Source organism: Phascolarctos cinereus, unplaced genomic scaffold, assembly GCF_003287225.1.
Source record: "Phascolarctos cinereus isolate Bilbo 61053 unplaced genomic scaffold, phaCin_HiC Scaffold_1;HRSCAF=81, whole genome shotgun sequence".
In the NCBI taxonomy this organism is placed as follows: Eukaryota; Metazoa; Chordata; class Mammalia; order Diprotodontia; family Phascolarctidae; genus Phascolarctos; species Phascolarctos cinereus.
Genome location: NW_027555514.1, coordinates 64,680,444 through 64,799,131, shown reverse-complemented (window position 1 = coordinate 64,799,131; position 118,688 = coordinate 64,680,444). Strand labels below are relative to the sequence as shown.

General features: G+C 39.2%; 3 protein-coding genes and 1 pseudogene across 3 annotated transcripts; 3 read left to right on the top strand and 1 right to left on the bottom strand.

Annotated features, from left to right (window-relative positions):
- The first annotated feature begins 11,907 nt into the window (after window positions 1-11,907).
- Window positions 11,908-51,618, top strand: MASTL (microtubule associated serine/threonine kinase like). Its single transcript, XM_078151964.1, is given in 14 exon segments — window positions 11,908-12,205; window positions 17,255-17,392; window positions 25,085-25,224; window positions 26,147-26,235; window positions 27,127-27,233; window positions 27,471-27,621; window positions 33,714-33,886; window positions 36,269-37,088; window positions 37,091-37,396; window positions 37,399-37,442; window positions 39,424-39,565; window positions 43,750-43,863; window positions 43,953-44,054; window positions 50,619-51,618. Coding segments are annotated over 14 exon segments (2,727 nt in total). The 5' UTR covers window positions 11,908-11,962; the 3' UTR covers window positions 50,777-51,618.
- Window positions 51,619-52,544: 926 nt separating this feature from the next.
- Window positions 52,545-108,279, bottom strand: ACBD5 (acyl-CoA binding domain containing 5). The gene is made up of 14 exons (XM_020990341.2): window positions 107,802-108,279; window positions 107,288-107,456; window positions 101,341-101,461; window positions 97,351-97,423; window positions 90,071-90,185; window positions 80,532-80,657; window positions 77,858-78,061; window positions 75,528-75,634; window positions 68,962-69,238; window positions 65,925-66,124; window positions 59,924-59,967; window positions 59,838-59,841; window positions 59,587-59,696; window positions 52,545-54,636 (listed from the first exon to the last, which is right to left on the bottom strand). The coding sequence occupies exons 2-14, from the start codon at window positions 107,361-107,363 to the stop codon at window positions 54,624-54,626; spliced, it is 1,470 nt and encodes a 489-aa protein (XP_020846000.1). The 5' UTR covers window positions 107,364-107,456; window positions 107,802-108,279; the 3' UTR covers window positions 52,545-54,623.
- Window positions 91,448-93,234, top strand: LOC110211173 (SNW domain-containing protein 1 pseudogene; annotated as a pseudogene).
- A 2,437-nt stretch (window positions 108,280-110,716) lies between the features above and the next one.
- LOC110211157 (syncytin-1-like) lies at window positions 110,717-117,553 on the top strand. Its single transcript, XM_020990322.2, is given in 3 exon segments — window positions 110,717-111,149; window positions 115,269-116,649; window positions 116,652-117,553. Coding segments are annotated over 3 exon segments (2,187 nt in total). The 5' UTR covers window positions 110,717-110,825; the 3' UTR covers window positions 117,134-117,553.
- Window positions 117,554-118,688: the final 1,135 nt, after the last annotated feature.

Genomic DNA, 118,688 nt, shown 5'->3' with positions numbered 1-118,688 from the left:
AAGATAGCTAAGTCTAGTGCTATTTTTGTGAGACAGTAAATGGAAGCATATGAGCTGTACCAAAGTATAACTGACTGGATTCAGAACTGATTGAATGGTCCTGCCCAGAGAGTAGTTACTACTTTCCAGGCAACAACTTGGAAGGTCTGCAGTGGAGTGCCCCAAAAATCTAGGCTTAGAACTGTGCTATTTAACATTTTTTATCAGTGACTTGGCTAAGATATAAATCACATGCTTAAAGCTGGAAATGATAGCTAACACATTCAATGACAGAATCAGGATCCAAAAAGATCTTGACCATGTAAGAATGTTGGGCTTAGTATCAAATGTAATAAAGATAAACTTAGAATTGGATAAAAAAAAAATCAAGGGGCAGTTAAGTGGTTCGGTGGATAGAGCTCTGGCTTTGGCATCAGGAGGACCTGAGTTCAAATCCAGCCTCAGATACCTGACACTAGCTGTGTGACGCTGGGTCAATCACTTAACCCCTATTGCCTCATACACCAAAAAAATAGATTTTTCAAGTACCATGGACAGCAATTTTGAAACAGGTGGGAGGGAAACCTGTTTAGTTCAACTTGGGTCAACAAAGTGATATGACATCCTTGAAATTTAATGCAGTCTTTGGCTAAACAGAGAGGCATCATATCCAGGTCTAGGGAGGTGACAATCCCAGTATACTGTCCCCTGATCAGACTACTTCTAGAGTAGTGTGTTCAGTTCTAGGTACCATGTTTTTTGGAAGAACACTGGCAAATTGGAGATTATCTGGAGGAAGTTGATCAGGATAGTGAAGGGCCTTCAGATTATGCTATGTGAGCACTGGCGAACCTGGGAATGTTTAGTGTGGAAAAGAGAAGACTCAGGGAGATGTGATAGCTGTCTTCAAGTATTTGAAATATTGCCACATAGAAGAGAGATAAGACTAGCTCTTCCTGGCCCAGATGGCTGAAATAATAGCAATGGGTGGAAGATGAGACAGATTTAGCCTTGATATAAGAAACCATCCCAACAATTACAGCTGTCCAAAATTGATAAAGATAACAAAATATTAAAATAGTGTGGCTGGGTCTGTGAAAAGACAAGCATACCAATGCACTGTTGGTGGAACAGTCTAATTATTCTGGAAAGAAATTTGGAATTATGCTAATGTCCATACCCTTTGAACCAGAAATTTCCACTGCTAGGCCTATACTCCAAAGAGCTCAAAGGCCAAAGATAGCAGCACTTTTTGCTGTAGCAAAGAATTGTAAACAAAGTAGATGCCCAACAATTGGGCAATGGTTAAACAGACTATGAATCAGGAATGTAATATAATACTACTATCCTCCAGAAATGATGACTAGGAAGAATATTGGGAGTCATGGAAAGACTCACATGAACTGATACAAAATGAAGTAAACAGAAATAGCAAAACAATATACATAAAGAGAATGTACCTCCCTTCTTCGTAGAGGATGAGGACCATGAAGGTGAAACACAACATATACTAACAGTCTTCATGGATGTGTTGCTTGATTTTATTGAATGACTTTTTTTTTCCTTATTATATGGAATGGCTCTCTAGGTAGTGGGGGAAGAGGAGGGAAGGCATATGCTGAGAAGTGAAGGTGATATAAAAGATTTCTGTCAATAAAAATCTTACAAATGAATGCCAGTGTTCTGAGCCAGACTGCTGGTCAACAATGATCTTTGGTGGTGCTAAAATGAAGGCTTTGGATTTTGATAGCCACTGAGATTCCATGAGGCTGAATGTCTTCACTATGCTGTCTTCTTTTGAATACGTATGTTAACTTTAATTTACTCCAACTCCAATCATTAAAATAAATCAATCTGGGCAAAATCAAACAAAAATTACAACTATCCAAAAGTGGAATCATGTGTGCTGGGAGGCAGTGACTTCACTACCCTCCCTCATTGGATGATTACTTGTTGGACACATTGCAAATGGGAATCTTATTCATGTACATATTAGACTAGAGGACCTCTAAGATATTCACTAAATCTGAGATCTAGGATATGGTTCCAACCTTATCCATACAATTCCCCTAACCCCAAATTTCAGCCAGTTTGATTACTTGTAGTTTTCCCTATGCTGGGGTATTTCATTTCCTATCACGATGTCCTACCATATTTTAAAACAGGCTATTTACTCATACTTCTGAAATATTCACTCTAGGTTCCTCCTAGTTTCTTGGGGTCTGTACTTTTAATACCTTGACTCCCAAGTCCCTACTGGTTTGCTTGATTTTAACAGTCAGCCAGTTGACAGTTTTCAGCAAAGGCATTTATGGTAAATCAAACAATATTGAGGTTTCACCTAACAACCAGCAAATTGTCACAGATGACAAAAGATGGGAATTGTCATTGTTGGAGGGCTTATGGAAAGACAGGCACACTAAATATATTGTTGATGGAGTTGTGAATTGATCTAACCATTCTGTAAAGCAACTTGGAACTAGTTAAGAAAGTGACTAAATTCTTTAGCCTTTGACTCAGAGATTACAATGGTAGGCCTATAGCTAAAGGAGGTCAAAGATAGACACCCATGTACACCAAAATTTTATATAGAAAGCAAGTATAAATGGGGTAGATACTCAGGTATTGGGAACTGGCTAAACAGATTGTGGTAATTAAATGAAATGGAATATTACTATCCCATAAGAAACAATGAACGTGATAGATACAAAGAAGCATGAATAAGACATAAACTGATACCATGTAAATTCAACAGAACTGAGAAAACAATATACAAAATGACTACACAATGTAAATGAAAATAACAATGATAACAAAAAAATCAAGATTGAATTTATAATTATAATAACCAAGCTTAGTCCCAAAGAAGAAATATGAAAAGATATCTCCTTCAATTCCTTTGCCAAAATTGGAGTCCAAGAATGTTGAATATTGTGTATAATGTGAGACTTTTTTGATATTTTGGCTATTTATAAACACTTTTAATGTTTTCCCTTTTTTGTTTGTTTTAAAGAGTAGCTGGGGGGGCTACAGTGGGAAATGCATATAGTGTAAAAACAAAAGATATCAATTAAAATGTATTTAAAAGAAAAAGCAAAGCACTTTACCAAGATGGCATAATAAAAAGAGAAATTACAAAATATTCCCCTCCCACCATAAACTTGGGACATATTCTCCCACACATGCACACCCAGTCCATGGAAAGAGTGAGCACAAACCTAAAGAGTATAATGGTAGTAAGGTATACATATAGAGGACACACATCACTAAGGCAATCCACAACTCTTATTATTGTGGGACTTTGAAGTTCATTCTTTCTTCATTATTATCCTCCCAAAGCTCAACTCTTGGTCATCTCTTGAGTCCATAGCCACCTTTCTTCTTTGCTCTGCCAGAAATACTACTACTTAAGATTGTTCACAGCCTCCAATGACTGTTTATCTCAAGCATATGCCTCTGTTTCCTCAGCTGTGCTTCAAACTCCCTCTAAATGACTCTAGTTATTGAATAGCATCCATCCTTATGCTCAGATATCTGCAGTGCTAGATGCTATGCTATGGGTAATAAGGGAAGGAAAGATATTTCCTTTCTCCCTCCCCCCAGAAAAGGTGAAAAGCTAGATTCCTCCCCCAACTGCTGGCTGTTGCCACAACTGCCCTTGGTAGGGCTTTAAAAAATTTTTCTTTTGGAGGGGGCGGTTTAAAAAACTTCCAAATTCTATCTCTCCCACCTCCCCTTCCCCCATCTCTGAGATGGTAAGCAATCTGATATAGTAACATTATACATGTGCAATCATGTAAAACATTTCCTTAAGACTCAAGGAAAAAAGTGAAAAACAGTATGCTTCAGTCTGCATTCAGATAACATCAATTCTTTCTCTGAAAGTAGATAGCTTTTTTCATCATGAGTCCTTTGGAATTGTCTTAAGATCATTGTATTGCTGAGAATAGCTAAGTCATTCCCAGTTCTTTGTACAATATTGCTGTTACTAGGTAGTGTTCTAGTTCTGCTCACTTTGCATCAGTTCATGTAAGTCTTTCCAGGTCTTTCTGAAATCATCCTGCTTGTCATTTGTTCTGGTACAACAATATTCTGTTGCAACCATATAACACAACTTATTCTGCTATTCCCCAATTGGTAGATATCCCCTCAATTTCCAATTCTTAGCCACCACAAAAAAAAAGCTGTTATAAATATTTTATTCTAATAGGTTCTTCTCTCTCTCTCTCCCCCCCCCCCCCCCCCCCCCCCCGTCTCTCTCGGATATAGAACTAGCAATGCTACTGCTGGATCAAAGGGTATGCATAGTTTGATTGCCCTTTAAGCATAGTTCCAAATTGCTCTCCAGAATGGTTAGATCAGTTCGCAACTCCATCAACAATGCATTAGTGTAACTGTTTTCCCACATCCCCTCCAACATTTATCATTTTCCTTTTTTATCATATTAGCTAATCTGATTGGTGTGAAGTGGTACCTCAGAATTATTTTAATTTGCATTTCCCTAATCAATGGTGATTTAGGTCATTTTTTCATATGACAATAGATAGTTTTGATTTCTTTGTTTGAAACTGTGTATTATATCCTTTGACCATTTATCAGTTGGGGAATAATTTGGGGTTTTTTTGGGGGGGAGCTAGGCAGTAGAGTTAAGTGACTTGCCCAGGGTCACATAGCTAGTACGTGTTATGTGTCTGAGGCCAGATTTGAACTCAGGTCCTCCTGACTCCAGGGCCAGTTCTCTATCCACTGTGCCACCTACCTGCCCCATGATTTGTATTTTTATAAATTTGACTCAGGTCTCTACATATTTGAGAAATTAGGCCTTCATCAAAAATGCTTGTATGGAAAACTTTCTCCCAGTTTTCTACTTTCCTTCCAATTTTGGTTGCATTGGTTATGTTTGTGCAAAACGTTTTTAACTTTATGTAATCAAAACTATCCATCTTACATTTCATAATGCTCTCCATCTCTATTTGGTCCTAAATTCTTCCCTTATCCATGGACTTGACTATTCCATGCTCTCCTAATTTTGCTCATGGTATCACCCTTTATGTGTAAATCATGTACCCATTTTGACATTATCTTGGTCCACAATGTGAAATATTGGTCTATACCTAGAATCCACCAAACTGTTTTCCAGTTTTTTCCAGCAATTTTTGTCAAATGCATTTTTGTCCCAAAAGCTTGGATCTTTGGGTTTATCAAACACTAGATTACCATGGTCATTTACTATAATGTATTATGTACCTAATGTATTCCACAGATCCACCGCTCTGTTTCTTAGCCAGTACCAGATTGTTTTGATAATTACCACTTTATGATACATACAGTCTGAGATCTGGTATTGCTAGACCACCTTCCTTCACATTTTTTTTCCATTGATTGCCTTAATATTCTTGATCTTTTGTTCTTCCAGATGAATTTTGTTATTATTTTTTCTAGCTCTATAAAGTAATTTCTGATAGTTTGATTAGTATGGCAGTGAATAAGTAAATTAATTTAGGTAGAATTCTCCTCTTTACTATATTACTATATTGGCTCAATCTATTCATTTCCAGTTGTTTAGATTTTACCTTTTTTGTGTGGAAAGCACTTTGAAACTCTGTTCATATGGTTCCTGGGTTTGTCTTGGCAGGTAGACTCTCAAGTACTTTTCTACAGTTACTTTAAATGGAATTTCTCTTTCTATCTCTTATTGCTGGGCTTTGTTGATAATATATAGAAATGCTTTTGATTTATGTAGGTTTATTTCATATCCTGCAACTTTGCTAAAGTTGTTATTATTTTAAGTAGTTGCTAATATTTTATTTAAAATTTTTGCATCAGTATTCATTAGGGTGTATAGTTTTCTTTCTCTGTTTTTATTCTTCCTGTTTTAAGTATCAGCACCGTATTTGTATCATAAAAGGAATTTGGTAGGACTCCTTCACCTATTTTTCCAAATAGTTTATATAGTATTGGGATTGATTGTTCTTTAAATGTCTGGTAGAATTCATTTGTTAATCCATCTGGCCCTGCAGATTTTTTCTTAGGGAGTTCATTGATGTCTTGTTCAATTTCTTTTTCTAAGATTTTATTCTATTTCCTCTTCTGTTAATCTGGGTAATTTATATTTTTGTAAATATTCATCCATTTCATTTAGATTGTCAGATTTATTGGCATATAATTGGGCAAAATAGCTAATGATTGTTTTAATTTCCTCCTCATTGGTGGTGAATTCTCTTTCATTTTTGATATTGGCAATTTGGTTATCTTCTTTCCTTTTTTAAATAAAATTAACCAACAATTTATCTAATTTATTGGTTTTTTTTTCATAAAACCAGCTTCTAGTTTTATTTACTAGTTCAATGGTTTTCTTACTTTCAATTTTATTAATTTCTCCTTTAATTTTGGTGTTTAATTGCAGATTTTTAATTTGTTCTTTTTCTAGTTTAGTTGCATGCCCAGTTCATTGATCTTCTCTTTCTCTATTTTATTGATGTAAGTGTTTAGAGATATGAAATTTCCCCTAAGTATTGCTTTGGTTGCATCTCATAAATTTTGGTGTTATCTCACTGTTATCATTATCTTTAATCAGATTATTTATTGTTTCTATGATATTTCTTTAACTCACTTATTCTTTAAGATTAGATTATTTAGTTTCCAATTAATTTTTACTCTTTCCACTGCCCTTTATTGAATTAATTTTTAGTGCATTATGATCTGAAAAGGATGCATTTAATGTTTCTGCTTCTCTGCATTTGGTTGTAAGGTTTTTAGGTCCTAATGCATGGTCAGTTTTTGTGTAGGTGCTATGTACTGCTGAGAAAAAGGTATATTCCTTTCTCCAGAGATCTATCATATAACTTTTCTAGAATTCTATTTGCCTTCTTAATTTCTTTCTTATTTATTTTATGGTTAGATTTATCTAGTTCTGAGAGGGGAAACTTGAGGTCCCCTACTGTATAGTTTTGTCTATTTCCTCCTCCTCCTCATTTAAGTTCTCCTTTAAAATTTAGATGCTACACCATTTGGAACTGAATGGGATGTCCCAGTGAAGACTTCTCAGTGTAATTAAGGTAATGAGTTCAGAAGGTAGTGTGAGAAATGAACTCTCAGAAGTGAAGGCTCCTCAAAGGGTCAAATAATTATTGATTATTACTTGCAAAATCCTCCCCCACTTAAACCCTGTTTTTAAGCACTTAGCAGAAAGAATAAGCTCTGCCCCACCCTGCCTCTTTCCTTGTCTTTGAATTTCGAACTTAGAATGTAAGCCCACCCCCAGGTAAGGGGGTAAGGGATAGTGGTGGGTGGAAACTTGTTTGCTTGGTGGGTGGAGGCTTGTTTGCTTTCATAAGGCGGCCCCTGTTACTCTGTCTGTCTGTCTGTCTGTCTGTCTCTCTCTCTCTCTCTCTTCTCTCTCTCTCTCTCTCTCTCTCTCCCCAAAGGTAACCTTTACTTTCCACCATGAGGTCTCTCAGTTTAATTTGGGTTGGGGTCACTGTCCCACACAGAATAGGAACTATTTTTTTAAGTCCTTGAATCTCTAGGAACTAACACAGCTCCTTAAACATTTCATTACTTCCTCTGTTTCTCTCTCCCAGAAGTCTCTTAGCCAATCTGGAGTCACCCCTTCCTCAGGTACACAGTATGCAGTGTCACAAGTCTGTCCTTCAGAGGCCTGCCAAAGCCTCCTAGGTGGGGTGCTATATATAAGGCTAGGGAAGACTTGGGCCTGGCGGGGAGGGGAGGAGGTGGGGGGCAGTCAGAAAGGAACCACTGGATGAGGAGAGGTTGAAGTTTAGAGGCAGAAGATGATCAAGGTCATGCAATCTTCTGCAGAAGACAGGACGAAATCAAAAGCACATGAAGAAGAACTGGCCTTTGAAGAAGAGATTGAAGGAAAGAAGAGAATGGGAGATGATGTAAAGGGCTGTAAAATTAAAAGAAGGGAAGTGCCCAAAGGGCTATAAAAATGTGCACACCCTTTGATCTAGCAATACCACGTCTAGGGCTGTATCCCAAAGAGATCATAAAAATGCGGGAAAGACCCACATGTACAAAAATATGCACAGCAGCTCTTTCTATGGTGGCCAAGGAATTAGAAATTGAGGGGATGCCCATCAATTGGGGAATGGCTGAACAAGCTGTGGTATATGAATGCAATGGAATTCTATTGTGCCACAAGAAATGATGAGCAAGCAGACTTCAGAAAAACTTGGAAAGACTTACAGGAACTGATGCTGAGTGAAGTGAGCAGAACCAGGAGAACGATGTACACTGTAACAACCACATTGTAATATGAAATGATAGACTTACCTCTTCTCAGCAATGCCACGATCTAAGACGTTTCCAAAAGTCTCATGATGGAAAATGCTATCCACATCTAGAGAAAGAACTATGGAGTCTGAATGCATACTGCAGATATTATTTGCTCTTTTTTTCTTCTGTTTTATTTTATTTCTTCTTTCTTATGGTTCCTCCTATTGCTTCTAATTCTTCTTTCCAACATGACTAATATGAAAATATATTTAAGCCTATATCAGATTGCACACCATCTTGAGGGGGGAAGTGGCAAGGGAAGGGGTGAAAATTTAAAACTCAAAAGCTTGTGGAAGTGAATGTTGAAAACTAAAAATAAATTAATTAACTAAAAAATGCATAACAATAAAAATGAGTGGATAAAATTTTAACTTACTGTATGTCAAATTGACAGAAATTTTTATAGGAAAAGCTATTCCTCAAAAGATAGTCAAAGAATATGAGCAGTTTTAAAAGGAAAACAAATTATCTATATCCATTTGAAAAAAATTCACAATCACTAATAATAAAATATTACAAAAATATATCAAAAATAGATCTAATTATTCAAAGCCTTAAAAAAAAACACCTTATAGGGATAAGTTCACAACTGAGTGAGAAGAAGTAGAAGTGTGCTAAAGCCAGCTCTAACCAACTTGAGAGTCATTGTTAAAAGTTTAATGTGAGCATTTATACTTTAGGAACCACAAAACACTACAAATCAGGGCTTGATTTATTGTCTTGCTCATTGTCTAGATTTAAGGAAGTGTTAATACTGATTAAACTTTAAAAAAAAGAGAAGAAAAGGGAGTTCAGTTTTCTCAGTACAGTAAGAAAGAGAAAGCGGATATTTAGAAGTCTTGAGGAAAGTAGGGAAGATTTGGGAAAGAGATGCCCCATCAGCTCTGCTTCAGTCCCAGGCAACAAGGTAAATGAGATCCTGGCCTGGGCAGCAGATGGTGGAAATCAGCGGGCCCAGTGAATGAATCTTAGTGATCTAATTCAATTTCATTTTAAGATGAGGAAACTACTTTTGTTAGGTATTCCTCTCGGGGAAACTCTGAGAGTCAATCCTTGAAAATAAGTTATCTATTCATTCAAGTCTTTTATCATGTTGAAGATTGCAGCATGCTAGAAAGCCCGTACTCCAGGATGAACAACTGATTCCTATTCCAGTTTTTTCACAGTCCAGGTCTTCAATAGAATCAAGGCCCTTTACAGAGAGGTAAAACTGTCCATCAAGTGTTTTACTGAACATTCTCAGGCACTTCAAAGATCCATGCATTCATTATAGGGCATTCACCCTAATCTTACATAATCGCTTCAAGGTTTGTTAGATGATTAATAAGTTACAATCCAAAAAAAACCTCATTACTTCAGGGTAAACCCTCTGGTTTGGATAGATAAGCCTCTGAATTTAACTAAGCTGGTCCTCAGACACAGAGAGAAATAATTCCTCTGGTAAAATTTGAAGCCTTTCAAATATAGTTATGTAGATTTATGTTTATAAACATATATAAATAGTTCATATTTACATAACTATATATTAACACATATAGCTATAAAGGTTACAAAGCACATTTTTTCACAATACTGTGAAATGTGGAAATATAATAATAATAATTATTATTATTTTTAGAGATGGGGTAGCTTTTTATTTTTTTTTAATTTTATTAATTGAAACATAATTATTTTAACATTCATTTTACAGAAGAGAAAACTGAGGCTCAGTGATTAAATGACTTGCCCAAAGTCACACTAGTAAGTGGCAGAATTGGGCCTCAGAACCTCATTTTCTCAACTATCACCCTATGTCATCTCTTACCTTTTCCTGATAAACTTGTAGAAATTATAGTCCATTTTAGTCTAGTTTCCAAACCAACTTCCTTACCAACCATTCATCCCTCAACTCAGAGCCATAACTAGGGCAGGTTGGGAAATCAAGATTTTTTTTAACCAGGGTATTAACATAAGAATATGGTACTTATGACCTGGGGGGAGGAAGGCAGTGGAGTATTTCCTGCCGGTGTTGATCCATGCAGCACAGTCCTTGACTGGCTTGTACCCCGACCCTGATCCTTCACCTTGCCTTGGGCTATATCCCACTGGGATCCATCACTGGGACACTACTCTCCGACCCTGTCTTTCTCTCAACTCTCTCAACTCAACTGGTATTGCTCCTACTCACTGCTTTTGCCCCATATGAAAAAATTTCTATTTAAGCTGTGCTTTAAACCTTGTTATCTATCCTTAATACTTTAATTAAACTGTTTCCTTGGAGACACCTCTTGATTGCCAATGAATTTTTCTTTTCTTTTCCTTTTTTAATCTTCATTATCCTTGACCTTTCTGTAGCATTTGAACGGTCGACCACTGCCTTCTACTGGATACTCACTCCTCCCTTGACCTCATTAATACTGGGCTAGCATGTCTACTCTTCAACAGCCTTTTCCTAAAGCCCTTTAACTGGGGGCATTCCCACCAGGTTCTGTGCCAGGCCATTTCCACTTCTTTTTTCTCTCAGCCTTCAACTCAAAAAACATGTACATCCAAGTAGCTGAAGAATGGAAAAGCAGTTTATTTGTTTGGTTCAGAGAGCGGAGCTAGGAGAAAAGGGTAAAAGTTGCAAAGTGGTAGATTTAGGATTAATTTAAGAAAAAAACCTTAACATTCAATGCTATCTAAAATTGGAGGTAAAGGATTTGTCCTCACTAGGGATCTACAAAGCTGGAAGAAACTAAAGAAAAAATACTGTAGTAAGAGTTTAGGGGAGTCTCTTCTCTGGTTGCATTCCCCCCCCCAGTCCCATTTAACTTTGTTGTTCAAGACCTCCTCTTCGTGATCCCATTGGGGGTTGTTTTTTTTGGTAAAGACACTGGAGTAGTTTGCCATTTCCTTCTCCAGTGGATTAAGGCAAACAGAGGATAAATGACTTGTCCAGGGTCACACAGCTGGTGAGTGTCTGAGGCCACATTTCAATTCACACTTCTTCCTGACTCCAGCCTGGTGCTCTATCCACTGATCCACCTAGCTGCTTCATTTAACTACTCACCATCCATTAATTTGGTGACTTGACTTTCCTCCTCTTTAACCACTTAACACCACTTAATTTGGTGACTTGGTTTCCCTTCCCTCATTGGGTGCCATATGCGTCATGTGCTGTCTGACATACACTCCAGGGGGACCGAACTGCTTTTACCAGGGTAGGGCTTGGTATAACGATAAATGCTGGCTGACTTACTGGTATTTAGAGAAATGACTAAATAAGCAAAAAGTATTGTTTAAAAAAACACAAAAAAGTCTACTAAGTGTTCTTTATCCTCAAAAATATATGGGGGAGAGAAGGGAAGCGGGACACATGAAGTTGGCAGAGGCCGAGGTTGGAGCAGACCCTTCCTCCAGGGTTCGGGACGGGTGTGGAGGTGGTGAAAAGCGGGGAGGTAGGGAGGGGGGGAGAAGGGAAATCGTTCTCCCCGGCAGTAGCGTCATCAATTTTTCCGCCCCCAGAAGCCGGCGTCACTACGTCACAGGGCGGACGGCGGCCCCCGCACGCCCGGGCGCTCAGCGAAACGATGCGTGATGACGTCACACATGCCCTGTACGTAAGCGGATGGCGGGGCGGGGTTTTGCTTTGAAACTGAGGGGCGGGAGTGGCAGCTTCTGGAAGTTAGCTGTGGGCTGTGGGCTGGCCGGGAGGCCCAAAATGGAGTTGGCGAGCGGCCGCAGCGCGGAATCGGAGGGCGGCGAGACGCCGAGCGCTTCGGCCGGGCGAGCCTCATCTGCAGGCGGCGGCGACGGCGGTGACGCCTCGGAGGCACCGGTGAAGCAGATCACGGTGCCGAGGCCCCCCTCAATTGAGGAGTTCGCCATCATGAAGCCCATCAGCCGCGGGGCCTTCGGGAAAGTGTATCTGGCACGGAAGAGCGGCAAATTGTACGCCGTGAAGGTGAGCCGACGGGAGAAGGGTGGGGAGGGGGCGGGGTGGTGATGTAAGTCGTGAAGGGGGGGCAGGGTGTTGGGGGGGTGATGTGTGCCGTGAAGAGGGGGTGTTGGGGGTCACGTGCGCCGTGAAGAGAGGGCGGGGTGTTGTGCGGATGATGTGCGCCTTGAAGGTGAGGCTGGGGGGTGGGGTGGCGGGGGTGGCGTACGGCTGGCTCCCTGGAATTAGGGTGGACCCAGCTCATAACATTTTACTGGAGCAGACCCTGAAGAGGTCCTTTCCTCATCTGTGAAATGAGGGGCGAGTCACTTAGAAGTTTTCAGCCTCAGTTTCTTCATCTGTAAAATAAGGTTAATTATAGCACCTACCTGCTAAGATTGTTCTGAGGATTAAATGAGATGTTTGTAAATCGCTTTGAAAGCGTAAATCGCTTTGAAAGCCTTAGAGGCATATGTATAAGTGTTAGCTACGACGATGATGAAGAGGCTCATGGTGGGCGTAAGCAGACTGCAACACATTACAAACAAGGAACTTTGAAGAATAGCTGTAGTGAAGGATGTCATCCTGGAGATGTCTGACCAAACTGAAGATGGGCGGATCTTGTGGTGAGCAGGGGGGATGGACAGCTTGTGTATTCCATTGGCCTTTTATTAAGGACGTTGTTAGATGGACCCTGTGGGGAACTTAGGAGACCTGTACACAGGAATCAGACACTGTGGCCATGCATCAGTGGTTGTACTCTTCTGCTTTACCAAAGGAATGCCCATATCATTGGAGTCACAGAACCATTGTAGTATTAAATTCAGTAAGCTTTTAAGTGTCTACTTTGTGCAACACACCATGCTGGCATTGGGAATACACAAACAAAACAAAAATGGTACCTGCTTCCAAGGACCTTACACTTTCCTGGGAATACAGTCTGTATACAGATAAGTAAATACAAGATAATTTGAGGAAGAAAAACAGGAAGAGCTTAGCCTAAGAGATGGTGCCTCAGGTGGGCTTTGAAGGAATCTGAGTGTATAGAGGTAGTTTCGAGCCATTACATTGCTTTCAGTCACAAAGTATTTATTAATCCCTTACCATGTGCCAAAAACTATGCTAAGCATTGGGTATATATATACACAGAAAGGCAAAAAATAGTCCCTGCTCCTGAGGACCCTACATTCCTGGTATGAGGGTCAGCCTGTGCAAAGTTACTTTGGCAAGAGATGAAATTTTAAGTTTCGGCAACAACAAGAAGGCCATTCTAGCTTAAATATTATCATGGTATTATAATAATTACTACGATTTTTTTTAAAAGGCACATCCTTGTTATCTGTTTCGGAGATTGACATTTACCAGTTTGTTTTAGAATGTCATTTCCTGAGAAACAGTCATAGCTATTTTACTTCACATAATCCAGTTGTACCACGGAAACCACAATGACATGTTCTTCATCAATCAAAATCCACATTCCTCTTCTAATCATTAATATTACTTGGGCTACTCATCTTGCAGCCATCTTTTTCTTAATCTTTTACTTTTTATAGAAATAAAAGACTTGCTGGTTAGTGAAGATTATTTCTGAATTTAAATTGTGAATATAATTGATACTTGTGAAAGATTATTAAAAGGAATGAGACAAATTTATATGCAACAGGTACTCATTAAGAAGTGCTAAAATTATGTTACTAGGCTTTTTTTACCTTTCCTGCTGAAAACTATTTACTAGAGATAAATTGAAATTTATGTGTGTTTATTGATACCCTTACCTGTCCTCTCCCCTATTTAAACTGACCATCATATTGTCTCTCATTCTCACTGTATTATATCAAAGAATTATGAGTTTGCTGGTGTCCATCTGTCTTTCTAGTCTGTTAGTTGCCTGGAGCTCAAGAGTTGTGACTTGGCCAAGGTCACACAGCAAGTAAGTGTTGAAAAATGAAGGTTTGAATCCAAGTTTAAGATTCAGCCCTATCTCCTTGTAAGTACTTTTAAAAAATACAGATGACATATTTTTTGAATATGCAGTTGTGAGAAGACCAAGATATAAACTCAGAAGAAGTCAACAATGTGAGAATAGCTACAAACAAAGCATCAAAGAAAAATGCTAATTGGACCCAAGCCCAACAAGAATTCCTGGAAGAGTTAAAGAGATAAGAGTGGTAGAGGAAAAATTGGGAAAAGATGTGAGAATAATGCAAGAAAATTGTGAAAAAAGAATTAACAGCTTGGTAAGAGGCACCAAAAATACTGAAGAAAAACCCCTTAAAAAACAGAATTGGCCTAATGGTAAAAGAGGTGGAAATATGCACTGGGGGAAAAAAATAGACTTTTGAGGCGGTAAAGAATAAAAGGAAAGAAGAAACAGAAGATGGGATAGAAGGAAATACGCAATTAGTAAATCATAACAGTGAAGTGAATGGGGTGAGCTCACCCATAAAACAGAAGTGGATAGGAGAATGGATTAGGAACTGGAATCCAATGATATGTTTTATGAGAGGTACACTCGAAAGAGAAAGACACACAGTTAAAATAAAGGACTGGAATATAATTTAATATGCTTCAGCTGAACTTTAAAAAAAAGGCAGGGATTGCAATTATGATCTCAGAGAAAGCAAAAATAGATCTAATTAAAAGGGATAATCAGGGAAACTACATTTTGCTAAAAGGTACCATAGACAATGAAGTAATATCAAAAATTTTTACAGCAAGTTTCTCTGATAAAGGTCTTATTTCCCAAATAATGAGTATAGAACCAAGTTAAATTTATAAAAATGGAAGCCATTCCCCAATTAATAAGTGACCAAAGGATAGAAATTGGCAGTTTTCAGAAGAAATCAAAGCTATCTATAGTCATGAAAAATCACTATTGATTAGAAAAAGGTAAATTGAAACAACTCTGGTACCACTAGAAACCTATCAGAATGACAGGGAAGAGGAGAGAATGGGTACAATCATGAACTGTTATGGAGAAGTGAACTGGTCCTACCATTCTAGAGAACAATTTGGAACTGAGCCCAAAGAGCTGTAAAACAGTGCTATGCCACTACTAGGTCTGTATCTCAAGATCAAGAGGTCAAAGAAAAAGGAAAAGGACCTATATGTACAGAAAATATTTTCATCAGCTCTTTTTGTGGTGGCAAAGAATTTGAAATCAAGGGGATGCGCATCAATTGGGCAAAGACTGAAAAGTTTTGGCATAGGATTGTGATGGAGTACTATTGTGCCATGGGAAATGACAAGAGAGGGTGGTTTCAGAAAAACATGGCGAGACCTATATGAACTAATGCAGAGTGAAGTGAGATGGACCTGGAGATCATTGTGCACAGTAACAGCAGTGTTGTAATGATCAACTGTGAAAGATTTAGCTACTCTGACCAATACTATGACCCAAGACAGTTCCGAAGGACTCAGGATGAAAAAATGCTATCCACCTCCAGAGAGAGAATTGAACTCTGAGTGCAAATTGAAGTATAATTTCCTCACTTTATTTTTCTTGCTTTTAAAAAAAATATGGTTAATATGGAAATATGTTTTGAATGATCACTCATGTTGATATCATATTGCTTACTGTCTAAGTGGGTGGGGAAGAGTTAGGAGGAAGAGAGAGAATTTGGAACTCAAAATTTAAAAAGAAAAGATTGTTATAAATGATACATTTAAAATTTTTTTCTTTTTTTATTAATTTATTTAGATTTATCAACAGTCACTTCCATATGCTTTTGAGTTTAAAATTTTTCTTCCCTTTCCTTCCCATCACCCTCCCCAAGACGGCACACAATCTGATATAGGCTATACATATACATTCCTATTAAACATATTTTCCCATTACTGATATTGTAAGTAAGAATTAGAACCAATAGGAGGAACCACCAGAAAGAGGAAACAAAACTCAACAGAAAAAAAAAATAGCAAATAGTATGCTTTGATCTGCATTCAAACTCCATAGTTCTTTCTTGGGACGTGGATAGCATTTTCCATCATGAGGCCTTTGGAGGTATCTTAGAGCCTTGTATTGCTGGGAAGGATTAAGTTGATCAATATTAGTCATTGCACAGCATGGCTGTTATTGTATACAACGTTCTCTTGGTAAAAATATTTTTAAAAAATAAAATGGAAGTGTTATCTTTACCTATAGAGAATATATTCTCTTGATTAATAAGGAACTGTATGTAGCTAGTAGGAAAACAACGTCCTAATTGTATTATCTCTAGTATTTTACCTTTCTACCTGAAAGATTAAACCAGATTTGAACATCACTTCTTTATTCTTATGTATTTTAAATACCACGTATTCTATTTAATTGGATAAAAAAACTGAAAGAGTCAAATCCAAGCTCATAAATGTCAAGACAACTAATTTTTTTTCTCCATTTAGATTTCCTTTCTAGCCACCATTATATTTCTTTGTATTTACAGTAGGGCCTTTGGTGTCTCTTTTTACCCATGCTAATCCAACTAAGTAGGAAGAGAAAGTACTTTGGGTGAGTCCCATGCTCCCAGCATCTCATACAGTTCTCCAGATTCTTTCTGTCCTTGGAGGGATCTCCCTTCCAAGGGGGAAAGTATTTAGGGATAATAAATAGTTGACTATTTCTAGAATGCTTGGTCTAAAAACTATTCTCTTGATTTGTAACTGCTGTTAGCTCTAGTTTCTACAGCTCCTAGCTTGGCCCAAAAATTCCTTGCTACTGACCTGTTGCCTCTGTCTATTGCCATCCCTTGATGAAAACTCTGTTTTCTTGGAACATTTGATTCCCTTGTGGCTGTTCAGACTTTCTTCTATGGAACTGACTGTCCTACCTCTGTCCCTTTCCTATAACAGTTCTCTGAAGTAAGCAATAGCTAATTGGCTCTACTGTTCCAGAATTTAAGACATGTGAGAGGTTTCACAGGTGACAGTAAAGCTAGGACAGACCTGAGGCTTCCATGTTACTAATATGCCATAGTTTCAGTTGCACCCTTAAAGTATTTAGATTGGTCTTTGTCAGGTAACATATACATGTCTGAATATAAAAACATCTTATAATTGAAAAATTATGTCTACTAAGTTTTATGGTTCTTTTTATAGGTTGTCAAAAAAGCAGATATGATCAACAAAAACATGACTCATCAAGTCCAAGCTGAGAGGGATGCACTGGCACTCAGCAAGAGTCCCTTTATTGTGCATTTGTACTATTCACTACAGTCAGCCAGCAATGTCTACTTGGTGAGTAAAGAACTTGAAACGTTTTTATTAGTAAAATAAGGGTGTGGGTAGCCAATGTTTATCCCTTGTAGTTAAAAAAAAAAGGTGGAGGTGTTCTATGTTATATGAGTTTTAAGAGACAGCAGTAGGAGATGGCAGTGATTTTAGAAAGATGATGTCTAGGCTCTTTTTTTGATCATGGCTTTCAGGTAGTCCAATAATTTTAAAATTCTTTCTCCTGGGATCTGTTTTCCAGGTCAGTTGTTTTTCCACTGAGATATTCCACATTGTCTTCTATTTTTTCATTCTTTTGGTTTTGTTTTACAATATCTTGATTTCTCATAAAGTCATTAGCTTCCATTTGCTCCATTCTAATTTTCAAGGAATTATTTTTTTCAGTGAGCCTTTGGACCTCCTTTTCCATTTGGCCAATTCTGCTTTTTAAGGCATTCTTTTCCTCATTGGCTTTTTGGACCTCTTCTACCATTTAGCTTAGTCTGTTTTTTAAGGTATTATTTTCCTCAGTATTTTTTTGTGCCTCCTTTAGCAAGCTGTTGACTTGTTTTTCGTGATTTTCTTGCATCACTCTTATTTTTCTTCCCAGTTTTTCCTCTCCCTCTCTTATTTGATTTTCAAAATCCTTTTTGAGCTGTTCTATGGCCTGATACCAATTCATATTTTTCTTGGAGGCTTTGGATATAGGAGCTTTGACTTTGTTGTCTTCTGAGTATCTGTTTTGATCTTCCTTGTCACCATAGTAACTTTCTTTTTTTTAAATTTGTTTTTAATATCTCTAATAAATATTTTCTAATCCTTCCATAAAAGTACATTACAGTTCTACAATTTATTGCAAACAGATTTTTTTATCTGTTGATATTCAAACTATAACACATATTACTTAATTATTGACACTATTTACAGCACAATAGAGAATGCTTTTTTAAATGAAGAAAAAATAGCAATTCAGTGGGGAAAATGTCAAACAAAAGGTTCTTTTCCCAGGACAATTATATATCTATACCAATTAAAAATGGTAATTTCTGAATAGATACAGGATTAAAAAGTCATGATGAAAGTTAGCCAGGTTTTGTCCAGAGATGTGATAATATACTACACAGTTCGTTTATTTATTTATTTGTTTGTTAGCAAATCCTAGTTTGCCAAGCTTCAGAAGGCAAAAGCCTAAAAGTATAAGTTTCAGAGTTGTCCCACTAGTTAGTCTTCTTGCCCAGAAGAATCTGGTGACTGGTACTACTTTGCAAGAGAGCACATTGTCACCAATGTTTTTGTTGTTAATTAATCCATCAAAACAGCAACATCCATGTCCTTAAGATGTAAGGCCTAGCACGAAGCCTCCCACAAATCTGTTGGATGCCACTACGTTCTGTTTGATAAATTGACTCATCAATGATGGTATTGATTTCAGGTGCAGCTTTATTTGCTCTTTTTTTAATCTTTCTTTTTGCTTTGTTTACATCTTTTTCAAATCTCTTCCAGTGAGCTTGCACATAGCCGCTGTGACTGGCGATCTTTTTATGTCTCTCTTGAGTCTTGTATTTAAGGATCAGATTTTCTGTTGAGCTCTGGTCTTTTTATCAGGAAGGTATGGAAGTCACCTGTTTCATTGAATATCCATCTCCTCCCCTGAAAGATCTTGCTCATTTTCGCTGGGTCATAGTAACTTTCAATAGTCAGATGTTTTTTCCATTGTTTGCTCATTTTCCTAGCTTATTAGTAGGCTTTTAAGTCTTTGTTAAAGTAGGGCTCTGCTTCCAGGGTAGAGGGTACACTGTCCCAAGTTTCAGGGGGTCTGTTTTTAGAGCTACTTCTAGGGATCTGTAAGTTTTCAGTTCTTCCAAGGTGGTATGATCTAAGGAGAGGTGTTTACTGCTCTCCTGGCTTGTGCTCTGGTCTGTGAGAGAATGCAAGCACTCACTTCTGCCCTGAAACTGTGAGGAGGGTCCCCCCTTCTACTGTGTCCACAAGATCTGCTATGCTAGTGTTCCTTCTCGCCCTGGTACTACCACCCAGGACCTTGATCTGAGTATAGGCAAAGCAACAGAGTCCTGCCTCAGTGCTAGCAAAAAGACCCCTGTAATCTCCTTCGGACCAGTTGTTCAACCCCCTTACCAATTGTGGGCCCAGAGCTCCAAAAGCAGCTGTTGCTCTTGTCACTACTGATTCAGTCACTCCCAAGGCCTGATCCTGGTTTGCTGGGGCCGGGACTGTGTTGTCACGTCCTGCCCTGGACTGTGCTGCTCTCTCACCCAGGTCTGACAGACCTTTCCTGCTGACCTTCTAAGTTGTCTTTGGCTTCTGTGGGCTGAGAGGTCTGGAAACCACCACTGCTGTGAGTAATTTGGTCACCCCCAAGGCCTGCTTCAGCTTTGCTGGGGCCCAGTCTGCACTAGCCGGGCCTGTGCTAGACTGCTGTCTTCTCTTCCTGGTGCAACAGACCTTTCTGCTGACTTTCCAACTTGTCTTGGGCTGGAAATTTGTTTCACTCCTTTTTGTGGGTTCTGCTGCTCTAGAATTTGTTTAGAGTAATTTTTTAAAGGTATTTGGAGGGGTTTTTGGGGAGAGCTCAGGTGAATCCCTGCCTTTGCTCTGTCATCTTGGCTCTGCCTCTCGGATGGCAGTGATTTTTAAAGTAATTTTTGAGGATATCATACTACTGTGTCACAGTTCTTTTATTTCTGGAATGAATGAATGAATTGTGGTACTTAATAAAAATGACGCAGCATTGGTATTTCATTAAGAGCAGTGCCATCCTTCCCAATGATTTTGAGGAAATTTATGATAGTATGTGTGTTAGTAGATAAAGGTAGATGGAGTTGATGGTCCATATATTCTTAAAGTAGTTACCAGGTCCATTGCTCATTCCTCATCCTCCCTTCTCCCAGGGTTTTGCTGGTTTCCTCCCTGCCTGTCCCACCACTTCAGTCTTTCTTGGTATGTCATCATCCATATCAGAGTCTCTACCTGTGGGTGGGCATACCCAAAGGCTTTATGCTAGGTCATTTTCTCTTTATGTTGTCTCACTCGGTGATCTCTCCTGCTTGGATGGGTTCAGTTCTTATTCTCTCTGCAGATGGTACTTAGATCTTTATTTCCAGCCTTAGTTTCTCTTGAGCTCTCGTTCTACCTCACTAACTGCCTTTGGGCATCATATATCCCAGAGATGTCTCAAACTCAGCAGATCCAAAATAAACTTGTAGGGTTTTGTTTTTTATGTTTTTAATGAGTCTAAATATCAACAGACACGAACATTTTAATATAGAAATGTTGAAGTTTATATTCAGCACTCTGCTTTTTGTTTTGCTTTTGTTTAGCCAAGGCATTTTTACTGCTTGTACATACAAGGGGAGAGTTAGACCTTGAACATGTAAGCAAGTCTAACAGTCATGTTTTCCCTACAAGTGGAATATAACTGGCCAATTTATAATCATACAAATGGGCTGAGGAGATAAAAAGTTTGAGTTAGTAGAGAGCTGAAAGTTGGGATGGGAAAAATGGGAGAGCCCAGCCACCAAAGTGCAGTCCTGACCATGTTAATCTCCTACTAAACTCCTGTGGCTCTCTATTATCTTTAACAAAATAAGTAACAATAATAGTGCTTTAAGGTTTGTAAAGTGCTTTATAGACATTAACTTATTTTATCTTTACAGCAACCCTAGGAGACGGATGCTATTATTATTCCCATTTTAAAGATCAGAAAACAGAGGCAGATGGATGTTAAGTGACTTGCTCAGGGTTATGCTGCTGCTAAAATGTCTGCCACCAGATTTTAACTCTAGCCCCATTACACATTACTTCCCTTCTGCAATCCAGCCAAAAGAGCCTTCGTGCTGTTTTCATATCCAGTCTCCAAGTCTGGAATGAATTTTCTCCTCAGTTCTGTCTTAGAATTCCTTTTTTTTCTTCACAACTCAGCTCACGTGACATCTTTGACAAGAAGCCTTTGCTGATTCCTACCCCTCTTAGCTGCTGCAGCTAAGTTTCCTCCACAAAGCACTACATGAATGCTAGCTGTGTACTCTTCATATGTTGATAGATACATCTTTTATCTTTCTTGATAGAATCAATGCTTGTAGGCAAGAACTGTTTCATTTTTTGCCTTTCTGTCTCCAGTTATTTATATCAGTTTTTATATCCTACTACTAGCATTGTACTGGGCATCTCATAGGTGCTTATTAAATGCTTATTGATTAATTGATGGATATACTGGGAAAAAATTGATAATGACTTCAGATTTGGTGTGATTACATGACTTCCTTTTTTTTTTGGTGGACTTTTAGAATATATGATTCTTGGATGTTCATTGTAAACTTTCAGCTCCAAAGGACTGATCCCTTCTATAGCATACTTGATTCTAAATGTGCAGTATTCTCCCCCATTAATGTTTCACACCACTGAACCATGATTCTGTTCCACTAGAAGTTTGGAGAGTGATCTGGATAACCAGGAATAGTGAGTATTAAAAAGGCAGGTTATGTGGCCCAATTGATTTTGTCAAAATAGGGAATTCCAGGCAAGAGCATGAGGATATTATGCAATTAAGTCAACAAGCAATTGCTTAGTGCCTGCTATACTCCAAGCACTGTCCTAGATACTAGGGAATACAGAAATGGGGGTGGGGAGGATTCTAGTCCTTTAAGAGAATACAATCTCGAATGGAGATTTTTTATTATTATGTGAACTTCTGTGGAACTCTGAAACTATTATTTGTGAGTTGCATTTTAGTGATGGGATTATATATGTGTGTGTGTGTGTGTGTGTGTGTGTGTGTATGAATAAAATGCCTACTGTATGCAAATGTATACTAGAGGAGATACAGAGTTTAAGATACAGTCCCTGTCATTAAGAAGTTTATATTTTAGTTGGTAAATTATCTGTTTCAAGTGAGAAATTTGTTCTGGAGATGAAACGATGTTGTTAAGCTTATACTTGTTATATTTTAAAATTTCTGTTGATAACCTTTTGTTTGTTGTTTTCATTTCAAACTATTTATTGGGTGTCCCAAGCTTTTAAGTTTTAATTGCTTGAACTTGGGATATTGTGTATAAATAAAGGGAAAAAAACAGTTCAGCAGAAAAAAACCTATTCAATATATCACCTGAGTCTGACAATATCTACAGTGTTCCACACTTTTTGTTTCCTACCTCTGCAAAGAAGGAGAGAGGTACATTGCCTTTTCTTTTCTTTAGGGCCATGTTAAGTTTGAATTTATGAGAAGAGTAGTATGGATTCAGAAAGGTTAGTCCATCATTTGGGACTGGAGGTCTAGATTAGTAGTTTTGTGGTGACGAAAGATAAAATGAGTGAGGGAACAAAAGTTTGAGCTTCCAAGCTTATCAATTTATTAAGCAATGCATGCTGGTTGCCAAGAAATCGCAACCGGTAGCATTTCTTAGCTTTGGTACTGGAGCCTGAATACAGGAGGAGACAGACTTTTATAGGTTAAAAACAATTAATCAAATATGTCGTTAATTAAAAGGAAACTCTACAACGTTAGATAATCTAATTTCTAATGGGATGAAAGATTAGGGTCTTTTCCAAGTTGGGAGTAGGTGAGCAAACAGGTGCAATTCCCTGAATTCAGAAAAGGGTGTCCCCCTCCACCCCCCCCAAGTGTCTGTAAACAGTCAAAGGAATATGGAAACAATAATTGATTAATCAATATGGGACTAATTTTCAGATAAAATACGTGGGTTACTTGAGATGTACAATTGTGAGAAAACTCCTTGTGTCAGTCTTTGAATCTGTGGTCAGCATTAGCTAGGTCTTTAGTTAAGAAGGCTCTCTAAACAGCAGGTGGTCTAGTTTCCCAGCCACACAGGGCTAGGTTTAAACAGTACTTTAAGGTTTTCTCCCAGTTCCTACAATTGAATAAGGTTTTCTCACAAGATAGAAATTGAACTAGACTCATAACTGAATAGAAAGGGAACTGAATTAGCTACAGAATTGAGTCACAAGATGGTCAGTGTGGTTTACTTAGTTCCCACAATTAACCTCTTGCTGTCCTAATCCCCTCAATTCCCCAAGTTTCCAAAGATAATACTATCACATGACCCTAAGGAAATTATGATCAACCAGTTGGAGGGTGGGAAGATGGATTGCATCTCACCCTCCCCACAATAGCCAATCAAGGGGCTTCTCTCCGACACAACTATACCTATTCCCAACACATCCTCACTTCACTCTGAGCTCTCCTGCTGTTCAGGCTCCAAAGTTCCCCCTTTCAAGCCTGTCATTGGCCCCTTATGGCAGTTAACCTAAGCATGCACAATAGCTTCAGGCTCTGCTGGGAAGAAACTGCCTGTCTGATTACCTTGTGGCTACTGCAGGTATTCCTAGAAGGCCTTCTACCTTTTCCTTTTGAGTGGAACAGAGTGAGTCACACAAGAGAAGCAAACTTGGATGAGTTTTGGTCTTCATCATAGACATATTTACGTTGCCTTTCCTCCAAAATGCTCAAAATCTTTTGAATCTTCCTATTATTGTGAGGCATCACCATTCCAGTCATCCAGTGTCCCAACTACAGTTTCATCCTCAAAGGATTCCTTGTTCTCCCTCATCATATATATGTAATCAGTTGCCAAATCATGTCGTGTTTATCTTGAAAATCTCTTTCATCTGTTCTCTTCTTTCTATTCATGTAACCACTACCCTAGTTTAGAACGCTATTATCTTTCTCCGGTACTATTGCAGGAGCCTCCTGACTGGTCTTTTCCCCACAAGTCTCTGCAATTAATCCTTCACATAACTGTCAAAATGAATTTCCTAAAGTGGGGTTTGACCTTATCAGTCCCCTACTCATTAAACTCCATTGACTCCTTATCAACTCTAGGATCAAGTATTACTTCATCTTTATCTCATTGTTTAAAAAATCTCTATTTTGGCATAAGTTTGATAATGTACATAATTATTTGTATATTAGTACATCTCTATAGCTTATAGAAATAGGGATTGGACCTGTGATTTATTTTATCCTTCTGTACAGAGAAACTCTTACTGATAAAGGTTGTTCTCTTCTCTGTAAATTATAGTCTTAGAGAGTTACCTGTGGCATTAAGATGTTAAGAGACATACCTAGGGTCACACAGTCAGTAGATATCAGAGGTAATCTGAAACCAGGTCTTCCAGAATCTGTAACCAACTCTTTATTCTTATGTCATGCTTAATAAGTAAATATACAATGTGAGGCTACGTGATCAAAAAAGCTTGAAGCCCATTGTCTAGAGCAGGACTTCTTAAACTTTTTCCACTTGCAGCCCCTTCAGCACTTCTGAAACTGTGAGTCAAGACCCACAGTTTAAAAGCACTGGTCGAGAAGCAGGGGTGAGGAACCTGTGGCCTCCTAGGTCCTTGGGTGCGGCCTTTTGACTGAGTCTAAGTTTTACACAACAGATCTTTTTATTAAGGGGATATGTTCTGTGAAGTTTGGAATCAGGCAAAGGACCATACCGGACGACCTAGAGAGCCACATTTGACCTCGAGGCTGCAGGTTCCCCACCCCTGGTAGAGGAAAGCAAAGGTTCTTATAGGCTATGTTTTAGTTATTTAGTTTTGTGGTTATGTTGTAGTGTACTATTATGTAATTTTAAATGTTACATTAAACTTTGATTAGATTGCAAATTATAATGCTAGATGGTTAATGTATTTAAAATAACTATAATTTTTACTTTAAATGTATAAATGCTTTTGTGACAGGTGATGGAATATCTAATCGGTGGAGATGTCAAATCTCTCTTACATATATATGGTTATTTTGATGAAGAAATGGCTGTAAAATATATTTCTGAAGTTGCACTAGCTCTAGATTACCTTCATAGACATGGAATAATCCACAGGTAAAGACTGACTTAATTTTAATCTTTAAATATTTAACTGATAATGTGATCATTTATGCTGAAATACTGAAGTCCAGTAGCAGGCTTGCTGAATTTGGGAATTTGTTTCATTGTTGCATTATCTTCAAGTTATTACCGGTTCTGCAATACTCCCTCCATTGCTGCTTTGGAAAAATTTATTAGGGGGTGCAGCTAGATGTCACAGTGATAGAGCACTGGCCCTTAAGTCAGGAGGACCTGAATTCAAATTTGGCCTCAGACCAAACACTTGACACTTATTAGCTGTGTGACCCTGAGCAAGTCACTTAACCCCAATTGCCTTAAAAAAATTTAAAAAAAAGGTTGCTAGGGTCATAGCATGGCATTTTTGGGAATGGTATTGACTGCTTGATTTTGCTGCCTCCAACAGGGCCTTGCACTAACCTAGCTAGCCTGTTGTTTTTAGAGAGGTAGGTGTGATAGAGCAGAACCTTTTAATCTTAGTGGCTTTTCTTAACCTTACCAGTCTTCTTATTTATCAACTCACCTGTATTTCCAAATTTTTTAAACTTTGTTTTTGCTCTTCTTGCCTCCTCTAGAGAGATAAGAGGAGGATCATACAGGTAAACTTGTTTTGTGACCTGATATTCAGGATGGCATCAGTAGGCTTCTCTCCCAGCTTAGATATGTAAAATGGCAAGTATAGAGAATATATTGTTTTTGAGATCTAATCATTTATCTAGTGCTTTTTTAGATGGGATTTTAGAAAGGTAGAGCGCAAAATGCATGTATTTTGGAGAGGGTGAGAAGACTTAAATCTTGAGAAGCTGGCCTTCCCAATGTCCATGAATTGCCTTCTGTTTTCTTAAAGAGATTTGTATGTTCGCTCTAGCTTTTCCCTACCAACTAACTTTAGATTGTGTAATTTTTTTTGAATACGCAGGGACTTGAAACCAGATAATATGCTTATTTCTAATGAGGGCCATATTAAACTGACAGATTTTGGCCTTTCCAAGGTTGCTTTGAATAGAGGTAAGAAAACATTTGGTAAGTTAAGAAAAAAACACAAACATTTTTAGTTATATTTTGTTGTTTGACTTTTTTCTTTGTTAGTTGACACTTGTGAGGAACCCAATGATTATTCACTCCAAGGTGTAGTGGAAAGTTCTAATGATATCTTCCTCCACTAAAGATGAGTCATGAGGAAATTGCTTACCTCCTAATCTTATATCTCCAAAGGTAGATATTTCATTATTACTGATAAATGATGGCCATGAACTTTGTTCAGAGAAAGACACTTGGAATTCTAATTCCTTGAATAGTTCTAGGTCTGTCTAGGTGATAATACTTGTCCCTTAGAAATTATTAATCCATTAAAGTATGTTGCTTTAGAATCCTTTTGATGGTGGTGGTGGACACCATCCATTATTGTTTCTGTATCCATTGGTACTATTTCATAAATGTGAAGGATGAATAAAAGTAGAAAAACCTATTACCTACAGAGTCATAATGGTGATTCATCTAATGACAATAAATGTCATAATTTAAGGAAGTATTATTATAGCATAAAATGACATTCCAAGGAATATTCTTCTCCATATAGTTTAGCAGTTTTCCCTAGTTACTGAGGACTCTGGTATTCACAAATAACCAGTTGAGAATTCCAGTTTGGATTAATTATTCATTTAGAAGAAAAGCTTGATCATATTAACTATTCAGTAAATTGATATAGTTGGCTAGTATTATATTCCTTTTCTTTGTTTATGATATACTGACTTCTGCTGGTGCATTGTTATAATGCAAAATAGATTTTTAAGAGGGCTTGTTACTGCTGGGCTTTTTCAAGGAAATGACTAATGACTTAGTGACAGATGAGTATTTTTAAATGAATTAATATATCAGTATTTCCTCTTACTTATTTAGAGATTAATATGCTGGATATTCTTACAACACCATCAATGCCTAAACCCAGACAGGACTATTCACGAACTCCAGGACAAGTTTTATCTCTCATCAGCTCTCTGGGATTTGTAAGTGTTTGACTACAAAGATCTGTGTAACCCATCCCCTTCCAAACACATTTAAATATTTTTAAGTGGTTTTATACCATACTTTAAAAAATTTGGTCAAAATTAGGACAAATAAAATTTTAAGTACATTAGGAATTCTGGCCAAATTTAGTGTTTTGTGTATTTAACTCTAATTGTTCTGCTTAATGAATTTTCAACAGTAGGGTGTTTTTTTGTGTTTTGGGTTTTTTTTAATAGTACACACCAAGTGGTGAGAAAATGCAAGAAACAGTTGAAGCTATTTCAAGCCCTGTATCAGAAATTTCACGGCTTTCTAAGGATTCTTCTTGTCCTATGTCTGTAGATCAAAAGGATGATACTCTATATTCAAGTAAACTCCTTCAATCGTGTGAGTATGTATAAATATATCAAGCAAATAATTTATGGCTTATAATATCTTGCACATAAATATTTATTGAATGAATGGTTTAAAATAAAAAATGCTTTTCTTTGAATAATAATGTTTACTTTGCAAAGCTTTATAAAAAGATAAAATCTCCAATCACTGATCACAATTAAGAACAATATTTTAAATATTGGAGAATATTTAGAGTAATCTGCTATGTCAAATTATATATATAAATATCCTTTTTGATATGCATTGGGGTAGCTTTATTAGCTCAACAATTGATAGTGTTTTTATAGTTAGAAGAAAGATGCCTCATAATCTGCAGGTGTTTGAGGGACCACTGAACAAATGATACCATACTATGGTGGTGTGCCATTGGTTCCTAGCATTTTTGGTATAGTCACCCTTTTTTTTTATGTCAGGAAATTTCGTGAACTTCTGCGTGATAGAAGTCATACTGTTGGTATCCATTAATTAAGGAAAATACATGAAAACATTTCTGTGTGAATTTAGTGGTTTCTCTAAATGGATTTGTATTTTATTAATCACAGCAGTATTTTCATACATTCAAAAATAGTGAGATATATTGTGAAACAACCACAAAAGGTATGGTTGCCTATTTATTATACCGAATCATGTTGTAGATTTGTAGAGCTAATTCCAAGGATTGGGCAAGTAATCAGGATTTCCTGCCCAGTTCCCAACATTTGAAAGCTAATGTCCATTCAGTGAAGAGTTATATGGTAAATATTATTATGCTTGCATCACATAAAGGCAAAAGCAAAATTCAGGCACGATCAGATACGTATATTCTGGTGAGATTTATTAAAGGAATTATTGCAGAACTGAATTACAGGCAGCTGGATCTTGGTTAGAAGCAAGTACTTGTAGTGTGAATGTTATTCTCAGAAACTATTAGATGAAAGATATACTCTTTGAGTCTATAAGGTTTCTTCTGGTCTTGTACCAGCCTCTTCCATGCCGATACACATACCCATATCCATGTGAGGCTTGTGATATGTCTTTGCCAGCAATGCAATCTTAGATTGCTCTTGCTTACATAGTGAAAAAACTTCACCTCTGCCATTAATCCTTATCATTGAGGTCTACTGCTCTCAGATGTCCTTAAAGATTTATGAGCACTAACTGGCCAAGTGTGTGCCTGAACTTGTGGACGCTCTGTGGTGAAGGACGGCTAGTGAAAAGGCACAAACTTGTGATATGGCATGTGTTGTACTAGAAACAGTAAGGAGGCTAAGTGTCCCTGCATCATAGAAATGTTTAGAAAGGAGTAAGGTGAAGAAGGCTGGGAAGGTAAGAAGGGGCCAGTAAAGAGTAAAATAATCAGAACTTCGTTTTGGGAAGATCACTGTGGAAGCTGAATGGAGGATGGACGGGAAAAGAGTGGAGGCAAGGAGACTGAAGGCTAGAGGAAATAACCTACATCGGGGTGGCATCACTGTCAGAGGTGAGAAGGGGACATATAAGGAGGGAGAAACCCTAGGGAAAAGATCTCCAGCCCCTTGAGTGTCTTAACTATTGAGCCAGATGATTGTATTTTATAAAGAATATGAAGATGTGATAGCGACAAAATGTACTTGTTAGCTTGTTGCCTTGGGGGAAATAAAAACCAGAAGCCCAGAACTTCAGGACAAATTCATGCTGAATCAAGCTGTGTCTTCAGGAAATATAGTAAATAATATATATAAATATTATAAATAATATGTAAGTATATTTATATAACATATAAAATTTTAAAAACTTCAGATAGTAAATCTTTGAATATAGTGATGTCTAATTCTATATGAAATATATTGGGTAGATTTAGCATGTTCTGATAAATATTTGAATAAGTAGGTTTTAGGGTACTATTGAATCTTTTTTTAAAATTACATACGTAGTGTGTATTTTGGGTCCTTAAGATGCCTTAAGGAAATGAATTTTTGTTCAAAGAGGAGATGTATCGCCTCTCGCAGAGTAAAAAATCCATTAGTATAAATGTCAGTTGGAAAGGAAGATGAGAAACACTCAATAAGACAACATTTTATATTCTTGATGAAATAATAAATACGTGTCAACGGCAGAAAAAGAAAAGAAAAATTGGATTTAAAAGTGAATTCTGCCAAACATTCGAAGAACAATTATTGCAATACTATGTAAACTATTTGACAATATAGGTTAAAGGAATTCTACCAAATACCTTCTGTGACACAAATATGGTTTTGATACCTAAACCAGGAAAGCAGAAACAGAGAAGGAAAACTATAGGCAATTTCCCTCATGAATATTGACGCAAAAAATTTTTTTCAGAAAATACTAGCAGGGCAATTACAGCAATATATCACAAAGATCACATTGTATGACCAGGAATTTAGGCTGGTTCAGTATTAAAACTATAAGCATAATTGACTATATCAATAACAACAACAAAAATTATGTGAATAGATGTAGAAAAAAAGCTTTTGACAAAATACAGTACTTGCACAGGAATAAATGGACCCTTTCTCAAAAAGATTAATATCTATCTAAAACCAAAAGCAAGCATTATCTGTACTGAGGATAAACTAGAAGCCTTCCCAGTAATATCGAGTGAAGCGAGGATGTCCATTATCACCATTATTATTCAGTATTGTACTAGAAATGCTAGCTATAGGAATAAGACAAGAAAAAGAAATTGAAGGAATAAGAATAGGCAAATAGGAAACAAAATTATCGCTCTTTACAAACTGTATGATGTTATACTCAGAGAACCCTAGAGAATCAGTGAAAAAATGAGTTGAAACAATTGGCAACTTTAGTAAAGTTATAGAATATAAAATAAACCTACACAAATTGTCAGCATTTCTATGTATTACTAACAAAACCCAGCAAGAAGAGAGAAATTTCATTTAAAGTAACTACAGACAGTATAAAATACTTGAGTCTACTTGCTGAGACAAACCAGGACTATATATGAACACAATTACAAAGCACTTTTCACACAAATAAAGGTAGATCTGACAATTAGAGAAATATTCATGGCTTATCGACAGGCCAAGCCAATATAATAAAAATTACAATTTTACCTAATTTACTTATTGAATGCTATACCAATGAAACCACCAAATAATTATTTTATAGAGCTGGACAAAATAGTAGAACTCATCTGGAGGAACAAAAGGTCAGGAATATTAGGGAAATTTTTTTAAAAATGTGAAGAAAGGTATCCTAGCAGCATCACATTTCAAGCTATGTTACAAAGAAGTAATTATTGGGGCAGCTAGGTGGCTCAGTGGATAGAACACCGGCCCTGGATTCAGGAGGACCTGAGTTCAAATGTGGCCTCAGACACATAACACTTACTAGCTGTGTGACCTTGGGCAAGTCACTTAACCCCATTGCCTAGCCAAAACAAAAAAAACAAAGTAGTAATCATCAAAATAATCTGGTACTGGCTAAGAAAAATAATGGTGGATCAAAGGAATAAATTAGGTACGCAATATACAGTAGTAATGACTATAGTAATCTTGGATTTGATGAACCCAAAGAACAAGCTTTTGGGGCAAAAAATCACTTTTTGACAAAAATTGTTGGGAAAACTAGAAAGCAGTTTGTCAGAAAGTAGGCATAGGCATAGACCAACATCTCACACCATATACTAAGATAAAGTATGTGAATAATTGAGATATAAAAGGTGATTACAAGCATATTAGAGAAGCATGGAAAAGTTTACCTGTCAGATCTATGGGTAAGGGAAGAGTTTATAACCAAACAAGAGATAGAGAGGATCATGGGAAGTAAAATGGATATTTTGATTACATGAAATTAAAAAGGCTTTGCACAAACAAACCTAGTGCATCCAAAATTGAAGGAAAGCAAGAACCTGGGGGAAAAAATTTATAGCTAAAGCAAGCTTCTCTGATAAAGGCCTCATTTCTCAAATATATAGGCAGCTGAGCCAAATTTATAAAAATAAGAGCCATTCTCCAGTTGCTAAATGATCAGATGATAGGAACAAGCAGTTTTCAGAAGAAGAAATCAAAACTTTTAATAGTCATATGAATAAATGCTCTAAATCACTACTGATTAGAGTAATACAAATTAAAACAACTTTGAAGTACCACCTCACACCTATCAGAACATAGGAGAAAAGGAAAATGATAAGTGCTATAGGGGATGTGGTAAAATTGGGACACTAATGCACTGTTGGTGGAGTTGTGAATTGGTCCATCCATTCTGGAGAACAACTTGGAAGTATATCCAAAGAGATATATAAAGCTATGCATACCCTTTGACCCAGCAATACTACTATTAGGTCTGTATTTCAAAGAGATCAAAGAAAAGGAAAAAGGACCTATTTGTACAAAAATATTTATGGCAGTTCTTTTTGTGGTAGCAAAGAATTGGAAATTGAGGGGTTGCCCATATGTTGGGGAATGGCTGAACAGGTTGTGATATATGATTGTGATAGAATACTATTGTGCGATAAGGCATAATGAGGGCAATGGTTTCAGAAGAACCTGGAAAAGTGTTTATGAACTTGATTCAAAGTGAATTAAGCAGAACCGGGAGAATATTGTACAGTGATATTGTAAAAGATTTAGCTGCTCTGATCAGTACAGTGATCCAAGATAATTCCAAAGGACTCATGATGGAAAAAATGCTATCAACCTCCAGAAAGAGAACTGACAGGAGTGCAGATTAGAGCATACTTTTTCCATTTTCTTTTATTTTTCTTTATTTTATTTTTAGAACATGGATAATGTGGAAATATGTTTCGCATGACTTCATGTGTTTAATTGATATCATATTCCTTCTCTCTTAATGCATGGAGGAGAGACTAGAGGGAAGGAGAGAATTTGGACCTCAAAATTAAAAAAAAAAAAGGATGTTAAAAATAAGTAAGTCTTTAAGAATACATTGGCATAGAAATTAACAAGGCACAGGATAATAAAATGAACTTGAGCCTTTAAACACTGGAGGAAAAACAAAAGAAGGGAGAGATTTTGAGAAGGTAGTGTCAACAGGATTTGGCAGCAGATTCTTTAGGAGTCCAGGATGATATGTACCTAGGTTGAGAGCCTGGGTGCCTTTGACACTAATAGGGAAGTTAGGAAGTGGGGAGGGTTTTAGAGTAAAGATAAAAAGTTCAATTTTGGGTGTGTTGAATTTGAGATGTCTGTGAGACTTACAGTTTGAGAGGTCTGATACGTGGTTGGAGATGTGAAACTGAATGTCAGAGGAGATTAGGGCTAGAAAAATAGACCTGAGAATTATCTGCTTAGAGAAGATAATTAATTGAATCTGTAGAAGCTGATAACATCACCAAATGAAATAGTATATAGAGAGAAAAGAGTAAGACCCATAACAGAGGAGAGATATCCACCTTTAATGATGACCTGAATGAAGATCCAGCATCTTCTGAGCATTGGAGTGGTCAGATGGATGGGAGTTCAGAGAATCAAGGGAGATCAGTGACTCAAAAATCTCAAGAGGAGAGAGTATCAAGAAGACGGTGTCACTGTTGTGTCAAAGGATGCAGAGAAGTCAAGGGTGACAATCAAGAAAAAGTCATTGGATTTGGCAATTAAAAGATCATTGGTGACTTTGGAGAGAGTAGTTTCAGTTAAATAATGAAATTGGAAGCCAGATTGCAGTGGCGTGAGGGGAAAGGCTATTGAGATGTGAACTTTGGACCCCTTTGCCTAGGAGTTTGGCTGAGAAAGGAAGGAGAGATTTAGGACAAAACAAACTGGTTGATTAGTCTTGATTTTAGACTAATAACATTTGCCTCTACTAACAGACTCTTGATTTAACTTTGAGTTTTCATTATTATATTTTAGCTTCTAAATAATTTACCAGTCTTCATTAATGTGTCTATAAATTGTACATGTAGTAACCAATATGTATGTTTGGCAGAAAAAGATGGTATTGTTTTGGGTTAAATGTTAATGTTACATAGGAAATAGTTCTCTTTCTAGCATAGATAATTTTATTCTGTTGATTGTAGGCAAAGGGGAAAGTCCAGTTATATTAGAGCAAAAGAAATATAAGCATAAACTTTAAATTTTAGTGTTGAAGTACATGCACTTTTAATATTTCTTGATTTCAAGGTCTTGATACTGCTGTTTTAAACCCTGGGATGCCAGTGAAGTATCTGACTCCAAATCTGCTACAATCCAGAAACACGCTTGGTACTTCTAGTACCAGTAGCCAGTCTCACACTTTTGTGTCCAGTTTGGAATCCGAGTGCTGCAGCAGCCCCAGATGGGAGCAGGACAACCAGGTTAAAGTAGCAGTTACCCTCTCCCCAATAATAATGTGTGTCATGTACATTATAGTGGTAAACTGCATAGCTGTTCATATTTAACCTAATATTCTTTGTTCTCTGACCATTATTCTCTATTCTGCTAACTATTCTTTGTTAGACTGGGTTATAGACTGTCTTCTGAAAAAAATTTTGGAATAAATATTCCTAACTTAATTTTGAATGAATATGATGGATTATAAACCTTAAAAATGTTAAATTTGTTATTGTTCCACCAATAGGCTAAGATTTCATGTTCTTAAATATCTTAATATACAGTGTCTTGAGCTTATGCCATACTGCCATGCAGTGTTTTGGTATGATTAATTGGTTTACTTGTGATAGCTATGCTCTCTACCTTTAACTAAAAAATCATGGTCTCTACAAATATTAGTGATTAAAAAGAGTAGTAGGTAATATCTTCATAATAAGGTTCATGTGTTTCTCAGAAATCACATGGGATCCATAGATGTTTATTAGTCTTTATTTTCTTTTTTTTTCTTCTCCCAATATTTGTGTCTATTAATGCAGATTACATTTTGTCATGAGTACAATTATATGTAACTTGTGGTTTTAAGGGCAACATTTAAAAGTAAAATTAAATAAGATGGGGTTTTGTGTTGTTGCCAGAAGTATAAGAGCTGTAGGTAGTAATGGGATTTTCTTTCATCGTAACAGAAAAAAACAAATCAGCAAGCCATGAGAAGCTAAAACAATGAGAATCTTTACCCTCAATAGACAAAGCTTATTAAGAGGAAGCTAATTCTACATACTTAGTACAGTGGTCACTTTTTCTAGCCTAGAGGGCTGTCAACCACTAATTTAATGCAGCTATACTTTTAAAAAAATTTAGGAGAACTATTTAGCAAGATTATTTTTCAACTTTATTTTACATTAATTTACATGTTTAGGTATTAAGTCTGAATTTTAGTAAAGTGGAATTAAAATTGATAATAATCTTTAAGACTACCTCATGAGAGGCAGACTATAGTCACCACCATTCACCAGCATGGATAGAGAGCCAGCTTTGAGTCAGGAAGACCTCAGTTCAGGTATTGTCTTTGTCTCATCATACTGGCTGCGTGCTTGGGCAAATTGAATAACCTTTTAGTACCTCCCCTAACTGTCTGAAGAAATGCAACTTACAGAGCATGTGGTGATCTGAATTGGTAAGGAAGCCGTTTCTTCACCAGGAATTCCCTCCATTGATAAAATCACAGCTCCACTTCAAAGCAATAAATGTAAAAGATAAGTGATAAAATGTTGCAATAGCTTTGTACTTACCCGCAAGTTGATTTAATCTTGTCATAATGGTATTATACAAGGTCAGCCTGGCATAATGGATAGAGCGCTGGCTTCCAGTCCTACCTTGGACACACACTGGCCCCTTGGAAGGTCACTTAACTTCTCAGTGCTCTACAGCTCTAGGACTAAGGTACAGAGAAAATACTGATCCTGAATTGGAGGAGAGAATGTGTTCACCCAAGAGTTCTCTCTACCAGTAATGTAATAGGTCCAGCCCTTATCTCCATCCTATATAGTGGTATTATTTGGAAAGTTTCCCACTTAATTAAATTATTTGCTTGCTCTTTTTTCCTCATTCTCAGTACTAAAGTATTCTTGAAGTCATTAGTTGTTGTGGTGGATGCTGCAGCCTGCCTCTAGCTTCTCTGCCCTTTAATTTCTTTCACACTGCCTGGTTAATCTTTCTTTTGCATAGATCTTCTGTTTAAAATCCTTCAGTGATTTCCTGTTGCTTGGCAGATGTGTTAGCCTGACTTAGCTGTCTGCAACCTTGTGTCTCTTTCTTTTCCTTATCTTATTACCCCCTCCATATGTCCTCTGTTTATCCATACTGTTCTCCTTGCTGTCAGTTAGGTACATTGAACACTTTATTTTCTCTGCCTTGGCTCATTCCATTTCCTGTGTCTGATACACCATTTGCCCCCTCAACTCCTATTCCCCTTTTAAATTTTGAAATCCTACCGTCCTCCAAGGCCCAGCTCAAATGCTAATTCTCAGAAAGTCTTTCCTGATCTCCTTCTACTTGGGAATCATCTTTCCTTGCTCTAATCGTACAAAGCACACTGAACTCTTGTGAGATGACTATTCATTTTCTGCACTATAGTTTTTAAGTGATTTGCACATCTTTATGTATGTGTGTTGTTTCCTGCTAAATTGTAAGCTCCCTAAAGAAAGGAATCAACCTTCGTGACTTTGAATCCCCCTCAAAGCTTAGCATAGTGCTAATATGTAATAGATGATTAACAATAGTTTCTGAAAGTCTGTTTGAATGGAATAAATGAAATAATTTGTCAAAAGCTGGGGTGGAATTATTAAATTGTAATTTTTTTTCTTTAGGAAAGTGATGGTGCACTTGGTTCTGTATCTATGAAAATGAGTATTGATGCAGTGGAAAAGCCTTCAAGTGCTAAACTTGTGAATGCTAAAGAAACCAAAAGTTTAAAGAAGAAGGATCTTGAGTCAGCTATTTCTCCAATTGGTGTTAGTAATGGTTTCATACCTGCTGATGTCGGAACTGCTTCATCAATTACATCAGAAGCCAAAAATCTTGTTAGAAAATGCCTTTCTGAAAATAAAGTTTGGGAAGCAAAAGAACTTTCAGTAAATAAAGATTGTATGAGTACTGAGACTGTAGAGCTTGGTTTCCAGCAGCCACATCATTTTTTAGTGGATCCTGGCAAAGGTGATGTAATTGAGGATCTTGAAGGGAAAAAAGGCTTAAAGAGGAGCTTTAAATTAGTTGACTCTAGTCCCTGTGAGGAGATTATTCAGAACAAAAAAAACAGTTCAGAGTATAGACGTGGTTATACCATTGATTTTTATTCAAAACAAGATACAGGTTTGACATCTGACATCCACTGCCTTATGCTATCTGGGGACAGAAGCCATCAAGTTGACTGTGATAACAAGGAGAATATTGTCAGCAGTTCTGTTTGTGAGCAACAGACAGCAGAAACATCAGTTACTGAAATGATAGAGAAAAATCTTATGTGTGAACTAGAGGAAGACTGTGAAAAAAACAGTAAGAGAGAGTCTTTGGGTTCTAGTTTTCTATATTCTGATGATGATAGAGCTCAGAAAAGTATATGTATGGAGTCTGATACATCTTTCCCTGGAATGTCTGTTGTTGAAAGCTCTTTAGAAAACCCCTCCTTGGATCAGATAAAAGTATTAAAGAATTCTCTTTTGAAGAATCAAAAATTGAAGACCTACTGACCATATCACCAAGCTGTCAGGAAAATAACTTGCCCAGAGAGGACATCCAGGATGCTAAACTTTATAGCATGCTAGCCCCTTCCTCATCCGAGGTGGTAAAAGCATTAAATCTATTTAAGAAAAATGCTGTCGCTTTTCGAAGTTATAACAGTCAAATAAATACATCCAATGCATCTGAACCATCAAAAGTTAGTATTCCTTCTTTGGAAAGAATGGACATTTCTTATGCTTATACTGGTTCTTATCCCATGTCATTACCCCTGCTCAGAAAGAGAAGTCATCTTTGGCATATCAGGTATGCATCTAATTTTTCTAATGGAATTTTACCTTTTAATTGCAAAAAGTATTTACCTCATAAAGCATGTAAGAATTCTACCTAATGTTTGCATAACACAGTACTTTCAGAGTGTTTTCATATGACTTCTTTCATTTGAGTGATATAATTCTATGAGGTAAGTACTATTCTCATTTTCTGGATGAAGAAACTTAAATATAGAGATCCTAAGTTACTTTTCCAATGTGAATCTGTATTACACCTAGGACTAGATTATGATCCAGGTATTCTGATTCCTACCCCGTTGTTGTTTCACATATGAGGTGTTCAGGGAGGACTAGCTCCTCCGATGTGAGGGCCAGCTGAGCCCTTTTCAGGGCTGCTCACGCACCTTTGGTGTCCACCCTCAGCCAGCTCTTACCCGTGGGAAGCTGTCGTGTGTTCAGTGGCCACACCCCCATAAAACCATCTTGGCTGATGGGCTGAACCAGGTTGAGGGTGACCATCAGGCTTCAGACTCATTAGTGAGTTAGGAGGGTGCCTACCCCGAGCGTGTGAAGACTTCCCGCACTGGGATGGGTGAATGACAACAGTTTGTTCTGTAAAGAGAGAGTGCAGCTAATGACTTTGTGCAACTTTGCCTTATTTAAATCCAATTCACATGCAGGTTAAGACATCACACTGTGACGTCATTGGTCCTCTTTGAAAACAAAGGACAAACAGCAGCAATAACTGTGCATACTTTGTATACTGGGTATTTTGATTATTTTTTTCCTTTTTTTTGGAGGCAATCAGGGTTAAGTGACTTAGTCAGGGTCACACAGCTATTAAGTGTCTGAACTCAGGTACTACTGACTTTGGGGCCTGTGCTCTATCCACTGCACTACCTAGCTGCCCTGATTCTTTTTCAAATACAGGCTCTCTTTCCATTACAAAAATTCAATTCATAAATATAAATTCTTTTAAAAATACTCATTTCCTGACAATCTCTTTATTTACAGACTCATTTTCCCCCTTTTTTAAGAGGCAATACAGTGTAGCTTAATAAGCGATAATAACCTAACTGTTTCATGAGGGTATTGTGTTACAAAGAGCAAATGAGATAATTCATGTGAAAGTACTAAGAAAATACCTGTCAAGTTGTACACCACCATATAAGTGTAAGAGGTTATTTATACCTTCTTATTTCTAATTATTCTATTGCCTTCATAACTCTTTTTGTCTTCCTTTTTAATGAGTCCTAGTATTTTAATCAGTTCCTGTTGTCTAGAAGTTAATTTTCAAGCATGTTGCTTTTGCTCCTACAGATCTAAATCTCCTTAGTGTGTGTAGACTATGTTACCTTAGTATTGCTACTTAAATCTACGTACGTAGTGTTTTGCATTTTACAAAGCACTTTGTTCTTTTCTTCCCCGTTCCCCCCCCCCAAGAAGGCTACAATTAAGCATGGATATATTTTTATATCCTCTCGCACCTCATTTGTATAAAATAATTACTCTTTTTACCTTTTCCTAGATGGTTTACTTTTTAGTATGACATCATACTCAGCTCTACCACAATCTCTCTTTTGAACTACCCAATTACTAATAACAGTTTTAGACATATGTCTGTCCTAATTGAGCCCCTTGTAATTAGTCTCTGATGTTTACCTGATATTTCTCTTGAATCTTGTATGTCAAATTTTATGTTGATTTCAGGTCTTTTTGCAATAAAATCCTAAAAGTCTGGCAATTCATTGAATATCCTTTTTTCCCCCCAGGATTATTGTTTATTGACTGTTATGAAAGTCTTCAGAATTATGCCCTGTTATAATTCCATTTTCAGGAGAAAAAATGTACTTTAACAATTGTAATTTCACATAATCAAATATTTATCAAGTACGTGTTATATGTCTAATAGGCTGTAACTTAGCGACTTTCATTCCCCTTGGGGTGGCAAAGTCCTATGATATTTAAATATTAAAAAATTAAAGACTTTTCTTATGACTTTTAAACTGTTGTAGCAGACTCCACGTCAGGCAAAGTCAGGGACTCCATACCGAACCCCAAAGAGTGTGAGAAGAGGAGCAGCCCCAGTGGATGGTGGGCGAATTCTTGGAACCCCTGACTACTTGGCACCTGAGTTGCTGTTGAGCAGTTCTCATGGTAGGATACAAAAACTTAGTTATTGAAGTGTTTGTTATTACGTGTTTGTGTTTTAAGATAAAGTTATTTCATTCTGCTTTGGGGTTGAGCTGCATAATAAGAGTTCAGCCTGTAAAGGGTACACACCTGGGTGATGTCAGGCACGGGACTTTTCTCTTGGTCTCAGTCTCAGCTCTAAAAGGGACAAGATGACATCCAAATTCATTTACAGCTGTAGTTCTAGGATCCTGTGATTTTAGATAAAAAGTTCTTAGACTAAATTAATTTGTGATTGGAGCTAGAAAGAACTTTGGAGAGGTGATCAAGAATAATCCCCCATTTTATGTATAAGGAGACTGAGGCCTCTCCAGACCAAATGAGTCTTTGCCCAGGACGAGAGAGCCAGGGCTAAGAATCGAGTTCACCTAGCCCCTTGTTCCAGCGGTTTTTGGACCTGACTGCTGGGCCGGGTGACCCTGGATGAGACACTGAACCAATTTCTGCCTCACTTTCCTCAGCTGTAAAAGGATGATAACAGCACTGACCTCCCCAGCTCCTTGTGAGGATCCAACAAGATATTATTTGTAAAGCACTTAATTAGCACAGTGCCTGGCACATAGTAGGTGCTAAGTAGACGCTTGTTCCCTTCCCTTTTCCTTTCAGTGCAGGCATGGGCTGTGAATACAGGCCCAAGTCTTTGATTCAGTCCTAGTTGGTACTCCATGGTTGACCTCAAAAAGCTGCCTCTCCATATCACATTATAAAAGTAAGAATTGGTTTTTAAATTCCAGGTTTAAGGAGTAACTTTGCAAGATCCTATTTTTAGTAGCGTTTCTAATTATCTTAACTGTAACCATTAGGGTGTTGGTTCATTACTTTCTTTTTATATTGGAAAATGATTTACGAAACATTTGTTTATATTTAATCTATTAAAATAACAAAATTAATTGATTAACATCATTTATATTTCAGGGAACAATTGACTGATTCTAGCAAGTAAATGTTTGGTAATAATAATAGTAATAGCTAACATTTATGTAGCGCTTATTATGTGCCAGGCACTGTGCTAAGCACTTTGCCATTATTATCTCATTTGATCCTCATAACAACTGCCAGAGCTAGTTGTTTTTGTTTGTTTGTTTGTTTGCTTTTTGGTGAGGCAGTTGGGGTTAAGTGACTTGCCCAGAGTCACACAGCTAGTGAGTGTTATGTGTCTCAGGCTGAATTTGAACTCAAGTCCTCCTGACTCCAGGGCTGGTGCTCTATCCACTGTGCCGCTTAGTTGCCCTGAGGCAGATGTTCTTATTAATCCCCTCTGTATAGATGAGGAAACTGAGGCAAACAGGTTAAATGACTTGCCCAGGGTCATATAGCTAGTAAGTATCTGTGGCTTAATCTGACCTCAGGTCTTCCTGGCTCTAAGCCCAGTGCTCTATCCACTTTGCCACACCGTATTAGATACTGATACCAATGTGGCAGAAGGGATGAACAGGGATTGAAGTCTTTCTCATGAACACTTTTAGAGTGTTATTCAGGATTTGTAATTGCTGTGCCTAATTGCTGTTCTCTTATATGCAGGATTTGTGACTTCTGGTGAGTGAACTTTCTGCAAAATTTATTTGACTACACAGAACAGTCAAAGTATAACTAGATCATATTACTTAGGAGATTTTTTCAAAATTTGATTTTCAAGTATATAAGTCAACTACCTTACTGTTCCAGGAGTAGTAAGGCATCTAGATAGGACCATGATGGCAAGATTCATCTTCTGTGGAGAGAAGTATGAGTACGTTACAGTAATAACATGGAGTCTCTCACTTTGTAATAAAGGGAGCACCTGACAGACGAGCTGGAATGAGAAGTTCAGAAATTATTCTAGATCCACTTTGATTCCATTACTACTCAAAAATAGGAATGGACAAGAATTCACATTTCATTTTATCATTTCTGATTTTAGAAATGGGTTTTGTCTTAGCATCCAGGTTTTATAAACCAGAAAGTTATTCTCCCTATTTATCTGGATGACTTAATGTATTCTAAATACAGCATTTATTGTCCTTTTTCAAACTTGTGATCTTATTAGACTTTGACTAAAGTATATGTGCATATATGGCATATGTTTGTAAACATCCTTGTATTTATTCTTGGGGTAAGTGCATTTGGGCTTAGCTGGGAAAGGGGCTTTAATTTCTGTCTTTAAAAAACTAAAAATGTGCTTTCTCTAGGCTTCCTATTCTTATTTCAATGTAATGAAGCTTCACTTGCCTAAAATATTTTTAAAGACTCAAAACTACAGAAGCAAATTTTTAAATGTTTTTTTTTACGTGGTTTACTAATTCTCTTAAGACTTAGAGGACTTGTGCTTTTCTGAAGCCAAAGGAAACCAAAGCTTACCAAGTATCTATATTTTGTGTGCTTTAGGGAGAAGGTATTATTATGTATTATAGGTGCAAAAGTATTCTAAATTACATACTTTTTTCACCCTATTGGCACATTCCATACTGCTTTGCCTGCTTTTATAATAAAATGGTGGCAGTTGCTTGACTAAAACTATAGATTTTTTTGAAATTATCTTCTGATTAATTTAAATAAATTAATCTTTGTGTGTCTTAACACTGTAGTACATTAGAATTCCTACATAGAACTAATTAAGATAGGGCCTGGGCCAAAGTTTATTTTATTTAGCAGACTTCTTCAAATATAGACCAAGTCAAAAGCATGTTTTGCTATTGTTATTTGAAATATTTATCCAAATAACTTTTTTTTTAAACTTTTAGGCACTTGGGGTTAAGTGACTTGCCCCACACAGCTAGTAAGTGTCAAGTGTTTGGTTCGAGGCCGGATTTGAACTCAGGTCCTCCTAACATCAGGACCGATGCTGTATTCACTGCATCACCTAGCTGCCCCCCAAATAACTTTTTATGTACATTAAAAGCATCCACTTATCTGCACACAGTTTACATACTATGTAAAAATCAGCTTATCCATTAAAATAGATCCCCTCAGTACTTACTAAGGGCAGCTTATGGAGAGTAGAGTGGAGAATGCTAGGCCTTGAGTCAGGAAGGTTCATCTTCCTGAGTTCAAATGTGATCCCAGATTGTGTGACTCTGGGCAAGTCACTTTACTCTGTTTGCCTCTGTTCCTCATCTGAAAAATGAGATGGAGGAGGAAATGGCAAACCACTCCAGTATCTTTGCCAAGAAACCACAAATGGGGTCATGAAGAGTTGACAAAACTGAAAAATGACTGGACAGCAACAGTACTTAAAGCCATAGTCTGAATGAATGTGTTAGTAGCCTAATTTAGATTACTATATGTAATTAAAAGTAGAAACTACACTTGAAAAAAATCCACATTTTGACTTCCTATAAATTGGCCCAAAGTAAAAGGATTTTGTTGCAAAATAAAATTACATTAAATTGAAACAGCAGATTATTAAAGATGATTTAGAGTTAGCTAGCTTTGCCATTAAAAGAACATTAGAGGCAGCTAGGTGGTGCAGTGGATAGAGCTCCAGCCTTGGAGTCAGGAGGATCTGAGTTCAAGTTGGCCTCAGGCACTTGACTCTTACTAGCTGTGTGACCCTGGGCAAGACACTTAACCCTGATTGCCTCACCAAAAAGCAAAAAAAAAAAAAAATGAAAAGAACACGAGCACATCAAATCAGAGGTTGCTTCATTTTTAACTACCTTACCTAAATCAATATTGGAATAATGACACGTTATTTGACTATTTAAATAGAGAAACAATCTTAGGAAGAAACTTATTTTTATTATCCTATCTTTATTTTGGTTGTGTGCTAAGATTTTAATCATTACTGTATTCAGGAAAAAGACATAAATAACATATAAGAACATAAAAAGTAAATAACGGAGTAAGCTGCCCGGTGCTAGAATGGGAAGCGGTAGATCAAGATGTAATTCTTATTTCTTAAATGATTTTTTTATTCTCAGTCGCTTCATCAAACTCTTTAAATTTCACATAAAAGATGCCATATTACAAGTATAAATAATGTTAATATAAATGATGAAATTAATGCCAACCAAGAAATACCTTTTCTTTGGCTCATTCTGTGATATAGATAAACTCAAATCTCTTAGAAGATAGGAAAGGAAGCATTAAAGGAGAATTATTCAAGAAGAGTCATACTTTGACCTTGGAAAATGACTCTACAATTTCAGCTACTTTCTCTTTAATTTCAGGTCCAGCAGTAGATTGGTGGGCTCTTGGAGTTTGCTTATTTGAGTTTCTAACAGGAATTCCACCCTTCAATGATGAAACACCACAGCATGTATTCCAGAATATTCTGAAAAGGGGTAATTTTTTTTTCTATTAAGACCTGTTTTACAAATTTGTTTTATTTGAGCAACAATTGACAAACTTGTATATGTATTTATATTTGTAGATATTCCTTGGCCTGAAAATGAGGAAAAATTGTCTGATAATTGTCAGAGTGCAATAGAAGTCCTTTTAACAATAGATAGTTCAAAAAGAGCTGGACTGAAAGGTGAGGTTAGGTATCATTTTAAGTTTTATTGATGCCTTTGTTTTTAACCTCAGTTTTTTCCTTTTATGTTGTCTGTCCCTTAGTTTATGAAATGTGTTTCTCTGATTAAGTTCTGCATCTCATTTTTTAAAGATTTTGATTTCATTTCTGTTAATGTCCAATATTCAAGATAAGGAATTAACATAGATAAATGTTATATCAAACAGCAATTCCTGTGGATGTGACCAAAGGATATGAGCAAACAGATTAGGAAAGAAGAATTGCGAGTAGTTAACCAATTTGGATTTGCTTCAGATCACTAATAATAAGAGAAATGTGATTTAAAACAATTCTGCAGGGGGGCAGCTAGGTGGCGCAGTGGATATGGCCTCAGACCAGACACTTGACACTTACTAGCTGTGTGACCCTGGGCAAGTCACTTAACCCCAATTGCCTAAAAACCAAAAAACAAACAAACAATCCTGCAGGTACACTTTACACTCAGCAAATTGGCAAAAAATGAAAATAGTTAATGTCAAAGAAGTTGTGAAAGGGAAGACATAATTAATCCACATCAGGGGTATTTCCGATTGTTCTAACAATTCTCAAAGGCAGTTTGGAATTTTATGCCCCAAAGTTTAACTACATATATTTTGACCCAGTTAAAACCACTACTAGGTTTATACCCAGAAAGAGATCAAATAAAAAGGAAAAGGACCTACATGACAAAAGTATTTTTAGCAGTGGTTTTTGTTTGGTTTTGTAGAGGCAAAAAAACCCAAAACAACAACAACAACAAAGAAACCCTAGAAACTAAGAGGTGGGATGTACGTCAGTTGTGAAATAGATGAAAAAATTATGATAGGTGAAGGCAACGGAGTACTTGTATGACATAAGAAAAGATGAAAAGGATGGCTTCAAAGAAATGCAGAAGAATTATTTGAACTGATGTAGAATGGAGCAAACAGAACCAGGAAAATAATGTATATAGTAGCAACAGTGTTGTAAAAACAAACCACTTTGAAAGATGTAAGAACTCTGATTGATGCAGTGACTAGACACAGTCCCAGAGGACCAGTGATGAAGCGCGCTCACTTCCAGGGTGGCAGATGATGCATTTATGTTTAGGCCAGTGTGGGAATTTGTTTTTCTTGACTATGCATTTGTTACAAGGATGTTTTTCTATTTTTTAAATAGGGGTGGGAGGTGGACAAGAAAGAATATGTGCTTATTAATTGAAAAATATTTTTTAGAAAGAGATAAAGGGAGCCCTCAGAAGCTCTGTAGGCTTTAGACTTTAAAAACTTTTTGACTCTGCATGCTACATTTCACCAACTTGAACTTAATAGCTGCATTAAGCACCTACAAAATATGGAAGTCACTATGCAGTCAGTCCATGCTTTATCTTTCCAGTCTTCTGAGGAAGACTGGTCTTTACAGAATAATAATTCTTTGTACATATCACTTTTTGAAGAATTGAGCCATTGCACCTCACATTAAAGAAGAACCAAGAATTGATACACCAGACCTCCCAAAAAGATTTATAGTCTAATGCGTTGTTCAAAGTACTGGGTGTTAGAGTGTTGAAAAGATCATGTATATTGATCGTAGAAATATTGCGCTTCAGTTGCTTTTCTTTTTCTTTCTTTTAAAAATTCTGAATTCAACCAATGCCAAATAAAATGAATATTTCCTTATAAAAAGTAGAATTGTCCATGAAGTTGTAAATCTATGTTATGAACAAATTGTTTTTCTTAAGTATATATAAACTCAGACCTGATCAATTTGTTATCTGTGTTCTTAGTGATCTGTTATCTGTGTGTGTGTGTGTGTGTGTGTGTGTGTGTTTAATACTTACTGTTCTTTTTCCATTTGGTGACCTTATTCCTAGCTGCAAATTGAAAGAAAAATAAAACTTTTGTATCAGATATACATAGTTAAGTACAACAAATCCCCACATGGACAGTGTCCGTAAGTAGATCTTTGATTTTGCATCTTGAGTTCATCACCTCTCTGTCAAGAGGTGAATAAAACGTTTCATCTCTAGTTCTTTGGAAGCATATTTTGTCATTGCATTGATCAGAGTCAAATCTTTCTTCTTTACAGTGTTGCTATCGTACAAATCATTCTCTAGATTCTGTTCACTTTACTCTGCATCAGTTCATATAAGTCATCCAAATTTGAAACCATCCCATTTGTCGTTTCTTAATTAAAATTAATTTTTTAATGCGACATACCATAATTTATTCAACCATTCCCCAATCAATGGACTACCTTTTAGTCTCTTGTCCATTTTTTACTACAAAAAAAGCTGCTAGAAATATTTTTGTATGTATGGGGTCCTTACTTCTTTCTTTGATCCCTTTGTTAGTAGTCATACTTCTGGATCAAAATGTATACATGGTTAAGTGATTTTTTTAGGTATAATTTAAGATAGTTTTCCAGAACAACTGGACCACTTCATAGCTCCACCAATAGCATATTAATACTTTTCCAACAGTTGTCATTTTCCTTTTTTGTCATCTTTCCTAATCTGATGGTTGAGAGGTGTGAAACCTAATAGTTTTAATGAACATTTCTCTTGTTAGTGATTTCAAGTATTTTTCCATACTTTGGATTTTTTTCCTTTAAGAACTGCCAAGTTCATTCCTTTGTTTTTATCTGTCGTCTATTCTTTATCTGTCATTTATCTGTTGGAAAATTACTGTCATTCTTATGTATTTGAATCAATTCTTTTCGTATCTTGGAAATGAAACCACTATCAGAGGAACTTTTCTACAAAGATTTTTTTTCCTACTTAACTGTTTCTCTTCTAATTTTAACTGCATTTTATTTGTTCAAAATTTTTTCAATTCTTTGAAGAAAAATTATGCATTTTTTTGTGTGTGTTCTCTCTATCCCTTGTTTGGTCACCAACTCTTCTTCTGTCCACAGGTATAAATAATATTTCTTTACTTGCTCCTCTAATTGGTTTATAATGTGACCATTGGAGTCTAGAATGTATATCCATTTTGAACTTATGTCATTATATGGTGTGATGTCTTAGTGTAAATCCAGTTTCTGCTGGACTGTTTTCCAGTTTTCCCTGCAGTTCTTTAGAATAATGAGTGCTTGCCCCAGAAATTAGGGTGTTTGGGTTTATCAAACACTCTATTTTTCTTCAGTAGATTATGTACCTAATCTGTTCCACTGATCGAAATCTTATTTTTTTAACCAACACCAAGTAGTTTTGATAATTACTGCTTTCATTTGAGGCCCTCTTTCTTCCCATTATTCTTTTCATTATTTCCCTTAAGACTCTTGATCTTTTGTTCCTCCAACTGAATTTTGTTATATTTTCTAACTCTAAAAAGTGAGTTGCATTAAATAAAGGCATTTAAAAAATGATCAAACTATCTATCTATTGATAGTTCATAGGGGATAAATCCCTATGAAGTAGGATATCTATCTATCATATCTGTGTATTGGTAGTTTGATTATCAGGACACTAAATAATTAAATTAACAGGTATTTTCATCTTTAGTATTTTGGTCTGGTCCACCCAGTTATTAGATTTGCCTTATTTTCTATAAAGAGTGTTTTGTAGTTATATTTGTATAGTTTACCCTGTGTTATCTTGGTAGAGAAACTACAAAATATCTTTTGTATTGTGTAGTTAACTTTGAATGAGATTTCTTTGTCTCTCTTTTTTAAAAAAATAGAAGTAGGCATTATATTTTGTCACAAGGTGGTTTTTTTGCACCTGTTCATGTAGTTACATGATTTTTGTCGTTGTTGTTGTTACTGTTGTCTGTTGTGTTTATAGTTTTCCTAATATTTAACCAACCCTTCATTCTTGACATAAATCCAACCTGGTCATAGTGTTTAATCTTCATCATACGTTGCTTCTTTACTAATGTGTAACCTCTTTACTAATATTTTATTTTAAAAATTTTTTGAATCATTAGGAATATTGATCTCTACCTTTCATTCTCTATTTCTTCCTGGTTTAGATATCAAGAACATATTTGTATTATAGGAGGAATTTGCTAGAATCCTTTTTTCCAGTTTTGCAAATACTTTATATAATGTTGGAATTAATTGTTCTTTGACTGTTTGGTAGAATTCACTTATAAATTCATCTGCTTCTGGAATTTTTTTTTCTTTGACAGTTCATTTATGGCTTGTTCAATTTCTTTTTCTGAGATTAGACTAAGATAACAACAGTAATTATAGCTGGCATTTTTATAGGGCTTTAAGGTGTGCAAAGTGTTCATTTGACCTTTACAACAACCTGTGAGACTGTTGCTGTTATCCCCATTTTACAGATGAGGAAACTCAGGTTGAGAGGTTAAGTGCTTTGCCCAAGGTCACCTGACTAGTGAGAGTCTGAGGGAAAATACAGCCTCATCTCTGCTTCCATTCTTTTAGCGTTGGGCTCTTAGGCCTTTTTGTGTAGCCTCATTGTACTAAATGTGATTATGTCACCATAAAGTAAGCCAAGAAAAAGCAATTACCAGAAGAACAAAGACAATGAAAATCAGAAAGGCAGCACTGCTAACAAAGACTGATAACATTTATAGCAATGGGGTCTTTAGCTAAGAAGATTGCTCTACTGAGCAGTCTTGACTGATAAGACCTAAAATGTCTCAATGGGTGTCAGATTTTACCTAGAGATGCGCTAGCTGGTAACCATTAAGCTTTCAGTGCAGCAGAAAGTCCATGAATAGACCTTTGAGCATTTGCCAGGTAGTAATGGCACGATCTTCTCTTCATAACTGCCTTCCTTGTTCCTGGAGGAACCTCTCCAATACAGGAAGAAGAGGAAAGCTTCCACTTTCCCCCGGCCTCAGGGTTAGTTAGTCCTGTGCCCTCTCCCTGCCTAACTCTGTTCTTTTCTCGCCAGCGCATTTGCCTTTTCAAGAATGGTTGTATTTTGATGCTTTGATTTTCACCCGCGGTCTGAAAAAGTGGCACCCTGACAGTCAGCAAGCATTTATTAAATGCCTACTCTTTGTCAGACGCTATGCTAAGTGCTGGAGACAAACATAATTGTGAAGTCAAATTTCCGAAGTAATCCTGGTTGAAACGACTCTTTCAAAGATTTGAGTTAATAATCTGGATTCTTTGAATGCATGTTATCGATGCTATATTGTTTTTTTTTAATCACCATTCCTTCTACTTTAAAAAAAAAATATTGAAGTGATAGTATCTCTTTATCCTAATCTTCTTTTCTTTCCTCAGTGGGGTTTTTTTCCAATGCCCAATTCGTAGTCATTTGTTTTCTAGTTTATTTGCTTCTTTTTGTTTGGCAACTAATGAAGTTTTCTGTGTCTTCCCAATTTCCTTTACCAATAGAGGTTATCACCTCCACAACTTTAGATTCCTAGAGAGTCGCTTAGAGCCCTTAGAGGTTAAGTGACCTGCCCAGGATCACATAATCAGTATTTGTCTGAGATGAGATTTGAACCCAGCCCTCCTCACTCACAGGCCAGCTTTCTTTTCACTATGTCATATTGCTTCATAGTCATAGTAGCACTTTTTGTGGTAGCAAGAAAATAGAAACAAAGTAGACTCCCATTAATTGAGGAATGGCTGAACAATTAGTCTACTTGAATATAATAATAATAATATTATTGGACCATAAGGAACCTTTCTACAATTTTTAATTTAAGCATATAGAATGGTTAGTAGAAAATTTTTGTGTATGTACAACCCTTGTGTATATTTACGTATTTGAAGATTGTATTCATCTATTACTATACTAATAATTATGTACGTTGTAAAATTTATACAAGAGGGGGCAGCTAGATGGTGCAGTGGATATGGTGCCCTGGAGTCAAGAGGACCTGAGTTCAAATCCAGTTTCAAGCACATACCAGCTGTGTTACCCTGGGCAAGTCACTTAACCCCAGTTGCCTCCAAAAGTAAAAATAAAAATAAAACACAAAAAATAGAAAATTAAAAGGAAGAGACAAAGATGAAATAATATTTGATTGTAGAGTCAGTTGGGAAAGCCATTAGAATTGGGGTAGAAAAATGACATAATCAGAAATTCACCTCGGTGGCCAAGTGGAAGATAGATTGAAAATGAGAACCATTTTTAGGAGGCTCTTGAAATAGTTCAGGTGGGAGATGATGAGGATCATGACCCCTGTGAATAGAGAGGAGATAGATGGATATGAGAAATGTCTGACTCACTTTGAGATTTGCAAAGTTCTTGACATAGGCTGTAATCTGGGCCCTGAGGGCCCTGTAGAAGGGATGAGAGGGTGGGACTCATACAGAGGAGAATGGGGCCAGAGGGAAGGAGTGTTGGCACAAGGATGGATGTAGTTGTGTTGGAGAAAAGTTCCATGATTGGCTATCAGAGGGAGGGTAGGTTGCTACCTAACTTTCTACCTTCCCATTTGACAAAGGGGTAGGTGATGTGGAGGATTATAGAACTTGATTATAGAATAATGCTTTTACGCTTCTATGAAATGGGTGTGCCACAATAAGGAAAAATATCATTGGGAGACATGTTTATTTAATGTTTTAACACTTTGAGTGAAGCAGAATTTTGGTGATGATGTTATACTTGGGTTTTTGTTTTCTTTTTTCAAGAGCTGAAACAGCATCCTCTCTTCAGGGACGTGGACTGGGAGAATCTACCGAATCAAACAATGCCTTTCATACCACAACCAGATGATGAAACAGACACTTCCTACTTTGAAGCCAGGAACAATGCTCAGCATTTGACTGTATCAGGATTTAGTTTATAGCATTATTAAAAGATAACTAACTGTCCCATTTGATCAACCTTGTGATAAGAATGGGCTTATATTTTCTGTAATACCAGATTAGGTCACTAGTTTAAGGAAAATTGCATGTTAATTTGGATCAGTTTGCTTTTGTTTTATAGTGACTACAGATATACAAATTTGTAAAATCACTAGTTTTATCTTCATCTAAGAGATTACTGTATGTCTTTAAATTTGCATTTTTTCAATCTGTTTCTGGTTACAAAAATCAATAGTTTATCTTAATCTGAGAAATTATTGTACATATCTTCAGATTTCCTTTTTCCACTTTATTTTTATTGCACTTTACAAAAGCTAAAGTATTAGCAAAACTGAAATATCACTTTAGAGAGAGTGAACCTGATTTCCCTCCCTCCCCCTTATCTGCTGCTCTTAATGTATCCAGTTTCTAGAATTGTTTTCAATGAAAAATTTATTGTGGGTGTACTTAAATGTTATTTAGGTTGTATGTGGTTAGTAACAAAATCCTGTTCTTAAGGTCAGTACTTTGAGTCTGTGTCTAAAATATACTGTCAAGATTTATGTCCTAACATAGCAGAAAACTCCCTCCATTTCATAGTGGAATTCTTTTGAGGAGTTTGAAATGAAAAAGAGAAGTATGCATTACCAACCTAGGTCAGTTACAGCTAGGTATTATGCTTAGTAATGTTGCTGAAAAACTTTGGACTTCTGCGTTTGTAGTATTTTTACAACTTTTAAGAGTGTTTTGATATTTTGTCTATCTAAAATGATTCAGAAAAAATACTTATAAGCAACATTGAAAGCCTACCTCTAAAATGACTAATAAAATTAATTGTAACACATTTTAATAGTTCATGTATCAGTCTGAGAAAGTACTGGTTTTTTAAAAATCAGTGTTAAAATTTAAAATGTAGATTTTAAAAATTCATCTTTGTTCAGAAACTTAGTGCACTTTGTTAAAAGATAAAAGCGAATGTCAAATTTGAAGGGCTGAATGTAGATTCTCTGCTAATAGAGAAGACCGTTAAATGCTGTGTTCTTAAACATTTTTTGTTGTTTTTTACATTTAAGTATTGTTAGAGATAGTTGTCTGAAGCATAAGTTGTTAGTAAAAGATGTGTGTGCTTTGATGGTTGCTGCTGGAGGGAGAGGATGCTAACTTTTTACCTCTGTAGCCCCAGCACAGTGACTTGCATGTAGTGAATGCTTTTGTTGAATTTTACTCACCCTTATCAGATGCTTAGAGCTTCTCAGCTTTCTCTCCTGTTCCTCCTATTTGTGCCTCTTTTGCCTTCTGCCTCCTTACAAATTGTAGTTCTTCCTCAATTCTAGAGAAACTTTCCCTTGACATACTGCTCTTCTCTTCACATCCTTTATGGTCCCTCAGATATTACCTTGGCCACATTTCATCTAGTCTGTGTCTGGAGTGTACTCTTCAATCACCTCTGCCTTTTTGAATCTTCCTCTCCTTTCTCCAGTTCGTTACAGGCTCAGCTCACCACACACAAAGCCTTTTCTGGTCCCCAAAAACTAAGGCCTTACTTGCCTTTCCCCCTCCCCCAATCACTTTGTATATCTTTTGTATGTAGTTACATGTACATACTATATTTCCCCAGTAGAATGTATGTTCCTTGAAGACAGGGACTGTTTCTTTGTCTTTTCTCTCTACAAGGCCCAGGCACAAAGCCAGGTACACAGTGGGTACTTAATAAATGCTTGTTCACTGATCCTCTGAATTCTAATTCAGACTATAAGAACATAGGCAAAGTAATTTCTCATTACTGTTTTTATTTTGTACTCAGCTTTACAATAAACAACTGAAGAGAAGAAATATTTCATTAAAAAAAATACCATTGTCAATTTAAAATCAGGTTTTGTTAAACAAAGCATGAACGTTAAATCCTAAAATTACATCTTGTTTTTTATATACAAGAGCTGTGTGCAAAGTGCTTTTCAAACTACAAAATAAGATTTTGGGACAGGATAGAAAGTATTAATCCCAAAGAGATGACAACCCCTGGACTACCTGCAGTTGATCACAGCTGCTTACATTCTGAAGTCTGATTAAACTAGCCAAAAAGGTCATTTGTGTCCCCCATCACACTAAGAGAAGCCCCTAATTTTTACTACCCTTTTTGAAAATAAAGTTTTACAGCTACTTCATCCATATAGATTTGATCTTTTTTCATATGCAGTTCAATGATCTGCTTTTATTTTTTCTCAAAAAGTTAAGGTAATCTTTGCTTGTTTGCTTCTTAGGCAGATGTTAGCAATCAATCCCTTTCACACAGATGGGATAAAAGAAAAAGCTAGTAAGGGATATGTAAGGAAAAGAAAGGACTTGGGCAATGCCTTTTAAAAACATATTTTCCCTCTAGAAAAAGGCCATCCTTGTGAATTAGGGTTAGATTAATTTTTCTGATTAAAAATACACTGTACTCAGTACAGCGCTCTGCTCTGCCGGGTATCATTTTTCAGGATGTAAATATGTGACACCATGACTTTTATCAGTGATTCTTAAAAGCACATGCTTGTAGAATGAGCCAAGGACTTTTCCTGTCACTAGGATCATTTTGTACATAAAAGTAATCAATCCCAAAGGAGGGCTTCCCAGGGCACCAATCCAAATCCTTCTGTCCTCGAACCCAAACACTGCTGTGCCTTTGAAAGTTTCTGTCACTTGAGGTATAGTTTAATCATTGGCAGCCAGATGCCCAATATCTCACATTATCTTCACAACATCCCTGTGGTTAGGTACATTGCAAATATTATCCCCAGGTGGGTAAACTGAGGCACTAAGAGGTTAAGTGATTTATTCATGGCAACATGAATTACTGAAATCATCTGTTGAGCAGCTGTTATGTCATGAGTTTTCTGTACTTTGTTAAAAAAAAAAACCAACCAGTATAAATAAGTTTTTGTTTTCTATTTCAAAGCACCCCATGCAGAAACTAATATTTTCCCTAAAGAAAGTGATTACCAAGGAATAGGAATGGGTGTTTGAATCAAACTATTATTTGTACATTGCAGCATCAGTCTATACTCTGAAACATCAAGCCCAACTCATCACTTCTATCATGCAGGACATGTACCTCCCCTGAACTGTTTCTAGAAACTAAACGATCTGAGTACAGGGGAAGTCGCTTCCACTCTGGCCAGGTGGGGAGCACTGGAACCCACCTATGTAGTAAAGGAAGGTGCCCAAAAAGATCAGGATTTTAAATGCCCCCCAAATGTTTGTTTGGATAACGAAGCGCTGTGCAGTCCGCAAAGCGAACTCTGAAACAGCTTCCTTTGGCAACGTGTCCTTTGCCATGGTAATTTAGTGACTATGATAAGAAGCCAATTTATTTTCATTTGACATCTAGGTTTTTGCCCCTGAGTCACATCCTTTTGCACGTTCAGGACTCCTCTCCACTCCCATCCCCACCATTAGTTCATAACCAAACCACCGAAATAAAATTCCAACAAAAATCTGGTCTCATTATCACTGTGCTGAAAAAGCAGTTCGCATTTCTACACTGGAGATAATCAGGTAAATATGTTACCAAAAAATAATAATTTAATGTCCTTCAAGTCCAAAGGTGGGATAATTTTATATATGCTATGTGTCATCTAGTTGAGAATGATCATTCAAGTATCAGTAATATTATTTAGTCTTGAAGATATCTTCTTTGTAGTGCTAAAAGAACAAAAGCCCGCCACCACCCCACCCCTGAAGCTACTGAAGTCACAAAAGCGAAGTCTAGTCATCCAGAGCGTATGATTCCCAGGGGCGCACCATGCTCCTTTTCATTCGGATGTCTCGGAGGCCCAGCAGTCTTGGATGAAGCAGCATCACCCCCATTCAGTTCAGTTTCCTTAAAAAAGAAAAAAAAAGGCAGGTGTCAATTAGCCTAAGTTCTATGTGAATATTTAAACATTTCAACATGAAAGAACCCTAAGAATAACACTGCTCTGGTGTCATAATCACACAGTTTAAAAGGAAAGAAAAACATTAGCACTGCAAACAATTATTACAAAACTGCCTCCCGTGACAAATACTCAACTCTAGGTGGCTGAAAAAGATGAATTAATAGCTCGCATTTATACAGTGCTTTAAGCAAAGCGCTTAAAAAATATCTGATCCTATAACCACCTTGTTATCATACCTATTTTACAGATGAGGAAACCAAGGCAGACAAGTCAAGTAACTTGCCCAGGATCATACAGCCAGTAAGCGTCCGAACTATTCCTGACTCTAGATCCTGAATTGCATTATTCACTATGCCACCTTGAGGCCTCTTTAACAATTAATTTATAATTTAAATATCTTTTTTTTTTTCAGTATTCCTGGATACTGAATAGATGAATTGCTTAGCAGAGCAACTATCCCTTTGTGGTACAATCTACAGGGCCCCCTAGCCAGATTTCTCTCTCCTTAACCAGGTACCATTGATAACTTCAACACTCAATGTTTCATCTGCCTCTTCTGTCCAAGACTGCCTATTTTAAAGTACTACTCCAAAGTCACTGACATGTTCTTGGCCACCTTTTCTCCCATCTTTGTACTCCTTGAAAATGCCTTCTTAGTTATCTGCCCCATAATCCATTTACTTGGGACTGAGTTTTCTGTGACTTAGTCTAAGGTAATAACTACTGAATCCATAAAGAATCTGTGGTTGACTGTAATGGGAGAAGGTTGGAATGTCTCCCTTTTCTCTGGGTGACATGGGTATTTTAGGAATAGTTTTCTAAAGAATTCAGGAGAAATATGGGAAGATAATATGAACTGATGAAGAGTGAAGTAAACAGAACCAGGAAAATTATCTACAATAACTACAGCAATGTAAATGGAAAGAACAGGAAAAAGAAACTGGATATTTAAATTATAATTATAATGACCAAGCTCGGCCTTGCAGAAGAACTGAGAAAAATACAGTTCCCTACCTTCACTACAGAAGTAAAGACTACGGGTGTGGCATTTTGCATACTGTTAAATGTAGCTGATGTTTTGCTTATCTGTTGTTTTTCCTTTTTAATCTTTGCTATAAGGGGAGGGGTAAGGATTTATTTGGAAATACATGTCATATAAAAACAAAAGGCATCAATAAAAATTTAAATACCTTCCTTTAGATAACAGACTCACCTTCCCAAACTAACCCGAGAATAACTCCAATAATAGAAACCTCAACTCAGAAATGGTTTAAGCTTTATTTTTGGACAGGTGTATCCAAGGAGATCTTTCCTAAATTATGCATTGCAGGTGATTATCAGTTCACCCATAGCTAGGCATACATGAATATATGTACGCATATGTATACACTGCCCCAACGGCATTTGAGTTTCTCCTCCATGAGGGCTGTACGGTATTGTAGAAAGTGCTAGCTTTGGAGTCAAAGAATCAGAAGATCTGAGTGTAAACACCAGCTCTTCCACTAACTGCCTGTGTGACCTTAAATAAGTCACCTATCCTCCTGCTGATCTGTCAAATGTGAGTGTTAAACTAGATGACCCCCTAAGATCTCTTCCTTAGCTTTAAATCCATGACCTTATGATCTCATGTCACTATAGTTTTCTATCTGTAAGTAGAAGGCAGAAAAAATATGAATCAGTTTGAGGTCACACCCTCTGAGATTCAACCGCTAGAGGTCTGCCCCTTTCTCCTATTTCCTTCTTTCCCATTGTTGGCAGGAAACAATTTCCCTTGAATCCATCTTCCTCCTAGGCTTTACACCAATCTACCTTGCACTCTACTCCTGCTGCTGCCATGGTGAATTCCCAGCCCCAGTCTCCCTTTTGTCCACCTCCCATGCTATCCCTCCCCCTTCCAGGGTCAGGCTCCTATGTCCCTTCACAGCTGGGACTTACTTCTACCAAGAATGTGCCCAGTACCATGGCCTTTAGGGCTACAGTGTTCTCCTTTCCCTCTTTTAGAGGTAAACTGATGTGGCTCACACCTGAACCCAAACACCAGAGGCCCAGAAAGGGCCACAGAAAGGTGAAGTACTTTACAGAAGCCTAAAACCTAATGACCCACACCCAGAACTTTATAAACATTCAACAACAACAAAAGAATTAAAAATAAGTTTCAGTGAAAATATAATTTTCAATTAATGTGATATTTTAAGCAAACAATGGACCAAGAGCATTCTTTCTTCCATCGGTGTGGAAGTACTGTAAGTAATTCACACAACTGAGAAGTTTATATGGTGATTTCAGGCCTGTAATGGAAATGTCTGGAGAGGTGGCGTGGCTCTGGAGTCCAAGACCCTGGGTTCAAATCCCCCCCTTGCAAATTTACAACCTACATGATGTAATACAAGTCACCCATCTGTGACCAGAAGGCTTCTGAGGGCCTTCTCTAAATCTATGATCCTATGCCCTTTACTTCGTGCCCTCTGACTGGCCCTCACAACCACCTTGTGAAGTAGGTAGCTTCATGTAATAGCTCCATTTTGCAGATCAGTAAATAGGCTCAGAGGGGCTAATTCACTTGTCCATTCCTGACACAGTGAGGTGGGATTCAAACCCAGGTCTTTTTGCCACCCAACTGATGTTCTTCCACTAATATTCCACCATCTTGCTCTCTGTTTTGGTGACAGACAGCTGCAGCAGGGCATAAAGAATGATTGGCCTTTCCGCTTTTGGACATGAAGCAAGCTGTCAACAAAAGTAGTCCTTGTAGTCTTTCTCTTCTATTCCCAATTCTCTTGCCCAACCCTTGGTACTGTACAAAAGAACTGGAAAGAGAATGTATTGCAACCAACTCAAGCAGCTTTTTGTGCCCTTGAGTTAATGTAACGGTGGTACTTCAGGCAAATGTTCTGTGTTTAAACAAGTCTCTCCACACTTTTCTCATTCCCCTACTCTCTATCCCCATCGTCAGTGAAAACCAAATACGAAGCATCAGTTTACTGAGCCAAACCAGCTTGCAAAAGGGGCAGCGAGGGAGGAAGCAGCATGAACAGGAGACAGACCTGCCTCTTGACAGCTGAAAGACACAACTGGATTATTCAATTACAACTAATGCACACTTCAAATACTTCAGAAAAGAGAAAAATCCTCAGAAAGCAAACTCGTGCCTGTGGCTGCTTTTTGTATGAGAGCTTCTGGAAATGTTCACATGGCCCTGCTGGTATTCAAAACCACCTGAGATAACAAATGATAAGTAAGTTTGAAAAAACTTTCATAATACTTTGATTTGATTTTTCACAAAAAGCACCCACCCAACCAAGATCACAGGTCGTTCCCCTTGAAGCAAATGAAGCGATTCCCCACATTCTGCTTCTGGCTTCCTGCATTCTTCCTTACCAAGGTTAAAACTGAAATTATTAAAGAACATTAGGCCACTTCACATAGTAGAAAGCAAGCGTTTACTTTTTGTTCAAAAGAACAAGTCTTGGCCATCTGAGAACACCTTAAGCACTACAGTTAGAATCGAAAGGCCTCTCAAATCCTGCCTGCCAGCTTTGTGACCTTAAGCAGAGGTTTCCCTGGCTGTAACACAGGAATAAAAATCCTGAAGGGGCAGAAGAACATACACAGTGAAGAGTGGGCCGGCCTGGAAGCCACCCGGGTTCAAGCCCTGCCTCTGACACATCCTGGCTGTGTGGCCCCTGGGCCAGTCCCTTGACTTCTCATTGTTCTAGGCAACTCTCCAAGACAACAGGTTGCAGAAAAGACGTTGAGCTGCATTTGCAAAGGGAGACATTCCCTATACCAATGAAATCACAGGCCTAGTCACTATCCCTAATACTTGACTCCTTGCTGCTTGTGGAGAAGTTTCTCATAAACTGTAAAATTTAAACAATTCTGAGATACTGTTATAATATGCACTTATTTAAATATTGGAAATTTTGGTAACAGAAAAAGAGCTCCGAATTTCGGAAACATGAATACACATACACATATAAAACTTCAAAGATGTGGCTTCATGCCTTCCCCATCCCAAAGAAATCTGTGTCAGTCGTTGTTCAGTTGTGCCTAACTCTCTGTGACCCCTTTAGGGGTTTTCTTGGCAAAGATAATGGAGTGGTTTGTCATTTCCTTCTCCGGATCATTTTACAGATGAGGAAACTGAGGCAGGCAGGGTTAAGTGATTTGCTCAGGGTCACACAGCTAATAAGTGTCTCAGGATGGATTTGAACTCAAGAAGCTGAGTCTTCCTGACTCCAGGCCCAGCACTCTATGCACTATGGCGCCACCTAGCCGCCACTTTTAGATCAGTTTTAGGATCACCTTAAGAGTCAATTCAATTCTGCACTTAGGCAGGCTTCAGAAATCTCTTAATTTAGTGAAATTGGAGGCCTGAATTAGAGAACTCCCTCAGTCTGATAATGTCCAATTTTTTGACCCCTTCCCCAGAGACCCTCTGAACCGAAGATGACCCAAGCTGAGGTGCCATCTATGCTCAAGCCTAGACTTCCACTAGAAACAAGCTAGTCTACAGTCCGGGTCTCTGCCCATCGGACTCCCCCCGGTTCTCTCTAGAACACCCCAAGCAAGCATGATTTTCCGCATTCAGCACGGCTGCAAAGTTCTGGGGTGTGAGGTTGTTTCTGTCCTTTCTAGCTGCCAAACCACAACCGTGCAAAGTGGAGAGAGGCTCCCATAGGACAGACGAAGAAGTCAAAAAAAGGACGTTCTCCGTTACGTTTCATTTTCAGTCAAGTTTAGTACTTACGCTCAACGCCAGCTCTTCAGCATGGCAGCACGCTAGGTATCTATAGAACAAACATTCCCTCAACAGTCACTGGAAGGCAGGCAAAGATCACTGCGGTCCTTCTGGCAGGAACTAAACATTATTAATTATCAATAATTAGTATTACCTTCGCCTTCTTTGATAATACAAGTGTACCAGCCACTGAGCAATAAAAGGCCACACAACAGCAAAGGTCAGTGCACTAGGAGACATCTCAAACGGCCACCATGATGGTCTCTAAGAAAAGTCAAACAAACTCGTCACCAATCAGCAAATGTCATGGTCAGACAGAAGGCTACGTTTTATGTAAAGTGCTCAAAATTTTAAAAGTGATCACGAAGTTTACATGAGTATTTCAGATTTAGATCAATACAATACAGAACTTTTCTGGGATCAAAAAGGGGAAATAACACTTTTTGAATTCCTTGTGATATTTCCAAATGCTCATAAGAAAAGTCTCTTACCAGGAGGGAGGCCGATTATCAGTCTGCAATGCTGACGATTTTGCCTACAAACAGAAGCAAAAACAAATAAGAAACATGGTAAACTGAGTAATGTGGCAATCCTTTTTCAATTCATATTCAATAAGGTGTTAAACCACGTTGAAAAAAACACTGTGTTTGAACTCTGGGACAACACAGTCTCTTGCTCAACCAGCCAGGTATTCCTGGTGGGTCAGGACTACATCTAGAGTAGCTCTTCTTGTTTCTTGTACCTTGACTAGTGAGACAAACCTAGAACTTAGCAGGTTTTCAGACTGGCAAGTCTCTAGCCAGTCCTCATGAGACACACTCTGGAGCCAGCAAGGAGCCTACCATCCTCTGGTATTTCAAGGCATGGTTCTAAAACCCATGGGGAGAGAGGTGACATGTGAGTAGTGATTTACAAAAGACTGCATCTTCTAGGTCTGTATGCCAAAGAGATCATAAAAACGGGAAAAGGACCCACATGTACAAAAATATCTATAGCAGCTCTTTCTGTGGTGGCAAAGAATTGGAAATTGAGGGGATGCCCATCAATTGGGGAATGGCTGAACAAGCTGTGGTATAGGAATGTAATGGAATACTATTGTGCTATAAGAAATGACAAGCAGGCAGACTTCAGAAAAACCTGGAAAGACTTAGATGAACTGATGCTGAGTGAAATTAGCAGAACCAGGAGAACATTGTACACAATAACAGTCACATTGTGCAATGATCTAAGACAACCCCAAAAGACTCACGATGGAAAATGCTATCCACATTCAGGGAAAGAAAAACGGAGTCTGAATACAGATCGAAGCATATTATTTGCTCTCCTTTTGTTTCATTTTATTGCTTCATTCTCACGGTTCCTCCCATCAGTTCTAATTCTTCTTTACAGCATGACTAATAGGAAAATATGCTTAATATCAATCTATAAGTACAGCCTACATGAGATTGCACACCCTCTTAGAAAGGGGGGAAAAAATTTAAAACTCAAAATCTTATGGAAGTGAATGCTGAAAACTAAAACCAAATAAATTATTTAAAAAAAATTTTTTTTAATTAAAAAAAAAAAGACTGCATCTTGCTACTTTATAGCTGCTTAGAATCTGTGCTGCTGCTTTAATGAGTGGCAGATTAGGCTGCATCACTAAATGCTATATCAGACACCAGAGGAGCCCTCTCCTACCTCTTAGCTTTGCCCCTGACGCAAGGAACTTGGAACTGGAAGGAAACTTATAAGTCATTTAATCCAAATCCCTCCCTGTGTTATGGATGGGATGAGGTCCAGACAAGTTACTCACCAATGCCAAAGAGTTAATAAATGGGAGAAGTGAGACTCAAACTGTGGTTTCCTGACTTCAAGACTAGTGTTCTTTCTGGTACAACTACCTCAATTTCTCTAGCCTACCTTTACTTATCTTAAGAAGAATGCTGAGAGGACTAACAAGAGATTTTCAAATTTTAACCATATGATCATGTGGATACAATGAATCAATGAAAACACATGGATTAAAAGGGCCTGCTCTAATTTGGAACTATGCTCAAAAGACTATAAAGCCATGCACACCCTTTGACCTAGTAATACCACTACTAGGTCTGTATCCCAAAAGAGATAAAAAACAAAAAGGGAAAGGATGCATATGTACAAGAAATATTTATAGCAGCTCTTTCTTGGGGGTAAAGAATTAGAAGTGAGGGGATGTCCAGTTGGGGAATGGCTGAACAAGTTGTGGTATATATATTACATACTACTGCACTATAAGAAATAATGAGCAGGATGCTCTCAGAAAAGCCTGGAAAGACTTGCATGGGCTGATGCAAAGTGAAATGTACTGTGTACAAAGTAATGGCAATATTGTAAGATGATCAGCTGTGAATGACTTAGCTATTCTCAGCAATATAATGACTGAAGACAGCTCTGAAGGAGTTATGATGAAAAATGCTATCCACCCCAGAGAAAAAACTGATGGTGTCTGAAAACAGACTGAAACATATTTTTTAAACTTTTTTTCTTGAGGTTTTTTTTGGGGGGCCCCTATGTTTTCTTTCACAACACAACTATTATGGATATGTTTTGCATGACTACACATGTATAATCTATACAGAACCGCTTGCCTTCTCAATGGGGGAAGGGGGAGGAAGGGAGAGAATTTGGACCTCAAAGTTTTAAAAAGGAATGTTAAAAACTGTTTTTACATGTAACTGGGTGAAAAAATAAAATACTAAGTTAAATTTTTTTTTTTAAAAAGGGGGTACCTAATCTGCACTGGGGGCTATGCTAAGCATACTGGAATTACAGATACAGAAGTGAAACAGTCTCTGTGCTTGAAGAGCAGCCATCCAAAGAACAGGAGACAACACACAGTGGTGAACAGATTTCTCGTCTGAGGAATACTAGAGGAAATAAAATATGTTTACAGTTTATTGTTTCAGAGTAAAAATGTGTGTACAATATTGAGCCAAATTCTATATTCTATGAGTGTATTTTGGACCAGGCATAACTCAGGCCAGGCCAGTGATCTGGATAAGAATGCAATGAGTTGAAAAAGAAAATGACAAATGCTGGAGGGGATGTGGAAAAACTGGGACACTAATTCATTGCTGGTGGAGTTGTGAACTAGTCCATCCATTCTATGCCCAAAGGGCTATAAAACTGCAGACCCTCTGATTCAGCAATTCCACTACTAGGTCTGTATCCCAAAGAGATTTTTTAAAAAATAAAAGGAGGGGAAAGGACCCAGATGTACAAAAATAGAGGAGCTCTTTTTGTGGGGGCAAAGAATTGGAAATGGAGGGGATGCCCATTAACTGGGGAATGACTGAACAAGTTATGGTACATGATTGTAATGGAGTACTATTGTGCTATAAAAAATGACAAGCAGGATGGTTTCAAAACATCTGGGAAGACATCTATGCAATGATGCAAAGTGAAGTGAACAGAACCAGGAGAACACTGTGCACAGAAACAGCACTACTGTAATGATAATCACTATGAATGACTTAGCTATTTTAATCAATGAAATGATCCACGACTATTCGAAAGACCTGTGATGAAAAACGCCGTCCACCTCCAAAAAGAGAACTGATGAACTCCGAGTGCAGACCGAAGCATAATTGTTTCACTTACTTCATTTTTCTTGCTTTTTTCCCTTTTCTTTCCAACATGGCTAATATGGAAAGGTTTTGCATGACTTTACAGGTGTCACTGATACCTTATTGCTTGCCTTCTCAATGGTCAGGAAGGGTTGGGAGGAAGAGATTCCTGAAATCAATTTTTTTTTAAATGCTAAAAATAGATACTTTAAAAAAGAATGCAATGATGAGATCCTTGTGGATTATAAAATGCAACAAAAATGACTCTGCTAATAATCAGTGATTAAAAGGTTACTGATGTTAAGGTTATAAGACAGTAATTAAGATTACAAAGTGATTCCCTTCACCTGAATATGCACCATGGCAACTGGCTGCTAGGTCAGAAAGGAAGGTTCTCCACAGGGCAGTGGAGAGCTCCATTAAAACCTCTGCTCCCCAGCTGATCATGGGATAGGTGAGGTCTTTTATTTTTCAGGCAACAAGGATGCAAAACAAATATGATCCCAAGAACAGCTTTCCCACCCCCTTAAAAGGAAACCAGCTTAGACTAGGTAAAACAGGTACCACTCCCTCCACAAAGTGATGTAAGCTGGGCAGGCCACTGTGATATTAATCATTCAGTCATGGCTTTGGCGCACAAAATAACAGACTAATGCTGGGAGAATCTGGCTCAGCAAGTCACATTGTGCAGAATGGCCCCTTTCCACCAAGAACACTCTCATTATCTTACAAACCACATTCCTCTTAAATTAGCTGAAAGGTGCCATGCCTACACAATATTTTTATGATACCTGCAACATTAGAATGACTGTGGCTTGTTCAGCCATACTAACAAGCAGAGACTCAAAAGGAAAAGTGGATTCTCCACAAGATATGGAAGGAGAATAAATAGCATAGAAGAGAAAATGATCAGCCTTACTAAAGAAATTGAACCCTTGCAAACTAAATAAACCAAATGCAAATCCGTGACTCCATGAGACCACAAAAAATACTGAAGCAAAATCAAAAGGCTAAAAAAAAATAGAAGAAAACGTATGATACCTAATAATGAAAACTGCCCTGGAAAACAAGTCAAGTAATAATTTAAGAATCACTGGACTCCTTGAAAACCATTTTTGTTTTTGTTTAAAAAAACAAAAACAAAAAAACCTAAACACTATTTCAAAAAATTATAAGGGAAAACTGCCCACATCTGTTAGAACAAGAGGGGAAAGTAAAAATGGAAAGACTCTACCCATCACATCGTGTAAGAAAACCCAAAGGATAAAATCCCAGGAATATAATGACTAATACCCAGAGTTCCCATGTTAAAGAAAATATATCGCAGGCATGTAGAAAGAATTGGGTCAAGTAGCAAGGAACTGAAGTCAGAGTCACACAAAACCTGGAAGTTACTAGTAAGTCTAAGGAAGTATCTATGGTGTGTTGGGCACAAGGTGAAGAGATCTACACTTCTGGACAATACCACCGTTTAGTTACATTCTGCTTTCATAAATATTTTCTCACAGTCCTCATCTTTACAGTCACAAAACTCACTGGAAGGTTAGAGAATACAAAATCCCATTGTGTTCATTTTTGGTTGACTACAAAAAAGCATTTGATTTTAGTACAACAAAACGCAATTTGAAAGGCTCTCCACTGATAAGATGTTTCTCACACACATGAAGATCATACGTGATTGCTAGAAAGCTCTAAGAGCAAAGATATCTTTATGTGATGATCCTTTGATTAGTTATATCACGTGAAATAAAAAACAAGAACCTGTCTGTCTCTTCACTAAAAGTATTTGTCAATGTAATGGAGGATATCTAATGCAAATTCTGATGGATGGTAAAGTTCTCCAGATGCTTCTGTTTATGGATGATGATATACTGATTGCATCAAGCCGCAGCACAGTACAAAAATTCCTGAGGAGGATCCATAATCACTCCAAAGACTGTAGCCAATCTAAACATAGGAAAAACCAAGGGCATGCAGAATCCTTACCGTCCAAACTATGCTACATAGTTGGGTGGCCAGCCCATGGAGTTGGTCCATTAGTATATACACCTTAGAAAAAAAACACCGCACATGGTCCACAAACTGGACCCAGCAGAGTTTTTTTGACAAGTTGTCTTTTGCAAAGTGTCATGTGCTTTTATTGACCCAGACCTTCTCTGGGTCCATTCTATGGGAAACATTTTCTGGTTCTCTGGGAAACAAAGGCCCAACCTTTCAATGTCACTATTCTTCCAGTTATGCTGTTTGGTTACACGGCATGGAATCCCAGTTTCTAAAGAATTAAAGGTGTAAGTCGCTCAAAGGGAGGCAGATGGTGGGCTGCAACACATTACCAACAAAGAAATGGCATAAAGGGCATCATCAGAGACTTGTGAGCAGAAAAAGGGGTAATAATCACGTACAAGAAGGAGGCATAACCGATGGAGAGCCTGCAAGCTCCACAGCAGGGACCTGATTAACACAGGATGCGAGGTATGGATAGGCTGCCCACGCTGATAAGAGCAAAGTCCTAAAGTTTGTATTTAATGCATACACCTGGGAATGCAGGCAGGGAATATGTCTTCTTTGATGAACCCCTGAAAAACTCCTTTCAAGAGCCTGGAGTACTGCCATGCTTATAGGGGCCCCACCTGCCCAAGGTCACAAGGACAGTAAGCGGACAGGCAGGAGCTCTAGCGGCAACTTCAATGTCATCTCTAGGCCCGACTACACATTTCAGCTTGAGACAAAACTGAACGAGTTTCTCTTCAGCGTCTCCCTCCCTTCTGCCTCCATTACCTTTCTGCATCCTTTCCCTTTTATGCGCCACCTCTCAGGGAACCAGGCACTCAGTACCTTCAAAGTACATGTACACAGCACAAAATGGTCAAGGAATCAGAGGAATAGAAAAGGAACGTCTGTCCACCTGAGATGCAGCCAGTGTCTCCAGCATGTGCAGTCTCTGAAGGATGTTCTTCATGTCTTCCTGCAATCGCATGAGTGCCACTGCAATCTGCTCATTGAGGCTGCCTCTACTTCCTCTGTCAGAACCCCACCGTTCTCCGTCACCTCCACTGCCCATGTGTCCACTGTGAAGCCCATCACCCAAATGCTGCATCCGGTGGCCTACATTGAAGGAATCAAAATAGGCAGACACTGAAAAGATGAATCCTGAGAAAGCTGAGACGACCATGAGTGATTAATTCTCCTGGAGTGCATTTCTTTATGAATAAATCTTAATAACTGTTCATGGGAAACAGGAGAGTGGATCCTAGCACAGGCCACGGAGCTATAAGAATTCTACATGAGCAGACCATTCCTAACATCTATTCTCACGGGTACCACCTTCCAGGGAGGATTAGGCAACGAGTAATGAAAAAAGAGATTAATGAAATAAACGGAAGGCCAAACAAGGACGGCTGGCAGAAGAGTTTGGGCCTTATAGGAGAGGCAACAAAAAGGTAAAACTAAGTTCTTGAGCAATGAGTTACTTGTCAAAAATAGCCAAGAAGATTATCCTAATTCCTGTGGACAGGACGCATTACAGCAGAGAGTGCATGCATCTTGAAAGACCAGTTAGTGAAGGGACCTGGCAAGAAGAGCTCAGGAAGGGGGCAGCTAGGTGGTGCGCAGTGGATACAGCACTGGCCCTGATGTCAGGAGGACCTGAGTTCAAATCCAGCCTCAGACCAAACACTTGACATTTACTAGCTGTGTGACCCTGGGCAAGTCACTTAACCCCAACTGTCTTTTAAAAAAAAAGAAGAAGAAGAAGAGCTCAGGAGCTTTTGGCTCTAGCTAGACAAGGCAAGCCAGTGTTACTCCACACCTTCCCCTTGATTTCTCTTTTCCCCTAAGTAAATTTAACTGAGTTATTTTTACATCTTCTTCCCTCGTAACCAAGGAAAATAGAGTTAAGCAGAAACTTTGGATTTGTGTGTGCATCTTATCACCCCACTAGAAAACAGGCTTCCTGAAGGTATTGTTTTGTTTACTTTTCATCTCTGTAGCCCCAGGGTTCATCAGAGTGGGTGCATGACACAAGTCAGCTGGATCAAACTGAAATATTTCAGCCACTGAACAACTGCTGGAGTCGCCAGAGACTCACTGAAAGGAAATTCTCTTTCTAGGGGATGGTACGAGTGTTGCGTGCCCCCAAACATCTTCATGGTGTAGGGAGAGAGTGCTAGACTTCACATTCAGGAGATCTGGGTCCAATGCCTGTCTCTGACTTCACTAGCTTTGTGACCAAGCACATCGCCCTGGCCAGAGTCTCAGTTTCCTCATCTATAAAATGAGTCTCATAATACAACCGTAGCATCTATTATCAGAGGACTGTTGAAGTTCAAATGAGCCAATGTATGTAAAGTGCTTTGCAAACTTTAAATTGCTATATAAATGTTACTTATTTTGCTACAGAACATTATTTGGAAAATGTGGTAATGTTCTTTTTTTATAACTGATTTGTATAACAACTAAAATGTTCTAGTTGTAGCCCAGGATGAAAAGCTGCACTACTGTACTGGCTTGTGGAATGAAAAAGGAAAGGGTGGACCTGGGTCACATGACCAGTGAACAATTTTCTGAATTTACAATGGAGTAGCTTTTAAGAAATGGCTGACAGAAGAATTGGAAATCACTCTGGTTTCTACTCTGAGGGATCAGAAAGATGGTGACACACTGTCAGTGATGGGAGAGTTTGGAAGGGTTAGCTTTGTGGAAACTGGAGGAGAAATTCAGTTTTTGACACGCAGAGAAAAATCTCTGCTGGCTTGCCACTTGACTAGGAGCATAATTATAGTGGTTGTGTGGCTACTTCAAAGATTCCACAAAGAAATATGATGGAGGTAGAATTGTCTCTCCTACCATTTCAAGAAACTTACTGTGTTCTATACTGCCAAAAGGGGAGAATCAGGGGAGAATCAGGCAAGAATCAGGATAACAGGATTTGGTCACATCAATTCTGTTAAAAAAAAAATCTTCAATAGCAAATTGGGTACCTATCAACTAGGGAATTAATGTCATTTAATATCACTTCACCAAAAGAAGTAACAGATATTAATAATTCAGGGAACCATGGCTAAACGGACATGCACTGACACAGAGATAAATAAGCAGAGCCAGGGAAATGATGACATAAGTGTAAATGAAAAGAACAGAAAAATGAAACTGAGCCCTTTCTGATTATACTGCTGACCTCGGCCCTAGAAGAAAGATAAGGAACTCTATCTCCCACTTTTCATCGGTGAGATGGCGGGCTAAGTGTAGAATGTTACATATGCTGTTACAAAAGGTTATGCTTTGGATGGTTTTGCTTTACTTTTTTTTCTTAGTTACAAGGCTTAGGCTCAACAGGTGAGAGCAGGGGAGGACGACATCTGGAAATGACTATGATGCAAAAACACAAGGCATTAATCAAACTTTTGAAATGTCTCATTTTGTGCATAAGTAAAGTTTGGCTCCTTTTGCTGGTATTCGAGAGCCTCCGCACTCTAGCGCTGCCTGCCTTTCTAGCCTCTATTCACTCAACACCCCAGACCAGACCAGACTTCTCCCTACCCCCAGATCACGCCCTGGGCCCTGGGCCCTGCTACTGCCGCTGCTTAGTCTGTGCCTTCATTCACATGTCTAAAACATGGGTCCTCCCTTCCAAATCCCTCAGCTCCTTCTGGTCTGTTCTCATCCTTCCCCTTGAATTTAACATCTTTGTGCGGCAATTCACTGAAAGGCTTCTGCAGCATTTTATATCATCAATACCGGTCTTAGGGCCTTTCCTCCCCACTGCCAAGGCCTCTTATCTCACTTTGTATCTCCTCCAGAGCTTCACAGAGCACTGGACACTGTTTGTTTATTGAAATCTCAGATGTCACATGGCATATATGACAGTTCTGATACCTGTGATTCAACTGCATAATTTTGGAAATAGACAAATTAAGAAAAAACCCAAGTGAGACCAGACCTACCTCTCCCCCTCCGAATGCCAGAGAATTCCTCCTTCTCCCCACCACATTTCTCTCGCTGGGGTGCCCCACTACTGGGTCTGCCATCCTCCCCACCACATTTGACTTCTCCTTTTCCTTCAATAGCAACCTTCTGCATATCTCCAACTGGGAGATTTCCTGAGGCAATGCAAGCTTCTTCAGGAAGACCAGAATTTTCCAACAGTTGACTGTGATCTCCTTCCAAGTAATGAGATGAATATCTAAATGGTCCTTTGCTTGATGAAAAGATTTCTAAAGACTAAAAATCAAAAACAGCATTTCGTTAAAATAACATCCCATAAAATGTTCACAATTATATGAAGGCAGATCCTTTTCCTAAAAAGATTTCCACAATTAATTTTCAATTTTTTCTTAGGCAGGCACATTAAGGATTAGGGCCAGAAGTTAAACTTCATTATGCTGGCTGGAAATTTTAAAAACAATTCAAAAATACAACCTATTAAAAAGTAATTAATGAGTTTTCAATTTAATAACAAAAAAGGCTCATCTATCCTAAACACTAAGATTACTTTGAAAACTGACTTTTTTGTCTCCTAAAATAGCTTTTTTTTTACTTCTCCATCTCATTTTACTAATTTTTTTCATAAGCCTTTGAGTTTCAAATTTTTCCCCCTCCCTCCCCATCTCCCTCCCCAATTAGTGATGTTGTAAAGAATGAGAACCAATAGGAGGAACCACCAGAAAGAGGAAACAAAACTCAACAGAGAAAAAAAAAATAACACAGTATGCTTCAATCTGCAATCAAATTCCATAGTTCTTTCTTTGAATGTGGACAGCATTTGCCATCATGAGGCCTTTGGAGATGTCTTAGATCCTTGTATTGCTGAGAAGGGTTAAGTCTATCAATATTAGTCATCGCACAATGTGGCTGTTACTGTGTACAACATTCATTTCACTCAGATTAGACCATACAAGTCTTTGCAGGTTTTTCTGAAGTCTGCCTGCTCATCATTTCTTATATAGCACAACAGTTTTCCACTATATTCATATACCACAACTTGTTCAGCCATTCTGCAATTGATGGGCATCCTCTCAATTTCCAATTCTTTGCCAGCACAAAAAGAGCTGCTATAAATATCTTGGTACATGTGGGACATTTTCCCATGTGTATGATCTCTTTGGGATATAGCCCTAGAAGTGCTATTGCTGGGACAAAGGGTATGCACATTTTTATAGCCCTTTGGGCATAGTTCCAACTTGCTCTCCAAAATGGTTAGACCATCTCGCCACTCCACCAACAATGCACCAGTGTTCCAATTTTCCAACAGCTTCTCCAACATTTATCATTCTCCTGTTTTGTCATGTTGGCTAATCTGATAGGTGTGATGTGGTACCTCAGAGTTGTTTTGATATGCCTTTCTCTAATCAATAGTGATTTAGAGCATTGAAAACTGACTTTTACAACAATTCAGAGATAGTGCTTAAAATTTAAGATAATGTAATTCAGATAGCCTATTTGCAATTTACACAAAAATATAAAACTGTTATGTGTAGGTTGAGATGAGGTAGAAAATATTTGCTAACTTAAAAAGCATAAAGTTTTGTAATCGTTTTCCCTATTTTTCCAGTGCTTAGCATAGTGTCTGGAACATAGCAGATGCTTAATAAACGTTTACTGAATAAATGAATGAGTGAATGAATTTTTCTAATCTCTTAAAGGTAGATATTTAGGTGAAAAAACAAATTTCTAGTATGAGCAGTTATTTAAATACTGAAATGTCACTATAATAAAATTTGTTTTAAACCAAAAAGATTCAAAAATTAAATGGATAAAATGCCAGAAAAAAGACTAATAGTTATAAATTACCATCTGACACACAAACATATAGCTGTCATCCATACCCACACAAGGCTTTTGCTATTGGTATTCAAGGCTGAACAGAAACTGGATTTCATTAGATCTTTTAGAAAATAAAACCAGGAACCTCATAGTAAGATAATGGACCAAAGCATATTGTTCATAAGCTTTAAAATCATCAAGTGTTTGGTTTAGCTGTAGAAGAGAACTTCCAAACCATCATCCATGCCGTTAAGTAATTACGGGGCCTCTTTCATTTGTAACATTGGGTGATGTAGGAACTGTTAATAATTCTCTGTGAACTAAACCTCAGCCTCTCAAAGAGTAAGTGGGTTGAAATAAAGCTCCATCATTCTCTCATCTGAGGGACCTGATAGAGGCATCACATACAGCTTGATGAAAAGCGTGCAGTCATTGTGTACGGTCTTTACAGGGCACAGATCTAAAGGAAGGAAGAGGTCAGAGCAATGTAAACAGCAACAGAGTAAAAATCTTATTAGAAAAACTAAGTACTGTGTGAATTTCAGAGTGAAAATTCCGCTTCTATGATAAAACTGAAAAAATAAGGATAGATTTCTAGCTATTGACAGGGATACTGAGATCCATGCGAAATCTGTAAAATACAAAAAATCCAAGGAGCAGCAAAAGTTAAATTTAATTATCTTCATACAAAAGCAGAAAAGACTCAATTCAATTAAACATGCGAGGCACCGAGGTTAATACAGAAGATCATTTGAGTGTGAGGAGTAGAGCTAACGGAAGAAGAACGGAATTAACAACTGCTTGCTTGAACAGGCCATTCTAAGATCAATAAGGAAGGGAAACAGACTGGAATTAGTTCTGAATAGAAAATAGGAGCAGATGTGGGGGACAATCTGTGGGAGCAACCATGGTGACACAGAGTCAATCTCCCAACCCCTGAATTGGAAGGGGAAAACCAGAGACCAGCTAAGTCCAGCCCAGACCTAAATCCCCTTCTGTAACCTCATCAACGGGTCTGCTTTGAAGACCTCCATTTTAAGAGTGGACTCAGGATGTCTTCCCAAGGCATCTCATTCCATTCTGGCATAACTCTGTTAGGAACTAAAGCCATTTAAATGTACCATCATCCAGCTTCCCCTATCCCACTGCCCCATGACTGTGTCCAAAAGAGTATTCACGAAAAACTGTCAAATGCTTTGATAAAAGCAACCTATACTATCATTACAATATACTCTGATCTAACAATTCAGCAAACCTATTACAAAGGGAAATGAGGTTAGTTCAGCATGACTTGTTATTTCATAAACCTGTGCTTGCTCCTAGTAATAACTTACATCTTCTTTTTCAATGAGTTTACAAATAACTGATTTCATAATTCTTTCTATGATTTGGCTAGTAGTTAATATAAAGTTTACTGACCTGCAATTTTCACAATCTGTCCTTTTCCCTTTTGTGAGAAACAGAAAATACACTGACCTGGTTCCAGACTTCTGGTAACTTTTCAATTTTCTGTGATTTCTCAAACAACAGCCAGTGGCTCAAAGGTTGCACCCACAAGTTTATTTTAGCACCCTGGGAGGTATCTGGCCATGGACATCTAGACCCCCTTTGCTGGCTAGGTGCACCCTTATTTATGAACCTTCCAGCCATCTCGGTATTCTCCCATGTTGGTATTCCAGCACCTGGTAACAAGTCTGTGTTTGTTCTAACCAAACGATTTTTGTAGGTTCTGGTTATATCCTATTCTTCATTTTTTTGAGCTGAAGAATCTTAATCTCTTTATTCTATGCAAAGGTCTACTTTGAATACTTAAGATATACTTTGGACCTTAGGTTATTAGAGGAAACTAGGATGTTTAGGGTCCACTGACAGCTTTACAGAAGAGATCAAGGAGGACAATCATGCACTTCTCCAAAATGTCCTCAGTGCTTCAATCAGAAACAGAATCCTGGGTGGATGAATCATGTGGCTGGTTCACTGCAGGATTGTGCTACTGAGAAGAAGAGGATGCAATGACATATGGCAGAAACAGAAACAAAAATGATCAAAAGACAGAGGGAAATAGAAATGGCTTACATGTTCCTGTACTTTTTAAAAACACAGTGTTTAACAGACATAACACATAATTTATTTCTCTGTAAGCTAACGTCCAAGAGCCAAATGGGGTCAAACACACAGCCCACAGCACTGAAGCCTAAACCAGATTAAAATGTAACTGAGAAATAGTTAACAAAATTAAAATCCCATAAAACATAGATAATGTTAACATTTGGTTTTTTAAATCAAGATGCACAGCCCATCAAGATTCTATTTGAGCAGTCACCCCTGTTTCTATTTGAGTTTGATACCACCGATGTAGTGGCTAAAGAGACAACCTCAAAGTCAAGGAAGACCCGGGTTCAAGTCTTGCCTCAGATACACGCTAGCTGCATAACACCAGGACAAATACACGTAATCTCTCACGGCCCCAGGCAACTCTAAAGAAGAGCAGATCTGCTTATGGGCAGCTAGGTGGCACTGTGGATAGAGTGCCAGGCCTGGAGTCAGGAAGAATCATCTTCCTGAGTTCAAATCTGGCCTCAGATACATACTAGCTGTGTGACCCTGGGAAAGTCACTTACCCCTGTTTGACCCATTTTCCTCATCTATAAAATAAGCTAGAGAAGGAAATGGCAAGCCACTCCAGTATCTCTGCCAAGAAAATCCTAATTGAGATTACAAAGAGTCCGACACAAGTGAAAATCAACTGATCAACAAGATCTGCCTCCCTTGAGAGAATTCTGTCACTGAGAGTTCTCAATATCAATGCAATCACAATTGGGGGGGAAGCTAACATTCAGTAAATGGTTGAGATATTATGTATTAAGGTCACTTTTGATTTCCTCATTATATCTTTCCTGAATGACTTTGTAAATTCCATTCTACAAATATGAAATGCCTATTATGTGCAAGGGACCATAAGAAAATTCACACAAGAAAGGTATAGGTAAAGAGGAAATACACACATTTTGGTTTACATTAAACACTGAACTTTAAATAGATCTCAAGGCTCATCCTCTTGTTACTGAACATTAAATGTAATGGACATGCACATCCACACTCAGAAAAATACAAACATTCACCCCTTGGCAAATAAAAGGTCACAACTAATTTAAAATAACCAAACAGGTGAAAACCACTTAGACAAATGTCCAGAACATCATATATATTATGACTCAACTTGTGATTTAGTCTAACAACTTATTAAGACAAACCAAACAAAAGGCTTCTCAGATTACTCTCCACTGATTTGATTAAGCTGCAAGGTTGCTCTGGTGGAATTTGGCCAAAGCCACTTCAATGCTAAGGGAGAAAAAAGAGCATACACATTTCCCCTACAAAAGGAATCAAATTTCTGTTTAACACTGAGAAAAGAATTATACTTTCAGTGGGGAAGAGAACTTAGACAATAACCAGGGCATCACAAGGAACAGCAGACAAGCTTGAATGGGATACTGTCTTTCTGAAAAACAGTCTTTAGCATCCAAACCTGATCATTAAGACATTTCAAAATGCAGTATTTGGCACATCTGTTCTTTTTTTCAAGGAATTAAAAATAATTTGAAGTAGAAAACTCTGAAGTAAGCAACAAAAAAGAGAATGAATACACAGAGTTCATTCTATTTTAGAACACTGTCGATAATGTGGACTTCAAAGTGGGGCTTCTTTTGGCCTGGATATACAATAAACTAATTATCCAATCACTTCTATTTAAAACAGACACAGTCAAAATATGGCAGACCTTAATATCTATCAAGTAAGAGAATGACTATATTATAGCTGCCAAAATGAAAATTAAGGATTGGACAACTTGACTTTTTGACTTTTTGAGAAAAAAATTTAACTCTCAAAGTAACTGAAACCTTGGTGCAGCTAGGTGGCACAATGATTGAAGCACTGGCCCTAGCGACAGAAAGATCTGAGTTCAAAAACTCTGGGCAAGTCACTTAACTTCTGTCTGCCTTAAGATAATATTTGTAGCACACTTAGCACAGTGTGCCTGGCACATAGTAAATCCTTAATAAATGCTTATTTCCCAATAAATAAATAAGAAAATGCTTATTTCCTTCCTTTCTATAAATTTCTTTTCAGGGATAAATACCAGAACTATTTTAAAGGGAGAGAAAAACCTACCAATTTCAATAAAATACAAGCAGCTATAAGGCAATTAGTCCTCCAGCTGCTTTCAGGGACCATAAAGCAGAAGAATTCTGGACAATAAATGCATGGTTAGATTTTTTTTTTAAAGAAATTTTTGCAAAAATCTTTCTATTCTGAGTTTCAACCGTCTGAAGGGATAAATTAGGAAACATGAATATTAATAACACTCAAAATCAAAGTCTAAGTTAAATGTTTTGGGACTAGTGTGGGTATTCCTCAATGCTTCAAAACAGTTATTTGCCTTCTTAAGAAGTTAGCTACTATAAACTTAAGTTAGATATATAATTAAGATCTGTATCTTAAAGAAGTCACCATCTCTTTAATTCATATGTCCCAGAATATTTAACAATAAGTTGAGGATTCTGGAGAATTTAAATAATTTTTAAGGAAAAAAACCAAAATTTTTAAAAAATTATTAAATGATCATAAAATACAAACAATTTAAAATTTTAGAGGTATGTTTTCAAAGTGATGAATAGATGCTGTGCATGTAATTCCTGATAAACCACTTTGAAAACTTACCTATCAGAAAATGTCATTTTTTTACCTCTTCTTGTCCAAACTGCTCCATAGAGTCACAGTAAACTTCACTGTCTGAATCACTTGTCAAATGCTGAATTCCTGAAATATCTTCAACATGATCATCATATGTGCCTGCATGTAATCAACAAATGCTCAGTTAGTATGACTATCCTCTAAGAGAAGAAAACCCCATTAATTCGATCATCAAAAGATCTTGTATAAAAAGTAATACTCATTCAAATTCCCTAACTGGGAAAACACAAACACGGATTTACTTATATCAAATTTAAATTTTTTTTTCCAACTTGCCAAATTCTTACATGAAACTGATGATGCTTATCTGAAAAGGTTTCAAGTGGTTACCACTGATTGATGGAAAGTATCTGACGCTACACTAGAACATAAATACTGATGAAGTAAATTACTACCAACAACATAAAGACGGTAGGAGACACTGGCAAAATGCAAAACAGAGAGTGGTTAAGGACTCTCCTGGGATGAACTTGAACTCTGCCTCTGGTCATCTTTGTTAACACAAAAGAGTTTTCAACACAAATTCTCTAAGTGACTTAAGGCTGTAATTTTTCATTTATGAAGATGATACTCCTGTTCAGCTCTGACAAGGTTTTGATTTTATTTTTTTCCTTCTAGTGGCAGTGACAGATAAACCACCTAAAATCGCTTTTCTAGGCTTCTTATGACAACATTGAGAGATGGCTGGCAAGACTTAGAAGTGCAACATGGGACTTGAAAACAGAAGGAACTAACTGCCTTATAATGCTGACCCATTCACATCATGCTTTAACCCACCGTTTTCAAGCAGTGAACTGAGATGTTCTGATATTATGAAATAAAACCTTAGTGAGTCACAACATCTTAGACAGGCATACTTTCCTTTGGACAGTTTTTGAGTAGAAAAGTAAAGATTGGAGGGAAAGTGATCAGTAAGAAGGAAGTAGTGTATTGCCTATGTGTGTGTGCACATGCTGAGAGATGTGGTTGGGGGTGAGGCTGGACCAGCTACATCAACGCCTAACCTGCTGAAATGCCTCTCTGGGAGGTATCGCTGTATCCCACACACACAGATTCACAGGGGACATAAGTTGTTTGGGGGGGTTTTGGTACTGTGTTGGATGCAGTGATGGCTTTGGAGTCAAGAAGACCTGTATTCAATCCTGACACTTACTAGCTGTGTGGCTCTGGGTAAGTTTAAGTTCTCTTAGCCTCAGTGGTAAAATGGGGTAATGCCAGTCTCAGAGGGGTGTAGTGAGGCTCAAATGAGATAATATAAATATAGCATTTTGAGAATTTTTAAGCAAAATCTGAAAAGAGGCAGCATGGCACTGAGTATCAGGCTGCCCAGCTCAGGCCCTCAAGGAGACCTGCAAAGCCTCCTCTAATACCTACTAGCTAACAGTGTGACCCAGCGTGGTCACAATCTCTCAGGGACCTCAACCACTTTCTACACTGGCAGAGAGATTTCCTTCCTGGATGCTCCCTACCTGATGAAATAACAGACTTCAATAACAATAATGTCAATAATAAAAATGAACTAAGAAATTTGCTGGAGAAGGAAATGGCAAAACACTCCAGTATCTCTGCCAAGAAAACTCCAAAAGAGGTCACAGAGAGCTGGACATGACTGAAAAATGACTGAACAACAAGAAGAGATTTGCTTTTTGTAAATACTGCCATACAACAATTCTGTAACTGGAATTACTAATATCTAAAATACCTAAATTTCCGATGCAGTTACGTGAGTTGAAGCTAACAAAATAGGTCAGGTAAAGTATAATCATAATACTCCTTAGCTGAACAGGCAGGAGGCCACAAACGCAGTGGTCAGACACATGTAGAACTAATTTACAAAATGATATTCTTTCTTATTTCCTACAAAGCTGCAGTTCAAGGAGTTAACTGACATTTAGATTTATAACGGCTAAAGAGCATGGGGGCCAAGAACCAAAGTAAATAACTACAAAGGTTATGTTTTAAAATGTTACACAACTGCAGAAAATTCTACTTCTCAACTCCTCACACAAAAACAGTTTTTAGCCTGGGCCCAAATACTATCAGTTTTTAAAGCTACAATGTAATTCCTCACATGTAGATTCATGAAAGCCAGCCCAGGAAGATTGCTTCTTAGAAATTACTTTGTTAACAATCTATTACCATACACACTTAAAAGTACCAACATTGTACTTCTTTTTTAAATAGTACACAATTCAAAATTGTCCAAATAAGTTTTCATTTATGGGCAATTTCTCATAGAAATTGACCATGAAATTACTCAATCCTGAGGTAGGTCAAGTTTTGCCTAAGGAGAGTGAGTACAGAATTAGTAGTGCTTAATACCTTGATGAATGCCGACAGGAGTTTGTACAGTTTGCTTTAAGTTTTGGTCCCCATTTTTTACTTCTTCGGTGCTTGAGCCATTTAGGGAAGAACTAGCATGAATATCATTTGGTGTGTCTTGGAGAACACTGTCTTTGTCATAACCGTTAGTGAAAACAATTTCCAAATCTTTATTGTCGGTTGGCTCTGGCATCACTTTCTTACCTTTTATACAGAAAAGAAATTAAATATAAGTCAGACAGTCAACTTCTGGACATCCAGATGAGAATTATCCATGTTTAATACCATCCTCTTACAACCAGGAGTTGTAATCCCTAGTGATTACATTCCTCCTAAAGTGGTTCCCTTTTCTAGCTCAGGACTACAGTAGGCTTCCTCATATGCAGAGAAATTCCAAGACAACTTTAAAACTACCCTGACCTCCTCTGCATCCTTTGAAATCTGCTTTCATTGTAATAGACCAAGAAAACCCTTCCTTTAAATATCCGGACTTGGACTTCTAACAGAACTGTACAAAATTCTCTACACCTCCACCTCCATATATGGTATTTGAACAACGTGGAAATCACACACACACACACACACACACACACACACACACACACACACACACACTCCCCCAAGGGTCACAGGAAAGCCTTTTTTAAAGATGCACTGTTGATTATCTAAATCCAAATCCAATCTTCACCTTCCCTGGGTCTTTCCAACTAACCAGATTTTACCCTACCCTTTTGCAGGAAACATTTCCTTACAAACAGGAAAGCTAAAGGTTAGGCATTAGGCAAATTAAACTCCTATGAGTGCAAGAATAGGATAGTATTAAAAGTACAATCAGAGACTGATTTGATCAAATTCTAAAAGAAACAGAATCTAAATGAAAACTTCACTAATTTGGAAAATTTAGGGAAGTCTGAATGCTAGACTATTTAAAAAAGAATACGGTTTTTTGGTACTTTTAAGTACGCACAGTAATAATAAACTATTAACAAAGCATTTCCACGATGACATCTTCCTGAATGGGTCTCCTTTCTTAAATAAAGTGTACAGGCAGGGGGTAGCTAGATGGCACAGTGGATAGAGCACTGGCCCTGAAGTCAGAAGGACCTGAGTTCAAATCTGACCTCAGACCAAACACTTGACACTTACTAGCTGTGTGGCCCTGGGCAAGTCACTAAACCCCAATTGCCTAAAAATAAATAAATGAATGAATGAATGAATGAATGAATGAATGAATGAATGAATGAATGAAGTGTACAGGCAACTGGCAGCAATACCAAAATTACAAACTGTGCTAAAGTCCCTAAAAAAATGTGTTCTCTTAAATATATAACATCTCCCTTCTGCAGTCTTAATATCATTAATAAATACTTTATTCAAAGATACTGAAAAGGTAATCTTCAGCCTAGCTAGCCCAATTCTGAATTAATAAGGTGTGAATTCATGAAATCGTAAGATTTTCCTGTGAATTTTTAGAACTGTGTTCCGAGAAAGGTAGCAGATATTGAAATATCTAGATTTTGGTCAAAATGGTAAATTCACAATTTTTTAGGGGGGCATGAGGAGTTTGGACTTCTTGGTGTAGGGCAGTAAGTTCCTTTCCACCCACGAAGAACAGAATCTTCTTTTCCACTGATAATCTTCAGCAATTAGTTAACTATAATTTACAAATATTCCAACAGGTAGTAAAAAATAAAATTAGATAAAAGTCATATAAACATAACCAAAATGTAGTTTAACTGCAGTAAAACAGGGCAGACTATTTATTGCACTCTTGAATCTGTATACGTGGCTTTGTATGTAGCCTAGAAATAACCTTCACCCCAGATTCTATTAGTTGGCTGTAAAGAGATGCCCTGGCCCAGAATGGCTCGGCCCTCCTTGGCCAGAGTTGTTCCATGACTGATAATGTCATTGGCAGAAAGCTAGCCTCAGTAAACAGAGATTGTAAGTAGGTGAATCAGAAGGGCCCTCCTGTTTTATCCCTTTCTACAATCTATTCTCCGTACTCACTAAACCAGTATTCCAAGCACTTAGTGTCCTCATGCTTTTTCCTGCTTCATTAAAATGCTCCACTGTCCAGACTTCCCCCCCCCTTAAAACTTTAGTCCTGTATCTCATTATCCTTGTCCTCCTTGCTCTTAACCTAATAAACTAATTCTCAATGAGGCATTGGTTGATATAGGCTTAACATCTTTTCCCTCGTATATATGAACACACACAAATACAAAACAGCTATGTTATTTTTTGTACTAAAAAATGCTATATTTCTAATTTCTATTTCCTCCTTTTGAGATTCACTATATTTACACACACACACATACACACACACACACACACACACACACACACAGATATGCATTTTAACAAGGAAGTAATTCCTTAACCGAAAAGAATTCTTCTCTAACGGTGGCATTCCAAGTACCATGGATGGCCAGTGGCTCACCTCTGTTTGCACTCTGTTTCTCAACTCAAACCTCAAATGTTACTTACATTAAATAGGTAGCAGTCTCCTTATTCTGCAGATGCATTAAGCTGGCCTATAAGAATGGAAGTTCTGGTTGATTTGGGTTTTGTGCCTAACATCACAAGTGGTCATCAGATACACACCAAAGTTTGGCAACCCCAGATAATGTTGAATTACTAGAACAAACTGTTTGAAAACTATCATTTTTACTTTGCTTGGCTTCTTTTACTTCTTCTTGGGTCTCTTCTTCCTCAGATTCAGCTCCACTATCACTGCTTTCAGCTTTCCCATTTACAGTTTTGACCTTAGGAGTGGAAGATAGAACATTGCCAAGATCTAAAATATAAAATAAGAGATTTAATTTAATATCCTCAACCAAACTGCTTAATCATTAACTCTGTAATGGTCTTTAAGAATAACCAATGATTGTGATACATAGTATAAATTTTTTAAAAATTATAGAAGTAAAAATTATACTATTTCTTTTTCCCATAAAATACTTCATTTGAAACTTCTATTCCCTCCTTTTTTGGGTTTACTATAATAACATCAAGAAAGTAAATATACCTACAAATGAAGAATACTCTTTAAAGTGACTAATGAGGTCTGTAATGTGTCATGCTTGCCATGCTGTTGACAACAAAGATGCAGTATCTTTAGTTCAGATCACTTGTAGCAACACTATAGTGAAGGTTATTTTCAGAATTTACATATTTAACATTGGTTAAGGTTGGAATTTTTTTCTTCTAGCCACAGCTTACTTTCAAAACTGAAATGACTTCTACTAACTCTATTGAAGGGCTTTTGAATAATTGGTAAAGGAAACCAAGCCTCCCAGTGCCTAAGTTATTCCACAGCAGCAAATTAGGTGGTTAGGGAAATGTATTAACTTCTGCAGCTCACTACAAGAACAAGTGGCACGCTATGTTTCCAATTTTCTACCAAAGACTTTCTAGATGTCTGCAACCTTACAGGAAAGACTCTGACAAGCTGGAAAGCACTGAGGAGAAGGTGACCAGAATGGCAAAAGGGCAGGACTGTGCCATGTAAGAATCAGCTGAAGGAACTGGGCATCCTGAATCCAGAAGAGATCAGATCAGGGACTATGGCAAATTTTTTTAATTCACAGGACAGAGCTACAAACAATGGGCAGAACTTTCAGAGATGCAGATTTAGGTGTCATGTAGGGAAAAACCCACTCAACATTCAGAGCTGTCCAAAAGTGGAATGGATGACCTCAGAGGTAGCGTTTCCCCCTTGGACTGGAAGATTTCAGCTAACAAGTGGACGACCCCTGGTCAGGTAAGTTGTAGACTGGACTCTTTGTGGGGTACACATTATATTCGACAGCCTGTGGGGTCCCTTCCTACTCAGACTCTGGGATTCGGAGAATATTTTGGACTTTACAGAGCACGTTCTAAATAGGAACCGAGTAGAAACACTGGCTTTCGTAAATATGTATGTTAAAGGAACAAACGAGTCACCAAGACCAAAGCCCAAGTATTTCAGAGACCCTTTTCCCATCCAAACAGTGAATAAAAATTTTGCACTGCCCCCGAATTTCAGTGACTTATGACTGATCAGATCATCTCCTCTGGTCATCTATGTCACACAAGGTGCAATTCTACAGGAAAGCAGTGAAAGTCAAATTTTAACACCAGTCTTAGGTATCACTTCTTGCCCTGACTCATATTAGCTAGAAGTCCATGTGGCTAAGAAGTAAACTACTGAATTTCTTCCTTCCTCTCTAGTAATGATTTATTTAGTCGATCATAAGAGCTATCAGACTGTTTTGCTTACCCTTTTTTTTTTTCAAGACAAGTACTGGTACCTTAGGGCTATTAGATGGCTCAGTGGATAGAACACTGGGCCTGGAGTCAGGAAGACCTGAGTTCAAATCCGACCTCAGACACTGACTAGCTGTGCAACCCTGGGCAAATCACTTACCCTCTGTTTGCCTTAATCCACTGAAGAAGGAAATGGTAAACTACTCCAATATCACTGCCAAGAAAAGCCCATGGGGCAGCTAGTTGGCCCAGTGGACAGAGCACTGGCCCTGGAGTCAGGAGGACCCGAGTTCAAATCCAGCCTCAGACAGTTACTAGCTGTGTGACCCTGGGCAAGTCAATTAACCCCAATTGCCTTAAAAAAAAAAGCCTAGGGACAATATGGTCCATGGGGCCACAAAGAATCGGACAAAACTGAACAACTATCAGAGAACAGGCAGCACATTCACATATGAGGAAATGATTCTTGTGTCTAAGCAAAAAGCATCACTAAAATTATTTTCAGTAAGAGTGAAGGATAACAAATGCACAGCCTGAGTGTTGCCTTGGTATTTATGGAATTAATTTAAAGATTAGGAGGAAAATCTCCAGCTCACTAGATCTTTTCTGGAAGATTTACAGAAAGACATCGACAAGAATTTCTCAAGATGAAAAGACACAGATATCAGAATAACTGCAGCATCACAAACTAAAAAGAAAAATGAAACTACTGTGTAATTACAGTGTCCGTAGAGAAGAACTGTGAAAATATCTCTCTTATTTTTGCAGAGATGGGGAACTACGGATACAGAATACTGCATACACATGATGTGCTGAACACCATGTCATTGTGTTCATTTGTGTCTGGGTTTTGTATTCTAATCTGTCCTACTGATCAACGTTTTCGGGGAAAAAAGTTCTAACAATTCCCTTTATTTCCTCTACATTTGAAGAGAATTCTCTTTCATTGCTGATATTGGTAGTTTGGTTTCAAAATAAGATGAGTTGACAGTTTGATAATAGCTAGTATTTATATAGCACTTTCAGGCAGTAGTGTCAAACTCAAATAGAAAGGGATCCCCAGCTGACTTAGAAAACCACAAATTAACATTACCTATATTGTACTGTATTTTTATTTATCATATTAAACATTTTCCAGTTGACTTTTAATCACGTCACTTATGGTGCCTGAGAGTTTGACACCTCAGCTTTAAATACTGCAGTGCCCTTTGATACCTTACATTTTCCTTTTTTTTTTTTTAATCTTGAATTTGTTTCTAAGCTTGAATTTGTTCTAATACGTCTTTGGTTTCATGGAGTCAGAGTTCTTGTTAGCCCATTCCTGTCATCGAGCCTGCAACTCGGCTAAGTTTTTTCATCTTCTAAGTTATTCTTTTCCTCCAGAGCTCTTATTTCACCTCAAATTCAAATGCTTCTTTGTTGCTTCCTTTCTTCCAGGACCTCTTGCTGCCCTGGTGGCCAAGCCACGTTTTCCTTTGAGGCTTGTTTGTAGGTACTGCAGTTACTCTCTCATTGCAGAGTACTCTCTTGGGTGTCTCAAGACCCATAAAATTTCTTTAAAGTATTATAGTGAATGTATTCTTCTATTCGCTCATCTCCAGACTCATGTCCTGATTCTGGACTCTGCCAGGGTCAGGTTCTATCCCCTTCTTAAATGGGGTGGGGTTAGGCCCTATTTGGTCCTAACCTCACTTTCGTGGATTCTGGGTGCTGACTTCCATTTCCCTAAGTATGTCTACACTCAGGGTGCTCCCAGTCTTCAAAGTCCCTCATCTGACCCTTCTAGTTGGCTGTCCTGAGTCTTCTATTCCATCTGTTTCCCTTCCCACTTCCTTGGTCAAGGATTCTAGCAGGACTCCACCTGCAGTGTCTACAGCTTTTGGCTGTCTTTTTGAGAGGTTCTGTGCTAGACAAAGGAGCGTACTGATGTTTTTCTTTGTCAGTGTTCAATCTGGGGCTCTTTTTAGATTACTGCTAGAAAACTAGTGGGAGAACCTGGCTCCTCTCTGATTTCTCATATGGTCACCTGAACTGGAAGCCCCTATTGCCTCTGATCCTATAATAACTACTGATGTGTCAGCATGTCAACAGTCATCTCCTGCAGTCTCTGCCCCATATATACAGGTAGCCCTGCAATCTGGAACAAACACATAAAGCACAGAGCCTAAAGCTCTTAGGCCAAACTTGAGGGAAGATATCTTAGTGAACCAATTGACTGTTCAACTGTTCGTGGATAGGCTGAATACAAAATAACTTCTGCTGTCATAAGAAGAGGTCAATATTGCACAGTTTGTTCAAATGCAATGGCCATCCCTAAATGATTTATCTATCATCCCCATGGAAAACAGCTAAGAGACAAATAAGCTAGCTGTCTGAAGATCATTTTTAAAACTAAGATTTATTTAATATGAGTAAGAATATTCAGTAAAGGACCTCCAAATTGTATGAAAATTATAAATATTAAACTCTATACATAAAGTGGAAGGATTGGTACTTTTACCACTCTACAGTGTTTTGTAGGTATAAATAATCCAGTATTTCAAAGCATTTTGAGTTTCCTGAAATAAAAGCACATATGAATTCAAGCTATTACTGTACTATTACAGTAGAAAACTTTCAAAGAAATGATCACTATTTAAAAGACACCTGTTTGTCTTCTCAAATTCTGTCCTCCCTCTCCCTTCTTTAATGGAACAAGGTGATAATATAGCTCTCCCAACACAGACACACACACACACACACACACACACACACACACACACACACACACACACACACAGAGGCAGGGATAAGGAAAGAATCAGGAGCACAAAATGGGGCAACAGAAAGTATACAGTTCAGATCCTGACTGGAAAGTCTAGAACTCAACTGACAGTCACCATTTACATATGGAAAGCAAGTACTAGTGAATATCCAATTTCAAAACTGTTTCTAATACCTACTCTGCTCTGGCATAAGCTCTGAATAAGCCAAAATTGTAGAACAAGACTAAATGATTTCTCTACAGAATCCTGAAAAACAGCTAACAGCTGGCAGCTGCAGTTAAACACATCTCAGACTTTTAAATCCTCAAGAGTATCATTCCCAAAGCCACAGCAGCATGATATCCTGGCGGGGCTGGGGTAGAGTAGAATATGATCAAATGGAAAATTTAGACCCCTGTACAAATGTGCTCATTTCTCATTTCAATGGCATCACTATGAGAAACCTCTACACTCCTGATGCGGTGAAAAGACTTGGAATCAAAAGGCCTTGGGTTCAAATTCTGCCTCCAACTCTTTTTAACTTCCTGACCATGCACAATTCAGTTTGCTCCTGAGCTCCATGGTCTTTAATCTATACAACTGAGGTCACATTGCTTCTCCCACTACCCGTCTTAGAGGCTTGTTGTGAGGAAAGCACTTAAGTGCCACCAAAACAATACGTTACTATTACCGGTTTCACAGTTCATAGTTTCATGCATCAAACATCTTAGCACCAATATGAGCCACTGGCCAAAATACTGCCAACAACGTCTTGTTTGTAGGCATCTGTCCTGTGCCTAGACAAAATATGGTCATTTCTCTTGTCAGTACCTGTTAGATGTGTAGCCTCCACTTGGCAGCTTTCCTCTAAGTACTGTACGTACCTTAAGTATAGCACCATCTTAGCTTGTTTTACTGTTTGTAGAGAGCTCTGGAATGAGTCCATAACAAATGAAGAAAGATTCCTTTATATGTAAATGAAAAGAACTATCTACTCAATCACTCATTCCACTTCCTGAAACACCTCAGTGTTCCTTGGCATTTATTATACATATGTGGACATGATTCAAAATTGTTCAGCTTGTAAAATCGGGTGATTATAAAACTCAGCAGTACGGAAGTGGAGAGTGGATGGGAAGAGAAAAGGAATATGCTCAAATTTAAATGCAGTGATTTAAAATGTGTCCTTCCTATTTCCTTGATATCACTGGGATTTTGACTCTACCCTAATGGCTTAATCTAAGTTTCATAAATATAGGTTGCAGTTTCAGTGGAATGCTTGTAAAACACTGGCAAGACTGGCTTGACTTGTTATGAGATGTTATCATGCCTGCTTAACTGCTCTGGTACAACAGATCCTCTCTAGTTTAAAATGTGCGAAGATAGATAGAACTGGAGACCCAAGATAAATTCTCAGTCTTTAGTAATTTGAGGCGGCAACATAGTACAGTGACTTAGTGGACCATCTAGATGACTTCTTTAAAAATGAATTAAGAGGGGCAGCTAGGTGGCGCAGTGGATACAGCACCAGCCCTGAAGTCAAGAGAACCTGAGTTCAAATCCGACCTCAGACCAAACACTTGCCACTCACTAGCTGTGTGACCCTGGCCAAGGCACTTAACCCCAAATGCCTAAAAACAAAACAAAACAAAAAAAAAAAACCCAACCCAATAAAAATGAATTAAGTCTGTGCTCACTGCTGCCAGAATAACTCTATGATTACTATAGTTCAGAGTCCTAATCCCATTTTGATAAACTACTAGCACAAGTTTTAAGAAGTCAACAAATTTTATTAAATGAAACAAATAGCTGTGAAAGGAAATAGATCTACTAGCATTTCTATAACCATTTCAGGAAGTGGAAACGTCACTTAGGAAGACAAAGTCAGGAAGAGAAGTTGCATCTCACACATACACATACACACAAACACACACACACAAGCTCTGCTAAAACTGACCACTTTAAAGGCATTCTGGTATTGGTTTTCAAAGTATCAAATACGGAAATACTCCAAAAGAATAGAAAGATTATAAAAGTTGTGAAGACATACTTTCTCATCTCTATCAAATATATATGAAGACATATATTCTGCATGAAGAATATCCCTGATCAAAACATGAAAAAACTTGAAAGCTCTGATGTTTTCTAATGCAGAAGTCTCCTACTAGGCCTTCTCATAGCCACTTTGTCTCTTCTAAAACATTTTTCACAGATACCAGATTAATTTCTTTATACACAGAAACAATCAGGGTATTCCCCTCTGTTCAAACCCATTCAATTGCTCACTACTATCTACCTAGTATCTCATCCTGGCATTCCATTCAAAGCCTCCCAGAATCTAGTGCCAGTAAATGCACTTCAAGTAGACAAACATTAAGTGTCTACTAGATACATTATGAGCTGCTGCTCTAGTCCCTGGGAAATACAGACAAAAAAGAATCAGTCTCTGACTTCAAAGTGCACATGCCAGGCACACAGATAAGTAAATACAATACAATTTCAGGATAAACAAAAACACTAATAACTGAGGAGGTTGTAGAAATCAGGAAAGGCTTCATGTAGGAGGCTGCAACTGAGCTGAGCCCCAAAGGAAGCTCAGAATAGCAGGAGGTCAAGTGAGCACAGACTGCCTTCCACACATGAGGGGAAGTATGGCAAAGTGGCAGGAGCAGGAATGCCAAAGTCAGGGAATGATAACAGATCAGTTTGACTGGGACACAGAAGATAATGTAAATGTGAAATAATGTAAAACACTTCTGGAAAGACAGGGTGGAGCCGACTGCTGAGGCTTTATTAAAACGCCAGGCTGAAGCCTCTATTCTCCTGGAGGCCTTGGGGGATGTTAAACACTTTTAAGCAGGAGGGTGACAACTGTGCCTTAGGGAAGATGTGGGGGGGGACAAACTGCAATGGGGAGATAGAGTGAAAAGGACTGGAACCCTCACCCCCAGCACGCAGCCTTCTTCAGCCAAACTGGCCTCACCTCACCTCTCCGTGTGTCTCTGCCCTTTCTAGGATTTATGCCACATCGCTCCATCTCTGCCCCCAGAAATCCAATCTATCCTTCAAGGCTCCTCTCAGGTACCACCTGACTTCATCCAGCAAGTCTTCTGAGACCTCCCCAGTTAAGAATGGTCCTTCCTTCTTCGGACAGTCAGTGCACTGTATTTTGTACATTTCTAATGCAAATAACTTCAGCACAAAATAGGACAAGCTACGGCTACGTGTGGCATGTGCCACTTATAAATCAGGGCTTCTTCACCTTTTTCCACTCTAGACCTCTTTTCCATTCTCCTTTTCCAGTTCTGGCAGTGTTTGTTGGCACTCGTGGCCTGAGGGCACGCGCAATACAAAGTGCACATGCTTTGTGTTCAGAACCAAGGGCTGTGGTGAAAGTGCATGGTGCAACCCAGGCAAGCGCTGCAACAAACATCTCAGATGTTTGACTTTTAGTTAATTTTTGGTCATTGGGTGTTTAGAAACCTCTCACTGTTGCCATATGGGCTTGTGACCCACAGTTTAAGAAGTGCTGTAGGGGCAGCTAGGTGGTACAGTGGATAGAGCACCAGCCCTGAAGTCAAGAAGACCTGAGTTCAAATCCAGCCTCAGACCAAACACTTGACACTGACTAGCTGTGTGACCCTGAGCAAGTCACTTAACCCCAACTGCCTAAAAAAAAAATTTTTTTTTAAAAAAAGAAGTGCCATACAAATAACAAGAATTTTTTATGTATACGTTAAGCTGGCCTTAAAACTCTGAAATCTAATTTCTCTCATTCCAACCTGAAGGGACCTAGTACACGGACAACTTATTAGGAAGAGTGCCTCCTCTGGCCAAATCAGATCAAGCAAAGCAGCTAAAGAAGCAGCAGCAACAACAAAATCCGTCTTATCAAAAGGTCAAAGGCAAAAAGGAATTCTGAATTAGAAGGGAGAGCTCCCATCATCATTTCCTCGCAGATCTGGCAGCAGCGAATACAGAAGTTTGAAATATTTATAAAGATTATACATTCCAACTCAACCGCTTCAACCGGAGCTATGACAGTCCTTAAAGAACCCTGCTAGACACCATCGCAGCTTCCTGCTGAAACCACAAACACATTTTTACCTTAAAGCATCAGTCTAGCTTTCCAAGTGAACACTCAGAAATATTTGCCTCTCACATCTTTGTGATTTTCTGCAAAATTAATGAACCCCAATTAATTTTGATACACAACAGCACAATTTTCATATTTCTACCAAAAGCATTTACAACTGATACATAAAAAAATCATCTTCTAATCTTTTGTTTTTCCATTTTTATCACAAAGAATCTGAAAGCTGAATTTAACCAATAACTCTACTAATGGATCAGACTCATCGTGGTTAAATTTTACTGAAAATATCATAACAGTCTAAAAACAGTAAATTCGGGAAAGGTTACCTCAACTATAGTATTGCTACAATGTGATTTCTGCAATTATAAGGAAAACATGGATTTAGCTTAAAGGAAATCAAGTAGGAAGAATGTTGTCACAATGACATAATGACTAAGTTGCCACCCGTCAGATTTTTAGACAAGTTAAAAGTCTCTTCTTTGCACTGCATGTCATATTGACCCTAGTAAATAAACAACCTTCTTAAACTAATGCATGCCTGGAGGGAAGCAAGCCAACTACAGCACTAACAATTCTAGATACTACCACGAACAGCCCATGGCCATCACAGCTAAGACAAAAGGATTTAGACTATCACTGTACTTGTAAGTATGCAAAGAAAAGGTAATTTATACTGTTATTCGTAGTAGTATGCATTTTTTTAAAAAATCATCCCTATAATAAACCTCATCAGATCTCTTTTGTCACTAAGACAGGTTTTAAGAGAGAATTTTCTGTAGTAAAAGAGAAATGTGTCTCTTTTTGAAGCTGCACACAGCGTACTTATTTTCAAGCGACAACTCACAGGTGGCAAGTTCAGTAGTTGCAAAAATCTGAGGAGCATTCTTTTGGACAGATAAAATGAAAAAGAAAACATGTATACATAAATTTCATCATTCCTACCTTCTAAATACTTAGTGACTTTCTCCAGTCGGACTGGTGTATAAAAATAAAAGAATGAATTTTTTTAAATGTAGCTTAGAAAAACAGCACTGTTGTAAAATATATCATCCATTGAAAATACAATAATCTCAACTCATGGTACAGTCAGTTGCTAAATAACAAAGAATACTGTATTCCAACCTGAGGTTAAATCAGAACTTCTGTTGCTCTTTTTGTCCTCTACAATTTCATAGAATGGACCTATTACATGGAGTAATTCTTCAACTTTCTCCGTCATTGGCATGGTCTCAAGAATCTGTGATCAAAATACAAGTCTTATGAAATCAGAAATAAAGGATTCATTTGATTTACACTGGCTTCAAATATTCCAATTTTTTTAACTTCTGAAACATGAAGTTCATTTAAGGGAAATATCCAAATTCATTAAGTACAGTAGACATAAATGCACATGTTCTCCTAAATGAGCTTAGCAATGGCTAAAATAATTATCTATAAGTGTTTCTACTATGAAGTCCATTTTATGAAGCAACTGACTTGTTAAGCAGAAGACAGGCACAGTGGTCTTTGATCAGTTAATTAGTTATTAGTGTAATAAAATCTAGGGCACTGGAATACAAGAAAGTTGATTAATAATACCCAGTGAATGTGCACAATTTAAGAGCTCCTCTCATCCCAGCTTCCCCAGCCTGCTCCAATCCCTAAGTATGAGTGGGGAGCAGGGAACCCTGGAATTATGCATCCATTTAGCATTTCATCACATGTGGAGCCTGTTACTTTTCAGATAGAAGTTAATTAGCTGAAAAGGTAACAAAACCAAAAATGGAGATTCTTTTTTTGGGGGGGAGGGGGGCTAGGCAATGGGATTAAGTGACTTGCCCAGGGTCACACAGCTAGTAAATGTTATGTGTCTGAGGCCGGATTTGAACTCAGGTCCTCCTGACTCCAGGGCTGGTGCTCTATCCACTGTGCCACCTAGCTGCCCCCAAAATGGAGATTCTTGCATATACCCCCCAACTCATATATTGTCTCAAAAGCAGTTAGCCTCATCTGCAAACCAAGATTTCATTTACGAGTAACAAAACTTAAAAAAAAAGCAACACCTTTCCAGAAGAAAAAGGAAAATAAATTGGTTAGGTGCATGCTTTATTTGGCTCCCCTCCCCACCTATTTCCCACCCCTTCCGCCTTCCTCTATCCCCTCACCAATAAGGCTCTCTCTCCTAAAATCAGGCTGACTTCCTGAGCCTGGTACACAAAGAAACATGACAGCAACATTATTTTCGTTTCTAAATGACTTCTACATGGATGACAACCTACTGTTAAGTTAGCAATTAATAAGTCTATTATTTTAATTTAAAATATACTTGTTGTACCTTGTAAGAGAGAAACAAAATAAAATATACTTGAAAGGACAACAGCTACTGGTTTTAATACTGGCAAACTGGAGGTTGGCAGCATATACCTGTTAAACTGTGAATGGCTGACTGCTCTCATTAATGAGTGCTCTTTCATATAAGATGATAACGAATAAAAATGATGCTTTTCAAATTTTCTCTTTATGAAGGAGAGTCCTGAGGTGTGCAGGGAATGATCCTTAACTATCTGTCTGAAGCCAACATTTAATTACTTGTATTAATGAAGCAAAGAAAAAGATAATTTAATAAGTGTTTATGTTAGGTTTACAAATTTTTAAAAATTCTTCTTTTGGCCTAAGAAACCCCTCCAAGCTCAGCGGCCACGCACTAGAAGCAGGGAAGAAGACCACCGTTGACCAGATTTTTACCTGCTCTAACTCAACTTTCTCAGGACCAGCCTGAGGCTGAGGGAAAGGGTGAGATCACAGAGATCAAAGCAAACTGCACTGGTCGAATCAAAAGAGAACTTCCCCCTTACAGGGATCAAAAAGTTGGACACCTCCTTTGTTAGAGGATTTTGGAGATGGAGGTGCCTTTCCAGAAATACCTGTGGCCCAGTACCCATTGGACATGGGAAGAAGGAAGGAAATGCCCAAAGCACTGGCCATTCAGGTGGATGCAGAGTGAAAAATGAAATTTGCTGCAATTGCTCAAAAGAGACAATCAAAGGATGATCACTTATAGCAAGTACATTGACTTGGTTCCCAAAGAAGTTATGAATGCAGCTGACCCAGACCTGCAGAGCCCTAATGAAGCCATTAAAGAGATTATAAAAAAGACACAGGTAGCCCTAGAGCAATCGGTGTCTCAGAAGGTTACTACAGGTCATGCCAGTTCACGCTATAGGTGAACTAGCTCCAGCCATGAATCAGCATACGCCAGGGCAGCAAGGAGAAAGCCATTCAATTCTGGAGCTAAGCAGAGAGCTATTCAGATGGTGGCAATGCCAAGAGATCCCACGGAGCCTCCAAGATTCAAAATGAACAATAAACTTCCTCGTGGGCCTCCTTCTCCTCCTGCGCTTGTCATGCATTTTCCTAGGGGAAAGATGACTGTGAAGGCACAGCAAGGGTGGAAAATTCCTGTCTGTGTTTCAAACTGGAAAACAGTTAAGGGCTATGATATTTCACTAGACAAACATCTGGCTGCTGATGGGAGAGGAATGCAGACAGGTGACATTAATGAAGACTTTGTCACACTTGCTGAAGCTCTCTTTCTTGATGAGAGAAAGGCTAGTGAGGCAGGGGAGATGTGGACTCAAGTAGAGAACAAGATGGTCTGAAAGGGAAGGGAGAAACATGAAGAGAAGCTTTGAGAAATGGCCCAGACAGCTCAGGAGACAAGAGCTGGCATCAAGACCCAAGTAGAAAAAGGATGGGGAAGCTCAGGAACAGGAGGAAGTGAGACTGGATAGTCACCAAGAGACACAACACGAAGTGAAATCTTTCCAGAGCAGCTCCTGAGAAGAGGTCAACAGGAGAGAGAAAACGAGAATCGAGATGTCAGTGAAGTCACTGGTCTTGGGGTGCCCAATCCTCAGCCTTCTGACGACGTTCAGTGCGACCAGAAGCTATCCAACCAGATTAAGGGTATAGTCAGTGATTCTGTTGGTGGAGAAGATGAAATGTGTAATGCTGATGATCAAACATGGAGAAATGGCAAAGATATAGCCCCAAACATCTAGAGACCCAGTAAAAACCTGGACAAAGATCTGTACGGCAATCCCTTGAAGCCCAAATAAAGATCAACACATTTGTTCCCAATGAGGAGTTGTCTGGCTCAGATTGTAGGCAGCAAGAACAAGAAAAACCAATTCAATTTGGTAAAGGTCCCTTTGTTCTGGCCAAATTTTTGGAAGAAGTCAAATAACAGAGATAGCAGCTGCCCCAAGAAACATGAACACAAAGGCAAGAAGAGGAGAGGGGGGTAGCCCCTCAAAGAGACTGAACAACAAACAGCTCACCCTTAACTCTGATAACACTGATCATCGGGGCATTCTATGAAAATGATCAGAATGAAAACCAAACGTGAAATTGTAGATTCCACCACTTTTGATTACTGGGGCTGGAGGAAAGGGAAGCATACTTTTAAAGAGTCTGTTTCTTTTTAAAAGGCCATCATATTCAGTGTAACCTTTTGTTTCCCCCTCTCAATCAGCCCATCTTTCCCCACCCCATTAGCATTAATAGAAGATCCATACTACCCAGCACACCAAATTAAGACTGTTATATCTCAGGGCAGCTAGGTGGCACAGTAGATAGAGCACCGGCCTTGGAGTCAGGAAGACCCAAGTCAGACACTCAGACACTTGACACTTACTAGCTGTGTGACCTGGGCAAGTCACTTAACCCCAATTGCCTAAAAAAAAAGAAAAGAAAAGAAAAGAAAAGAAATATAACTGGGATATGGCTAAGTTTATGTTTTTATTTATTTATTTTTGACTATCTCTCAGCAGAAGTTTAAGTAGAGTTGCCTTCTCTTAGGACTTTCTTTTTCTATTTTGGATTATGGCTAAGTGACAAAGTCAAACTTAAAAGATAATCCCCAATAAAAATAAGTCCTTAGGAAGACTGAAAACAGTTTTCTTTCTACGGAAGTTTACACAAAATTGCTGTTTCCTACACCTTCTCCAGAAGTGAGAAAAAGTAAAGTGTTCTGGTTTCAAAAAGTTTTCCTGCTGGTGGAAAACTTTTACCTGCAGAAGTGTTACCTAAACTTCAGAGAAAGTAACAAGATTAGATAATACTGCAGGTCAAATGTAAATGACTTCAATGGGCTCTTAGACTCTTAACACTTTTACTACTCTCTATATCTGGGTCCTGCAGTCTTTTCTGTCAGATTTGTGTCTTCTAGACTACAGGCCATTCACCTATAGTTGGTAGCAAACAGTGGGTACCAGTCAACGTCCCCCCCATTGTTCCCTGGATGCAGCCTGTGCTCGGTTCTAGTTAACCTCTTTTTGGGGACCCCCCTCGAGGAAGGGACAGCTCTATGCCCTTTGCCAGCAGAAAGCAGTTTCAGAAGTCAAGACCTTCGTCCCTTACCCCAAAAGAATTTGAGTCCCATTTGTCTGAGGAGGGAATAATGAGGTTGGGATCTGGACCCCAGAAAGGAAAAACCCTGGACTTTCCCACTTGGCCAAATCTCAGACTTCTGCCTGAGGCTATAATCCCATCAACTGGCCTTTCATTGTGCCTACACCTAATCTCCCAATTCCATTACCCTTAATTTAGCCTAGCCCTCCATTGTCTTACCTCCCTATGGCCCCGGGCCATTTCCCACCCTTAATCCTAGCTAGGCTCCACTCTCCTTTGGCCACATGGTCTAGGTCCCAGGAGTTCTGTTCATCCCAGCTTACTGGCTACTCCCATCCAGATCTTCCTTAAACCCCTCCTCCAGTCACCCCAAACTACTTGGCCACTCCTAGATCCCTCCCACAGTCTTTCTGTATATAAGGTCCATCTTGTCTCCATTAAGGAGCTCAGATTCTTATAATCTAGCCAATAGCTCAGTAATGTTCAGACCCCTTAAGAGTCTGCCCAATATGACAGATGTTCTAATAAACCTTGTCTTCGGCTTGGAAAAAAAAAACTTTTCCTGCTAAGGTGGAAAGTGAGAATAAACCGAATTTAGAATGTAAATAATTCAAGCCATTAAGTTGAGTCCTATAGGTTCTTCCAGTGAAGCAAAGTTTTCCACAGGCATAGTAAAGATAATTTCAAAATATAAACTGAATTGAAAACAATGAGCAATTTTCCTTCTATGTGTCCATGGAACTTTCACTTTCACCAAGTAAAGACATAGCCTCTAAAAATGCAACTGAGGTTTTTTTTGGCAGGAAAATAATAAAGTAAAAACATTTAACTATGTAACCAAAAGATTCAGGGAAAAAAAGGATTTAAAGTTTCTTTAATTATGATATTCTTACTTTTTGGTGGTTACACCTAAGAGAACTAACTTCTGTCCCAAATAAGGCATTGACAAAGTCCATGAAGCAGAAGTTGTAAAAATGTAACCATGAGAGAGACTTTGCTCAAAGTGTAAAAGATAAAAATCAGCTTAGTCTATCAAACACAAAGAAGACACTGACCAAAACACATTATTACTAAATGTTTATTCTATTTTATAAATTTAAAGTTTGAAGTCTCATGCAAGGCAGCCCCCAAGGCCCAGATTGCACTAGTAACCAAGGGGTTACATATAGCCTCTCTTCCTTTCTTCTCTGGATTATTTTTAAAACCTCCATCTTCCTTGGTCAATTCTTCCTTCCATTCTTCTTTTCTCACCCCACCCCCAAACCAATCAAAACAATTTTTTTTTTTTTGGTGAGGCAACTGGGGTTGAGTGACTTGCCCAGGGTCCCATACAGTTAGTAAGTGTCAAGAGTCTGAGGGCACATTTGAACTCGGGTCCTCCTGACTCCAGGGCCAGTGCTCCATTCACTGCAACACCTAGCTGACCCCCTAAACATCAATTTTTTAAAACTCCTTATTAAGCTCCAAAATTAGCTTTAAATCAAATAAGGAACACAGAATCCTGCCCTCTTCCCCCCACTTACAGACTCAAAAATTAACAGAGGAGTTCTTTGTTATATAAGATGGCTTCCTGGGAAGGGCAAAGGGGAGGGATACAGAGGGAAATTTAGGTGATATAAAAAGATATCAATAAAAATTTATTGTTAAAAAAATTTTTAAATTAGAAAAAAAAATTAACATCAGGCAGTGGGGGCTCATACTTGTGATGGAAGATTCCATTAACAGTTGATTTATGTGGACAAAACTGCCAAGTGCTACCTCTTAAAGGAGATGTTCACTGGCATCCCAGTTTCCAACACCACTGAAGTGGCTTCTCCTTTATTGGAAGTGGGTGGGGTGGTAATATTAACAGGCTGAGCGCAACTCAATATGCATGTACTAAGCATCTGATGCCTCCCAGGAGGAAGGGCCTCCTCTAGACTAGAAAGGCTTGAGGATAGATTTTATGTCTGGCACCTGAAAACCAGCCCAGCCAGGTCCACAAATACCAATCGCCATGCTGGCCACAGGTCGTTGAATTTTTAACCCTCAGAAACTTGTAAGAATCATAAAGAAACTCGTAATCAGTATTGGAAGAGGCAGTATTCCCTGTCTGAAATCATGCATTTAAATTACATGCACATGCAAGGCAGTGACTCACTGAGTAAGAGAGCTAACAGGCTTAAGTGGGAAAGATGTTGACCTTGAAGCTATAGGGCTCAGATTCAAATTCTGGCTCTGCCACTTAATACCTGCATGACTCTGGGTTAGTAACCTAGCTCCCTGGGCCTCGGCTCCTCATCTTTAATATGAAGAGGTTGAGGGCAGCTAGGTGGCGCAGCGGATAGAGCACTGGCCCTGAAGTCAGGAGGACCTGAGTTCACATCTGGCCTCAGATACGTAACACTTACTAGCTGTGTGACCCTGGGCAAGTCATTTAACCCCAACTGCCTAAAAATTAAAAATTGAAAAAAAACATTAAAAAAAAAAGAGGTTGGAATACGGGGCCTCTAAGGTCTCTTCCAGCTATAGGTCTATGATCCTATAATCTCTAGACCTTACAGGTACGGGAACTCCTTCCAAATTTAACTTCTAGTCTTAGAGAACTTCCTGGGGCTCTAATAAAGGTCAGATGTAAGATTTGAACCCAGGCCTTCCAGTCTCTAAGGCCAGCACTCTATCTACTATATCATATTGCCTGTAGATGAAAGCAGTCTCTAAATGTGAAGAAGCTTAGAATCTGGAAAAAAAAATCACACGACAGTGAAAACTACCAAACCCCTGATTTTCCTAATTTAAGAATGTTTCCAGGTAATATCATCTTAGGGGGAAAAAATCAGCACCATTCTGTCCCACTCCTGAAAACTTGCTCTCAGTTGAAAATTGACAGTCTAATGAATGTGGCCCCACAGTTTTCTTCTTCATATGACAAATTATAATTTCCTCACTTGGACCTTGTAACTTAAGAAAATTAAATTAGGAGCTGTTTTAACCACATTTTACCTTCTTTTACGTGGAATGATTTTTCTTACCTTTTTCATTTCTTCAACATATGCAATCATAGCCTCTTCTTTGGTCATATCCCCCAGTGAACTCCAAGCGTCCCTAGAAATCACAATATTGGAATAAGAAAGCCCATACCAATGTCTCAGATCTTATATCTGACTTACAGTTTCTCAAGGTAGACCATGAAGCCAAACTACATGGCACACTTAATTTGAAACAGGCTCTTAGAGAGCCACCCTAGGAAGAGGGGCCTCAACCCTTTGTTAACTGGTTCACCCCACAGAAAGACAATGTAGTAAGTAAACTGCGGATCAAAAAAGCCAAATTCATCATTACTCCATCTCATCTATATTACTATAAAGAAGATTTCCTGAGAATTCTTTAAAAGATGCTTATTAAATTATCACACAGAAGAAAAGATCAGTGATATGGACATTTTGGGAAGGTTAAACAAGCTATTTGGAGTAGACTCTTAAATGATGAGATATTCTGGTTACAAATTAACATTAAACAGAAGATAACATGAATACCAACACTAGCAGATATTTATACAGCCCTTTACATTTCACAAAGTATTTTGGGTAAGTTTTCATTTGCTTTTTTTCTCCCCCATTAACCCCTATCAGGTAGGCAGAGCTGAATATTACAATACCCATTTTACTGACATGGAAAAAGGCTCAAGACACTTGACAAAGTCCCAAGTGAAAAGTGGCAGACCAGTTCTCCAAATTCAGCTGTTTCTACTCTACCAATACTAACCTAACCTCCAAGATTTCAGAGATGATGTGCCTGAACTTTAAGAATGAAGACAGGGCAGCTAGGTGGCACAGTGAATAGAGCTCTGGCCTTGGAGTCAGGAGGACCTGAGTTCAAATCCAGCCTCAGACACTTAACACTTACTAGCTGTGTGACCTTGGGCAAGTCACTTAACTGAGATCACCTCACCAGAAAAAAAGAATGAAGACAGGTTTATAAGGCTAAGTTTTAGCCTTCAGGATCATTATGGAACAGCATAGTTATTTTGCTAGATGGTATAAATGACTCCTAAAAATATCACTTAACACACAAAAATCCCCTTCTCTCCAGCTTATAAACTTTATCCCAGAGGCAATTTAATTTTATGGAAAGTCTTGAGGAAAATTTAGTCAATTTTTCTTAGCTGACAGATAACACACCTGTTTACCAACATATCCACTCTAATCTTTTAAGGAATTTATAAGTAATTCATTGGAAAGTCTTATATTATCTCCATGTTTCTCTTATGGAAACAGAGGCATATCTTGCCCAGTCTTCAGACAGATTTGGTCAAAATAATCCTAAAGTAGATTTAATATGCAAAACTAATAAAGGCAGAGACTGAGAAGCCACAAGGTAAATATGGTTTAACCAGATTCTAACCCAAGATGATCTCTACGATAAGATTACAAGCCCCTGCAGTTGGATCTTCGTGAATAACAACTGAATGAGAGACCCATTTGAAAAAAAAAGCAGCAAACAGAAGAGCAAAGAGTTGACTTTGGGCTTTACAGATAATGGAGAGGGGGAAAAAGGACCAAGGAAGGTAGAGCTGGGTCCCAAAGACAATATCAGAACAATACTAGGATCTCAAGTAGAGGAGGTGGTGGAGAAGTCAAAATTTAGCAAAACTTAAACAGCAGACTGTGTAAAATATTTTTAAAATGTGCTTAGTGTTCTGTGAGTGTATTTGTGTGCTTCTGCTAGGTATGGGACACACTGATATTAAGTTAAATGAGGAAGATTATATTCCCTTCTAACAAAACAAATAATTTAACAAAATATGGCAGAGATCAGACAAAATGTATTTTGATTATAAAAAAATCAACAACTATTACATAATAAAATGGGATTCAGAATAAAGAAATAAACAGACTGGGGGAAAATATCTTTGCTTTTTAACATTTATGATTTTTTTAAAACAATACCCCAAATTCTAAGAACTGTCACAAATTTATACAAATATGCAAACAAAGAAATATGGGATGACATGTGAAGAAATGAATGACAAACAAGGTAAAACTAAAACAAGAGTATACACACTAGTTACAACTGTGTAGATTACAGCAACAAAATATGGAAAATGCACAGAAGGAAGGAAAAAAAAAGTTGAGGGTACATGAAAACAAACATGAATATTTTGTTCTTAGGCAGCCTATGGGACAGAGAGACTCCTTCTCAGAGCCAGGAAGACTTGGGATCAAGTCTGGCCTCTGACACTTAACAGGCTGTGTGACCCTTGGACAAGGAAGTCACTTTAACCTCTCAGTGAGCTAGACCAATGAAGAATCTGGGGCAGAGAAAAGCACTGAGCGGCACTGGGAGGAGCTTGCTCACCTGGGAGCTCCCCATAGCAACAAAATCACAGCTCTAGTAGTGACTATTCCTTTCCTTTGTTAAAGTTAATATACTTTTGAAAAAAGCTAATGCCTTAAAAAACAAACTGCATATGATAAAAGCTTCTGGTTCCATATACAACTTTTTAAAAATCTTGCTTTTGAATGTGAATGTTTTTGTTAGTGGTTACTAACTTTATAATAAATGCATTAAGAAAAACAAAAAAGGTCACATAATCACTGTTTATTTCAGAGGTAGAAGAGACTTCACAAGCCATTTATTCCAAAATAATCCCTTCTACCGCATACCACATAGCTACCTTCTCTCTACCATTCCCCAGAAAGCTCATTACTGGGGTAAGCTCAGCATTTTAAAATCCCATCAGCCTTGGGACTCCATTTCATCACTATCTGGATTAGAGGGTGGGGCCATGAACTCCGAATAGAGCTCAGCTCAGAACATCCCATTTCTCATCAGGCTCCTTAAACTTGGGACTTCTCTGACTTCTCCACTAGCAAGCTTTCCAGCTTTCTGTTTTGTTTTCCCTCATTAGATTATAAGCTACTTGAGGGCAGGGACTCTTTCTTTTTTCATAGATGTATCCTGCACAGTGATTGACACACAGTAGGTGCTTCATAAATGTTTACTGACTACTCACTATTGAGACTTTGCTTAAAGTGATAATAACTTTCCTGAGCTCATTCCACTTCTGGTTATCTTTAATTATAGCCTTTCAAAAATTTCTATTCATACCTTCCAGCTCTGCCCTGTAGGGCCAAGTAGGACACCTCTTCCATTTGACCTTCAAATACTTGGAGAGGGGGCTCTCTTGTCCCTCCTGTCTTTTCTTCTTCAGGCCAATTCTTTCAACTAGTCCTGATGTAGCAGAAACTCAAGGCCCTTCACCACTATGGCTGCCTTCCTCTAGAGAGCCTCCAACTAATCAGTATCTTTCATAAAATCTGGCTCCCAAAACTAAACACATTACTTTAGATGGGGTCTGAAGCCTTTCAAGAAGCTGATGGCAACCTCTGGAAATGGCAATGAGGAGTCGTCATTTACCTATCGAGCCTGGAAAGTGTCCCCAAATAGTGTTTGGTCAGACTCTGGCACTGAAACAGTGGCACAGTTAGCTCCTGGCAGCTGGTGACTCTTTTCATATGCCTATTAGAAAGCCATGAAATACGTTTTCCAGTAGAGTAGGAGAGGGGAAGAATTTTGGATATAATCCCACATTAGTTTTAGTCCCCCATTTATTTGCTATCAAAAAAGACCAAAGTAAGTTACTTTAGATGGTAAACAGAAATTACTTTACCATATATTTTACCTGAGGAAGTAGAAATAGATAGATGTTGGCAGTTACAAAAAATTTCTTTTGGTATACTTACTTTTCTAGCTTTTCTAGTATGGAAAAACATCTAGCACCTTTAGGATACCTGGTCCCTCTTACTGTTTTTTTTTCCCCCTCTCTCTTTGCCAAGATCTTTTTTCCTGTATGAATATGATTCTGTTTTAAAATTTAAGCTCCTGGAGGGTAGCAATCTAAGCTCTGTGAAAGGCTTGTGGTGTTTTCCATGTGGATTGTAGAGAAATGAATGATCCTTCATACTACTAATTACATATCACACATCATTACAATCCCCTCATCACACATCCATAATTACCATTTATATCTCCCAATAGGATCCCAGAATCCAGGTCTTGAGATATTGCAGGGTCCTTCTGTGGCTTGTTTATAGAAGCTGTAGAACTTTAGCATCATTTCATTTGTTGGCTGAAATGAACCTACGGGAAACAATTTAAAATACAGTGTTTTGATCCTGGAGGGGAAAATGATGATTTAACACTGATAATCCATCTTAGAACATTAGAGATTTGGAGGTGAAAGTTATCTCTGAGGTCATCTACTAGTTCAACTACCATAATTCTCATTGAAGTAAACTGAGGATCAGAGAGAGGAAGCAACTTGCCCACAGGGAATAAGTAGCAGAGCTGGGATTTGAACCCAGGTCATCTGACTCAAGATCCAGTGTTCTATCCCTCACCATCTCTATACAACCCGTTCCCACCATGCCTGAAATGCACTCCCTCCTCACTCTCATGGTTTAGCTTCTTTCAAAGGGCAATTCAGATGACACCTCCTACAGGCTATCATTCCTGACCCCCTCCATGCCTCAACCCCTACTGACAAAACTCTTAGCTTTCTATCACTAGTTATATCTCCATTAGAACGTAAGTTCCTTGAGGACAAAGGAGTTTCATGTTTGGAGCTCAGCAGTCAGTCAATAAGCACTTATTAAGTGCCCACTACATGCCAAACACTGTACTAAGTAACAAAAAGAGGCAAAAGACAATACCTGCCCTCAAGAAGCTTACAATCGAATGGGGAAGACAAGGAAAGGGTATACAAGATAAGAGGGAAGGCATTAGAATTAAGAGGAGTTGGCAAAGGCTTCCTGTAGAACACAGGATTTTAGTTGGGAATTGAAGAAAGCCAAGGAAGTTAGGAAGCAAAGATGAGAAAGGAGGGTATTCCAACCATGGGAGAGAGCCAAGGAAAATGCCTGGAGCTAAGAGATAGAGTGTCTTATTCTAGGAATGGACAGCTCGGTGATGGAGTGGATAGAACACCAGGCCTGGAGTCAGGAAGACCTGAGTTCAAATCCACAGTCAGACACTTACTACTGTGGAACCCTGGGCAAGTCTCTTAATCCTGTTTACCTCAGTTTCCTCATCTGTTAAATGAGCTAGAAAAGGAAATGGTAAACCACTCCAGTATCTTTGCCAAGAAAATTCCAAATGGGGTCATGAAGAATAGAACGCTACTGAAATGACCGAACAACAAAAATTTTAGGAACAGCAAAAGGAGTCAGTGTCACCGGACTGAAGAGAACATGGCAGAGTAAGGTGAAAGAAGATTGGAAAGGGGGGAGGGGGTGGGGAGGCAGGGAATCAGGGAGCTAGGTTATGAAGGGCTTTGAATGCCAAACAAAAGTTTTTGTATTTGATGCTGAAGGTGATAAGCAGCCACTAGAGTCTGTTGATGGGAGGTAGAAGGGGGTGACATGGTTGGACTGTCACCTTAGGAAAACTGCTTTGATGGATGACCAAAAGGCTATAACAACGGCCCAAGTGTGAGGCAGGCCTGCACTAGGATCATGGCAGTACCAGAAGAAAGAAGAAGGCATATCCCAAAGATGCTGGAAGGGTGAAGTCAAAAAACTTTGACAACATATTGGCTAACGGAGCTGGAGTCCACAAAGAGCTATGAGGAAAAAATTCATGTTTTCTACCAGTAATATGTAACACACAGAAACTACATTTCTAACTAGGAAAAGAAAGTGGTTCAAGGCATGCTAATAATGCTCATCTGGAAGACTGGCCTAAGACTGGTACACTTTATCCAGGAGGCTTCTCAAGGGGATTTTAGTGAAAACAATAATCAAATCTGATACCAACTTCTTCCAGTGAGGTCGGGCCCCAAGCCACAATGAAATATGCAACAGTTATAAAATGTTTTCCCAAGAAGTGAATTAGCAGAAGTGGACCAATTACTGTGCCACCTGATTCACCTGACCCATAGAGAGAGAGCCTAAGTTTTTACAGCTAGAAGAGACTTTTTAAGCTGAGAAATCATCAAGGCAGTTTCTCCATTTTATAGATGAAGAATTGGAGATCTGGGGAAATAAACTGTTTGAGGTTACACAGAATGTCTGTAGCAGAATCAGAACCCAGCTTTCACAAGGCAGGGACTTTTCCACTATACCATGGGGCTTCTGTTACCTCAAGATTGGTTTGTTAGTTTCTTTTTTTTTTTGCAAGGATTAAAATGTAGTGTGCAAAGTCAATAACAAAAAAGCAAGATCTCATACACACTAAAATATTTATAGCTATACTTTTTCTGGCAACAAAGAATAGAAAACAAAGTAGAGGCTCACTGATTGAGGAATGGCTAAACATTAACTGGAACAGAAAGATAATAGAATCTTCCTGTATTATGAGAAGTGATGGCTATGATGAATCCCAAGAAGCACAGCAAAACATTTTCCTCTAAATGTCATATACAGCTATTTCCTCCATCATAGCTAATTTTTTTAGCCTAAACTTTAAAAATTTTTATTAAGATTTTATTAAATTTTATTTTTATCTTTTATTTTATGTCTTATTAATAATACTATTTAATAATTAATAAAATATTTTATTAAAAGATTTTATTAAGAACCTATATGACAATTTTTATTAAGAACCTGTATGAGGAGGGGCAGAATGGTATAATGTGAAGAGTGCAGGACTTGAGGTCAGGAGCTCTGAGTGTGAATCCTGCCACAAATATTAGCTATATGGCCATAGGCAGTATTTTACCTTTCAGAGTCTCAGTTACCTTATGGGTAAAATGTGGATAACACCTACACTACATAATCTACAAAGCTGCAAGGAGAAAAGTGCTCTCTAACCATAACACATGCATATTCTCCCTCTCCCTCTCCCCTCCCTCCCCCTTCCCCTCCCCCTCCCCCTCTCTCTCTCTCTCTCTCTCTCTCTCTCTCTCTCCCCCCCTCACTCTCTCTCTCCCTCTCTCTCTCTCTCTCTCTCTCTCTCTCTCTCTCTCTCTCTCTCTGTCTCTCTCTCTCTCTCTCTCTCTCTGTCTCTCTCTCTCTCTCTCTCTCTCTCTGTCTCTCTCTCTGTCTCTCTCTCTCTCTCTCTCTCTCCCCATATATATGTATATATAATTAGATATATGCTATTTCCAATTTAGATAAGATAATTATTTACTTATCAATTCTTGCTGGGTCAAAGGGTATACATGGTTCTACAATCCTTTGGGCATAGTTCCAACAGTTAAACCAGTTCGTGACTTCACCAACAGTGCATTACTGTCTCAATTTTCCCATGTTCCTTCCAACATTTGTCATTTTCCTTTTTTGTCACATTAGCAAATCTGACAGGTGTGAGGTGGTACCTCTTGCTTATCAATTCTTAAAAATAATCACACTAATAGCTAACATAGTGCTTACTATGTACCAATTATTGTGCTAAACAGTTCACAGTTATTATCTTATTTGATCTTCACCACAGCCCTGGAAAGTAAGTGTTCTTATAACCCCCATTTTACAGATGAAGAAATGAAGGGAAACAGGTTCAGTGGCTTGCACAAGCTAATGAGCCTGAGGCTGGGACTTTGCTAGAAATCACCAACAAAGCCATCAGTTTTTATTTTAATCTTGGTAGAAGTAGAATAAACAATTACAAAAGTATCCTGATGATTAACTCCATAGTTAGAACATCTAAAAGACATTTTGTCTAAATGAGCCAAAAGATAAAAAGTTTGTCCATTTCCAGTGTTCTTTGGCTGTCTGAAACTCCCTGTGGAGCTTAGTACCTCTTCTGTGTATTTATCACACTTTTTTTTTTATTAGTTACTATGTTATGCTTATCTTATCTCTCTACTAAATGATAAGTGACTAAAGGACAGGGAACATTCCTTATTTATCTTTGCAGATCACACCACACCAAAGACAATGCTCTTCATATATCAAACATTTAATATTTGTTGAAAGAATAGTAAACATGCATTTTGGAGTAACTATAAAACATACATCTAGCAAGGAGGGAAATAGCCTCTGTTACATACTGTTTGTTCATGTTAGGGAAACATAATCTTAACTTAAAAAATAACCAAAGAGCTTCTTTCCCTTACATCTCGGTTGTTAAGCAAAAAATTTAAAAACAGATTGTGTATAAGCCTGTATGTTTAATACCATTTCCCTACTACTCCCTGAGAGTTTAAGTTCCTAAAGGCCAAGGACATGCTAGATATAAGCTCTACAGAGGATTCAGGTTTATTGTAGGCTCTTATTAAGGATTAAGGAATAAAGAAAATAAGCTGCAGTTCAAGCAGCTTTTTTACATATTTTTTCATAATATTTACATAAAAATTTACATAATATTTTCAAGTAGCCTAAAAACCTTTCAAGGAGAAGAGGAGAAATAACTTTAATTATCTATTCTAAATACTCATATTTTTACTCTTGGTTCACAAGACTGATAAAAATATGACCCTTAGGCTAAAACTTCATCTGGTTTGATTCAACAGTTATGCTGCCCAGAGCACGTTGAATAGCAGACAAACTTGCTCTGTATAGTCAACAGTGGTCATTCGTACTTGTACACTTATTAAGTTCTATTTAGTGTTGAGAGGCTAAATAAGCTAGGGCTGAGAAATGCAACTTTTCCAATTAGCAGGACTAGGAGAAAAAAAAAGGTGGGGGTGCAGAGGACAGTTCATTGCCCTTTACTCCAAATGCATATGGGGAGAGGCCAGTTTAAGAATTCTTTCAACCAAAGAAAAGGTTGAAGATCTATCTCTGATCGGTGAATCCTGTCACTGCAACTTCGAAGGCACACCAAAACAGATTTGTAGAGGTCAAATATGAGAAGCTAAGATTTAAACACAGATCTTTCTTACTCTTAGCCCACTACCCTATACCTCCATGATGCCATAAGCATTTTATAACTCTCAAAATTACATTCCTTAAAAAGTCCTCTTGGTCAAGCATTTTAAGTTAATGACTCCTAACGTAATTCCCCTATAATTTCCTTATTTTCCTTTCTCAATTCCCTAACATTCTTCCTTCCCCCATGTTTTCTTCTTGTCCAAAGGAGACAAAAGTAAAGTTGGCCTTAAAGTTACTAGTGAAGGAAAATTGGCCTTTTATTTTGTTTTGTCCATTTTACTTTTTGTAGAAACAAAGAATTTTAAAAATGACTTTGTAAAGTACTGTCTTTCTATGTGATACAGGTGTACATTACTTGGGCCAGATGTAAGAATGTATATTATCATATTCAATTAATATTATAATATCCTGGTAACACTGTAATGTAAGCACTCTTTTGCAACACTAGTAAACTTGCATAGCATATGAAGGGAAAATACCTAAATTTTAAGCTTAAATGAGAAACCTATATGTCATATATGTATATTCATAAATAATACAGTACCGCCAAAGAATCTTGCTGTTTCTCTCTTTTGGTGCAGTAAAAACAACGTTGAACTTAGAGGCAGGAATCTGAGTTCAAATGTCATTTGCAACCTCTTTGACCTTGGGCCCGTCATTTAACCTATCTTAGGCCTCAGTTTCCTTGTCTGTAAAATGAGGGAATTTAGCTAAGTGACCTCCAAGGTCCCTTCCAACTTTAGATCTACGATCCTACATAACTCTGTGGAATTCCCATATAAACTACAGGGCTATCCAGAATGGGTCAGATATTTTATTTTCACCAGGACCAATCCAGAACCAGCAGGAACAAGGTAGTCTGAAAGTCTGTTTATTGAAACATAACCATCTCCCATCCATCAGAACTAGTTTAAAACTGGGTAAAGGAGGCGTTTCAGTGCAGAAAAGGCAACTGGGAGGGCTCAGCAGCTCCCTCCTCCTCCAGTTACATTTTCTCCTTTACGTAAAGATGCGGCGTATATACACAAGGAAGACTAGAACTACGATAAAGTCTAAAGAAATGGAGAGAGAAGTTAACCAGCAGCCCAGGGCCAAAGGCCTCTTTGGCAAGGTCCCAGGAGGCAGCGGGCAGGGAGGGCTTCCTGTATGCACCTACCATTTTTCGGCAAACTCTGAATCACCTTCACGGCCGCCTCAAACCTGGTTTCGTGCACAGATCGGGTGTCCGCCATCTCCAGGCACCAGCCCCGGCCCGACCAGCCCTCGAAGTCCCAAAGTCAATCGGCAGCGATCACGCAGCAGCTTCCCCAGGAGCCTGCATGAAACTAGTCACACCAAGCGCAGCCGCGGATTAACATCTCCGTGGGGGTGGGGGAGGGGACCCGAAGGGCCGGTCAACCCTCCCCCTAGTGCTCGCCCGAGTCCAGCCCTTCCCCAAGCCTAGCTCGTGCAGGGACTCAGATGACCCCGCAAGCTGTAGCCTCCTCCTCCTCCTCCTCCTCCCCACCCCCGGGGGTGGTCCAGCCCACCCTGGGGCCGGGATGCACGGATAGTCAGGGGCCACGGCTGGCCTTGGGGAAGAGGGCAGGGCACTGGAGGGGCAGCCCGGGAGACAGGAGGGACCCCTCCCACAGCTCCCAACCACATTCCTGGTTGCCCCCCGCGCCCACCTGGCCGCAGCAAGGTGCAGCTCCTCTCCCGCTGTCTTCGTTCACAGAAGCCAAGGGACGGGACCCGATTCAGCATCTTCCCCCGGGAGGAAAAAACAACAACAACAAAAACAACAAAAAACAAAACCCAAAACCCACCTAGGGCAGGTGCACCGGGAAGGAGTCACCTACGGGTTCTCTAGGGTTTGTTGGGAAAGATCGACCCCAGCCCTTAACGTACCCCTGAGACCGGGACAACAGCCATAGACCACCCCCTCCCCATTTGAATGGAATATACCGGGGGGGAGGGAAGGGGAGGAAGAGGGAGAAACGGGGACGGGGGTGGGACAGACGAGGAGGGAGAGACGGAAAGTACTCCGTGAAGCTGCAAAGGAGCCCCCCCTCCAAGTCCCCGCCCTCCCAGTCTACAGACCCCGGCGGGAGGGAGAGACTAGGCACTAAATTAGTGACTCCCCGGGCAGCTGCATCACCCCATTCACCAGTTTACCTGGTGGGCTGAGGAGGGTCCCTCTCCCCCCCCCGCGACGTCGCCCCAGGGCCAGACCTTCCTCCCCTCCCCCCCGTCTCTCCCCTTCATACCCTCCCCCAGCCGAGCCGGACCCCCTCCTCATTATTCTCTTCTCTTCTCCAAAGGCCTCCGATCAGCCCAGGAGGCGTCCTCCCCTACACCGGCACCCGTGTTCTGGGGGCCCTAAACGGGGGGAGGAGTACAGGAACTGCCCAGACCCCGGAGGTCACTACGAGCAGCACGTTTCATCGTTTGGGGACAGTTTGGGACGTGGGAAGAGGCGTGGACAGGTGGGGGGCTCCTCCCCCGGTCCCCAGCGGCGCCGGCATTTACCTTGGCTTTGGCAGGCCCTGCAGGTCCAGAAATGTCCCTGGCCCTGGCCCCGCCCCCGCCGCACTGGCTTCTGGGGAATGTAGTTCGGCTCTCATGCACTGCTTCCGGGGCCCCCCCCATCGAGTCTGCTCCCGGGCTCCCCCTAGGGGTCCTGTTCGTCCCTTCAGATGGGCGGCCAGGGGATTGCCCTATTGAGCCAACCTGAGGGAGACATTGAAATTCCCCCTCAAGAGTCCCACATCGGTAATAACTGACAGTTCTGGTCCAGCCATGATTAATAGCCCATGGTTCTGGTCCAACCATGCTTTAATAACCCATAATTCTGGTCTGTAATCCATGGTTCTGGTTCAACCTCCTCAAAATATAGATGAGCTGAGATCTAAGAAATTACATTTGTTGATTGCCTGACTGCCCAGGGTCAGAGAATCAGTCAGTTAACAAGCATGTATTAAGCACCTACTAAATACAAGGCATGTGCTAAGTGCTGCAGAGTGTAAGACAAAAGAGGAAGACAACATGAAACCTCCTAGCACTTGCAATTTATGTGTACAGGATAAATTGGAGATAATCTACAGAGAGGAGGTACTAGCAATAAGGGGAATAGGGAAAGATTTCTTGTAGGGTTAAGTGACCTAAATGTCACATAGCTAGTGTCTGAGTCTGGATTTGAACCCAGGTCTTCCTGACTGCAGACCCAGGGCTCTATCCACTGAGTCACCTAGCTGCCAGCTTGGGGGACATGATAAATGTTATTTGAAACTTATTTCAGTTTGTGTGCTTATTTCTAGTATGTGCTTAAACTTATCACTGTATAAATGTAAACCATCAGAGAAAGAAGAAAGAAGAAGCAACTGCTGAAACTGTAGTCTAAGAAGTCTTAGGTTTGAAAGAGGAAGGTTAGATTTCCTGGCAATGATGGTTGCAAGAAGAATTGAGTAAGGTGAAAGACTTAAGAAGATAGAGGAAGTTTCTTCTCAAGTTTTTAAAAACAGTCCAGGTTCTCGTGTACCCGTGTTGTTTCATGTATGGTTTTGCCAGGACCGGGGGCAAAAGGTTAGGTGACTTCCAAGACTGAATTTCTGTACTATGGACAGAAGATATACTAAAGTGTATGTCAAGGAAGCATATTATTTGTTTGGGGTTTGATTTTTGCTATTTCTTTTTTTATTACTCATTTGTTCTTCTCCATCAATGAACAATCAATTAATCTTTTGACTCCTTTTGAATCTCTCAAATATCAATATTTTTAAGTTGGATGTGTAAATTAAATGTTATTTGTCCATAGCACTTGGCCCACTGAAGCTGCAAATCTTAAAAATAATGTGATCTTCTTTTAATATTTTTTGACCGTAGTAGAAATAGCTAGGTGCACAGTGGGTAGAGAGCTAGGCCTGACATCAGAACACATGATTTCAAATCCAGGCTCAGACAGTTACTATGTGACCCTGTCTTGTCAATTCTACCCCCTTCCCTGTACTCATAGACCACCACCTTAGTTCAGGACCACTTCAGCTCTACTCTAGACTATTATGAGGATTAGGATTATTATAATAGTCTTCTAATTGTTTCCCCTGCGTTTAGCCTCTCCCCTACTGAATACATCCTCTGCATAGGTCCCAACGATGTTCCTAACAAGTCTGACCATGTTGTTCCCTATCATCTCTGGGATAAAATATCTATTTTCTCTTTGGCACTTACAGCCTTTCATATTCTGGCTCCAACCTATCTTCCTGGACTGATTTCACATTACTCCCTGTTGCACATTCGACCCTCCAGTCAAACTGGCTTATTAGCTATTTAGCACACTCAACATGCATGTTCAGCCTCTGCGCCTTTGCAAGGCTGTCCCCTCATGTGTAGATTGATTTTCTTCCTCAGCTTCTCTTGGAATCCCTTCAAGGCTCCAGATTCTTCCAGTTGTTAGTGATCCTTGCCCCTCAAATACCTTTGCATATATTTTCTATTTACTTATCTGTGTACATGTTGTTGCTTCCCATAGGTTAGCTCCTTGGGGGCTAGGACAAGATTCTTAGTATGATACTTGATAGAGAGTGAGTACTCGATAAATGTTGGAGGCCAGCACCTGGTAGTGGGCCCCTAACCCCGTGAGAACACCACACCCCAAGCAGCTTGTTCCGGGACAAACCGTACCATAACGTGTTCCTGTCAGGGCTAACCGCAAGATGTTGCCACACCGCCCCTGGAAAGTCCCGGAGGCCCATTTTCCCCTTTTGCCCCTCCCCGCTTTTGCCCTATATAAGCTTGTAACGCTCAAAAATAAAATTAGACCTTGCCTACCATCCTTTTGGTCTCACTCCTCCTTTTCACCCATTCCCTTCAGCCAGGTCCGGTCCTCGACCCCCCACGTATACTGGCCCTGCAGGTCGGGGCAAGTGGCGCCCAACGTGGGGCTCGAGGTTCGGACTTCTGCCAGGCGGACCAGCATTGAGAAACGATTCGTCGCGACCCCCTCCTTCTCATCGCTCATGAAGAGCCCCTGCGTTTTGGTAAGTTGAGTTTTCGTCCGCCTCATTCTAATCATGGGTTCCAACCTTTCTAAGGAGCAGGTCTTTATCCAAGACCTTAAGCATGCCCTTAAGGAGAGAGGAGTTAAAGTTAAGAAAAAGGACCTTTTGAAATTCTTTCTTTTTGTAGATGAGGTCTGCCCTTGGTTTATGGTTACCGGCCCAGATATTCATCCGGGAAAGTGGCAGAAGGTCGGGAGAGACCTCAATAGAAAGTTGCAAACTGAAGGGCCAGAGGCGGTCCCTCCCTCGGCTTTTTCTTACTGGGGTATCATCAGAGACATAGTGGAATCTGCCCCTGGGGACCCAGGCAAGCGCCAACTCCTTTCGGTGGCAGAGTTTTGTTTACGCCCCTTGTCGCGGGCAGCTTCTGTTAAATCGCTACAGCGCCCTTTATCACGAACCGCCTCTACAAAGTCATTAGAATCAGTGGGAAAAAGTCCCCCTAGACCCCCCTCCGTGGTCATTACCATTCCGCCGGAACCTCCAAAGCCTCTTTATCCTCCCCTCCCTGTGGAAACGGTCCCGGCTACTGAACCTTTAACACTGCCTATAATTGCAAAACACAAAACTCCTCCTTTAGGAGATCCTGACCCTGATACTCTAGATCCCGGGGACGAGGCGGAACTGGAGGAAGAAGCCGCCCGATATAATAACCCGGACTGGCCCATAACTCCCCAGTACCTACCCCCTCCCTACATATCCCAGACTTGCGCTCCTGCGCTTTTGCCCCCCATTCCCACTTCCTCAGCCCTCACATCCGCCAGAAGTCAACTCTCCACTCAAGTTAAGGAGCTCCGAGAAGTCTTAGATCTACAAAAGCAATATGCACAACTCTCTTCGGAACTGAGTTCCCTGCAACACTCCCTCCAGAATTCTGTCATTTTTCCCCCAATAGGTCGCAGTTACATCAGAAACCCCTGAAAAAGATCAGAGCCAGTGCTAGAGATAGAAAATCTAACAAGGCGCCCATGATATTCCCTGTTATGACCCGGTCTCGTCAGCCTGACTCCTCACACAACGACCCCAAGGAAGTTTCTGCCAGTGAAGGGGAGGGAGATGAAGAAAGTGAGGAAGAAGGGGAAGAGGACGAGGGAGAGGGGGAGGGACAGGATAGTGGAAAAAGAAGAAGAGGAATGGGCAATTGGAAAAAAGGAAGGACAGCGGTTAGAATATAGGAATTGCAGTTCAAAGGGATTAAGGATCTTAACGCCGCCGTCAAGTCCTATGGTCCTAACGCCCCGTTCACCCTCTCAGCTCTTGAACTATGTCCCGCGGAGGATATCTCTTGCCGGCAGAATGGCTTCGTGTAGTACAGGCAGTCCTTTCAAGGGGGCAGTTCTTGACATGGAAAGCAGATTTTTCGACCGCTGCCAATCCATGGCTACAGCCAACCAAAAATCCCCTGGCTCCCCCGCTTTAAAGTGGACTTATGAAAGTTGAGTGGTCAAGGGAAATACGCAGAGGAGGCCAAACAACGCTGCCTCCCAATAGGCCTCTTGGCGCAAACCGCCAATGCTGCATTCGCGCTTGGCGTGCCTTGCCCACTTCTGGATCCCCCCTTGCTCCGCTTAATAAGATCGTACAAGGAACTCAGGAAGATTTCTCTGAGTATGTTAGTAGGCTCTTGGAAGCAACTGAACGAACCTTAGGGCAAGAAGCGTCTAATGATCAGCTTGTGAGACGCTTAGCATATGAAAATGCTAACAATGCCTGTCGGTCGGGGAAGTGGAGAGATAAAACATTAGAGGAAATGATACGTATGTGCAGAGATGTAGATCCCTTCACTACCAAAATGTCCCAGGCCGTACATCTGGCCATAGGGGCAGCTCTCCAAACCGGGGACTCCCAAAAGGCATGCTTCCGGTGTGGTCAACCTGGCCATTTTGCCCGACAGTGCCCTAGTGCCCCTGACACTCCCTCCGCTCCAATCAGCAATAAGGCTTCCCAACCCTCCACCCTCTGCCCTCGGTGTAGGAAAGGGAAACACTGGGCAACCTGCCGCTCACTACAGACGTTCATGGCCACCCTTTACAGGGAAACGGTCGGAGGGGCCAGCCCCGGGCCCCCCAGTCGACCCCTTTGTTCGGGCCTCGGGGATCAGCCAGTCCACACCCCACTCTTCAGAGCCACTGCAGGAAGCGCAGGGGTGGACTTGTGTGCCGCCTCCACCTCAGTATTGACTCCCGAGGGTGGCGTCCATATTATTCCTACAGGCATCTTTGGCCCCCCGCCCCCTGACTTCTATTTTTTCATCCTTGGTCGCCTCCGCTACTATTAATGGCCTCATGATTCACCCTCCATTGTGGATAGTGATTACACGGGGGAAATTCAGATACTTGCCTCAACCCTGAAAGGGCCCCTCACTGTCCGTCAGGGACAACGCCTTGCGCAGGCTCTCCCGCTCCCCCTACAGACTCCATACCCTGCTCTCGCCACTGTTAGAGGCCACTCCAAGCCTGGTTCCTCAGACATCTATTGGGTCCAGGCCATTTCCCAAGACCGCCCCATGCTTACGCTTTTTATTCAAGGCAGGCTTTTTGAAGGAATATTAGATTCAGGAGCTGACTCGACTGTTATTCAAAAGACAGTTGGCCATCTTCGTGGCCCCTTCAACCATCCATGACACACTTGCAGGGCATAGGTCAATCCCACAATACCTACAGAGCTCTCAATGGCTGCCTTGGCAAGACAAAGAAGGAAATAAAGGGACTGTTCGGCCTTTTGTGATCCCCGGCTTACCTGTCAACTTATGGGGAAGGGACATTCTTTCACAGATGGGGGTAATTATGTGCAGCCCAAATACCGTTGTGACCCGTCAAATGCTCTCCCAGGGATTTCTCCCAGGGCAAGGATTAGGCAAGAAAGGTCAAGGGCAACTGTCCCCATTGTTGCTGAAGGGAGAAAAGGACGAGCAGGCCTTGGTTGTGAGAGCCCAGATAATCAGAACCATTTTTCGTGAGGGCCACGGGTCCTCCTGCACTCCAGGCAGATAGGATCTCGTGGAGAAATGACCTACCCGTCTGGGTAGACCAGTGGCCCTTACCCAAGAAAAAACTGGAGGCAGCGCTTGCTTTAGTGCAGGAGCAACTAGCTGCAGGTCACATAGAACCATCTACATCCCCGTGGAACACGCCCATTTTTGTTATCCAAAAAAGATCAGGTAAATGGCGACTCTTACATGATTTACGGGCCGTCAATAAAACTATGATTCCTATGGGGGCCCTTCAACCTGGGCTCCCCTCCCCTGTAGCCATACCGCAAGATTTTTCTAAGATTACAATTGATCTTAAGGATTGCTTCTTTTCCATTCCCCTCCACCCTTCCGATTGTCAGCGCTTCGCTTTTAGTGTTCCTATTACCAATTGTGTGGGCCCTTCTCCGCGCTTTCAGTGGAAAGTTTTGCCACAAGGCATGGCTAATAGTCCTACGCTGTGCCAAAAATATGTTGCCCAAACAATTGATCCTTTTCGCTTGCAGTATCCCAAGCTTTATATTATCCATTATATGGACGATATCCTCCTGGCAGGACCAAATAATGAGGAATTGACTCAGGTATCACAGGAGCTCATTAAGGCGTTGGAATATCGGGGCCTTAATATTTCCCCTGATAAAGTACAAACCTGCCCCCCCCAGCTGTTCTTGGGATTTGAACTCTTGACGAATCGCATTCTCTCCCAGAAGGTTCGCCTACGAGTGAGTCACCTTTGCTCCCTTAATGATTTCCAAAAATTACTGGGAGAATTGAATTGGCTTCGGCCATATCTTAAGATCACTACAGGGGAACTGAGACCCTTGTTTGATATTCTTAAAGGAGACTCCGATCCAAATTCACCCCGCTCTCTCACACCGGAGGCTCGTAAGGCCCTTGCCTTAATTGAGCAAGCCATTCATGATCAACATATTGGCTATTACGCTCCTCAAAAACCTCTTTGTTAATCTGGGGCAAAGGCCATGCTTGTATTTATGATTCAAAGTGCCAAAATGCTAGATGGTTGCCTGAAAGGCTGATTAGGTTGATGGACAAGCCAGAAACTCATAATGCCGTCCAGGGAACCACACCCCCCTGAGACACCTCTGTTTTCTTTCTCTGTTTTACAGAAGATGACAATCCTAGTATTTCTCCTCCTGCTCCATGGAAGCCACGGTGGTCTTCAATCTCCTGACCCAGTAGCGCTCAGCCGTGCCCTCTTTGGAAGCCCTTGTGACTGCGGCGGGGGCGCGTTCACTGTCCGTCCCGCCACCTACACGCAAGAAGTTGACTGCGGGGAAAAGACAGCCTACCTCGCCTACCGTCATTCTATCACAGGCATCTCCAAACCCAAGTGGGAATGTGTAAGAAAGCCCCGAGTTATCCCTCCGAATGGTGACCAGCCCGGGCCTTGCCCCAGTGATTGCAACTACCTTGAGGCCTTGCACTCCACATGCTATAGTTCTACCCAGCAGTGCAGTGGCAGCTCGGGAACAGTCTATCTTACTACAATACAAGAGAGAGAATATGCTGGCACCTTTGGAGGGGAATTAGGGAGTAGCTCCAGCCTACGTGGAAATTCCAACAAGTATGCTCAGGCTTCCTGTGGCAAAGAAAATATTGGAAAAAATGTCTGTTGGTCCCTTCATGCACCTGTCCATATCTCTGATGGGGGTGGCCCTACAGACCAAATTAGGGAACATGAGGTAAGGGAACGTATAAATGAAATAATTAAGAGTATGTACCCCCCCATCCATTACCATCCACTTGCACTGCCCAAACCCCGGGGAACGGACCTAGATGTCCAAACTTCAGAAATCCTTGAAGCAACACTTAAGGCCCTTAATTACTCTAACCCTGATTTGGCTGCCGATTGCTGGCTGTGTATGGCCCTTGGCACACCCATGCCCATAGCTTTGATATCCCAGAATGGCTCCACATCCATAAATTGTACACTTAGTCCACCTTTTAAGGTACAACCTGTAGGTCTCCGCCCCTCTCCTTGTATCCAAGCCCCATTTCAGAATTCCACTGCTGATATTGATGTTGGTCTCGCTACCTTTGCTAATTGCTCTGAAATCAAAAACTATACCTCGCAGGAATCTCTCTGTCCCCTGCCGGGACAACTTTTCGCCTGTGGGGGAAATATGGCCTACCCTGCCCTCCCCCAGAATTGGACAGGACTCTGCACACAAATTTCAATCCTCCCTGATATCGACATCATTCCGGGAGATGAGCCTGTCCCACTGCCCAGTTTTGATTATATTACTGGAAGACCCAAGAGGGCTGTCGCATTTATCCCCCTCCTTGTTGGCCTTGGGATTACAGGGGCACTCGCTACCGGCTCTGCCGGCATAGGAGTTGCTGTTGATTCATATACAAAACTATCCCATCAATTTATTAATGATGTGCAAACCCTCTCGGGGACGATAAATGACCCTCAAGACCAAATTGACTCCCTGGCGGGAGTCGTTCTTCAGAATAGGAGGGGCCTAGATTTACTCACAGCAGAACAGGGGGAATTTGTTTAGCCCTACAAGAAAAATGTTGCTTCTATGCAAATAAATCTGGGATAGTGCGGGATAAAATCAAAAAACTGCAAGAGGATCTGATTAAAAGACGCAAAAAACTTTTTGAAAATCCCCTCTGGAGTGGCTTGAATGGAGTCCTCCCATACCTCCTCCCTCTCCTTGGACCTTTAATTGGTCTCCTCCTACTTCTTTCTTTTGGACCCTGGGCCTTTACTAGACTAACCTCTTTCATTAAAACGCAGATTGAGGCTTCTCTTAAAAACACCGTCAATATCCATTACCACCAACTTGCTTCGTCAGAAGATCCTACTGATACCATGGAAGAGGGTCTCCAGTTCTCGAAGCTCGTGCAACCGGAATCTCGCTGCTCGCGGTGGTGGAGAAATCTTAAGGATAAAAGTAATCTGGCAGCTGTGAGAAAGCCCATGACGGGAATATTGAGGTCCCATGTGTCAAAAAGATAAGCGCGGCTGCAGTTGCTTCCCCATGACGGGAATAGAGTGAGGCCATGATGGGTTACATCGTGGGGTCCCCTCGCTTAGCCTAAGACAGGGACCACTGCCACTAATGCGCTTTGAACATGGAGGCCGACCTCATAGCCTAAGACAGGCCTCTCACCTGCTATTTTAAATAAAAAAGGGGGACATGTTGGAGGCCAGCACCTGGTAGTGGGCCCCTAACCCCGTGAGAACACCACACCCCAAGCAGCTTGTTCCGGGACAAACCGTACCATAACGTGTTCCTGTCAACAGAAGTGCTGACCGCAAGATGTTGCCACACCGCCCCTGGAAAGTCCCGGAGGCCTATTTTCCTCTTTTGCCCCTCCCCGCTTTGCCCTATATAAGCTTGTAATGCTCAAAAATAAAATTAGACCTTGCCTACCATCCTTTTGGTCTCACTCCTCCTTTTCACCCATTCCCTTCAGCCAGGGTCCTCCTCGACCCCCCACGTATACTGGCCCTGCAGGTCGGGGCAGATAAATGCTTGATGAAGGGGCGCTGCAGTACCACCAAGCTGTGCTCTCTACCCTCTTGTGGTGCTTTATGGACCACCTGTCCTTACCATCTGCTCTGCCATCATACCCTCCAGACCACTGGGCCCTCCCCTGTGCTCTGCAGCTGTACTTTCCTATATGTGTTATCTCACCCAATGAACTAGGGATTATTGTGAATTTCTGTTTCTAGCCCTTGCACTTGGCACACCTTAAGTATTTAATAAATGCTTTTTCATCCATTCATTCTCTGAATATCTATAAAAATGCATCTGGTGTATTTTCAATATCAAACCTCAGTTGGGTTTAGCTAACCAAGCAGTTTAAAATAAACAATGTATTTTAGAAGGCATTCAAAGGGTAGAATGCTAGGATTGCTCTGTTCCATGGCTGTTGCTGCATAAGAGGAGAAGGATGGTCTATGTCCTCACTGGTATGAATTTACTTCAGTGATTCAGATGGCAATCCATTCATATTTGCCTATCCTGTGTGATTTTTGCCCTATATACCCTATGTGCCCTATAACTTTGCCCTAGGGATTGAGAAGAGTTTCCTGTAACATACCAGGAGCTAACCCTGCCTTTTCTGGACATGTCATCGTCTTGACAAACCACACAACCAGCTCATCTTTTTTTTGCATATACTTTTCTTTAATGACATACTTTACTCTTCAGCTCCTTAATAATGCTATGATTGCAATGTGGTAAAGCCTGCTCATACCCACCATGCACTTCTCCTTTGGTTCCCCTTTTAGATGATTTTCAATGTTAATTCTTCAGAAACTTTAGTTCTTCCATGACTCACAGTCATCCAAAATGGGTATTTTTGTACACAGCAACAAAGAACATTGAAGTAATATATAAATTGGTATGCTACCACAACTGTAGCAGAAGCATGGGTTGTCAAAAGGGTGATATCTCCTAGCTCATAAAGCTACAAACCTTAACATTCTTTACCACCATATATGTTTACCACCAATTTTGGCTGATTGACTTAAACTTATTCAGATTACTGACAGTCACTATGGC

What these genes read in the sequence shown, in the direction of transcription:
- ACBD5 (XM_020990341.2), bottom strand. Translation starts at nt 107,363, where the DNA reads ATGGCGGACACCCGATCTGTGCACGAAACCAGGTTTGAGGCGGCCGTG. An exon ending in TCAGAGTTTGCCGAAAAATG is followed by an intron (nt 101,462 to 107,287) that starts GTAGGTGCATAC and finishes TGTTTCCCGTAG; the next exon opens with GTTCATTTCAGCCAACAAAT. An exon ending in AGACACTGGCTGCATCTCAG is followed by an intron (nt 59,968 to 65,924) that starts GTGGACAGACGT and finishes TTCTGTTTGTAG; the next exon opens with GCAAAATCGTCAGCATTGCA.